The 144,179-nt window shown below is 44.6% G+C and overlaps 1 protein-coding gene across 1 annotated transcript; it reads left to right on the top strand.

Moving 5' to 3' along the window:
• The first annotated feature begins 46,639 nt into the window (after positions 1-46,639).
• Positions 46,640-112,320, top strand: TNC (tenascin C). The gene is made up of 27 exons (XM_047068511.1): positions 46,640-47,120; positions 49,805-51,214; positions 52,524-52,787; positions 53,791-53,906; positions 55,111-55,267; positions 57,766-58,035; positions 59,299-59,484; positions 59,740-59,829; positions 61,285-61,548; positions 69,746-70,018; positions 70,839-71,111; positions 71,716-71,988; positions 74,443-74,715; positions 77,006-77,278; positions 84,658-84,930; positions 86,490-86,762; positions 92,294-92,416; positions 93,782-93,925; positions 96,106-96,225; positions 98,317-98,460; positions 99,228-99,358; positions 103,130-103,262; positions 104,918-105,069; positions 105,816-105,912; positions 107,155-107,316; positions 109,827-109,990; positions 112,210-112,320. Exons 1-27 carry the CDS (start codon positions 46,664-46,666, stop codon positions 112,318-112,320), a joined length of 6,606 nt encoding a protein of 2,201 aa, XP_046924467.1. The 5' UTR covers positions 46,640-46,663.
• The last annotated feature ends 31,859 nt before the right edge of the window (positions 112,321-144,179 follow it).

Here is a 144,179-nt window from a genome sequence, read left to right as displayed (position 1 = left end):
TACTCATTTGTTTTATCAGTGTTCATCAGGTACTTCCACCCTTACAGATGGTTCTACACACTTTTTTTGTTTTACAGTAAATTTGTCAAGTGGGAACTATGATTCTCACCTTATAATGTATACACTGAGTCACAGGTGGGCTAAGTAACTTGCCCAAGGTGACACCACAGTAAGAATTTGACTGTTTGCAAACCCAGGCAGCCTGGCTTACATGCACTATGTTACTATTCTGGACTGTGAGAAGAAAGCATATCAAACCAGTGAGGAGAGCCCCTCTAGAGATGATTTTGGCCTACCTTTGGCTCCTTTGCAAGTGAGAGGTTTCTACAAATATGTGCTCACAGGCCATGTCTAGAGATGAATGGAACATAGGCAGTATGTCCTGCTGAGGCCAAGGTGACAAAGGAGTCTTATCATTGCTATTGCCTCTATTCCTGAGCTGAAACTTCCAGGTTCAAATGGTCGTCATCCTCTTCTTCTCCTAGTCTCACTTCGGTAAACAGCATCAGCATCCACTGGGCACCCCCCTTCAGGATGCTGCTTCTCTCTATTTAATTACCCACATCTGCTCAGTCACCAAACTCTGGCAAGCTTGTCTTTAATATCACTAAAACCTGCCACTTTACTCCATCCCCACAGCTCCAACCCTGGCCCAAACCACCATCATCTCTTGCTTAAATGACTATGACAGCCCCTCAGTGGTCTCCCTGACTCCCATTTTCCTTCTTCCTAATTTCACTTCAAACTTCAACCAGGATGATATTTCTAAGGCATGAATCTATCCTTGTCACTGCCTTATTGATGTCCCAGAATGGCCTTCCATCACCTAGCTGGTGGAGGGATCGAAATCCTTCACATGGTTTCCAAGGCCTGCGTGAGAACCTACCAACCTTGCTCTTCTCACAAGCCCACCCCCTGTGCTCCCTCTGCCACCCCACCAGCATTTCTAGAATGCAGGATGCCGTTTCTCAGCTCCACATTCTGAACGGGCAGATCCCTCTGTCTCTCTCCAACTCCCTTCCTTCTTCCCTCTCCTCTGTAACTCTAAATCATGTCTGAGACTCTGTTCAGGTGTAAACCTCCCTTGCAAGCTTCCCCCACCTCCACCCATGTAGATCTTCTGCTCACTCTATCACGGCACTCATCACATTGGATTACAATTGTCACTTTACTTGTCTCCTCCCTGGGCTCTAAGCCTTTTCAGGGCAAGCCCTGTGGTTCATCTAAATTCCTCACTGCCCAGAGCAATGCTAAATATAGAGCAAGTGATAAATATATATGTATTAAATAAATATCCTTATATCATCTTCACCTTGTAATGGACACTATATGTTCTCATAATAGATACTGTGTTTGCAAACCGAGTGATCAAAGAAGTTAAATGAGCTTGAACTTTGTCATTAACTCATTAGGGCCACCCCCAGCCTTCCTCTCCCGGGGATAGTAAAGATGGCTTCATCATCTCCGTGAGACCATGTTCCCTTAGCAGGAGAACCAACTCATCCAGTTAATTGAAAACAGAGGCTAACAAATGCTTTCTCTACAATTTTAAAAGTCTGAGCAGACCTTCTGACTGTGGATGAGAACATAATGGATTTTTCACACCTGCTTTTCCAAAAACAGAAAAGCTCTGCAAAAGAAGAGCTCTTGTAACATTTCCTTTTTTGGGGGAAATTTTCCAATTCTGTGGGCCCTAGACTACTGAGTGGAAACCACCTCCTCACTTTTGCCTCCTTCCCAACACACACACACACACACACACACACACACACACACACACATGCAAGTTTTTAAAGACTTCCTTTAATCAGGGATTGACCCAAGGAAAGGTTGTGTTTCATAAGCTCTTTCAAGGGAAAGGCACATTGGGGCTTGCCAAAGGTCAAGAAAGAAGTTCTGAAAAAGGGTAGGACACAGGGTGGCCCACATGCCCTAGCTCTTTCCATGCGGTGACACATAACTATTTGGGAGGAGTTTTGAAAATCTGATCCTAAAATATATCACAACATCAGTGAGAATTCTTTGTATCATGATGAAGCACAGAACAATACACATCCTATGGTAAGTGCCTGTGGCAGAAGCCCAGGATTTAGTGCTCGGACTCCCTGGTTACGCTACTATTGAGCTTTGCTAGTATTTGTTTTCTAATATAAAACAAACCTTGGATGGATATTGCATTACTTGGGAAGGGAAAAGAAGAATCCCAAGGATATTTGTTCCTACCACTTTCAGGAACTATCATGCCATAGTGGTGTAGCATGCAGAGTGAGATGAGACCTACATTTGTTTTTGTTTTTATTTTTATTTATTTATTTTTTTGAGAGAGAGAGAGAAAGAATGTGAGCGGGGAGAGGGGCAAAAGGAGAGAGAGAGAGAGGGAGAGAGAGAGAGAGGGAGGAAGAGAATGAATGAATGAATCTTAAGCAGACTCCATGCTGAGCATGGAGCCTGATGCAGGGCTTGATCCCACAACAGTGAGATCATGACCTGAGCTGAAATCAAGAGTCAGACGCTCAACTGACTGAGTCACCCAGGCGCTCCTATTTTTAAACACTCCAGGGCTTAACATCTAGGAACCCCATGCACTCACTCTTAATCTGGAACTAGTAGCATCTGCCCACAGTCAATTTGAGAAGATTCCATAAAAAAATGTGTAAAACAATTATCCCAGTGCCTGGCACACGCAGGCTCATAATAAATGTTACCTTATTCTGTAATCTCATGAGACAGACACATATGGAAACAATTATTTAAGATCCTGGCAAAGTGAGTAATCAAGGAACAAGATACAAGTAAAATATAGAGACGCGTTCTGAGCAGAATATCGAGGAATGACTTACAGAGCAGGTGGCATTTGAGCTGAGTGTTGGAAGATGAAATGGCATTTTAGATAAGATGAGAAAGCTGTCTTCCCAGAAGTCTGTGTAACTGAAGCACCTCATTTGAGTGAGGAAAGAAGACATTTCCTGGCTCAGCTAGTTACTATTGTGTCATTTGTTAACATTATCAAATCTTTTCCATGTGTTTCTGCTTCCTATCCCGCAATAGATTACAAACGAGAAACTGAAACTCTAGTTCCCAGCGCATCCTCATAATTTGTCTCTTTCATGAATACCGATGGCCACAGGGTGTTAAGGCACTGTAGAGTGATGATATAGTGACTCAGTCTTCTTCTCTGGAGACCAGAAACAGTTATCAGTCCCCTGGGGATGAAGGAAGGGAAGACATCATTTTATTAGAGAGTCCTTAGGAAAACCAAGAGTGGTACCCAAGGGGGCAGAGAATCAGTGCCCTCTCTGGCACACGTAATTCCTGTAAGAGGCTAGAATGTGTAGCAGAGGTTGTATGTGGACTACAGCTGCAAGGACACGTGACTAGAGGAAGTCCCTAGCCTAGTGACATGCATTTGGGTGTGTTGGTGGTGCCTAAGTCACTACGGACAAGCAGCAAGTTCTCACCAGGACAAGCCATGGGCAGTTCCATTGTGTTCCATGAAACTCCCTATTCCCAGGTGGACATTTTCACTTCCAGAAGGTCAGAAAAGCTTCCTCCTCAGGTGCCCACAGTACTCATCATGATCTAGTGCAGCCATATCTCTCCCTTATGGGCCCTGTATTCATCCCTCCTGAACTACTTGCTGTTCCTGAATGTTCTTCCATGCCTCCTTGCCTTTGCACATGTTATGTCTTCTACCAGAACATTATTTCCAAACTGCTTTGCTCTGAAGATGTTTTAAGACTCGGCGTAGAGATAAATCAGCTAATCCTCTGTCCAGCCTAGGTTAGATGATCCTCATCTAGGTTGTTCCTACCTCTGCCACAGGACTCATTCTGCTGGATTGTAACAACCCCATTCCTCATCTTTTCCACACTTGAGTATCAGCTCCTCGAGAGCAGGGACTGGATATTTAGGTCCCCACTGCCTAGCATTGTACATAGTATGCTCAAACGAATGTTTGTGGAATGAGTCAATGAGTTAATTACAAAGTGTACATTCCTATGGAACAAAGATAAGAGGGCCCCACTAATCCTTCTTCCGAAAGAGTTCTATTTTCATCCTATAAATTGGTCCAAACCCCAGGGGAGGATTGCTCACTACCTTGTCCCTATTGCCACCCAGGAGGGAGGTCCATACATAGAAAGAATTAGTAATCAACCGAAGGGTGAGATCTGAGGGGTGTGGCCAGATCTGTTACCTACCAAAATTTCTTCTATATCCTGGACCATCTCTTCCAAATTCAAGAACAAGTTCATTGATCCCCACTGTGGCAGGGACTGTCTAGCTCTTCATAAAATTTGTTTCCCTCACTTTGTCACTTAGAGGCTTTTGTCACTTAGTAGCTCTGTGCCCTTGGGTCACCCAGCTTCACTTGCCCTATAACAGCTCTCAAGGGGAGATGGTAATCTACACATCACTGTTTCAGAGTTAACATGAAATAATAGTTGTTAAACACATAACCTAGTATACGAAATATTTTAATCACTTAATATTAGCACCCATTTTACTCTTTCCTGTGAAATACAAACTCCTTCAAGATTTCTATAATTTATGTGTTTCTTTTTTAAAAATTACAGACAACTTAGCACCTGGTGTGATAAGCACAAGAAATACACACAGAGAAACACCCAGTCCCTGCCTTCAAAAAAGGATTCCAGCATCCTTTGCCTCTTTTCTATTTCTCACCTTTCTCCCTTTTGATAGATAGACCTGCAGACAGACCCCTCTCCTTGCTCATCTTGGGATGCCTTTGGCTTTGGAAGGTCAAAGGCCAGCCCAGAGAGCACCAGGCAACTGTGGGTCTCTCAGAGCCAAAGCTGCTGTGGATGTAATCCGATCTGACCACAGAGAATGTGACTAAGCGAAACCCCATCTGCTGTGAGGCTTCCCACGTTCCCAGGAGGGACCAGAGCAGGATATGAGGTGGTGGTGACTGCGAGGTGAGGGGTCTGTGCGGAAATGGTGAGATCCCCCACGTGTACTGTGTCTCACCGCAGGCCTGTGTGGGTCTCCCCCCAGCATGACATCATCCTGGAGCTCACTCAGGACTCCGGTCTCTTGCACACTGTTCCCTTCATGGAGGCAAGGATTTGGGATGAGTGTGAGTTTGTGTGTGTGTGTGTGTGTGTGTGTGTGTGTGTGTGTGTACACGCGCTTGCGAGCTAGAGGGTATAAACCAGGGTTTCTCAGTCTCAGCATTTCTGATATATTTGTACTGCCTACATCTTTGGAAGTTGGGGGGACATCTCATGCATAGCAGGATGGTCAACAGCACCCCTGGCCTCTATCCACTAGCTTCCAGTAGCGCTCCCACCCAAGCTGTGACAGTCAAAAATATCTGCAGTCAGGGGCTCCTGGGTGGCTCAGTCGGTTTGGCGTCTGACTTCGCCTCAGGTCATGATCTCATGGTTTGTGGGTTTGAGCCCTGCGTCAGGCTCTGTGCTGACAGCTCGGACCCTGGAGCCTGCTTCTGATTCTGTGTCTCCCTCTCTCTCTGCCCCTCCCCTGTTCACGCTCTGTCTCTGTCTCTCAAAAATAAATAAATGTATAAAAAAAAATCTGCAGTCATTTCCAAATGCCCCCTAGGGAGGAAAATCCCTTCCTACCCAGTTCAGAACCACTGGCACAAACCAAAGAGTGAAACAAATCAGACCCCTTTTTATTAAAGGCAGGGGAAAGAATTCAGGAGGTAACTAAACTACAGTAAGTCCCCAGCTCCTTATCTAGTTTTAGAAATGAAACAAAAGCTGCTAAGGAAGCTTTATTCGATAGTTCAGATGACATTTATTCAATAAAGAGAAAAATCTGGAAGCAATAATAACTACCGACTAATTAGCACTTTCTATGTCCTAAGCATGGTACTAAGTGCTTTATCTCACTGGCTTTTAACGACAGCCCCGAATGTCACTGTTCTTATCCCCATTTCATGAATGAAAACACTGAGGCCCAGGGAGGTGACCAGTCTTGCCCAGGAGAATGAAGCTCAAAAGTCACAGAGCTGGGATTTGAACCCAGGTCTGCATGATTTAAAGTCCCAACTCAGAGCCATTGGGTAATCTTAGTGCATTATTTTGAAGTCTGTATGCAACATCATAAAAATTTCAAACTCTGTGATTTAAACCAGTGAGTATTTTATGAGAACTTCAACATTCAGCATCAGCCTAGACAGAAGTGGGTGGATTTGAGTGGAAGAATCAGACTTCCTATGCTCTTACTTAAACAAGACTAAACAACCCATATTTATGTATCAGCACGAGATAGCACATAATTCACCCCTAAGTCAGTGGTACCTGTTAAAGGCACATAAAGCAAATAGTATGCTGAAGAGAAAGAGTACATTTCAATGACTGTCTTTCTAATATTCTGTCCCTGGATGCGGTGGCCCGTGTACCACGAGGCTCCTCAGTGGTGATGTGGAGCTGAAAGTTTGTACTTGGCCTTGGACAGTGCTGGGATCTAATTCCGGCTCTGACAGTTACCAGCTGTGTGGATTTGGGCAAAGCACTTTACAATAGGGAGCCTGAGCTAACTCCTCAGCAAAGTAGAGATTAAAATACTCAGCTCTCGTGCCAGTTAGATGGGCACATTTCAGAGTTCGTTTGCCTTGGTAATTCTTCAAGGGCAGGATAGTGGTGATAAGCAGGGACTCTGGGGCCACATGAACTGGATGGAGTCCTGGTCCTGCCATTTGTCAGCACAGTCTTAGACAAGTTATCTCACCTCTCTGAGTTCCTAAGCGGTTTCCTTAACTGTACAGTGGAAATAATGATAGTAACACCTCTCTGATAGGTTATGAGGATTAAGTGAGTTACCATCTGTAATGCACTCAAGTCCATAGTACAAAATACATATTATAGAAATATGTTTTATTTTTTAAAATATTTTTAATGTTTGTTTTTGAGAGAGTGTGAGCAGGGGAGAGGCAGATAGAGAGGGAGATACAGAATCCGAAGCAGGCTCCAGGCTCCCAGCTGTCAGAACAGGGCCCGATGCAGGACTCGAACTCAGGGACCAGGAGATCGTGACCTGAGCCAAAGTCAGACACCCAACCGACTGAGCCACCCAGGTGCCCCTATAAATACGTTTTAAATGAGTAAAGTGAAAACTCACATCCCCTTTGTGTAAATTGCAAAGAAAGCCCGTGTCATTAATGAAGAAAAGTAGTTGATGTTATTTTTTTCTATAAATAGCAAGGCATTTTTAAATATCTTAGTATTTTCTGGAGAAATTAGTCTTGTGTACAGAATAATTAGATTATTTTTTAAAAATAGAAGTTTTAAAAAATACCCCTCCGGACTGAACTAAGTCCAGGAAATGAGAACTCATGTAGAGCACCTCACAGCACCGGGTTCTTGTTGTATCACACTCCATCACTGTTTTGTTTGTAATTATATATTTTTTGTGTATTTATGTGTTGAATGGCCATCTTCCCCATGAATCAGAAAGTTCAATGAGAGTGGGAACTGCGCCTTTTATTCTCTGCCTGCCTAGCACCTGACTTAGTGTGTGGCACATAACAGATACTCATTTAAAATATGCCAACTACATAGAGAACATTAATGCACTCTTTCTCCCTGCATTTTCTTGTAAGGTAATGAATCTCCTGATACTGGAAGCATTCAAGCAATGGAAGAACTTAGGTTCTCTATACCTCTGCATCCCTATCATAGCCTCTCACGGTGACTTTCACAGCAACACTTATTTTTTTTTTATTTTTTTAAACGTTTATTTATTTTTGAGACAGAAAGAGACAGAGCATGAACGGGGGAGGGACAGAGAGAGAGGGAGACACAGAATCAGAAGCAGGCTCCAGGCTCTGAGCCATCAGCCCAGAGCCCGACGCGGGGCTCGAACTCACAGACCGCAAGATCGTGACCTGAGCTGAAGTCGGACGCTTAACCGACTGAGCCACCCAGGTGCCCCACACAGCACCACATATTATATTGTTCTGCAATTACCTGTTTCTGTGTCTGTCTTTTCCCACAGGGCTATAAACACCTGCAGTACTGGATGGGTCACCTTTTAATCCTTGTGACAAGGTCCCGTTACCCGTACCCAAGATGTGATACATGTCTGAGTCCAATAGATAAAATTTGTAAAAAGCAACATCCAACAGTCAGGAACAAAAGATAGCAGCCCTTATTTTTATTGCTACAGAAAATCGTAGGCAATCAATAATTCTGTATTCAATTGGCTGCTTTTATCAGGAAAAAATGTGAACCAGATTTTTCACATCCAAGCTTGTGCTTCAAAGATAATTAGATTCAACCATTCATAAAACAAATATCTATAGAGTGCTTACTATGTGCCAGCCACTGTTCAAGGTGCTGGTTAAATCTTGCTGGGTCATTCGAGACCTAGAGAATGATTTTGCCATTGGGCATTTTTCTCAGCTACCCAAAGGAAACCAGATGTTCCTACTGCATTACTAGGGTTAGAGAGAGCAAAAGGACTTAGAAGTCTTGGAGACAAACTCTCCATTCTCTAACCTCCACACCTTTGGAGAAGGGAACACTTGATACACAAAGGAAACAGTTAATTAAGCCACAGATACTTCATAGCCAGAGGGTTTAGCCTCCAAAGCAGGTGCCTGGTCATTGGGAAGTCTGGCAGACTTACAGGTCTCATCCCTCCAACCATGATACAACTCCCCTGAAAAGCAACTTCCTTTGTTACTTCTCTTTGATTGTTCTCAATGGGAAGGAAGAAGGAAGTTAGTATTTTCTTTCTTTTTTTTTTAAACATTTATTTATTATTGAGAGACAGAGAGAGACAGAGCATGAGCATGGGAGGGGCAGAGAGAGGAGGAGACAGAATCCAAAGCAGGATCCAGGCTCTGAGCTGTCAGCACAGAGCCCGACGCGGGCTTGAACTCACAAACCACAAGATCATGACCTGAGCCGAAGTCGGATGCTTAACCGACTGAGCCACCCAGGTGCCTCAGAAGTTGGCATTTTCTATGGCTGGGCATAAGCTGGTAGCTTTATGTCTATAGTCCTGTAGTAGATACAATACTCTGCAATATTGGACCATAGGAAACATCTCATTTCCTTATTTCTCTTCATTTCTCTCAACTCTACCTTTCTGCTCTATGTCCTCACTCAAGTAACTGGTAAAATTAAAAATAATAATAATAATAAAATAAAAGTCACAAAGTATCTGGTACAATTTAATCTCAACTCTGGTGGGGAGTTGTTCCTGGTTTCTTCAGCAGTCCAAGGGTCTTACAAGTCCCAGAACATCTGGGAACCACTGCATGCCTCATTCGACTCTGGCCATGGCAGATTTTGTTCAAGCCTGCATTCCTAGAAGTGAGTGGCTCTACTTGTTGCGTATGCAACTGTGGTGCTGGGATCTCAGCAAGACCTAAGTTCACTAGTTGAACTAATATGTAAGTGCCATCTTTGTAGGTCAAATGTAGTCGAATACCAGCAGTTTCCCATAAATCATCTGTCAGATTATGCAAACAAGATTCCAACTTGCTGAAGAGCCAAAGTACTTCCGATTCCCTTAAAAGCATCCATTCACTACTGATTTGTGCTCAATAAACCAGGCTCCCAGAAGATCTCTCATTGGCAACACCATACTAGCTTAGACGAGCTACTGGCAAAATATACTTCAAAGTAATCACCCCTCCACTGGTCTTCTACAGTGCAGCTGTCCCACTGATTCATTCTGGCTCCCACCCTCTCCTGCCCATGGGGATTATCAAGGCTTCACTATAACTTCCTTATAAAGTATGTTCAAGGAGGAAGTCTTCTATCATCTGTCTCAAACAGTGAGTCATGTATCTATACTTACTGTAGAGCACTCCCTGTGTACCATCCTTCTGCAAGTCAGGTCCAATCCTGGCCTGGGCAGGTGTTCCAAAGAATTTACAAAGCCTTTGAACTTCCCCTACAGAGGCCATTCTCTGAGACAGTGCCTGAAAGATTGGCTTGGCATCTCATTGTGGGACTCCTTCAGTCCCCAGATACGATAGCTCCATCTGATGAGGTCACTGAATGAAATGGACACCTGAGGGAAGCAAAAGAGAGAGGACTTGCAGATTGTTCATGGGAGCAAGGGGGAAGAGCGGTGCCTGGCGAGTGTCCCCTTACCCTTCTCAGTCACCTTCTATCTTTTCTTTCTAAGTCTACTTAGAAACTCTGCGTGAAGGATTTTCTAAGATATAAACTCTTCCAGTTTCTGTGAGTCTTACAGAAATCTAGACAAGTCGCTCCCTCCATGTGAAACATTGCTCCAAGAATAAGCAGAGTTGGATTTTAGCCTCAGCTGACCACAATTCACAATGTGTGGGCAAAGCAGGCCACTGCTCTGAGCCTCCTTTTCTTATCTCTCCCTTCAGCACAATGATCTCTTAGCTCTTTGGACTTGACAAAGTATGCTGCGGATGGGTTTTCAGAGTTATAGATGAGCAGCTACCCAGATAAGCCTGACACTTATTAGGGTCAGGCTGACTCTGGAATGATAAGGATGTAATGTTTAATTCCAGTTTTACCCCTGTCTCTGGGCTAAATCACTCAACACTGCAAAACTCCCACATCAAGAGGCCACTTCAAAACTGTCAGCCTCATGGGGGAGGTTGAGCTCCCTCCAATTTCCATTTCTTTCCCTGTCTTCCAGACAGTGCCTAAAAAGTCATATTAAAAGAGGTGCAGTAAGAAGATATTTAAAAAATCCAGTGGGATAGAATTATCATCTTTAAGGTTCTGCTGTGCACAGGCAGAGACATTACCCCATTGAGTCCTTGTATTAGTTACCTGTGGCTGCTGTAACAAATCAGCACCAATATAGTGGCTTAAAAGAACAAAAATTTATTCTCCTACAGTTTTGGAGAGCAGAGTCTAAAATGAGTTTTATTGGGCTAAAATCAAGTTGTCCACAGGGCTGGTTCTTTGTGGAGGCTCCAAGGGAGAATCTTGTTCCTTGCTTCTTCCAACTTCTAGTAGCAGCCAGTATTCCTTGGCATGTGACCACATCACTTCAATCTCTGCTCCCTAATCACACTGCCCTCTCCTCTCCTGCTGTCAAATCTCCTTCTGCATCCCTCTTATAAGGTCACTTGTGATTGTATCCAAGATAATCTCCTTATGGCACAAACCTTAATTTAACCACATCTGTGAAGTCCCTTTTGCCATATAAGGTAACATTTATAGGTTCTGGGGAATTAGGTCATGGCTATCTTGGGGGGCCATTAATCAGCCTACCATAGTCCTCCTGTCAACTCTATGAAGTGTGTATTCTCACCCCCATTTTACAGACAGTGACACAGATGGGGTTCACAGCAGAGAAGGAATTTGAAATGCTTCACACACGAATAAATGACAGAACTGGGATTAAACCCACATCTGTCCAGTTTCAAATGATGGGTTTCTTCTGTTATACCCCTGTACCTCCTAAAACTGATAAAATAATACCCCATATATATGGTTTCCAAAGTGGAAACCAAGGATCCCAGTATTTCACTTGGGGAGACCTTCTGTCAAACCGTGTATTGGTTAATATGACTTTAAACAAGCCTCTTGACCTCTCCTAACTTCAGTTCCCCAATCTGTAATATGGGGGTAACCTAGATGTGAGAACAGAAGTAACATTAATGCTTTGTAATGTTATTAGCAAATATAAATGGGTATATTTCCCACCACCCCTGCTGTCAGGAAGCTGAGGCATAGGGAAGGAATAGAGGTAAGACTGCCCAGTCAGGACAAAGGCCAGCTCGTGGGTGCTCCCCAAGGAGAAGAGTGATTCCACACCTCTGTGATACTAGTCCACCAACCTCTAGGTCCTGCTAAGGGAACTTCCAGCTTTGAGGCAAGTGATACCATCCACCTGACTCCAAATAGGGGAGAATTCTACAGCATCACTGAGGAAACAGAATAATATGCAAAGACTCAGAAAGCAATGACAGAACAGGGGCCTTAATGCCCACTACAGAAGGGATAGGTAAATGTAGTTCCAGTTTTCAAAAGAAGCTAACACTATTTCTCTCAGATAAATAATCTCTAAAACCAATATCAAATATCCCTTCAGGAAAATACCCAGTGAGCTTGTGTGTGTGTGTGTGTGTGTGTGTGTGTGTGTGTGCGTGTGTGTGTTGCATGAGCATAACAGGATGGAGGGGAAATCTGTGTAGGCTGTTTGAGTAAATAAAGTAACCAGAGCTCTCACTTTGGTCAACCTGGAAATCTCAAGGTGTATCTCAATCTCTGTATGTTCTTTCTGTTAAAGAACTGTTTATTTCTGTTTATTTCTGTTAAATACTGTTTATTTCAATACCTTTCTAGAACATGGCTCTGAGGTGATGATAAAGAGAGAAAATAAAGGCCCAGAGTAGAATAAGTGACTTGCCTATAATAGCCAATGACCACCACCATTTGGAGATTATTTAGAGTGTAGCAAGATAAACATTTGACTAAGTGTATTTCCTTAAATCCTGAGAACAATTCTGAGAAGTATCAGTTACTATTGTACCTATTTTACAAATGAAAGACCTATAACACACAAGTTAAGTAATATGCCCAAGGTCCTACTTCTTTTCATAGCTAGTTAGTGGTTGAATTAGGATGGGAACCAAACGCATGCCAGATACTTTCACAATTCCAGCATTAGCACAGACGAGTATGAATTTTCCCCTCCACCCTGCTGCTAGATCACCCAGAGACACTTAACCACTTGCCTCATTAGATTTTTATTCACAGACTCCATAGTCACAGTGGTCCACCTGAGTCCAAGTATGCCATCTTTGCCTTTGGGTAATTGTTAACTTAAATACATAAGGAAGCACCCCCAATAATAGGAAGTTAGGGATGAAGTTTATAGGCTGAGTTTGGATCTTTTTCTTGCTGCCATTTATTATTCCTGTGTCTGGCACAATATACCTAACATCTCTGTACCTCCTAATCCTTATCTGCAAAAGGGGAATAATGGCAGTATCTACCCAATAGGTTAATTGTAAACATCACAGAACTAAATACATGCTTAACTACTTACAAAGTGCCTACATAACAGTGACTATTTATTTATTTATTTATTTATTTATTTATGGCAAGCTGGGAGAATGGGAGACAGAGAGAGAGAGAATCCCAAGCAAGCTCTACACTGAGAGCAGAGCCTGATGTGGGGCCTGATCTCACAACCTCAAGATCATGACCTGAGCTGAAATCAACAGTTGTACACTTAACTGACTGAGCCACCCAGGCTCCCCTAATGGGGACTACTCAATAAATGTGAGCTACCGTTATCTATCATTGTCCACAAACAAAATCTAAGAAAAACCAAGGAGATAAAAGGAAAAGGGACAAGTTAAACTTCCTCACAAGTGTCTCACTCAGCTGTGGCAAATCAGTCAAGATATTTGATCTGCATTAACTTCAAAGCTGTGTATTCCCCCTATGACCTGCATTAAACCCCAAGACGGTTTGACTCACTTGTATCTGTCACTGCAGCCTGAGCTCAGACCAGAAAACATACCCCAAACCACTTCTCCAGCCATCTGTAGGGAATCCACAACTCCAGACTTTCCAAAGGGGCAATGCTAATCTTTTGAATCCTCCCTCTTCCCCTTGTGCCTCCAGCTGAGAAGCTGTTTTTAGAAAGTGTTAGAAGACAAGACTGGGCCAGGTGGCTTCAACTCCTTTCTCTCCTGCTAACCCTGAAAAAATAATTTAGATAGAACCTGGGACTCATGCTTCCATAAGTACAATACAGCCATGCAAAGTGTAAGCTTTTGATGGGATTTTAGGTGGAAAAATCATTCATCATCCCCCAAATCTGCCTAAGTCATCACAGTTTCTCTTCCACTTCCTTAATCTTTAAACCAATACTAGGAGGTACTCAGGGTAGGAATTTTTATCCATCTCACTAATGAGGAATCAGAGTTTCGAAGAATGGACATGATTTCCTTGAGGTAATTCACCTTGTAAATGGTCATGTTGATTAAACCCCAAACTACCAGTCTTATGCCTTTTCCATCATCTAGCCAATCAGTTAGTAAGTCATTTCATGGGAACATTAACTGACCTCCCAGTGCTTTGGGAGGGAAAGCACCATTCTTGTCCTGAAGGAGCTCTCACAGTTCCACTGGGGAGATGGATAAGTAAATCACTCCAATAAAGGCTCCAATCATCCAGTAAATCATTCCAAGAAAGTTGGTATGTTTTTTTGTTTGTTTATTTACCTTCAAAATTCAGCATTGATCTATGTCATTCTAAACCCCATAGTTTTCAGGAATGATATTCAAAATAATTGACAAGTGGCATGGCATAGGAACCAACCATGAACAGATGCTGGCTATAATAAGCAGAGGAAAAGGATTGTGCCTACCCTCAAAGTGTTTATGGTCTAATGGGGTAAAAGTGTTCAAAAATTAAAAACGAAAGCCTGGATGAGAATAGAAAAGATCATGTAAATGTTCTTGGATGTACAATGAAGTAAATCTTGAAAAATAATATAAGAATTTGCCATGGACGAAGTGCGAGGAGGGTTGTTCTAGGGACAGAGAACTGAATGTACAAAGTCTCAGAGCCCTCTAAGTTATTTCTTTGATTTTTTTACTTAAAAATTTTAAGTTGCTAAGATCCTTAGGGGTTGCTCATTTGGTAACCAGGGCACTGAGAGCCAAGGAAAGGAAGGGATTTCCCCAAAGTCACACAGTAAGTTGATGTGCATCAGGACTTGAACCCACTTAAAGCCAAAGCTCCATCCGCTCTGCTATGCTGACCAGAGAATTTACCTAGTGATTGATTACGCAGCTGATTTGCCCTATTCAGTTGAGCAGGAAAGCTCTCCTCTAGGTTACAACTCATTCAATGATGACTTTCAGCTTTTTGTCCTTTGTCATCTAAGGAAAAATCAGAAGAGATAAATAGAATACTGAACAAAGACTTGCAGACAGCAAGTTGGGGAACCTTGATGCTAAACAAATGCATGTGATTGAATGACCAGCCCATTGTGTTGGATCAGAGCTCATTCTTTGCTTTGGGAGAGATTTCTGGCAATTGTAGAGTCACATGGGATTTTTGGATGGGAGTTAGCACACTAGATGAATCCCAAGAAGAGGAGGAGGTTGGGAGCAATGGAGTGGCTAAGCAGGTGGGAAGCAAGTGATCCTATAGGAAGTGGGTGCCAGACTTCTCAAGGACATGGATGCTTGACTGTCTCAGCTCTAGTCCTGGCCAACATTCAGTTCACTGGCTGATCTGTCTGGAAAAACAACAACAACAAAAAGCTTTACATTTAACAGACCTTCAAGGAAATGAGAATGATCTCACCTGAGGCAAACCCTTATGTTCCCTCCAAACCACAGCCTCCACCAGCAGCCTGTGAGGGAAGATTACACACAAGCAACAACAATGTCAGTCTTTGGCCAAGAACTCCATGCAGAGGTGTTTACAAGTATTCACTCCACTCTCTCACATGGAAAAAAGCACTTACAGTACCAAGAAGGGAAGACTATAAGAGATTTGATGCCAAGAGGTGTGGCCTCTGCCAAACAGGAGGATGAATGGTTATTAATTCTATAAACATCCTCTGTTGTAATGTCTAGGGTGAAAAGCATCCATGGTAGCCTTGGGCAAGTCATTTCTCCTCTGTGGACCCCCTTTCTTCATCTATGCAATGGATGTATTGGACACAACAATCTAGCTTTCCTCTCATGTTCTGTGAGTGAAAAAGGAAGAACTTAATGGTAAAGCACAGCATGTCAAACATTCAATTGTTCCTCCATTATGTAATTTATTCAATAAACATTTACTGAGTTTCTGCAATACCCAAGGCTCTGTGCTAGGCGTAGAAAAATCAGGTGTGATCCCTGTCCTCTGGAAGCCTAGAGTGTAAGAGGAAAACCTAGACATACAAATACCAAGTACAAATAATGAATATCCTAACAGAGTTCCCAAATGCTATGGTGGATGGAAGCACTTCTTATGGAAGAAATCCAGGAAGTTCCATCATGAAGTTGGATCAAAACTAGATGATAAGCCTATGTGAGGAGGTGGAGGTAAGGATTCTAGGTAGAGTACAGCATTGGCCAAGGTTCAAGTATTGGAGACCATATGCAGACCCATTTGCCTGTAATGGAGGCTGTGAAAGGTCAGGGATGGATGGAAACAATTCCTTGTCTGGGCTCCTCTTACTCAAAAGCCAAGGCATGGCTCAAGATGCCACATAGGTTTTGGAGAAAATTCCTAAAATTCGTTTCTCTTCTAAATATGCATAAATAAAGCTAGTCATGTCTTGTCTATGTTATCAGAATATACTTCTATTATAGTAGTTTAATGCTAGTAATATTCTTGTTTGTTTGCTCCACTGGCCTATTCTTGCCTTGAGGGCCAGCCTGGTGATATTTGGCTTTGTTTTCCCTCTGATTGGCTAAGCCACCCATAGTAGACCCTGGTCAATGGCTGTGGAATAGTACGAGAGTAGGGGGGTCAGGTTGGGGACTTGCCCAAAAGTCATATTTATTACCTAGTTTTCTGGCATGCTCTCTTATCTCAATTAAATATACACATAATTGCAAATATATGTTGATTACATATTATATGTGAATATAACCTATATGCCATATGACATGTACTCTCTACTATTCTAATGTTTTAGCCCCTAACCTGAAACATAAACCTGGTAGAATCTGGAACACAAAGAGGCACGGAAGCATTCACTACTCGTTAAAAGACACAGCCTTGTGCTACTGCAACATACTTTGGCTAAAACACAGAATTAAAAGCTTCCAAAACAACTAACATTTGAATCAGCCAAAATGTTCAAAAGTTCACATGGGCTGTTTTATGACATGACTATTTATGGGCTTTCTTGCTGTCGGGAAAAGTCACTTAAGCAGAGAATCTTAGAATGCCAGAGCCATAAGGATCATAGGGATGACCTAACCTTGTTGCACTTTTTCCAGATGGAGAAACTGAGTCCCTCAGCAATAATAACAACAAGGAATTGTATCATTCATTATTAAAAGTAGGCAGATAAATAAAGCCTTCATTATTAGTGATCAATTAAAAAAACAACAAGGGTCTCCTATTTAGCTGTACGGAACAAAGAAATCTATTTTCCATACTTAGATGGTGACTGTTGTACAAGCAGTTTTATATAAGTCAATAGGGTATAAAACATTTAAATATCATCTACAATGTTCCTGGGCAGTGATGTGTAATAGAAAGAACTACGGAGCCCAGTGTTGTCATCAAAACGCTTCCCGGGTGTGTTGCCTAAGTAGAGTTAAGTTACTTCTCCGAACCTCTGTTTCTCCGTCTGTCAAAGGGGACGACACCAGCACCTCTTGGAATATGGTGTCTGTGATCATGTAATGAAATAATATCCATAAAGTACTTTGCAGAGCATCTAATACAGACTTCATACAGGCGGGCCCAGCGATGGCCACAGGTTACGCAAGGCCTCGTCTCCCTCCACTATCACAAAACCACTGAGTGTTGTGACAAGCTCAAGTGTGGGTGCCGTGCCCTAGCTGCCTCCCCACTGCCTCAAATGCCTGTGTGTGCCCTGCGGATACTCCGTGCATGCTAACACCAAACGAATGGATGACTCAGAGCTTGGAAAGAATCCACAGCAGGCTGGAGAGCAAAGGCACAGTTTATGTCTCAAAGATTAAGTTGTTACCTTCCCCTCCCACGTGTGCCGGACACCTTTCCACATTGAGAAGAAACTTCAGAGACCTTTCCCCAGGAAGTGCAACGTAGAAGACAGGCCCACTCACGGGCAGTGGGGCCGGACGGTGAAGCCTCTGAACAGCTGGGCATGGCTCCCTCCCACACAAGGGAAGCCGGGCAGATCTGCGCTCCCAGCACTGCCCCACCTGCTAAGCACTAATCCCGAGTTCTCTCTCTCAGCTGGCCCAGAGAAACCCAAACGCCCCATGCTTCTGAAGGGCTTTATCTCCTCTTTCCAGGAACTGAGCTCGGAAAGCCGAGGTGCCGCCCGCGGAGCAGCTGCCGCCCTGAGCCCAGGCGAGCTCTGGGTGGCGTTTTCAGCCTACCCGAGTAGCAGAGCTGGAGCCTCGGATCCTACTCCCTCTCAGTCCCTGGGCTTCTGTCTCACAATTAGAAAATCCGTTTGGGGAGCAGAGCAAAAATCACACCTAGCTAACAGCTGCTCCGGGTCGGGGGTGGGGAAGGGGAGGAGGCGAGGGAAGCTGGAATTCCTACTTTCGCCATAAATTGTATGCAAATGGGTTCTTTTCCTGGCAGGGAGCAGGGAGTGAGTGCGTCTTTCATGAGCTAACCCCGTTCCGCTGGGAGGGCTGTTCCTTTAATTCACCAACTGAAAAAGTAGGAAAGGATGTCTGGAGGCGAGGCGTCCCATTACAGAGGAAGGAGCTGCTATATAAGCCAGCCAAAGCTGGCTGCGCTGGCCACAGCCTGCCTACTGTCACACGCTCTCCCGCGCGCGCAGACACACACCGGCCTCTCCTCTGCACAAAGACTGTGCGGCTGGGGGTGACAGTGGGGGCAGCGTACGTGGGAGCCCTGCTGCTCACAGCCAGGTCCTTATTCCATGGAGCTGGTTCATTTAAGGATCTAGGTCTTTCCCAACTCCGGAAAGGTAAGTGTGCTTCACCCCCATCAGCAAAGATCGTTATGGTACACTGCATTCCCGGGACCAAAGATGTTGTGGATTCATAATTATAACACTTTTGCTGTATCTTCGCTGCCGGTAAAATGGGGTGTTTGTTGTGATCCGATGCGCCTCGATTGTCTTCTACTTGTGACTTCCAGTCTTGTAGGTTTTTGTTGTGTGTCGGTGGGTTTTACTTCTAGGAACAGCCACACGTGGAAGGAACTTTTGGCAAAGTTTTTATCTCTGCGTTCTTCAGAGGAAAAGTAAGAATTTTCTGTTAGCTCCCTGCCTGGCTGATTTCACCTGTGAATGTTTTTGTTTGAGAGTTAGAGAGGTGGAAGTTGAAGGTGGACATCGTTCATGGCCTCCCTGTGGGATGGGTTAAGGGAAGGTCGATAGAGGGTTGTAGAGAGAACATTAAGATTGTATTTCTAATCGGCGTTCACCTTACAGTTTACAAAAGTTTCGTGTCCATCCATCATTCCACAGCATCCTCCCTGTGGCTAGGCATGGAAAGGGATGAGGCCAGAGGGCAGAGGGAGGAGGCGACTCCTAGGGCCACATGAACAACTATGGACTTCAAGGTGGGAGCAGTAGACACCAGCTTTTATCCTGACAGGCAGGGGTCTCCCCGTCGATTCCTTTCTGAGTCACTGATCCTTGGGCTGGGTATATGTGCGTTTCCAGGGTGCTTAGGGCCAGGAGTATCCTGAATCTTTCTAGGATCACCTCTCCCTCCTCACCTCTCCCTCCTCACCTGTCATCACAGAAAGCCCTGAGAAACACCTTGCCCCAGGGTTGGGAAGCTCTACCTGGAGGGTTGTGAGAAAAGCACAGGGGTTCCTCTCTTTCACCAGTGTAATAAGGGGATTAAGAGCTCAGGTTTTGAAGCCAAGGGTCGGTCACTTTGGTATCCCCGCCACCCACCATCAAAGATGTTACACCAATGACAATATGTAATCTCTATGAGCCTTAGTGTCCACTTATCAAAAATGGGAACAATAACTTCTGTTGTCATTATGAGGAGGAATGAGGCATAAAGCATTTGGGAAAGTGAGTGTTCAGTAACTGGAGGTTTGGATAATCATTGTCATTATCAGAAACAGCCATCACCTCGGAAGTTAAAAGAGGCATTTTGGCAATCTTGGATTGTTTTTCATGTGTTCCTCACTCCCTTACCCCCAACCCCCATTTTTTTAATCTCACAAGTCTGAGGGTGTCTCACTAGGCTGGCAGGTCGGAGACTTGGCTGTATTTTATAAGCAGGACATTGTTCTGGTGCAGGTCGGGGAAAGGGAGCAGCCCGAGGGCTGGAGGTAAATGTCGAGTTCTGACTCCAGATGCACAAGGTTTTGAGTTTGGGCGTTTGCAGATTCTAAAGCTGTCAGCTATAAAGTACGATGCTGCCCGGGGACTCTTTGGAAATGCTTTCCATCCAGAGTGAGAGCGGGACAGGGGAGCTCCACTTGAAGAATGAATGCCTCTTTTTCATGTTTTGTGGACCTTTCCCCCTTTTTTATGAAGGTTTCCCATATGTGCTTTAGAAATAAAACCTGCTGCCCACCCCAGCCAGCTTCCCGCCTTGCCCTTCGATATGGTAAGCCCAATTGAGGACTGGAGGAGGTTTGTTCAGTGCTAAAGAAGCCTGTGGAAAGTTTGCTGGCATTGTATGCATCTCAGCCCATTTCAGTTGATGTAATTGCGGGTTGACCATGTGTTTCAAGCAGGTGACAGCGTCTGGGGGAAGAAAAGGGTGGCAATATGAATGTTCTCTGGTTTGCTCAGAACAGTGTGAATCAGATAAGGATTGAAAAGGGGGTATTATCAGCTTACAATCTTTAAAGTATTTTTTTTCTGTGCTTTGTTTGAAAAAACCCGGTTTCCCTCTCTCATCTTCCACTGTACTGCCTGTATCCTCCTCCCAAAGAAGTTACTGATCTTCCAGCCTTCAGTGATGTTGTCATATAAAGAGGGTGACGATCTGTATCTCTCAGGGCTCTTGTGACATCCAAATGAAATAATAGATGGCAGACTCAGTATCTGACACATAGTAAGGGCTCAATAAATAGAGGGCTTTTGTTGGTGTTTTTTGGTTTTCTTGCTTATCAACTTATAAGGACTTATCTGAAATTAATGTCCTAAGATGGTGGTTTTCAAGCTTTTATTTAGCCGTGGAAATATTCATTAAAGGACACTGATGGCAGAACTCCAATATGAGAGGTAAATGTGGGGCTGCTTTGGTTGAAGTGAGGGTGGAGGTTCCAAAACTCGCCCCTTTGTTCTCAGCCTCTGGTACGTTTCCATAGAACCTTGAATGACACAAAACACGGTATAAAATAATGGACCCAGGCAATGTGCATTCAAGCTGTGATTCTGCACTTCAACAGGGTCGTTTGCCCCTTCGGGTCCTCACCTGTAACAGAAGCCAATGCAATTCCCCAAGTAGTACAGTAGATAAAAATATAAGAAGTTTAAAATGCTTAACAAAGGAGGATTCTTTTAATTAATCTTGAGGATAACAATAGCCAAAATGTATGGAGAGCCTACTCTATCCTTAAGATCCCTTGTGTACATCATCTCACTAAATATCCACAGTATGTCTCTGAGGAATGGACTATGCCTACTGGAAGAAGACATAGCTTGAAGGGGGGAGTGAGCAAATAATTTTTCCAGAGTCCTAGAACACAGAGTGATGGAGCCGGTTTTCAGACCCATGGTCCCCAAATCAGAAGCACATTCCACCGTGTCCCTTCTGAATGCTGCTGCTTCTTGCACTACCTTTAGAAGGAAAAAAAAAAACCCTTCCTTTCTGACTAAATCCACCCCTCCAGCCAGACTGTGGCCACCCTTAAATACAGCAGTAGCCTGATCATATAACCAGAATGGAATTTGGAAAGGGAATTCAAGCTGACAGAATGAAAAACATGTCCCCTTTAATCCTGCCCTTTCTAGTGCTCACAATGAACCAAGTACACCTACTCCCTCCTCCCCCTGGATTTCTATGGACAGATAGCCATGTTTTCTTACAGGAAAATAATACCTAGCTGGTGTAAAACACAAGTCCTTCCAGACTGAAGTCATTTTAGTTTGAAAAGTAGGAAGGAGATAACAAACCTTTAGTTCACTCCAAATACCCAACCCCTTTGTGATGATAAAACACACACAGTAATTAATACTGAGGGCTAACTGTGTATCATTTATGTGAGAGGAGGGTTTGTCTATGGTTTTTCATCTAATTCTCACCCTAACACTGCAAGTTATAAATCATTTGCTCCAGTTTTATGGATAGAGGACCAAAGCCCAAAGAAGTTAAGTGGCTGACATGAGGGTTTTCCATAAGTGAGGAGCACTGTTGGCTTTGAAGCCAAACCCTCTGACTAAAACTCTACTATTCTTTCCACTATGCTGCACTGCTTCTGGTAGTCAGGCAGGGCTGACCTCACAGAACCTTGAATGATGTCTTTCAGTGATTGGCCAGATGGTAGAGAAACCCCCAACTGGCATTGGTGTCTATTGACTTTACAGAACAGCCCTGCCTGTATCATTTTTCATGGTGCTCAGAAAAGGTCAGCTCATGGTGGTGCACTTCTCTGCCTGGAAACAGAAAAGTTCAAATTTCAGCCGAGAGAGAGAGAGAGAGAGAGAGAGAGAGAGAGAATGAGAATGACACTAAAAGTAGCAATCTGGTTATTCCTGTTAGTTTTCATCCCAGGAAAGTAGGCATATACTTTGCTGTGCTCTGCAAGCTGGAGCTCATGGGGAGGGCAAGAATGTACCTGTCCCTGCACCCTCTTTGAGAGTCAGGTGAACAGAGCACCTGGTTTAAAAGGGCCGACTGGGGGCCAGAGTGCAATCAGTGTGCCCAGTCTTGGGGCAGTGAATCTCAGGATGATCAGGAAATGGTTGTAGGCTCCAAGCCACAAATTTCCCTGAAGTTTCAGAGATGAGGGTTATGGTTCAATCGCTTCTCACTTTGAGAAGATCAACGGGAATTCCCATGAATCTAAACCCCGCCAGTTCGAATACCTTCAACATGTTGGGAAATATGAGATGAAGGCTTCCTTCCAAGGGGGACAACTCCCTCAGAATCCTGCAATCTCCAGGCAATAATTCCATCCGTGCAAAAGATAGCGGTGGCCTTGCCTACCATAAAAGGGCTATACATACCTTATAAGTTCTTGGTAGAGGAGAAAAGTCTATGTACCTACCTGATTCTAACCTGGGAGACCAGACTTTTATTTCAGTAATTCCCTTATGCCTAGAATTTTTTTTTTTCTGTTTCCTTCTGCCTTGTCTCATATTTCTGGCCTCCATTAAGCAGCAATCTAATTCAATACTATCATTGCATCCTTTGACCCTCCATCATGGAATAAAAGCAAAATGCCCACCCTGAAAGCAGATTGTGAGAGTAAAATCCCTCCCATATGCATTTCTAGTCTATTTGCACATGGAAGTGAAAAAAATCATGTCAAGTCATCTCAGATTTTTGAAATTTCCAGAAATCCACAAGTTCTTAATTATACAGCCATGGTAACTCAAATAGTTTTGGTTGGCCCTCTAACACCTACCCACCCCTCAACACCCTGTGTCAAGAACCAGAGAGATTTGGGGCGCCTGGGTGGCGCAGTCGGTTAAGCGTCCGACTTCAGCCAGGTCACGATCTCGCGGTCCGTGAGTTCGAGCCCCGCGTCGGGCTCTGGGCTGATGGCTCAGAGCCTGGGAGCCTGTTTCCGATTCTGTGTCTCCCTCTCTCTCTGCCGCTCCCCCGTTCATGCTCTGTCTCTCTCTGTCCCGAAAAAATAAATAAATAAACGTTGAAAAAAAAATTAAGAAAGAACCAGAGAGATTTTTGTAAGCTCTGAAAGTAGACAGCTTTGCTTCAGAACTAACTGGTTAACTCTTACCCTGGAGGAGATGAGTTGGCTGCTATAACTTCTGCATGAATGGGTCCAGAAAGTTCTTTTAGCAGGGGTGGAGGAGGTGATTGTAATAGCTAACATTTCCTGACAGTCATTATGCCATTTCATCATCAACTGTCCAGCAAGTGTAACTGTCCCCCATTCAAACACAGGGAACCTGAGGCTGAAAAAGTTTAAGTAGCCTCCCCAACACCACACAGATAGTAAATGTCTGAGCCAGAACTCAGACCCAGCTCCCAGTCCTGCACGTGTGGCTATAACCATTAGGATATGCAAGCCATACTCAGCACCTTAATTCTATCCATCTCTTGACAACAAAGAGGGCTGGACACCACAAAGCTGAGAAAGAATCAAAAGCTCATCTTTCAGACCACCATGTTCTGTTCAGCTGGGCGGCCACTGTTATTATCTTCAACTTGCTCCTTCTGGTTTCACTTCCTGTGGAAACTGTAATCAAATAATTAGCCTATAATTCCTAATGTAATGTGTTTCCTCTACTGGGCTCTAAGCTGCCTGAGGGTGAAGCCTGACTCACTCCCTGCACCCTCTGCCAGTCTGAGACCTGAAGCATGAACACTCATAAGCAAGTGCTGCCTGATGCAACCAGGCTTGCCCTGAAGGCTGCCTGAAATACCCCTCTTCCAGGTTCCCACAGAGCTCTCTGCTTCCCCCACTGACATCTGTGTATCATGTATACTTCGATAATCACCTCCCCCCACCCCACCTGCTTGCACACCCCCAAGGTCAAGATCATCGGTGAAGCCGGAACTGTGTCTTGCTGGTGCTTGTGTTCCCCAAAGCCTAGCTAGCTGACAGGTACCAGGCCCTTAGTAAGTTGTTGTTGAAGAAACTCTGCTGTCCCAAAGCAAATGGAACAATAGCGCAACACTGCCTTGCTTCTGAACTGAGTTCTATGGTTTATGCTGGATAAATTTTCAAGAAAGTAGGATACACATGAATTTATAAGCGTACAAAATAACTTTTCCATGCCTCACTTTTGGATGGTCCCAGAAACTATAAATAACCTGACAGATAGGTAAACTGAGGCCTAGAAAGGTCGTCATCAACACAGAGTAGGAAGTGGTGGCACTGTCGTTCCTTTCCACGCCAACTCCCGTGACTATGCTTCTTCCACCACGCCACTTAGCACTCGGGTGTTATTCCCATTTTTCAGATAAGAAAGAGGTTAGAGACAGCAGGCTACTTTCTAGAGGGATATTTACACTTTTAAAGGGTAGTTCAGTAGAGAGGGCAATGCTTAACAAATAAGAGAATTACTAGTGGTGGACTTCAGGCAAGGGGATGCTTTGAAGGATTAGGAGAACCCAACTTTTATCACCCAGGGCCCAGGGATGTGTTCAGGGGTAAAACCATACTTAGTAGATAGAAGAAAGGTGGCAGAGACTCAATATTGAGTGCAAGTCAGCATATTTTTGTTCAGAACTCGAAGCCTACAAATGCAGCATAGGGAAGTCCTGGGTTGTAGCAGTGCACTGGGGATCTCTGCTAGGCATGCAGTGCAACGTGAACCCATGTAACCCCACTGCAGAAGTGACACACCACAGCCAGAAGGAGGGAACCTGGAGCGACACTGGACGCTGTGCCACCCAGAGACTAGCAGGAACACCGCATCCAGTAGGCACCAAGATACGAAATAACAACAGTAGCAATAATAGTAAAGCATGTGAGTGCATCCAGACAAGAAAGCCATGACTTTCCACTTAGGGAAGAAACAGTCTGGGAGAGGCAACTACCTAGGGAGCCTCGATGCAAAGGAGGGAACCTACCTGTTGGGGAGCTCAGGGAAGAGAAACTCAGCTCATGCTGGGCATAGGCACCTTTAGTTCTACCCCCAAGGGAAGTCGTCTGCTCCTTGGGAAACTTATGCTCTGGGTCCTGGGATGGTCTCACAGAGGTAGCTTGTTGCAGAGATGTCACAGTAGAGTGTTTCAGCTCATAGGTAGGTTGTTAAAAAATGTTTTCCTTAGAACCCACAGAATTTTAAAATTAAAAGGGCTCATTGGCAGCCTCTAAACCAGGGGCTTGGAGACTGGATTTAAAAGACTCCTCCAAGGTGATCTGGAGGCTCCCAGAGAGAGATGGAGAGGCCAAGCAGGGGCTCCATTCAATCTTATTTTAACTTAAGCCCCTCCACTTTTACCTGTTTTGTACATGGAGCTTCCTCATGAAATGTTGTTTGGTGAAGGAGTTTTGTGGCAAAATAACAATAATAATAATAACAATAAAAATAATAATAATAATAATGTTTTTGTAAATTGCTGGCCTAGTTAAACTCCCCTCATTTGGAAGATGGGGAAACAGATTCAGAGGAGAGAAAAGTCCTCCTAAGATCTCACGCCAGTTGGCAACAGGCTCAGGACTCAGTCCGAGGTCTTCTGACTCTTGCTCTTGGAAGCCAGGGACAATATAAAAAATGTCAGAGTTAATATATTATTTAAAAAGGAAAAATTAGCAGAGTCTTACTCTCTGAACAGCTTTAGTGCACACGGGTTGAGGCAAGAGTCCACTGTATTTGTTATCTCTCACTGCATAACAAATTGCTGTGAAACTTGGTGGTTTAAAACAACACCCATTTGTTGTCTTATAATGTCTATAGGTCAGGAATTTGAGCATACCTTAGCAGGACGTTCTACTTTCATGGCTTCTCACAAGACTCAGTCACAGTGTTGGCCAGGATTGGGGTCTCATCTTAAGGTTCAACTGAGGAATTATTAGCTTCCAAGCCCACTTACGTGGTTGTTGGCTGCATTCAGTTTCTTGAGGTCTGTTGGCCCAAGGCCACTCTCAGTTCCCTGCCACATGGACCTCTCCAGCATGGCCATTTGTTTCATCAAAGCCAACAAGAGAGAGAGAGCCTGCAAGCAAACAGACATCACAATCATGTGCAGCTTAATAGTGGAACTGATATGCAACACCTTGGCCATATTTTGTTTTGGTTAGAAATAAGCCACGAGGCTGTCCCACACTGAAGGGAAGGAAATTGCACAAAGATGTGAATAGCAGAGACAGTATCATTGGAGCCCATCTTAGAGCTTCTCTGCCCCTCCAACAGTCCAATGTTACCTATTTCTGACAACTTCTTACCAACAACAAGTTCACCCAATCCACCTGCACTTCTGTTAATGAGCAATCAGGAATTATGGCAGCCACTAGAGGGGACTGGGTCTTAATTAAGCTTTCTATCCATTTATAAGGGAGAGCCAGATGCTTTGCATTAGATGTCCTAGTTCACTGTGGAGCCATAATTCATCTTGAATATCCCAGGACAGGATCTTTCAAGGCAATGACTTCAAATACATTTCATTCAGTGACAAGACATTGAAACTGAAACTGAAACTCATCCATTGTCTCCCCTTCCCAATCTATTCTTCTGTTAGCAGATGTAAGGAAGACTAAAATTTGGGACTAATTCTTTCTCCCTTTCCACTTTTTCCTTACTATGCCACCATACTCCAACTCTTGTGGACTCTATTGCCTTAACAAGTAAATCAGATCATTGCCTCCCCACCCACTCCCTCATCCTCCTACTTCAGGTCATGCATCTCACAGATAGACCATAGCAATGGTTTCCCCATTGGACCCCATCCCTCCAGACTTTCCTTTCAATGTGTCCCTCAACCTGGGTTGTAGGTCAACATTCCCAGGCTTAAAGGTTTCCAAATGGTTCTCTTCTGGCCACAGGAAAAATTCAGATCTCCAACCTGGCATTCAGTTTCTTTCATGGTCTGGTTTCCGGCCTCCAAACAGACCTTTTACTTCAGCTATAATCCATGCTTTCAACACCAACTATTTCATGCTTTTTATGCCCTGGCAAATATCACTTCCTCTTTCCTAGAATATCTTTCCCTATGTTTTTCACCTACTCATAATCTTCTTTTAAAATTCAATTCAGGAACCACCTCCCTCCTCTGGGTCAATGAGATGTCCCTTTATTGTCATCCCCTTCCACCCCATATTTTTTTCTGTCATCACCGTTATCATGCTGGAATTGCCTGTCTGCTCATAGATCAACTCTTCCTGTCAACTCTTGAAAGGAGAATTTGTATCTGGTTCATATGAAATTGAGCACAACTGAAATAAAATTAATCTTCAACCACAGACAGGAGTCCTTGCTGTGTCCCAGATTTGGACCTCCGCTGCCTCATCTGAGTTTATTCAGAAAGCCCAGACCTTGAAGTTGTTTTCATGCCTTGCCCTCTAGGCTCTCAACTGTGCAGAGTGATGTCATAACATGTGACAGGAGGAAGCCAGCCTAGTTCTGGGACAGGAAACCGTCTCAGGACGCAGACTTCAAGGAATGCCCTTGCTTTCAGAGGAGGCCTCTGGGATCAAAGCATGCCCTGCCTTGGATTTGGAAAAACCAGTACCAAGGACAGAGGAGACCTGTCTGGGGATTTGAAGCTGAGTCACAAGAGATCCAAGTATCTGGAGGTTATAACAAGGATCAGTCTACAACCGGTGGGAGTAATGAAAGGACACCAGGGAGGGATGGAGACAAAGAGCTCTGTATCTTAGGACATGAATAAATTCATAGCCCGGTGGCCAGGGGAGGATTGGCTAATGGTTAAGAGTATGGCATTGGCATTAGTTCTGGGTTCAAGAGCTTGATATTTTCTTGTTAACGTAATCTTGACCAAGTCTTAACTTCTCTAACCCTCATTTTCAACCATATTAAAGGCAAAATAGTAGCACCTACTTCAAAAGGTTATTGTGATGATTAAAATACATAAGTGAGCATAAATTGCTTAACACAGCACTGGCACTTGGGCGTAAAAGTTTTATTGTCATTGTTACCTGTTGTCACAATTGTTGCTGGTTATGAGGCTCCATTAGACAAGCAGTTCCCCAGACTGTGGCCTGTGGCACACTGTACTCATGAGATGCACCTGTAAAAGTGTTCTGTGGACAAAGGGGTTTAGAGGACACTTGGCACTGTGTCATGTTCTTGGGAATTCTTACTCAATACATGGTTCTAAGGGTGGAGATATAGTAGATAAAGGAACATTCAAGATCCTTATAAGCTCTTCATAGAGGAGGTAGATGATAACAAGGAATCAAACTTATAAGTACAATTTCAGGCAGGTATTTGCTAAGAATAATCAGAAAACACAGTAAAGGAATAGGCAATGACTGGTGGTGAGTGGGATACTCTTAAGTAGGGTGAGACATGGAGGATGACATTTAAGCAGAGATCTGAATGAACTAGGGAAGTGAGCTCTGTAGATAGTGGCTAGGAGTTTAGATTTTATTCTGAGTGCGATTAGAAGAGTACATGCTCTGAGAAACCTATAGCAGTTAACCAATTCAGCTTTGTTGAACCCAATACCCCCCAAGTTACTTGACCACAAATGCCATTTTCCACAGGACATGTACCTAAAAACATCTTGGAATATAATCTGGTAAATTCTGTACTAGAGCACAAGGCTTCATAGATTTTTTTAAAGGACTATAAATTTGCTCTCACTCATCTGGACCTACAGTAAAAAGTCCAACAAACCACTTGGGCTGAAACGGGCATGTCCAGAGCAAGAAAACCTAGTTCTAGAGGTAAATACTTGCAGGGTGTCACCCTAATTAGCAACTCTTTTTGGCCAAGATGATTGATGAGCACATCCAGGCTTCAGTAGACTCTGGAATCCCATCTCAGGCCAAAGGAAACTTGCCAACATCTGCCTAAAAGCTAATAAGTGTTTGCAAACAGTACACCTTGGCTTAAGCATTCTCCAAAGGGGACGTGTACAAAACATGAGGTCTCCCAGCCAGAGGCTCTGGGAGAAAGAAGTCAGATATTTCAGTGCTTACAAAGAGACAGCCATCAGATTGCTACTAAAGATCTAGGAAATGGAAGGTGAAGGTGTCTGCTTGGGCTCTGATCTCTCTATTGAGCAGTGCTAATGTAAATTTCCACCTGATATGAACGGCAGGAAGTTGCTTGGTGAATCAGCCCAGCGTAGTAGTTGAGAACAAGCATTTTAGAGTCACAAATTAGGGTCCAAGTGCTGACTGTCCCTCTAAACCAGTCATTGAATCTAGTTAAGTCTTGATTCATTTAACTTTCAGATATGCATAATAATACCTGTCTCACCAGGTTGTCATGATGAATGAAAAGATATATGATAACATGTATAAAAATCATCTAGCATAAGGCATGGCACAAAATAGGTATATAGCAGGCTCTCCACAAAATGTTAGTTTCCTTCCTGTCCAGTTCAATCTGTATTTGGTTTTATAATAGCTATCATTTTCTAACAAACTACTATATTCCAGCAAGGGTCAGGAAACCACCAGGTGGTGGCTTATTTTTGTAAATAAAGTTTTATTGGAACACAGCTATGCTCTGGCTACTTTCTCTGCAATAGTAGAGTCTTTGTGACATAGAACATCTAGCTGCAAAGCCTAAGATATTTGCTATCTGGTCACTTAGAAATAAATTTACTGACTCCTGCCAGTGTGCTAATTTAGATATATAATTTCCAATCACCAGAGCCTACCAAGGTTTATATTATTATACTTCTACGTATAAAGGGATTGAAGCAGAAACAAAAGCTCATCTAGTAAGTCCCAATCCAAAACCATAATGCTGAAGGAAGCTTCAAAGAATGACAGAAGAGTGATTTATTTGTGTGAATTATCCTCGATTCCCCCCCGACAACCTCTGTCTTTTATCTCTCTCAGGCTAAATTTCTTGATTTTCCTGCTGAATTAAATGTTGAATTAAATGTTGCTGTCCAGAAGGGATCCCCCTCCTCTTTTCCTTATTTGTTTATTTCTTTCAAAATGAAAGTTGTAATTCCTAAACCCTCTGGAAGACCCTCATGCCTTGACTGATTTCTTAGAAACAATAACTCTGTTTTTAGTTGTACATAGCATGAGGGCCAGTTTTCCAAAAAGGAGAGATTTGTTAAGCTCCTCTGTCTGCTACTTCTCACTTTATCTTCCTCTCACTTACTCACTTTCTCTCCAGGCCAGACTCAAAGAGAGTAGGCTGTTTCCAGGGGCTTTAAAGATTTGCCTGAGACACAATTATTATAGAGCATTTGGCTCTATGCCCCGCTCAAGTTCAAAACTGTACATTAAATGGCTATGTGCACTCCAGAACCCAGACCCACCCTCCCAAAGGGCCCCATTTTAGGGATCCAACAACTCTACTTGCATCGGTGATATTGGATGTCATCTGTGATATTTATTGCATAAATATTAATTCTTTAAACTGAAAAAAAATGAGTCTTGCTTAAAAAGATAAGTTGGTGTAGCAGAAAGAGTATAGGATTTGGAATTCTACGACTGAGTTATTAATTCTGAATCAAATAATTACTGCCTGGGCAAGTTATTTCATGTTCTGAAGCCCTCAGCTTTAATAACAGTAAAATACGAACAGTGCTTCCTAACTCACAAGGTTGCCATCATAATTAACTGGCATCTGTTAAGTTCCAGGCACAGGATACATGTGAAACTATCTGTGTCACTCATGGTTTACATTGGTAGGAAGTCTCCATCCAGGAGCTTTACACTCAGAGACTGGCCATAGTTAATCATCACTTCCATCTAATGTGTAAAGAAATGGAAGGAGAGGGTCTAGATTTGTTCCAAATCTGCACTTTCCCTATTGTGTGTCATCAAACCAAATCCTGTGATGTATTTCAAACACAAAATAATCAAATAGCTTTGGAAAACACTATAAACTCTCCTCCTCTTGGAGATTTCCAATGAACACAAACACATTAAAGACTCTGGAAACCCTGAAGTAAACAAAGCTGTGTAATTTGTTTGGTTTAAAATAGCATTTGGTTTAAAATAGCATTTTCCAAACATGTTTTTCCCTTGCATTAATATTTGCCAACATGTTGTAGATTCCACTTTAGAAAATGCTGCCTATAGTTATAGAGCTAATTAAATCCAAGTCAGGGGTTAGAAATATCTCTATTTCTCAGGCTCGTGTACAGCTTCTCGGATATTATCCGGAAGTCATAAAGTTCCTTCATTGTTACTGTGGACCCTGACAACTGGGTTTTTTGGAAGTTTGCCTTTTTACTTTGGTTGTGCAAACCACACTTTTACATCAATCAAGGATGACTGCAAAGGTGAGGGTTAGGAATGGGGTCTCTGACATGTGAGCCAGTCCATCTGAATTAAACCCCTACTCCCCTCTGTCTACCTGTGTGAGCTTGAGCTGTTTCCGTTTCCTCATCCCTAAGCTGAAAAAATAAAGGTAGCTACCTCATAGGTCTTGGAGAGAATTCAACGAAATACCCACACAAGATACACATGAAGCAATTCTTGGCACAGATATCTTCAATCAATGTTAGCTGTTATTGAAGCATTTAAACAGCCTCGTTTGAGAAAGAGAAAGTAGACAATGAAAGTATGTTTCCTTGCATGATATCACACAAATTAATTGCTGGAGCAGTGTTAGTTTTTCCTGAGAGTCCAGTTTCTTGCTTCCAATCTTAGAAGCATAGTATCAAACTTTATTGCACTTGACTCATACAGGCTTTTACAATTGTCAGAGAATCCATCTGGCTCCCTCTGACTCAGGCCTCAAACAGCATTCCATGCATTTGAATATCAGCACATTGGCTTGGAAAAGATTGCCAAAACTACCTAGTCTTGCTATGCCAAATATTTGACACACATATCAACACTCCTTCACTTTGGTACCCATGGCATTCATTGCTAAGCCATCACAGCACTTTTTCCCCTTCAGTCCAAAGGAGGCCATGGAGTCTTTCTCAACACAGTGCTGGATAGCCATGTCAGCTCACTGAGGTTGACACGTAAACTGAAACTTAACTGCTTTCCCAAACCAATTCAACCTCTCAATCAATGCTTGAACCACCTCTACAGTATTACTGTCTATTTTTTCATCTGTCCGATGTTGTGAAGCTCCCCTATTAAGAGAAGCCACAGAGGAAGAGAGAAAAAGAGAATAGATACTAACAGTTGGATAGTATTTACAATCCTATTATTCCATTCACTGTCTCCAACAACCTTGGAAAGATCCTTATTTTACCGCTCAAGAAGCCACAATTCAGAAAAGTTATAGGACTTTGTCTAACGCTTCCCAGCAGGTAAGCAGAATTTGATCTCCTGTATTTCTGCTCATCACAATGCCTCCTTAAGAATTTTCAAAGTCTTTCAAGGCTACATCTCTGGCATTGGGTAGCTAACAACAGCTTCACAGAAGTCACCATGTCACAGAGCCCTTGTCAGAAGGTCTCTTATTTAACGTTGAGGTATGAGCCAGTCTGTAAACCTTCCTAGATAAATCTCTGATCTCTTCACCTTGGCTCAAGAGCTCAAGAACCAACTTCTAGTACTTTTGAAAGAGTCAACTAGATTTCCTAAAATTCTGGACGAAGGCCAGAGGAGGTCATTGTTCCATTAGGAAATGAACTGAAATTTACGCTTGAAACAATTTTTCCAGAATTTTCCAGGAACCTATATTGTTGCCACTTGGTCAGACCCACTTTTTATTTTCCTTTCTGTCTAGGTAAGGAATAGGAGAGAGAAAGCAAGTGCTCTGCAGAATTTTTATTTCAAAAATTGAAACCAGACCACACCAGGGCAGTCTGTGGTCTGAATGTATCAATGGATCTAGTCATATTTCATCTGAGCTTTTCTTAGGTATACTAAACCACAAATATGAATCTCATTATTGTGTCTGGATGGAAATATTTTATGGATTAAGATTTGTGAGCTTAATTTGGTTGGTAGTGAAACTTCTGTTTGGGGGATGGGAAGACAGAAGCCACAAAGCACCACCAGTGTTTTAGCCAAACAACTAAAGAAAGACACAGTATTGGTGTGGGGGGGGGGAGGGAGTGCTGTACTTAATATTGGCTACTTGACATGGGTCTGAAATGAAATCCAAATTTAAGTTGAGCAGAAATATTGCCAAATTAACGGTAGACCACAGGTCCCTAGAACCAAAGAGTCAGGGACTAGGGGCACACAATCTGGCTTATTTGACGAGAGAGTGGATGTGACCTGCCCAAGGTCTCACAGCAAGAGGCTGGCAGGACTGTGCTGCGGAGCTCATCTCCCAGCCCTTTAATCCACTGCACTCCCCACCACACAGTCCCAGGAGAGCCTCAAATCTCTGGGAGCTGAAAAATAAAAGTCAGAATTCAAAAGGAGAGAGTGATCTAAATTTAACCAACAATGAATACTGCAAGAAAATTGGGAGAATGGATAATAACCCAGGATGCTTCATTCACATTGAAACCAGAATTTTACACTGAGTATATCACAGGCCTGGTCGAGTTCATCTCCTGCCAAATGTCTAGTTGAGTTGACCTTGATCGTAGAGAAGGTTTATCTCAAAGCAGATAGTACTGGGCTCTCAAGAACCCTTGAGGTATTGACTGGAATCTCATGGGAAGGAGCCCACAGCATCTTGGTCAATTTTGTAACCCCTGTGCTTAGTGTGGTATCTGGCACACAGTACATACTCACTGAATAACTGAGCAAATAAAAATGAACTAATTCTGAGAGTGCAACTATGATGAATTCCTTGATACATCTTGTCTTAGAAGAGATCATAGGAGAACTAATTCCGTTAGGGCTATCGGGAAAACAAGAGTATTTGTTCTTTCATTAATTCCATGAATATGTCTGCTATGTGTAAGTTCAAATCAAGAAATATATTGAGTGTTATTTTATGTAAATATAAACATATTGTGCTTTCACTATGCTGTAGACACTGAGCTTGGTGTTGGGTATTAGAAGATGAATGACTCAGATATAGTTCCTGCCTTCATGGAGCTTAAAGATTACATACAATCTAAATCCTTACGGTCTGACATAAATACAAGATAGAATTGGCTTATGTTCTAAAAGAGAAAGATACACATACATAATAAAGTCACCCAAAGTCAATTTTTAGAATGACACATGATGGAAATAATATCAAATTAAGTACTCAGAGAATTCAGAAGGAAAAAAAACAAGAAAACTTCTAATAACAGATGATTTTTTGAGCTCTATCTTGAAGGACAAATAGATTTGTCCACTCAGAGATGGCAAAGGGGCTCTTGAGCAGCCTTCAACGGATCTGGTACCCTCTCCCATTGATAACTGAGATATGATCGTGTCTCCAAAGATTTTCTTTTTTGAGCTGGGTGTTTGAAAGTAAGGGAAGCAATGCTTGGGACTGGTCTTGAGCCATAACTTTTTCCCTTGGCCCTCAGCACAAAATGCTGTATAAAATCGTGGTTCAGAGCACTTACTTTGGACTCAGATGGACTTGTGTTCAAATCCTGACTCTACTTAATGAATATCTGAAAATGTACATAAGCCACTTAACTATTCTCTGCCTCATTTTCCTCACCTTCAAACTGAGAATAAAGATAGTGCTTCATATTATTTTTGTGAGAATTTAAAGTTGGAAATATAAAATGCTTACTGGCAAAATAAGCATGCAGTGAATGGTAGTTGATGATATTTTTATTACTTTTGTTATCACTGTTATGATTTCAGCCTCTTCCTTATCTTCTCAATCAATATTTGGTGGTTTTAATCATTTCCTCCCCCAGGAAGTCCTCTGGGAACTTCCAAGCTCAGAGTGATACTTCTTTCTTCAATTCCTTCATTCAGACCAGCACTGCCACTGAATCCTGCATTGTATTTTCTAGTTTCTGAGATTTCTGGAAACAGAGAGTAAATCCTTAGTCTGCCTCATCTCCCTAACAATCAGCACACTGATAGTGCAGCCCATAGTAAGTAAACAGAAAGTGGCTCTTAACAGAATCTTAACACTTACACTCTATCAGCTTGAGAGTATGCGCCATGTTTCCAATCTGCAGTGCCACTTAAGAATAGCACAAATATTAAATCCAGAGTACATGGATTTTAAAATCAACTGCATTTGTGAGCTTTTAGGAGGAAATTATAAGCTTTATAATTAGAACATGCTGATCTTCGTCATTGTAGTATCCTTAATGGTTAACTCAAGGCTTGGCAGATGGTAGGTATTTAACAAATATGTACTGAAAAGATGTATAGTTGGATGGATGAATGGGTGGATGGATGGAAGGAAGGATGGATTGATGGATGGATGGATGGATGGATGGATGGATGGATAGATGGACGGATGGATAGAAAATTGAAGAAACCTTACAGGGCCAAGAAACCTGGAAATCTCTTAACACAGGGTCTCTCCAAGATCCTATTGGTGATATTTTGCTCTGGGAACCTTTACAATGACCTCAGACTAAAAATTACTAGAAGCCTTACATATGCATCTATTTTTTTAAAAATTTTTAACATTTATTTATTATTGAGAGACAGAGAGACACAGAGTGTGAGCAGGGAAGGGGCAGAGAGAGGGGAAGACACAGAATCTGAAGTAGGCTCCAGACTCTGAGCTGTCAGCACAGAGCCCGACGTGGGGCTCGAACCCACGAACTGTGAGATCATGACCTGAGCTGAAGTCGGTTGCCCAACCAACTGAGCCACCCAGGCGCCCCCATATGCATCTATTTTTGAAGGGCTCTCAGTAGCCTGGGAGAACCAATAAACCTCAATCAAATTCATTGACCAAGAGGGAGGATCTCTGGGTTTTAATATAAACTTTACCACTAATTAGCTGCTGTCCTTCTCTGGTGTTTCTGTTTAGTTATTCCCTTTCACAGCATGCACTACCTCTAATTATTTGGATGTGGCTGCCTGGAGTGATGTATTCATAACATTTCTGAAGTAGGGCTCTGCAGAAATGTATAGGTGTTGATCAGCAATGCCTGCCACATATACTAGAAGGATGTGTCGGTGCCACAGATTTGCCACCCCAGGACTCAGTGATCCTCCCAAGTTGCTTCTAAGCCTTGCTCCACTCTGATTTTGACTCTATAATCTGATGTCTGTCTGTGTCTATGGAAAATGCTGAGAACCTGAGCCAACCATTTCCCGTCAGGAGTGATGTCTTAAAAGACTAAACCACAAGCAGCCTGTTCTGGAGAAATCCCTGGCGGAGCATCACGGACAACCATCCCAGTAGCAGCACTGCCTCTTGGCCAGAGTACTGACCTCCCAGAAAAAGAGCTCCACCCTAGGCTCACAGAATTGTTTTTCTTGCTACTGAATGGGAATAGATCAGGAGGAAAACCCGAGCTATCTCCTAGGCCTCCTCACTCCCCTGAGGATTTCAGAATATCCCTGTCACTTGACAAACTGAAGTACTAACAGTGATACAATTTCAAGGAAAAAGCAATCATGGGCAAAAGGGGGCTCCTCCACATTCCTTTACGAATCTTTCATCCTTCAGAGACTAACCTTTCACTAACTGCCTTCTCTAAACAAAGGACACAAATCACCACACAATAACAACATACATTAGTTACGAACTCTCTCTCCTGTTAGGCATTATCCTAAGTATTTTCATAGATTATCTCATTCAATCCCATTGTCTCCCAGATTGAGTTGAAAGAACTTTATTGTAGGGTTGGTATTCTTGTTACCATTTTACAAACAAAAAAGTTGGGGCTCAGAGAGGCAGTGTTACATATCCAAGGTCATAGTTACTAGATGGAGCCATATGAAGTTGCCTCTGTCCAACCATGTGTGACCTACAAAAATGTGGCAATGCCTTACAGGCCAAATTGATAGCAAGTGGCAGAACCAGGGTTCAATAGTATCTGACTGATTCTAGAACAGATATTCTCAAACATAGCACAGACCCTCCTTGGATAGTTGTCAATTTTAGTGTTTATCATTTTCCTCTGTAACTATCTGTTTACATGTCTGTTTCCTTTACTGGACCATGAACTCAATGAGAGCAAGAATTACTGTCATGGGTCTCTGAAACACCTCACTCTCCTTTGGAATATCTTAGCACTCACTCAGTTCATCTCTGTTGAATGCAGGAATGAGTAAGTTTTTAAATGAATTAGTTCTCAGGCCTCTGGGATGATTGCTGGCTCCAGTAGCATCCGAATTGGGCACTAGTTAAGCCACCGTGCTATCTGAGTGGATAAATGCTTTTCAGTGCTGGAATTCAAACACCTAGGGCTTGGAGGTGCTTTGGCTTGGCAGTCAGAGCTCTCTTAATTCTTTGAAGACAGGTTGTGCTGGCCTCACTCAACTGTAAGGATCAGATGTCCTCGGAAAAAATCCACACTTAAGGCTGTTTCCTGGCTCCTCTCTCTTCCTGACACATTCCAAGAAGGAATTTATGGATGTTGGGAAGGACAAGGGGTGAAGAATTTCTAGAACCTTTAAGAACGCCCATGTAAGCAGCTCCATGCTTAACTGACTGTGCACAATAAAATTCTCTTGCCTGTAAGCAAGAAGAAAAATTTGGTGCAACCTGCCTCATATGTTGCCAAAATGATGTGGAAAGAGATTCATCTGCATTTCTAAACAGTAGGAATCCTCCTCGTTGCCCCCAGCCTAGGTATTTCATGTACGTGCCTAAGTCAACAAGATAGATATATTCTGTGAGCCACTAAAAATTAAGTCATAAGTAACGAATTCTGAAATGTGATTCTAGCCAGTTGGAAGTTTAATCTTTATCTAAAAATGAAATTGTTTATTCTCCAGCTGTGACCAGGAAAGAATTCAAAGATTGTTGATTCCTTCATCTAACAACGGTCTTTGTCCTGTGGTGAGGTGCCTAAAAATAACTGATAGTTTATGTCATGCTGCTTCCAAAAGGTTAGCTACCAAACAGCTCTACTTGGGGATGGGGTAGGGACAGATCTGATAAACAGACAAGAGGCACTTTAAAGTATAAAATTATTGTCCAAAAGGTCCTTGGGATATGGCTCCCATGATACTGACCGTGGTTTCCCCATCTATTAAATGAAGTGTTACATCAGAGTAAAGTTCTGAATAAAAATCTGTAATGCCAGACTCTGGAAAATGATCCTACACTGGCAACATCTAATACCAAATAAGTTGAAATAAGAACTAATTTTTATATTTTAACAGTAACGAAGTCCTAATGGTTTAACGCCCTCCCCCACTTAAAAGAAAAAAAAGGCTTCAGGACCATTATTTTTATCTTTTTAAATTTTGAGAGGGAGGAGGCAGGTACCATAAATATGCCAGGTATTTGGAGACCAAGGGACTGAAGACAGAAGCCTGTGTTCTACCTAGTCCCCTTAGCAGAGGACACTGAGCTATTAGACATCTATTCTTAGAGAGATGCAACACTGCTTCCTGGGCTTAGTGCCAACTCTTCACATTGACCTTTCATGTACTCCTTACTATCATTCTACCAACTCCATGTGCTTGCTCCTTTCTGCTCCCCCTAATGTTGTTGACATGCCCAGGAGAACTAACCTTCAGTATTCCATACCCTTTACCCTACCTTTGCCTCTATCAGGGAGCCACAAAGGGAAGCATCTGTTATTACTGTCATCTTTTTTTAGTTAAATGCTTCTTTCTTTATTTATTTACTTAAAACATTTTTAGTGTTTATTTCTTTTGGGAGAGAGTGAGCGAGCAAGTAGGGGAAGAACAGAGAGAGAGGAAGAGAGAGAATCCCAAGCAGGCTTTGGGACGCCAGCACAGAGCCCAACGTGGAGCTCAATCCCACAAACATGAAATCATGACCTGGGCCAAAATCAAGAGTCAGACGCTTAACTGACTGAGCCACCCAGGCGCTCCTATTTATTTATTTTTAAAAAGAGAGAGAGACTGAGAGAGGGGCAGAGACAGAGGAAGTATCCCAAGCAGGCTCCAGGCTGTCAGTGCAGAGCCTGATGTGGGGCTCAATCCCAGAAACCTTGAGATCATACCCTGAGCCAAAATCAAGAGTCAGAAGCTTAACCAACCCAGCCACCCAGGCACCTCTACTGTCAACTTCTTTATTCTCCTTATCAGCCATGCATCCCAACTTTTTTGCCTTTTCTCTGTTCCCTTTCTAAACTTCCACAGGCTTCAGACTCTACCCACCTACTACAGTGATATCCATCCACTTTTCAAAATGCCACCCATCCTTCAGATCCATCTCAGATGGCATTTCTTTCAAAGTGTTTTACTTAAGCCCCTCACAAAAGTGCAGCCTCCCTCCACTTTAAACATGAATAGAGTTAAGCCGGCCAATCTCTGTTGTTACCTATTATATTACCATAATCATAATGTATCTCTCTGATTCTCTCATCCTTTCTAGATGCAAAATTTTCTTTCTGATCCATTCTCTATTTGACCAGTGTTATTGCTGCTTCTATTATTATTAGCCACTATATGTAAAGTACCTACTGTGTGCCAGACACTATGCTAGTGGCTTAACATACATCTAACTTCATCCCAAAACATGATGAAATAGATATATGTATAAGAATGTAGGGGATGAGGCAAGTGAGGCTCAGGAGAAAGTGAATGTGCACAGTAGCAGCTACTAAGTGGAAGAGCTGGATTCTAATGTAGGTCTATTTCCAAAGACCAGGCTCTTTCTCTCACACCCAGCTGCTTCATCAACAGAATAGTTTATATTACTGAAGTAAATGGACTGAGTCCCCTCAAAAACTTTGGGACAGAGTAGTGTAGGGTCAATAGAAGAAGAGCCATAAATTATCTTTGTTTGACAAGTTCTAGCATCTTCCAAGAAAAGGGTGAGGCAGAGCAGGACAAGATGTTAGGCATGGCCAAAATGGTCCCTAGAGTAGCTAGTCTTTGGTTTCACTTGAAGAGAAGAAACTCATAGAGAACTTGGGGCTCTAAGGGATGCAGAAAGAGAAAAAAGAAAAAACTTCCTATCCCAAGGTAGAATGGAGGATGGGAGGGAAGGATGCTAACCTGAGGCAAGATGGATGTCTCTTCAGATTTGAGGAGGACAGTAGCCATTAAGACCACATGTACCTGGATATGTTTGAACATGTAAGGTCCAAAAATGTAATGGAAATTATAATCACATACATATTTGCTTGTGTTTAGAAGATGCCATCTTCTCTCACTAGTCTCCTTCCTCAGGTACTACCTGACATACTCACCCATCTTCATTAAACAGGACACTATCAACATCATATAGTGCCTCTTTGACCTCTCTGAGCTTCAGTTTTCTCATTTGTACCATGGACTTACTACCACTAAGCACCCCTCTAAACCAATACTGCTCAGTGGAACTTCCCTGAAACAATGGAAGTGTTCTTTATCTGCACCGATGTTATGGTCACTGGCCACATGCCATTGTAAAACACTTGAAATGTGAGCATTATAACTGAGGATGGAAATTTTAATTGTATTTCATTTTAATTCATTTTATTTTTAACATCCACTGGTGACTAGTGGCTACCATATTGGACACCACAGCTCTAGACCAATGAATTCAAAATTTTCTACTTCTTCTTGAATCTTCTATCTTATGGGGAAATGTTTATGGTAGTTTTTTTTTCCCCTCCAGATTAATTATGTTTTGAGAAATTAACAGGAATGGAGGGACCTAAGGGGTCTCATAAAAATAGTGTGCAGGAGTTCATTTGGCTCCAAAAATTGCCTTTGATAAAGACACACAGTGAAGTTTGATCTGTGTGTACTTTTCTGCACCCAGAATATATGCTGAGACAGAATAAAGACCTGGGCAACATGCAACGCTTGGAAATAGCCCATTTGTCCTAAATGTGTGACCATAACAATCTATGATTGAGCCAGTGCAAAAGCTGTGTCTCTTCCTGTTGCTCTCATTTGAAAATATCGATGCTAATCAGATCCTTTAATCTTAAAAGATTGATAGACCCATACGTATATTTATACCCATATGTCCCAAAGCATATTTGTCTGGGATCTCTGAGAAATCTCCACTTCCCTGCAGAATTTTTATCCCTGTTTAAAAAAACAGATTGGTATATGCCAGGGTAGGGATTTCAAGAGTTGACAGAAAGCAAATTCTAGGCAAATTATTCATTGAAGTCCATACTTTTCACTACAGAAGCTTCCCTATGATGAGCTCCTGCTGCTGAAAAGATTGTGCCATCCCCACTACCTGCATTATCTCATGCACTTTTCACAACAATCCTTTGAGGAACCTGTATCACATTTTAATGACGAAGTGACTCTGGCTTAGGATAGTAGATAACACTTTGCCCAAGAAAGAGAAAGGTGAACGGTGACTCAAACCCAAGACAGTTTGTCTACAAAACCTGTGTTCTTCAACACAAGTCTACATTCCAATGCCTTGGAGCGTGCTATATTCTCAAAGAAGCCCTTTCTGTTGGAGAGTTCCAAGTAGAAAAATATTTCTCCTGTTGTGCTGAAATTTGCCTTCTTGTAACCAGCCCTCCTCCCCACCCCCAACATAAACACACATTGACTCTTGTTCTGTCACTGACGGCACAAGGGACTAGCCAGTTCCTGCTTCCCTAGGATTTATACATGGTCATCCTGTCTTTCTCAACCCTGGCTTTTTCAACTACAAGATAAACACACACAGGTCCACACTCATTCCTCCTACAAGATCCTTTCCAGACTTTCCGTTGCCTGATCACTTCCTATAAAGATAATAATCTGCTTGTGCTTTTTAAAGAGTCTCTATAGAGTGAGTCGTTCATTCTGAAAATTTAAAAGCCCTACTCTCAGAGCATGATCCTTCATACCTAACCTAAATGTCACCAACTGGAATCTAAAGTAATTATCCCTAGGTCTATCCTCAAAGGAGACATTAACCAGCCAGTTGTCTGCAGGAGAATATTTTACATTTTTAAAGGTTATTCTTTGCTCCCTATTTTCCTCTCTGGCGTAAATATTTCCAGTTCTAGAAAATTTATCTTCATAAGGTTTATCTCCTCCCCCCTCAGCAATTTCTGCAGTTCCTCTTTCATCTAGATCCAGGTGGCTGCAGAGTTTAAGACAGGATTCAATGTGGAGGTCAAGCTTAAGTTAAAGCAAAGGGAATCTAGTGCCCTGAACTCATGCTAGGTTTTGTTCCTAGGAATGCAAGAAATAGGGGCTACTTTTTAAAGTGTGCCTACTATGGGCCTGACGCCATGCCGGGTACTTTCTGTACAGATTTCTAATCCATACTTCCCTCTGGAAAGACTCCGACTCCCATTTTACCAATAAGATCATGGTTTAGGGAGGATAAGTAGCTTGGCAAAGTTACAGAGCTAGTGAGCGACACTGAACCCAGGTGTGTCTAATCCCAAAGCCTGGGTGTTTTCCTCCACACTGGAGATGTAATGGGTCTTTTCTAAAGTACAAAAAAAATCCACCTGCTCTCAGACCACCATGAGCCAGTGGGAAATACACAACCCTCAAGAATCACATTTCCTTCCTCCAAACAATGTGGTGTTTGCTGTGCCAGTACACGGCTCTTACACACACGGTGAAAAATCCTCACTCAACCCATACTCTGGTCATTATTACCCTAGACTCATTGCCTCAGAGTCTCAACCAGCAATTCTAATGGCCTTTTAGATGGAAATTTAAGTCATTTAGCAACACACAAAAAAAGCATTGGATAAAAGTCCAAAAGCATTTCAAGCTTGGCCCATGGCCCTTCCTCATAAAAAAAAAAAAAAAAAAGAAGAGGCTAAGAATTGATGGGAAGGGGGTGGAAGGAAGGACTTTGTGGAAGGCAAAGAGAGTTAAAGCGATTGCAATAGAGTGTGCAATTAATGAATATTTGTCCAGTAAACAAATAAAATGGGCTATGCTGGTTTAAAAGAAAAGAACTTGCCAAGTTTCTCTTCTTCATAATAATTTTTATTCAGTGAGCTGGCCTACACCACAGATCCACAAATTCTTATTTAGGAAACTAATTTGAATAAGAAAGCATACTCAAAAGAAGTGTTTGCTTCCTTTTTTTGTTGCTGTTGTTTTTGTTTTTTGTTTGGTTTTGCCTAACCAGGGGGTAGATGCCCTAAGTAGATGTTACATGGATAGTTGGTAAAATATCAAGCATGAATATAATTAGGCTGTGGTGGGGATGTGTGGATAGGAAGTTCTTGATCAAATGCATAGCCAATGAGGTGCCTGGGTGGCTTAGTCAGTTGGGCATCCGAGGCTTGATTTCAGCTCAGGTTACGATCTCACCTTTGGTGAGGTCATCCTTCCTGACAGGGCAAAGCCCACTTGGGATTCTCTTTCCCTTTCTCTCTGCCCCTCCCCTGCTCACACTCTCTCCCAAAATAAATAAATAAACTTTAAAAATAAATACATAAATAAATAAAGTGCATAGCCAGTGTTTTCTAGCTCCCCAGACCCCTGCTCAGTCCTACAGAATGCTTCTTAGTTCCATTTTCCCTGCCATAATCCCTCTCCAGATTTTTGCAAAGACTTTCTGTTGTCATGCAGGAGGCAATCACGTGGTATCATGTTGATGCATCCTATCACGGGGATAAGACCTTTCTGGAAAAAAAGGTTAGAAAACCTCCATAGGATAAGCATTCTAAATACTGCATCTAATTGACATAAATAGCTAACTCTGAATGAGCAAGTGAAAGAGTAGCATGGGTAATTGAAAAATGCCAATTTGTGAAATGACTGATTAAAAGCCAAATAGCCCTCAACTATTTTCTTGAACTACATTTAGGTATATTTCCTAATTAAAGAGGAGTATGAAAGACTTCATGCCCTGTATATATCGTTCCCACATGAATCCATAACATGTTTAGGCCGATATTATAACCACCTAAGGTTTAGCCATGTCTCCCTAGCCATTCAATAATTTCTCAGGGCGCCTGGATGGCTCAACTGGTTAAGCATCCAACTCTTGGATCTCGGCTCTGGTCATGATCTCACAGTTTGTGAGTTCGAGCCTCACATCAGGCTCTGCACTGACAGCACGGAGCCTGCTTGTGATTCTCTCTCTCCCTCTCTCTCTCTATCTCAAAATAAATAAACTTAAAAAATTATTTAAAAAATAATTTCTCAAAGACCTTTGACAACAACCCTTTCCTCCACTATGTTGATTAGCTGCACTGATAAATAGTCATAAGACAGATGAATAAGACAATTTAGCAAGGTAAGAACTGCCTCACAATAGCATACTCTCCTCCATACTCTGTTGGTACCTAATGCTTTTCACTCTCTAAGGCTCAGTTTAAATTCTATCCTTTCCAACTACCACTCTTTTGACAATTATTTTTATTTTTTTCAAATTTCATAAGCAGTTGTACTCTATATCACAATATCAGTAATTTGCTTTCCTTCTTGCTTTGTTCCTTAAGTACTAAATGTGTGATTCCATTTTATTTATAATCTATTGTTAAGGCCTCTGAAGGTAGGCAGTTGGTCTTATGTTTATTTCTACCTCTACAGAACTCTGATTATTGTAGAAAACTCAGTGTATTAATCTGCTTGGGCTATTATAACAACATACTATAGATTGTTATTTTGGCTTAACAGCAAAAATTTATTTTCTTTTTTTCTTTTTTTAATCAATGTTTATTTATTTTTGAAGGAGAGAGGGACAGAGCATGAGCAGGGGAGGAGCAGAGAGAGAGGGAAACATAGAATTTGAAGCAGGATCCAGGCTCTGAGCTGTCAGCACAGAGCCCGATGCGGAGCTCAAACTCACAAACTGTGAGATCATGACCTGGGCTAAGTCGGATGCTTAACCAACGGAGCCACCCAGGCGCCCCCCAACATTTATTTTCTTACATGTTCTAGAGAATAGATGTCCCAGTTCAAGGTGCTGGAAGATTCAGTTCTGGGGAAGCCTCTCTTCTTGGCTTGCAGATGGCTGCCTTCTCACTGTGTCCTCACATGACCTTTCCTCTGTGCACAAGCAGAGAGAAAGAGAGAGAGGGAGACAAGAGGGAGAGATCTGTCATCTGGTGTCTCTTCCTTTTCTTATAAGGACAAGAGCACCAGCAGAGTAGGGACCCACCCTGATGACCTCATTTAAACTTAATTACCTTGCTAAAGCCCCATCACCAAATACAGTCTTATGGGTGGTTAGGGCTTCAATATATGAATTTGAGGGGAGACGAGGACAAGATTTAGTCTATAACACTCAGTAAGACTAGTACAAGTACTTGTAGACTGGATAAAACATTAGAGGCTGGTGGGCATTCTTTCTGAGCCATCTCTTGCCCTTGATCATGGTTTGAACAACTGGTTTAGAAACATTGTGTCAGATTCTTCACACAAAAAACCTGCCTTTTTAAGTCTTTAGAAATAAATCAAGGAAAAGGGAAACAGAGGCTCAAAAGAGGTAGAGTATACTATTCCTACAGCCGCATAACTAGTAAGAAGCTAGGCTGTGATTGAAACTCACCTTGCCTTCTGGCATTCATCGTTTGAACCTCTGCCTCCCAGAGCAGAGAGAACCAGTGAATGCTGCTCAATGCAGATTGGAGGATCAATAATAAGAGACAGGAATTACTGAGCATCTACTGGGATGATGACCTTCATATCAATACAAGGACTCAGTGGGCTCCTCTAGTAAATATTGAAGGGATCCGTAAATCCATGACATATTTCTACTTCATATTTTTACTGGTATCATTACTTTAACCCTCACTTTAGCCATTTACTGTATAGAAAGTAACATAGGACAAAGAAAAGTTACATGACTTACCCAGAGGCACAGAGCTAGAGCTGAGATCAAAACCCAGGTCTGGTCTATAATATTCCAAAGTTTTGTCCTAATGTCTATTCTCTGCTGTCTCCCTATATTTCCAGAAGCTGAAAAGTCAGTGAATCATGCCTTCAAGATTGCAATATTCTTTTATTTTTTATAAAAAAAAATTTAACGTTTGTTTTTGAGAGAGAGAGAGAGAGAGAGAGAGAGTGCAAGCAGGGAGGGGCAGAGAGAGAGAGGGAGACACAGAATCCCTCTCGGGCCTAGAGCTGTCAGCACAGAGCCCCATACGGGGCTTGAACTCACAAACCATGAGATCATGACCTGAGCCAAAGTTGGATGTTTAAGTGACTGAGCCATCCAGGCACCCCTGCAATATTCTGTTAGAGACCAGTTTGTATCAGCACTACGGTGAATACTGAAGGAATATCGGGAGAACTCAAACACAGGAGATAGAAAATCAAAATTCACTTGGAATGATGATATTCAATAGATTCAATCAGTAATAGAACTAACACACTTGTTGTTTTCCCTTATTGTAGAAGAGAATTCCTCCAAGAAGACCAGGAACAAACTGATCTGGATTCTACTCTGTGCTTCCACATCCCCACTTCTGCCTGAGAGTGAGACACCCTAAGATCCAAGAACACAGAAACACCCAGCCAAACCCACCTCCACCATGGGGGCCATGGTGATGTTGGCGGGCATCTTCTTAGCTTTGCTTACCCTCACTACTGAAGGTGGGGTCCTCAAGAAGGTCATCTGGCACAAGCGACAGAGTGGGGTGAATGTCACTCTGCCCGAGGAACACCAGCCAGTGGTGTTTAACCATGTCTACAACATCAAGCTGCCAGTAGGTTCCCAGTGCTCAGTGGATCTGGAATCCGCTAGTGGGGAGAAAGACCTGGCCCCACCACCATCAGAGCCCAGTGAAAGCTTCCAGGAGCACACAGTAGACGGGGAAAATCAGATCGTCTTCACACACCGCATCAATATCCCCCGGCGGGCCTGTGGCTGTGCCGCGGCTCCTGATGTCAAGGAGCTTCTGAGCAGACTGGAGGAGCTGGAGAATATGGTGTCTTCCCTGCGGGAGCAGTGCACCACGGGAGCAGGCTGCTGTCTCCAGCCTGCTGAAGGTACGCCCAGCGCCTCACTGTCCGGATGGGAGAAATGATGGGCATGGCCAGATCCATCAGTTGTTTCCAAAGGGGTTCCCTGTGGGAACTAGCCTCACAAAGTGTTCATTGAAAAGAGATTTTGTGGTCAAATAAATGTGGAGAATGTAACCATCTCTGTTCTGCTCTTGGAGAGTCTTGATGACAATGTTTCTCAGAGGAGTTTCTAAGCTTCTGAGAAGTCTTGCTTGGAAAAATCTTGTTCCATTTTAATGGCTAGTTTCTAACACTTATTTGACCACAGGATCTACACACTCTCTACCTCAAAACCTATGAGCATATTTATGAAGTTTCTGTCCCAAGATCACTCCCTGAAAGATGCTGATATGGCCCCATCACCTCCTTGTACAGGCATGGAAACTAAGGTCCAGAAGGAGGATGGGATTCCTCAAGGTCCTGCCACCAGTGGCTGAGGTAGGACTTGAGCCACGACATCCCACACCCTGGTGTTTTTACAAAGACACAGTTCTGTTTATGGTGGTACTAAATCTGGGAATTGGAAAATAATCTTCCAGTATAATGGCAACTCCAATGACGATCACAATATGCATTGAGCCCCTTTATGTATCAGGCACTGTAACTCATTATCTCATTGAACCCTCCCAACAACCCTCTGGAGTATGGTTTAATACTCCCATTCTACAGATCTGACAACTGAGATTCAAAGAAGTTAACCAACTGGCACAAAAAGGGCACCAAGAGTAATAAGAGAGAGGAGCTCTGAGTGTGCCTGTGGTCTCCAGAACTCACACTCCCCGCATGATACTCTGTCTCCAGGGCATCCCCTTTGTCAGGAATTTTGCCACTTCCAAATTGTGTTCATCTCTACTCCCTAGAGCTGACAGAGCACAGAGCACCGGGACTTTAAGTAGCTTCAAATCAGAGCTGAACCTCTTTATTGCTGCCACTCAGAAAAAATTACCAGAAAGCACTTTGATAAGGTATTTCAAGAGTAGTCCTAATTGAGGTGCCTGGGTGGCTCAATCAGTTAAGTGTCTGACTCTTGAGTTTGGCTCGGGTCATGATCTCACAGTTCATGGGTTTGAGTCCTGTGTTGGGCTCTGTGCTGACAACGTGAATCCTGCTTGGGATTTTCTTTCTCTCTGCCCCTCTACCACTCATTCTCTCTCTCTCTCTCTCTCTCTCTCAAATTAAGTAAATAAAACTTATTTATTTATTTATTTATTTATTTATTTATTTATTTATTTTACAATGCATATGTATTTATTAAAATTTGGAAGGAAAGTAATATAAGGATTAAATGGTACTTCGTTATTTTAATTTCTATTTATTTGGCAATTAGCAACCTTAGACATATTTCAATATGTATGTTTAACAGTTATATTTTTTTAATGAATAAAACATTTTTTTAAAAAGAGTAGGCCTAATCACCATAAGTGGAGAGTACTATAGGGCAGGCTCTAGGTTTCCAAGGCAAAAAAAAAAAAAAAAAAAGTTTTCTTTATACACAAATTACTTTATATTCAATATCTATCGATTCCCTGGAAAATGCAAATGGGAGTTACACAACAGGGTTAATGCCAAAGACTGGGTTGAAATAATTATTCAGTGTGGTGCTGTCCAGTAGAAATATAACATGAGCCAGATATGTATTCTTAACTCTTCAGTAGTCACACTAATGATATGAAAAAGGAACAGGTAAAAATAATTTCAATCAACTGTTTTATTTAACTCAGTGTAGCCAAATTATCCACTTTTCAGCCTGGAATCAATACAAAATTATTAATACAAAAAAAGGATATTTTATATTCCCTTCATTAAGCTTAGTCTTTGCAATCCTATACGTATTTAACTTCCTTAGCAACTCTCAATTCAGACTAGCCACAATGCAATTAATACCCACATGTGTCTAGTGGCTACCATACATGAAAACATATATTTAATTCTTACCTTTCCAACCATTTTATTAATTGCCTTGCTCCCTGCTGTAGAGCGTAAACCCACATACCAACTTGAGTCAACACCAAAACCTCTGCAGGAGAAAATCACAATGAGAACAAGAGTAGGTTCATAAGGTCCTCACTTAACCCTGATAAACCCGAGGGAAGTGGGCTCTTGGTACCACTTGACCGATGAAGAAACTGATCTTCAGAGCATCTAAGTGTCTTTCCAAATGCGGCACAGCTATTGAGCCAGAATCAGAATTCAGAGTTCAGTTCAACAAATATTTCTTGCGTGAAACAATTGTTCTCTTATGTGCTTGACCTTGGCTAGGTGCGGGAAAAATAACATGGCCCAGCATAACCTGTTCCATAAGGCAGTGGTTTGTAATCACTGGGGTCCTGGGAATACGTAAAAATTCGATAAAAACTATAGATCCTCCCCCAGGGAGGTGGGGGGGAACACACACACACACACACACACACACACACACACAGATACGCACATTAACACACAATCTTGCACGTGAGTGTACAATTTCAGAGAGTACAGATTACGAATTCGTGCCTACTCTAATTGGATGCCAGTCCCCTCTGATTTCACACACTAAGCAACTAGTTTTCAAGCCAGTTGGAGCCTGAGGGTGCCACCCTCTTCTGGCTGAATTTGAAGCTGGGCTTGACAGGTGGTGACCTGGAAACCAGCTTCTTACAATCAGCGGCCTGCCTCTTCTCTTCTTGTAGGCCGCCTGGACACCAGGCCCTTCTGCAGTGGCCACGGGAACTTCAGCACGGAAGGATGCGGCTGTGTTTGTGAACCCGGCTGGAAAGGCCCCAACTGCTCTGAGCCTGAATGCCCAGGCAACTGTCACCTGCGGGGCCAGTGCCTTGACGGGCAGTGCGTCTGCGACGAGGGCTTCACAGGGGAGGACTGCAGCCAGCTGGCCTGTCCCAGTGACTGCAACGACCAGGGCAAGTGCGTGAGTGGGGTCTGCGTGTGTTTCGAAGGCTACACGGGGGCTGACTGCAGCCAGGAGGTGTGCCCGGTGCCGTGCAGCGAGGAGCACGGCAGGTGCGTGGACGGCCGGTGCGTGTGCCGGGACGGCTTTGCGGGCCACGACTGCAATGAGCCCCTGTGCCTCAACAACTGCTACGACCGCGGCAGGTGCGTGGAGAACGAGTGCGTCTGCGACGAGGGCTTCACGGGTGAGGACTGCAGCGAGCTCATCTGCCCCAACGACTGCTTCGACCGGGGCCGCTGTGTCAACGGGACCTGCTACTGCGAGCAGGGCTTCGCGGGCGAGGACTGCGGCCAGCTCAGCTGCCCGAACGCCTGCTCGGGCCGGGGCAGGTGCGAGCAGGGCCAGTGCGTGTGCGAGCCGGGCTTTGCCGGGGCCGACTGCAGCGAGAAGAGGTGTCCCGCCGACTGTCACAACCGCGGCCGCTGCGTCGACGGGAGGTGTGAGTGTGACGACGGTTTCACGGGCGCGGACTGCGGCGAGCTCAGGTGTCCCAACGGCTGCAGCGGCCACGGCCGCTGCGTCAACGGGCAGTGCGTGTGCGACGAGGGCCACACAGGGGAGGACTGCGGCCAGCTGCGGTGCCCCAACGACTGTCACAGCCGGGGCCGCTGCGTGCAGGGCAAGTGCGTGTGCGAGCAGGGCTTCCAGGGCTATGACTGCAGTGAGATGAGCTGCCCCAACGACTGCCACCGGCACGGCCGCTGCGTGAACGGCATGTGCGTCTGTGATGACGGCTACACGGGCGAAGACTGCCGCGACCTGCGGTGCCCCGGGGACTGCAGCAACCGGGGCCGCTGTGTGGACGGGCGGTGCGAGTGCGAGCACGGCTTCACGGGCCCCGACTGCGCGGAGCTCGCATGCCCGGGCGACTGCCACGGCCAAGGCCGCTGCGTGAACGGGCAGTGCGTGTGCCGTGAAGGCTTCATGGGCACAGCCTGCAAAGAGCGGAGGTGTCCCGGAGACTGTCACGGCCGGGGCCGCTGCGAGGACGGTCAGTGCGTCTGCCAGGAGGGCTTCGAGGGCCCGGACTGTGGGCGTCGCTCCTGCCCCAACGACTGCAGTGGCTGGGGGCAATGCGTGGAGGGCCACTGCATCTGCAGCGAGGGCCATGCCGGGGAGGACTGCTCGGAGGGTGAGTCCGTACTGAGCCAGCGCGGCCTTGGCTGTGAGGGAGCCTGTGGCCGGTGCGCTTTGGAGAGCCACCTGTGTATTACACACGCGTGCGTGCGCACGCGCACACACGCGCACACACGCGCACCTTTACAGAGGCCCTGGTTAGTCACCTGTCACGGGGCTATGTATTTGAAGGCTCAGAAGCTCAGGGAGGTCATAGAATTGTCCCAAGGACACCTAGCTCATACACGGTAGAGCTGTTTGGTTTACCTGACTCGTCTACCCCAAGTTTAACGCCCAGTGCCCATGGTGAGGTAGACAAAATGATTTTAACAGCCTCTTTGCTAAATATGAGCCTTCTCTCTTACTCCCCACTGACACCGAACCAGAAATAAACTAAAGCCCTCTATTTGGATGGAAGCAAAGACTCAGCTCAATTGAATGGACAGTGAGATTACATTAAACAAACTGTTTTAACTGCACACTCAGCTAGAGAGTGAGTGCTAATCACTTATGAGGCAGGCCCATCTCTTAAATCATTTTTTTTTTTGTAACAGTCTTTAATCCCAAGGATTATGAGCTCCTTAAAGGAACACTATCCTGACAGCATAAGGCACAGTATACAGTAAGTGCTCAATAAACAGTGAGTGAAAATACAACCAAGAATGATAATGCTCATGTTCAGTGAGGGGGGGGGTCTTTGCACCCCTCTCACACACCCATACCATACCTGTTGTAATAGAGAATTTCTGCTCTGATTAAAGGTATTATTGATAGGTATAAATAAATGTGTTTAATGTGCCCAAGGCAGGGAAGCCTGGTTGAAAAGAACAGCAGGCTGGCAAGGAGGAGGTGTAAGCCTCAAATGTGATGAGATACACAAAGTTGGGCCAGTTCTTCTGCCTCACTCACATCTAAAAAATGAAAGAATTGGACCAAATGAGTCCCAGATAGCCTTCCAGCACTAACAGCGTGTGACCTCAAGTTCAGAGCCGGAGCCAAGCTCAGGCTGCACGTTCCCATGCAGATGGCCTGAATCTGAACTAATGTCCAGAGAACAGAGAATTCAGAGGGGCCGGGTCCCAAAGAAACCAGAAGGCCATGTTGCAGGCCCAGAACTTTAGCCTGAAGGCCACCAAAGGTTTTAAGGTTGGATCACAGCAGGGGGTCCTTGATGACCTTTTTCATTTTAGAAAACGGAAGCTGGATTTTAGGCCTCTGTGACTGGCCGTGGAAGGGACAAGTCAAGGGAAACAAACCTAGAGAGAATTCACAGAGTACCTTACTGACAAAACCCGACCCAAGCTGTCCTTTCTTATTCCTGCCAGTGTCCCCTCCCAAAGACCTCGTTGTGACAGAAGTGACAGAAGAGACCGTGAACCTGGCTTGGGACAATGAGATGCGGGTCACCGAGTACCTCGTCGTGTACACACCCACCCACGAGGATGGCCTGGAAATGCAGTTCCGCGTGCCCGGGGACCAGACATCCGCCACCATCCGGGAGTTGGAGCCTGGTGTGGAGTACTTTATCCGCGTGTTCGCCATCCTGGAAAACAAGAAGAGCATTCCCGTCAGTGCCAGGGTGGCCACTTGTGAGTGAGCAGAACCCACCCCCAACCCCCTGACAGCCTCTACCGCCCTCTGTTTGCCCAGTGCATAACCACCACCCCCATGAGTCCCTGCTCCGCCTTTGCCCCCATAGCTGTATAGCTGTCCTGTCAGAATTACACCAATTAAGACCTTGGGATCCAGCTAAACCCATTGAATATTTTTTTTAAAGAAACCCCTCATATACTAATTCACTTGACTCATAATAACTCTATAAGATAGGGGCAAGTATTAACCCATTTTACAGATGAGGAAACTGAGACTGAATGGTTAAGCATCTCATCCCAAATCATAAATGGTGAGGATTTAAACCCTGGAAGTCTGGTTGCAGATTGATACTCTTAACCATTCTGTTCTACTACAGCCTTCCTATGGAGCTCACTGTCCCTATATGTTTTTACAAAGTGGAAACTTTACAGAGTTCAAGTTATTCCTTTAAGAATCCAATATCAGTATAATTACCTTCATACCTTAAAAGCAAGTTGTGTCTAGAAATTGATCTTTTTCTTTGCTTAGCAATAATAACATTGGCTGCCACGTATTAAATGTGGGCCATGTGCCAGGAGGCATGCCCAGCAGTCTACATGATGCAGTATATCACTCAGTCCTCACTTAGTTCCCCAAAAGAAACAGGCATACTTACCTCCCCCTCCTGAGTGGAGAAGCTAAGGCTTGCGGCTCTTGGTACAACTCGCTCACGCACACAAAGCTGGTAATGGTGGAGCTTAGATTTGAGTCCATTCTGTCTGATTCCAAACCCTTCTACATAACAGGTTTAACCATACAAAATTGCCAGTGTTTAATGATATGGTGGGTCCCAATGTTAATTTTCACACTGCCTCATCAGTAGACAGTATCCCTGAAGCAGTCAGAAATACACTCCAGCCCTAACAGAGTGAGGCATCCACCAGTGGGGTTTAGGGGAATCACCGCTGTGTCACTCTCCACACACACATGCAGAATCCTTCTCTCTGGTCTTCCTGCCAGACTTGCCTGCACCTGAAGGCCTCAAGTTCAAGTCCATCAAGGAGACATCTGTGGAGGTGGAGTGGGATCCTCTGGACATCGCTTTTGAGACGTGGGAGATCATCTTCCGGAATATGGTAAGGCACCCAGAGGAGTGGTCATATTTGACCTCAGGGATCTGAAAGATGGTCCGAGGGCTCTACAAACTTTTTTTTTTTTTAATTTTTTTTTTCAACGTTTATTTATTTTTGGGACAGAGAGAGACAGAGCATGAACGGGGGAGGGGCAGAGAGAGAGGGAGACACAGAATCGGAAACAGGCTCCAGGCTCCGAGCCATCAGCCCAGAGCCTGACGCGGGGCTCGAACTCACGGACCGCGAGATCGTGACCTGGCTGAAGTCGGACGCTTAACCGACTGCGCCACCCAGGCGCCCCTACAAACTTTTATATCAACTTTATTTCCTTAGCTGCTGGTGGGGGTCAGGGCTGTGCTTAGCCCCTGCATGTTTGCATATATATTTTCAGTTATTTTAAGAAGTCAGTAAACATAGCTCTTAGGGCTGTGAGCTCAGATAGATGCTAAGCCATCTTTAGGTTCCCTTTGTGCCTCATGGTCTGGCAAATCTCTACTCAGAGGCGAAGAAGAGAAGAAATGACCTCTGTCTCCAAATGTCCCCAGGCGTATCTGAGATTGAGTATCCCTTCTCTCTGGGCCTAAAAGCACATATGAGGCAGGAAAGTGGGTTCCTGAGTCCAAGCCCAGGCTCTGCTACTAACTAACTGCGTGACTATGGGACAGCCACCCAACTTCTGTGATGCTGGCTTCCCGGTCTATCAAAGGAAGGATTGAGTTTGTGGCTCTAGAACTGCTTTGGCTCTCACATTCTGTCACTTGACTTGAGTGTCAGAGGAGTGAGCAGATTGGTTTACAAGAGGGAGAAGCAAACTTGAGAAATGTCCTTATCATGTCTGTGTCCTCAGCACCCGCCAAGCTGATCTGATGCCTAGTGAGTGATGCTTAGTGAAGGAGGGGATTCAGAGGAGTAAATCACATGAAAGAAGGGGCTGGCACCTTCTTTAGTTCTTTTTTTTTTTTTAATGTGTATTTATTTTTGAAAGAGAGAGACAGAGTGCAAGCAGGGGAGAGGCAGAGATAGAGGGAGTCACAGAATCCAAAGCAGGCTCCAGGCTCTGAGCCGAGATGTCAGCCCAGAGCCCAACACAGGGCTTGAACACATGAACTGTGAGATCATGGCCTGAGCCGAAGTCAGCTGCTCAACCAACTGAGCCACCCAGGCATCCCCTTCCTTTAGTTCTTATCAAGGTGTTCCTATCTTTCAGAATAAAGAAGATGAGGGAGAGATCACCAAAAGCCTGAGGAGACCAGAGACCACATACAGGCAAACTGGCCTAGCTCCTGGGCAAGAGTATGAGATCTCTCTGCACATCGTGAAAAACAATACCCGGGGCCCAGGCCTGAAGAGGGTGACCACTACCCGTGAGTATCACCTTTAATAGCACTGACACCGTGACAAAGCTGATTGTACCCCATAGCACCTCTGGTTGATAACATTTCCCCTTACACAACATCTGCATGAGCTAGATTTTGCTCTATAAAAAATAAACCCCAAACTTAGTGGTTTAAAACAATGATTCTGCACGGGGATGATTTGGGGTTGGTCTCAGCTGAGCAATTCTGTTCTTGAGCGGGCTCGCGTACACATCTGTGCGGGCTGGGGGCTGGTGGGCCTTCGGTGGTCTTAACCAGGATGGTGTCTTTCTGCTTCACCTGGTGTCTCAGCCTCAGTCTGCCAGCCTGGGCCTGCTCCCCCGGCAGCTGGACTGGCTGAAAAGTGGCACCATATCACTCTGTCACAGCAAATCTCAAGGCCAGTCCAGATTTCAGGGGTGAGGAAATAGATGCATCTCTTGATGAGAGGAGGCTCACAGTGACATTTCAAAGGGGGCACAGGTACAAGATAGGTAAGACCATACCACATCACCTAATCTATATACCAGTCTTGTGAGAGAGGTAGGGCAAATATTATTGTTATTAGTAGAAACTGAGGCTTAGAGAATCTAAATCAATTTAACAAACACCACATGGTTAACAATATCAGGGGCAGAGCTGTAAGCAGGGTCTAGTTTTGTAACTTCAATCCCCTTACCACTAGCACTGACTAGCCTCTGGTTTATGTAGAATGCTGACCCCATGTCTCCAATAGGAACAGAAATTAAATGTCACTCAGTAATAAACATGTCAGAGCTTCTTGGGGATAGAATAGAATTTGGCACTAGTAGATCCTTTGGTGAGGGGAAAATCAATCTGAATTTGGAGCTGTTTTACCGAGAAGCAAATTTGTTAAACATCAATAAATAAACAAATAAAATGATGTTGCATTGCCATTTGAGAAAACCTTTTTATCTTCAAGATACCATATGTGCCAACTGTTTCAGGAATTGATTCTTTTTGGCAAGAGATTGTTGGAAAAGTTAAATCTGTTGACTAATGGCAAGAAAGAACATCTTGCATTTAAATATTTGCACATTCTGCCTAGCTCTGAGCCAACTCCTAGACTGTCTCCTCTGTAAGCAAGTGTTTTCCATCATGCTGACACCATCCCTCTGTGGTAGGTAGAAAGCAGGTATCAACAGGAAAAAAATCATTAGATCACCACCAAGGCATAGAAGAAATCAAGCAAATGCTTACTTGCTTTTGTAGGGAAACTACAAAAAAATTTTTCTTTTGTCTGTCCCTTTCTTTTTAATTTAATTCTGGGGATTGGCTGCTTTATTCTTGTAAGCAGGGCAAACATCCCAATGCCTGAAGTTCCTTAATCACATAAATGTCAACACTGAGAGGCAGACGTTTATGTGTTCATTTTGCTAATACCCGAACTTTATCCAGGCTTAAAGGACCTTAAAGTTTGGGTGACAGAGCATTTTTGGCTCCTTCCCTCTGGTATCTGTATAAGGCTGTATGACAACCATTTCTGGCATCTGGATGCTTTTGAGAGGCGTTCACATTTAAAGGAGAAAGAGCACGGGCTTTGGACCCACACACACCCGAGTGTGAATTCCAGCTCCACGGCTCACTGTCACCTTGTGCAAGTCTGCTTCTTTAATGACCCTACCATCGGGAAAATGGGTTTACAGTGTCCTTACAGGGTTGTCATGAGAGTGAGGACATACATGATAGGCACTGTGCTTGGCATTGTAGTAAGAGCCAGTGTCCTCTGTTCAAGGGTCCCAGATTTGGGGGGTGATCAGTGAGCTTCACTTGATCCGGCCTTCTTATGAAAGGGCTGCTAAGGACCAGGAGGTAAGAAATAGCATGTCACGCCTGCTGTCACCACACAACAACACAACACACACAGCACAACACGATAACACCAGAGTGGGTGGGGTGGGAGGAGAGCTGAGACAAAGGCCCAAAGATGGCGAGGCTTGGGATGGCTGTGACTTTCTGGGTGGAGTGTTTCATCACAAATGTCTCTCCATACCTGGCCAAGCTAGGGGTGGCCTCACTTTTTGGCTCCATAATTCTAATGGAGAAGTCATCAACCATCCAGGCAGTTTTGCCTAATTAAAAAGCCAGAGAAGCTAAATCAATGTTTGTTTGTTTGTTTGTTTTCTAATGAAATAGGCCCTAAGCATGTTTCTTCAACTTAAGAGAACCGTACTGATAATAACAACAGGGCTACGACCATTTATCATGTAACTGCCATGCTCCAGGCTCTGTGCTAGATGCTTTGTGAGCATTATCTCCTTTAATGTGCGAAAAAAAAACCAATAAATCCTTCAAGGTAGCTGGCATCATCCCTATTTATAGCATGTCAAATAAGAAATTGAGACTCAGAAAGACAAAAAAAGGTCAGACGGTCAGTATACACCTACCTGTTCAGGAGTGGATCTGGATGGCTGCAAGCCCCTCTCTGCTCAGCCCCTAGCCCTGGCCCCAGTCTCTGAAACCACTCCGTTGTCTGCCTGTAACAGGCTTGGATGCCCCCGGCCAGATAGAGGTGAAAGATGTCACAGACACCACTGCTCTGATCACCTGGGTCAAGCCCCTGGCCGAAATTGACGGCATCGAGCTCTCCTACGGAATCAAAGACGTGCCCGGTGATCGCACCACCATCGATCTCACACATGATGAGAACCAGTATTCCATCGGGAACCTGAAGCCGGACACCGAGTATGAGGTGTCCCTCATCTCCCGCAGGGGCGACATGTCCAGCAACCCTGCCAAAGAGACCTTCACGACAGGTAACGGGCCCTCGCCTGTGAACAGCCAGGAAGGGATTGTGACTCCTCTCTCACTCCATGCTAGGGTGCCTTCCAGGCTCCTTTTACCGTAGGACAATGGAAAGGGAAACTTCATTCCTTTAAGTGTTTATTCTAAAATATTGTAGAGAGTAATATATATTTTTAATGTTTTTTTTTTTTTTGAGAGAGCGAGAGAGACAGAGCACAAGTGGGGGAAGGACAGAGAGAGAGGGAGACACAGAATCAGAAGCAAGCTCCAGGCTCTGAGCTGTCAGCACAGAGCCCAACATGGGGCTTGAACTCACAGACTGTGAGATCATGACCTGAGCTGAAGTCAGATGCTTAACCGACTGAGCCACCCAGGTGCCCCTAGAGAGTAACATTTCAAAGAAAAAAAAAAACTATACCCAAATAACCTTCCAAAAATAAAAAATAAAAAGCATACATAGGGGCGCCTGGGTGGCTCAGTCGGTTAAGCGTCCGACTTCGGCTCAGGTCATGATCTCACGGTCTGTGAGTTCGAGCCCCGCGTCGGACTCTGTGCTGACAGCTCAGAGCCTGGAGCCTGCTTCAGATTCTGTGTCTCCCTCTCTCTCTGACCCTCCCCCATTCATGCTCTGTCTCTTTCTGTCTCAAAAATAAATAAACATTAAAAATAAAATTTAAAAAATAAAAATAAAAATAAATAAAAAAATAAAATAAAAAGAAAAGCATACATAGAAGATGCTGCTGGTCTGACAGTCTCAGACAAAAGCTGATTAAAATAAAATTCAAATAAATATTTTCATAATAAAGTACAGTTTATGGAAAGCATGAATGACAAAGAGGCCTGTAACCTCTTAGCCTGTGGCAGCCTTTTAAAAGTTCCAAGATGTCAATCAATCACTGATTCAATAAATATCTTCTTCGGAGTTCAGTGAGCTCCGTGTGATTTATTAGAAGTGCAGCGATGGGCACAACAGACCAGTTCTTACTTACACTCACAGACCTTATTTGTAAGTTTCTGTTTATATTTTTTTTTAAGCACAAAATCTGGGGAGCGCATGCATGACTAGAGTATCACACACATCAGTAAAGGGGAGAGGTGCCCTACATGCAGTATTTGTTTCCATCTGTGCATCAGCAGTACAGGTGGGTGTGGGGGAGATACTGTCGTTTTTCTCCAAGGGTAGGTGCCTTTCATGTTTCAGCTTGAACTGTCAGACTCCCACTCTCCTGGTGCCTAGTGTTTGTGATATAAATGTCCCTTCCTCTTCCACACAGGCCTGGATGCTCCCAGGAATCTCCGTCGCGTCTCCCAGACGGACAACAGCATCACCCTGGAGTGGAGGAATGGCAAGGCAGCCATTGACAGTTACAGAATTAAGTATGCGCCCATCTCCGGAGGTGACCATGCTGAGGTGGAAGTGCCAAGGAGCCAGCAAACCACAACCAAAACCACGCTCACAGGTGAGCTGCGCACCCCAACCCAGCGGGCCCGTGGGGCACGTGTCCCCATTTTGCAGCCCTCCACAAGGAGAAAACGCTGCGGTTCCCAGCTACCTCTCTCACTCGGAATTCAGTGACTCAGTCTGTAGAACATACCAGACACTGAGAAATCACGGCCTCCAGCGACAGGCAGCTCAGGGCCATTCTTCCGATCCTCTGAAAGTCTTTCCAGTTTGGGGCTGAATAATATCGACCTGCACATTCTTTCTCACTTAGGTCTGAGGCCGGGAACTGAATATGGGATCGGAGTGTCTGCCGTGAAGGCCGACAAGGAGAGCGATCCGGCCACCATCAATGCGGCCACAGGTGAGATGCCCCTTGGTCCCCACCACCACTGGGCTCCTGCATACAGACACGCTAGGGCCCAGGCGACAGAAAACCTACTTTGAAAGAAACAGTAGACGCACAGAGGAGAAAGAGGCCCCTAGGATCATCCAGCCCAGATGTCTAATTCCAAAGTAACATAAGCACGCCACATCTCAATGATACTGAGGGGAATAAGAATTTTTTAGGAGAAATTGGAACCAGAGTTTATAGGAAACCTGTAAACTTTTTTAAGTTGGTAATCATTTCCATTTTTTTTGGTAAACCATGAACCAATCCAAACATATCTGGGGGGTTTTCTCTTAGGAAACACCTGACTTTTATTATGTACCCTCGTCCCACAGATGAGAAGTGGCAGGAACACGGTTTCAGACAGACTTTGCTCTTATCCATTCCATCCTGAAGCTCCAGGCTCTGGATGAGGGTGGTAAGGAGCGGTGTGATGTGAAGCCATTGGTTCTTTCCTCAAGTTTCTTTCTTTTTTTTCCTGGAAAATTTGCTAAAAAAAAAAAAAAAAAAAGAAAGAAAGAAAGGAAAGGAAACTCTTCCCTCCACTTCTCCACCAGCCTCCTCCTTACTTCCCCCAGGCACCATGAAGAAAAAGGGTCTGGTGTACAGAGAGAACATAGATCGTGCCTCATGGAGCTTCCTCTTTATGCAGGAGCCAATGCTAAGCACTTGCACACATACTCTTTTTTATCTTTTTATTTCGAGCTAATTGTCAATTCACATGCTATTGCGAGAAATATCACAGAGAGATCCCCGATGGTTAAAGCTGCGTAATCCTAGAATAGTATCACAACCAGGAAACTGACATCAATGCAAGCTATCAACTTTATGCACACTTCACTAGTTTTACATGCACTCACTTTTGTATGTGTGTGTAGTTATTTGTAAGTAATTTTATCAGCAGCAGCTTTTTTAATCCACCGGTGTCTTTAAGACACAGAATAGTCCATCAGTAGGATCGCTTTTGTCCCCTCTTTTGTAGCCACAGGCACCTCCCTCTCTCTCCCTCTCCCTAACCCTTGGCAAATCCCTGTTCTTTCCTTCATCCCTGTAATGTTATTTCAAGAATGCTACATATAAAGATTCACCCAGTATGCAGCCTCCAGAGATTGGCTTTTTCCCTCAGCGTCATTCTCTCAAGGTCCATTCAAGTTATTTAAAAGTTAGTTCTTTTTAGATGCTTTTAATGGAGTAGTACTTCATGGTATGGATGTACCACTGTATTCTTCTTAATCTTCCAAAATGCCAAGGCAACGTTCAGCGGCAGTTGACAAAAGTGAAAACCCAGGCTCAGAGGGGAAAGTCACCCGCAGCCAGCCAGCCCCTGTATGCAGAGCAGGGATTGGAGCCCAGAGCTGCCCTCCAGCCCCAGAAGCAGCCCAGCCTCCCAGCCTGAGGAACGTTCATCTCTCTCTGCTTTGCTCCCAGACATGGATGCACCCAGGGACCTCCGGGTTTCTGAAACCACGGAGACCAACCTGACCCTGCTCTGGAGGAAGCCTTTGGCCAAGTTTGACCACTACCGCCTCAACTACAGCCTTCCCTCAGGGCAGCCGGTGGAGGTGCAGCTTCCGAGAGATGCCACCTCCCATGTGCTGAGAGGCCTGGAACCCGGGCAGGAATATACCATCCTCCTCACAGCCGAGAAGGGCAGGCACAAGAGCAAGCCGGCGCGAGTGAAGGCGTCCACAGGTGAGGTCGGCCTCTGAGCTCCCTCCACACCCTCTGTTGATTCCGAGGTTTGCAGGTCCCTAAGTCGGCCTGTCTCCATAAGGGAAACCCAAGTGAGAAAATGCACAACTGTCTCTCCTCGTGCCTCCTCGACATAAATAACACTGTTAAGGAGCCACTTCCCCACCTTTCCCCTGTCAGCTGATTCGGCAAAGTCTTCCTGCTGGGAAATCACTAGTGCTTGCTAAATATTTCTTCCTGGGAGAACTTAAAGCATCAGGGTTGGTGTTTGTCTTTGGTTCTTTTTTTAAAATTAATTTGGTGCATCTTACAGACTCTTTCAAATTGTTTCTGGGTTTTTTTTTTTGTCCCCCCTCTCTTTAGCCTAACGATAACTTACTTTGCACTTCATTATTTTTTCAAGATGGCCATGATGTTGGTAATAATTCTTCAGTTATGTCTCACTAAATGTTTTTTAAACGTATTTATTATTACTATTGTTTTTAGTAATCTCTACACCCGATGTGGGGCTTGAACTCACGACCCTGAGATCAAGAGTTGCAGGCTCCACTGACTGAGCCAGCCTGGCACCCCTCCCACTAATGGTTTTATTCCAGGTCTTTTGCTTCCCTCTAAGGTTACCTGAAAATTTGCATATGGTCCTTTGAGCAGCCTTTCACAGCGCCCTTCCCATTTTCTCTTTTCCCCTAGTCGTCAAGAGGCCAACTTGGTTTGCTAAATCCTGATCTCCAGTGTCCCTTCCACCCCAGTTATCCTGTTCTTTGTACCTGCTGCCACCCTTCCTCAGTGGCTAAGTTGAAAAAACGATCAGAAAAACCATCCATTCTTCCTACATGAAAAATATGTGCATATAATTTTGGCCCCAAACTTTTCAAAGAGGTATAGGCAGAAATGTTAATTCTATAAGGCTTGAAAGTAATATTCTTTAGTCTTGATTTAATTAGTATTTATCTAGAACCCACTGAATACACAGTATTGTGCTGATATTTGAGGGACTAGTGGGTCACATACTTAGCATTGTTATTTTCGCTTATGGGCCCCTGCTCCCTGTCTGTGAGGGAGACCAACTAGAATGTTAGATGGATGGAAGGCAGTCAAGGAAAGGGGGTGAATGGGAGAACCAGGGGCAGCCAGAGAAAGTTTTAGGGAAGAGATATTACTCCAACTCAATCTCGAAAATCAGAAAAGGGGTTGTAATGATGGGCAAATTTGGATATGCCTTGAAGAGTCTTTGTCATTTGTGAATGAATACCTTCACCTACATGTAACAGAGAACTCAAATAGCAGTCACTTAAGCAAAAGAGAAGTTGATATCTTCTCTTAGAAGATAAATCTGAGCCTAGGTGGTTCAGGTATGGCATAGCAGGTCCAAGTTAGCAGGGACTTGGGTTTTTCTCTGTTTCTGTTCCACCATTCTTAGTCCTTGGCTCTAGCAGTACAGCCTTCACATCCGTGTTCTGGGCAGCATGGAGGAGGAAGAAGGAAAACCAAAAGGGAGTAGTACCTCCTAGATGAGTCTCTCTGGAAACCTCACCGTTGATTTCTCATAGTTCATAGGCTGCTCCTAGCTATAAGCAAGTCTAGGAAAGGAAGTCTTCTGTCTCAGCATGTCACTGCCCACATAAAACTGTTGGAAAGCGAAAGGCTATTTGGTAGAAAAAGATCAGCCTCCTCAGAGAGTCTAAAGTGAGCTCAGGTGGTCAATTCTATGGACTCTGTGCATGTACTGCTTCCCACCCAGCTATGTGATGATCCTTAAGGATGCTCTGGAGGGACAATTTAATCCTAGAGAAGGGAAGAGCAAAATAGAATCCAAAAGAAATAATTCTATGGTAGAGATTTGAATGTTTCAGATTTGTAAACATGAACTTGTCATGAGGTGTCAAGAGACAGCAAAACAAGAGAGAATCAGAAAAACAAGAAAGCATTTCTTTCTCTTTTTTCTTCTTCCTCTCTTCTCTTTTCTTCTTTTTCTCCTCCTCCTCCTCCTCCTCCTCCTCCTCCTCCTCCTCCTCCTTCTCTCTCTCTCTGTCTCTCTTTCTCTCTCCCGTCTCTCTTTCTGCCTTTCCTTGGGTTTGACAAATGCTATATCAAAGAGTTTCCTATCTCCCCTCAATCATTTTACCCCCTGGCTGGAGCTAGGTTATCTCCTGTCTCCAGTGGGGAAGCCCCAGGCCTCAGCCGCTCAAGAAGATGAAAGCTTTTAAGTGAACCACAGGCTTGAATTACTTTGTCTCTGACTAAGAGCCCAGTTTTGGCATCCCAAAGGCTCAGTGGTTTCATTTCCGCAGCCATGCATTCTTAATACAGTTTCCAAAAAATCATGTTGTCTATTTAAAGATGTCCTTCATTTCAGTAAAATGGGCAAAGATCCTTTTATTGGCTCTTCCTCCACAATCTCCATAATATTTTTCCCTATGGCTTTCTCCATAGAACAATTTAATTTTCTTAAAAGTTAGGTAGGCGTTTCTTTCCTCTCCTGAATTCTATGTTTTCAAGTCTCCTACATTTCCTCACTCAATAATGTACTGCTACTGAGCTCCATGAGTTAAGTTCTGTGGCTACTGGATCAGTTAGGACATATGTGTGCTTCCAAGGAACTTGCTGATAAACAGATTTACAGACAACAACACAACACTCGACTTTCTAGAGTTGGGGGTATAGAGGGTGCAGCAGAAGCACACAGTGACTCCTGGGCATCATGAAAGGCTTAAAATGGGGGGAAGCTCTTGCACAGACCCATAAAGACCAACAGGTCTTGGTTGTGGAGTATGTGTAAGTACAAGTATAGGCGCTTGGCCTTGTCCATATGGGAAGAACATACATATGGAAAGAAAAAAGAAACAGATACAGTGGGTGCTCTTGGGCAAGTGTTCCCTGTGGCTGTGAGTACCAAAATGTCAAAGGACTTCAGGTTCAAACCTCAGAAGAAAGGAACTCCCAGTTCTGCATCGCAGACTTCTGAAGAGCAGCAATCTGAAGTGCTATTCATTATCTGTGGGTTTTATGGAGATGTGGAATTGGCTGCCCCTAAAGCATTTTTCCCCCAGAGAATTCCGGAGCTCTAGCCGTGGAATTGATGCAGCACCAAATTAAAAGTATGCATAAGCTAACTGCCCATCACACCTGAAATACAATCCAAGGACCCTACCACAGCCCACATGGCTCTACGGAATTTGGCCCTTCCAATCTCTCTGACCCTCCCACCACTTGTCCCCTTATGCATTTCACTGTGGTCACCCTGGCCTTCTCGCTGTTCCTTGAGTATACCAAGCCTGCTCCTACCTTAGGGCATTTGTACATGCTATACCGGCTGCCTAAATGCCACTCCTCTCCCAGTTATTCATCGGCATCTCCCTCATTTTATTCAACTCAGGTGTCATCTCGGTAGACTTCTCTGGCCACCAGTGTGAAATCATGTTCCCATCCTGATTTAGCCCTTCATGCTGCTCCAGAGTTCCTCATGACACTGACCTGGCCTGATACTATTCAATAATTCATTTATTTGCCTATGACCTGCCTCCTACTACCAACCAGAATGTAAAGACTGTTTCCTTTTATCCAGTGCTGCATTCCCATTGCCTTAGACACAGCCAAGCACACTGTGTGTGCTTCATGAGCATTCGGGGACCCCAGCTACTCCAGAGGGGTAGTGTTTCCATTGAACTTCTTGGTCTTTTCCTTCCACGTCTGCATTAACAGCCCAAATGCTATACCTTTAGGATTAAGGGAAGGGAAGCTATTCTGTTGTCTTCAATTAAGCTTACTCTGGATACAAAAGGAAGGAAAGAAAGGAGGGAGAAAGGGAAGGGAGGGAGGGGGAGAAAGAGAAAGAAAGAAAAAAAGAGAGAGGGAGGAAGGAAGGATGGAAGGAAGGAAGAGAGAGAGAGAGGGAGAGAGAGGGAGAGAGGAAGGAAGGGAGGGAGGAGGAGAAAGATACTATCCCTGTTAGTGTTGAAAAAAATTAGTGTGTTCAAGGCCTCTCCCCCATGCTTAACCCCACATTTATGTTCTGATAAACTCAGAATATACTCTGCTTAATCTCAGAATAAGAGTCCTGCTTAAAGTGGAGGCCATGAATTTGCCATAAGCAGTAAAGGACAAAGCAGACAGAATATGTAAAACACAAGGCCAATAAAGCATCTTTCCATACCAGCGTAAGACTCAACAATGATACTCCAGTAATTCTCCAGGGTTTGGGAAGCAGAAAGGTGGAATTTTGCTTATAGTCACAGCTGCAAGTAACAGAGAACATTCTGCTGCGATGCCATTTTTATTTTTTCATGGAGCAAACCAAATTTATTCAAATATTTAACCATCCAACAAATATTTATTACTTGACTGCTATGGGTCAGGCAATGCTGGTATATAGAACAGGAAGACACAACCCCTCTCCTCAAGAAACGATGCATGTTGCAATGAGAAAGAGAGAACACAAACCCAAATTATAAGAATATAGCTAGTCTGTTTGAGAGGGAAGTGTGGGAAGCTATGGGAACAGAAACAACTACCCATTCCAGACCCAAGCAAAGGGGAGGAAGGGTATCAGAGAAGGCTCTTCGGAAGATGTGATACTTGGCCGAGTCCTCAAAAAGGAAAAGGAGAAGGAAGTGCAGAAGGGGGTAATGACATTTCCAGCAGGAGGAACAGCATGTGAGAAACTCAAAGGCATGAGCAACTTCACATTAGTGAAACATAAGCTATCCAGTCCTGCTGTATGATGGAGGGGAGAACAGCTAGGTATGGGGTTGGAGACATCATCAGAGACTGTCTACAAGGGGCAGTGAATATTGTGTTGAGGGGCTCTGGCTTCATTCTTGACAGTGATAAAGAGTCACTGAAAAGTTTTCAGGCAGGCAAAGCTTTTAATTTTAATTATCTTGACTTTTCAAGATGACATCAAAGCAATTAAATCTACCCTTTGGGGTCCTTGGGCTTGAATTTGGCCATCCCCCCGCTGTGGGAGAATCATGGTCTCCCATTAATGAACACTAAAAGTGAATTCCTAATCAGCCAGCACTTGGTAATTACCGTCTTCAAGATGGTGGAAGATTTAAAGTTGGCACATCTAAAGGTTTAAAGTTAGCACAGCCAGAAATTCCTTCAGGCCAGCTGGTCAACCCACCATGAGCATAGAATTGGGATTTCGAAATTCTGATTTCCCAGGCCCACTGACATTGTTCAGAGGGTAGATGCCAGTGCACAGCTGTAAGAAGAAGACAACAGCCTTTTCATAAAGAAATGCCAAGAAATCCAGCGTGCAACTCCACAGCGGAAACACCGGGCTTCTGGGGCAGTGAGCCCACCAGTGTGTCGTTTGTTGCTGAAATGTAGAGTCTGCATTTATGTGAAGCCTTTTGGTCCCCACCTCAACTATTGTCTGATGTATTTTTATTCATATTCTTCCCTCCAATTTCATAATTATTATCTCTCTCCCTTTAATTTCTCAATCAAGTTTATTCAGCGAAAGTTACAGCTTTTACTTATCTGACTAGCATTGATTTAATGAGAGATTGCGGGCGCACGGATATCACCCATTATAGAAACACTCACAGACTGCTCACTAAAGATAAACCGATACTCTTTCTTGATTTGCTTAGCCAAAAAAAAAAAAAGTGGAAGAATAGTCAAACATTTTGGTGGAAGTATTATCCGCGTGATTATTACTATTTACTGAGCAACATGACATTATGTGAAAATTACTCTGTCAACTGTATGAAAAGATGAAGCAGGATGCAAGGGGCGTTGTATAATAGTATCAGTGGCATATAAAAAAGCCAATCCAAAGAAGATGGTTCTCCTCAGGAAAAGACATTCCCCACTGTGGATCCCCTCCTGTGCTCTCTCCATCCGTCTTTACTGCAAAAGCTTTCACAGACAAACCATAATCACCTCCTGCCTGCCTCAGGGAACTCCCTTCACCTGCCCCCCACCCCCCACAACCTGACTCCTAACATTGTCTTCATGGGAAAAAAAAAAGTTTTATGTCAGAATTAGAGAGACAACTTAAAAAGCAGTTACCTAAGAAGGAAAGACAGTGATTTAATTCACATAAAGGGGAAAATTGTCAATGTCAGCGAAGTTCCTGACAAGCAGTCTTGACAGAAGGAGGAGAAAAAAGAAGGAAGTAGGGTAAGAGGGGACATTTATGGGCTATAGGATTAATTTCTTTAACTTTAATGTGTTGCTTAGATTGTTTTTTATGCATGAAGACTGCTAGAATATTTGGAAAGGATGCACTTCTGATTTTAGCTGTGCTTAAATCCCAAGGCCATGGAGACAACTGTTTTATCTGTGTAGCACTGCTCCTGGCCTCCCAAGGGCCAGTGGGTTTAAGGATGAGTGACTCTCCCTTTCTTCCTCCAAAACCAGACAGATCACTTTGAGTTATAGGTCCTCTCTTTCTCATCAAGATCACGTTTTTGTGGTTAAGAACTGCTACGAGGTTCTGGGTGAGCTTCAGGGCATGAATTTTGGTTAAATGAGGAGCCTGTATGATGTAGTTCAATATCAGGTATGGTGAACATTTCCTGTAAGGCCCAGATAGTAAATATTTTAGACTTTTCAGGCCGTAAGGTTTCTGTCACAACTATTCAAGAGTGCCTTTGTAGCACAAAGCAGCCATCAACAATACATGAATGAACAAGCATGGCTGTGTTCCAACAAAACTTTATTTATGACACCAAAATTTGAATTTCATTTGTATTTCCATATGTCATGAAATATTCTTTTTGGGTTTTTCCCCCAATCATTAAAAAATATAAAAACCATTGTTAGCAGTCCATTTTTAAAATAGACAGCAGGCAAGATCTGACCCTCAGATCATAGTTTACAGACCCCTGTTCTGGATCAAACAAGATTTGAAGGAGGATAAGCTTTGTCAATATAAAACATTAGGAAGAACCTTTCCCCAGAACTTGGAAAAGTCTGAATTAAATAGATTCTTGAAAAGAAATCCCTCATAAAGGATATCTTCAATTTCTTTTTTTTTTTTAATTTTACTGTTTATATTATTTTTGAGAGAGAGAGACAGAGCACAGGCAGGGGAAGGGCAGAGAGAGAGGGAGACACAGAATCCAAAGCAGGCTCCAGGCTGCGAGCTGTCAGCAACAGAGCCTGACGCAGGGCTCAAACCCACAGACAATGAGATCATGACCTGAGCCGAAGTCGGACGCTTAACCGAGCCACCTAGGCGCCCCTTCAATCAGATTTCGAGCTAGGATTTTCAGGTTAGAAGTGTGCTTTAATGGACATAGGGTCCATTTGAAACTAGCAGCCAGTGTGAGGCATAAACACAGAAACAATTTGTTCTTTTAAATGAGCTCAAGGCAGTTCTTGCTCTGTTGTTTACAAGATCCATTTCCAGAGGAAATCCTTTCTTCCTAGGTCATGCAAAGCCCATTTAAGCTCAGCCCTGGGCAAATTATCACCTTGAAGGCATATTCAGACAGGTGCATTGTTATTGTACGTTTTGTGTTCAGGAGATGAATGAAGATGGCACCTTTGATTTTAATTGAGCTTTAATAAGCTCTGTTCCTCCCAGGCCTTAGTCTTTCCATCCAGTAAGGGACGATTTTGCAAAGACTCCTCGCCTTCCTCAGTATGCCTTCCTTGAATTGTGGTTAATTTATCTCTGATCTTTCTGAAGTAGTTTATGTGAACTGATTTGAGCCTCAGAAACGGACAAAAATTCCAACATAGAGACTGTAAAACAGACCTTCCGGAGGAGATTGAGGAAGCATGAGAAGGAAGGGAATCTAAAAGGAGCCCATTTTCTCAAAATACAGAAGGCTGAGCAGCTCAGACCAAGAATCCTGAGAATAGCAGAAGGCTGTTCCTTATGATCTCATCCTTAGAATGAGAGACACTTTCCAAAATGGAAACTGAAGCCTAGAGCACTCCTAATGTGGATATGTAGAGTTTTCTATATTCACAGGACACTGGTCAGTAGGAATATACCATTTCCACAAGACACACCCAAATATGCCACAAGGCAAAATAAAGTATTACATTGATTTTTCTGGTGATGTTTTGATGGCAACAGCAGCACTCGGGGATGCAGAAACGCAGCACTGGGCCCTGCCCCGGCTCCCACCGCAGGACTTTCAGCATTGGCAATGGGTTTGCCATTTCTGGGTTCCCAGAAGGAGAGGGATTTGAGGAATGGCTTAACTGACCCATCTCTGTCATTATTCAGACCATGCCCCTGAACTGGAAAACCTCACGGTGACCAAGGTTGGCTGGGATGGCCTCAGACTCAACTGGACCGCAGCTGACCGGGCCTATGAGCACTTTGTCATTCAGGTGCAGGAGGCCAACAGGATGGAGGCAGCTCAGAACCTCACGGTGCCCGGCAGCCTGCGGGCTGTGGACGTCCCGGGCCTCAAGGCCAACACCCCTTATAGAGTCACCATCTATGGGGTGATCCGGGGCTATAGAACACCAGTGCTCTCTGCTGAGGCCTCCACAGGTACCTCTTATCCTTCTGTCTCTAGCTTTTGCTTTTCCTAACAGGAAACTACCCACAGATAATCAGACACAACACATAACCAGACACAGTTCACTTGAAAAAAAAAAATTTTTTTAAGTTTATTTATTTTGAAAAAGAGTGCAAGTGGGGGAGGAGCAGAGAGAGAGAGAGAGAGAGAGAGAGAGAGAATCCCAGGCAGGCTGTGCAGTGTCAGCACAGAGCCTGATGTGGGGCTTGAACTCACAAACTGTACGGTCATGACCTGAGCCAAAATCGAGTTGGACACTTAACCGACTGAACCACCCAGGCGCCCCAGACACAACTTGCTTTTGAATGGACTCATTCTGCCCCAAGTTATGGCACCATGGTGTCTAATGGAGGGAAGCCATCAGGCTACATGACTCTAGGGGTACCTTTGACACCACAACCCATGTGAACAACACCCTTTGGAGTTGTGCACAGCCCTGCCTGGGGACCATACACGCAGCCCCAAAGGCAAGGGTCTTTATCTTCACAAACAGGCTCCCTCTTGGCAAGGGATGTTAAGACGTTATACTTAAAAGGAAAAAAAAATCACAAAATTAATCTCCTTGTCCACTGAAGGGTAGGACAGTTCTTTAGTAAAGTAAGATGACAAATATTTTTCTATACCTCATGCTCTTTGTTCTATTCCTCAAATTTAGGAGGAATAGCTGCATGCTGCATGTTTATTAAGACAGTCATATATTTTTAAGTAATATAAAGCCTATTCTTGTGTTCAAGACTCCCTGGATCTTGCTGTGTGATTTAATCATTAAACTAGTTCTTTGTCCTTCTCCAGGGGAAACTCCCCATTTGGGAGAGATCATGGTGTCCGAGGTGGGCTGGGATGCCCTCAAACTCAGCTGGACTGCTCCGGAAGGAGCCTATGAACAGTTTTTCATTCAGGTGCAGGAGACTGACACAGTAGAGGCAGCCCGGAACTTCACAGTCCCCGGAGGACTGAGGTCCGTGGACCTGCCTGGGCTCAAAGCAGCCACTCATTATAACATCACCATCCATGGGGTCACGCAGGAATTCAGCACGACTCCTCTCTCTGTTGAAGTCTTGACAGGTATTCTAGACTGGTTCATTAATTTACTTCCTCCCTTTGTCTCTGCTCAGGAGGGATCAAAGCTCTTCCTGCTGTAAGCTGGGCTCAGCCCCTGCCACATTGGGGAACACCGGTGAATCATCCCCGCTCCCATCCGAATGTCATATCCCTTATTTGGCCAAGTCCGAGTGTAGCATGTTAGCCAATTCCATGGAAAATTCCACCTACTCTTCCCTTACAAAAGTGAGAGGTGACTTTTCTTTCAAAGCAAGTTTTCAGTCATAACAGCTAAGAAGTTGGAAAACACAGTTTGCAAGTGGGAAAAAAAAAATTGGTCTGAGCTCATTTTAAGAACACACTAAAAGATTCCCCCAAAGCCCCATTTATATGTTAAGAATGGAAGTTATGAACAATTCCTAGAACTATCTTTCATTCCCGGAGACTGAACAGAAAACCCCTGGCTTTAGTGCCAACAGAGTGTGCTCTACACCTGCTGTAAATCATGCATCTGTAATCAACACTAACCAGACAACTCATCCCAACCTCAGCCAAAATGTCATCTCACCTGAATCCTAGCACGCAATTACCTTTTTTAGTAACTCAGCAACTCTTTGTCCTTACGCAGAGGAGGTTCCAGATCTGGGAAACCTCACAGTGACCGAGGTTCGCTGGGATGGCCTCAGCCTGGACTGGACGGCCCCCGAAGGGCTCTATGAGCAGTTTGTCATTGCAGTCCGGGAGGCTGACCAGGCCGAGGAAGCTCACAGTCTCACGGTTCCTGGCAGCCTACGCTCCGTGGAAGTCCCAGGCCTCCGGGCCAGTACCCCTTACACGGTCACCCTGCGTGGCAAGGTCAGGGGCCGCAGCACTCGACCTGTTGTTGTGGAGGCCATCACAGGTATAGGACCCTCCTCCCATACCCGGGACATGATTGAGCCAACCTCTCTTTGGAAGAGAGAGAACATTCCCCACGTGTCCGAGTGTGGTCTCAGTGTTCCGACAGGCAGCGTGAAGGGAGGCTCTAACTCAGGAAGGGCTGGGTTGGAATTGCACCTTGCTGGATTTTCTTGGGTCTAGCATTTTACATTTCTGAGCTTTCTTTTCTCACCTTCAAATCAAAGATAATACTCTCCCTCAGAACATGGTCCTGAGCAGTAGATGAAATAATGACCGAAAATGCTTAGCAAAGCTCCATTCCTGTAGTAAATATTGAATGGCACATAGCTAAATATATAAGATAACCATGTAACTAATAAAAATAGCATAAACAGTAGGGCCATGGTGGCACAAGAATAGGGTCAGAACTTTCTAGAGAAATCTTACCATTAGAGGCCTCAGAGGCCCTAACGTTGTCCAACTTGTAGTCACATCTCTATGGAATAACCTTTGAAATGATCTTCTGCCGAAATTGTTCAAGTCTGTCTCTCCTTAAGAGACACTCAGGGAAGGCATATTTCCAAGAAAAAGCAGCCACATTTGACTTCAATGTTTTTCATTCAGTTTAGGGAGGAAAAACAATTTATCTCAATTTGTCCCCTGGAAATATGCTGTTCCATCTGTCATTGGAAACTCTGTGCTGTTTGTGAGTTTTTAGAAACCGCTTTGAAGGGGGCAAATGGGCCAAATTTTTGGTAATCGGGTTCTTATGCTGGGCCCTCAGTCCATGCCCTTCTCTATCTATCTATCCTGTGTTTTGATAATACTATCCAAATAACCTAGTTCAAATAAATTGTTCTCCTTGCTCACATATACCAAGTAAAGTTGGTGCTTGTGAGAAACGACACACAATTCCAAAAATGAGAAAGGTGATGTTACGATCTAGCTGTGCTGGCTGAGTCAGTGTTACCCTGTGCTGCCTGGAATGTCTTCAGACCCAGTGAGCCAGAGGGGCTATTGAGGCACCTGTGATCTGGATGCCGGATGCTAACAGTCTCTATCTGTAACAACAGAATTCCTTTTGCACGTGAAACCTTACCAGGAACCTCACTACGTGCCAGATAAATGAACAGCTCTTCTTGATGAGCTAGGAGGGCAGGGGGGACTGCCTTCACTGATACCCCCACAAGAGCACCAAGGCTACATGGTCATTTGAATACAGCCCCTCAAAAAGGCTGAGTTTGCTCAGACTCACAGGCACTGAGAACAAGTGCCTCGGTGCACCTTTCTTGGCTGCTGGAATCCTTACAGATATTTTCTTTTGTAACTTCAAGTGCATGGCCACGGCAGCCTTTAAAAAGTCTGAGCGGTTGCATATAATCCTGAGAGGTATCCCACCAAGCAGTGGGTTTTCCCGTATTCAGAATCCAGACTTTCTAAAATCGGCAATAAGAAACACGTTAAATCTCCTTGCTACATGGTAGGAAGATCAATAGTGGGCCCTGCTCTGCACCATTGGCTGAGCAAAATTTACCACTTTTAATTAAAAGTGGGCACTCATTTCGCACAAATGGCTTCGCTTCATGATGCAGCCACTCTTTGTTCTGGCACAAAGTACTAGCAGAAGGTGGGAGGGAAAGAACCAAGCCAAGAATCTAGTGCAGAACATTTGATCCCTAAAAGCCGAGTAGAGTCCAGAGAAAAAACATCACACATGTCCACACTGAGACAACATACACTTTATAAAGCCTGCCTGATAGCAGGTGGCTATAAGACAATAAGCAATAAGACAACCTCTTCAACATGAAGTCCTGAAGTGAGGCTGATAATTCTCTCCAGTATGGTTGAGAAGTTCCAAGGGGAAACATCTAAACGGTGATGTATTTGTTGGGTAGCCACTTACTGGGCACTCACGATGGCTTAGGCATGATACTCAGGGGTTTATAAATGGTATTTAGCCATCACACAGTCCAGTGATATGTCAGCCCCCTTTATAGGTGAGCAGAGTAAGACTCAGAGATGAGCTGGGTGACGGGCCCAAGATGACCTGGCTAATAAAGATCATTGTGGGAATTCCAACTAAAGCCCAGCGGCCTCCAAAGCCTCCACTTTTAACATCCCTTTCCCCCTTACCCTGACCCACAATCCCACTTTTCCAACTGCCCTTTCATTTCTGGCCATGCATGTGCAGAGACCCCCTGTGGGTTGTGCAGTTGTCCAGACAGTATTGCCATCTCAAGGATGAACAGCGCAGATCTTCCCCTTTCTGACTGTTTTCAACTCCTGAAGAAGGGCTGTGGCCAGATTACCACAATTCAAGTCAGAAGTAAATGCCCAGAGACCAAGAATGACCACACTTGCACACAAAAATTCTCTCGCCTCTTTCTCTCTTCCCTAGAGCTGGGCTGTGGGATGTTTGGTTTCCTCCTTTTTTTGGTTTGCAGAACTGACAAATAACGTCTCTGTCCTTCTTCAGAGGAGCTCCCCCAGCTGGCGGACATAGCCGTGACCGAGGCTGGCTGGGATGGCCTCAGACTCAACTGGACCACAACTGATCAGGCCTATGAGCACTTTGTCATTCAGGTGCAGGAGGCCAACTGGGTGGAGACAGCTCAGAACCTCACGGTGCCCGGCAGCCTGCGGGCTGTGGACGTCCCGGGCCTCAAGGCCAACACCCCTTATAGAGTCACCATCTATGGGGTGATCCGGGGCTATAGAACACCAGTGCTCTCTGCTGAGACCTCCACAGGTACCTTCCTCCCCACTGTTGACGCCCCTCCCCAAGCCACCCAGCTTTCTCTCCATGAAACTTTGCGGAAAGTCAGCTTCTCTCCATGTCTGAGTCCTTGCCTTATGCCCCTTAGTGGCTGGTCATGCATGTCCAGAGACCACACCATAAGATGTGCCTTGGTCTGGATGCCTCTGCCATTTTGAGGATGAATGATAAAGATGTTGCCTTTTCTGACCTCCAGCCTCCAGCCTCTCCCAGACTTCCTACCACTAACTCTCTTTTGAATGATGGCTTTCGGTTTCAAGAGACAGCCTGATGGTTTTAATTCTCTTTTCCAGTGCTAGGATATAACTAAAAGCCGTCCCTTACCATGTGTGAGTTCTGGTAGAGCATAGGTTATTTACTTTAGAGGGTCTTTTTGCTAGTTGGAAAAGGCGCTTTTCTATCCCAAATCCCTCAAGGGTATGGGCACTGTGGTTCTTGCATTTAAAAGAAATGTTTTAATTTAAATGTTTCTTTAAAATACACAGAGTATAATAAGAGAACTGAATTGCCCTCCTCCGGGCAGTTCTCTCAGATACTGAGTCATTGTTAGAACACCAAATTAGCAAATAGCTAGACCAAAAAGAAAAAAAAAAATCACACAATTATGACTGGAGACAGTACCAAAGAAAAAGCCATTCATTCAGAGAAGTACACACAGCAGCATTTGAAGCAAGGAATGTCCCAGGCTATGAATGTCAAAGATCTGATGCCCTTTTTGCTCTTTTAAATAAGAGTTGCTCCCTGGAGTGTTGGCCTTTGCATATGGCGCACTCCCAGCGCTGACCCAGGAGGGTGTGCTGTGCCTTACTAGTCACTCCGCTCCAGTGACAAGGCAGTCAGTGTTTCCCCAGGGGCCTGCCTCAGCAAGCAGCCTTCCCCAGCACCGTTCTCCATTGCGCATCTTCCTATATGCCTCCATTGGTTGGAAGCTCAGTAGAGGTTGTCTTGCTTGGGTTTGCATATGCCTGCCCCATTTTCAGGTAATTATGGCAACCAAACCTTCATGCAAACCTGTACAACCTCACTGATTCCAGCAAAAGCATAGACCTGCATTTTAGCCTCCATCATTTCAATAACCCTCACTGAGATCAACAGAATACAGACAGCCACTGTATGAGTGGTGACCTTGAAATGCCTAGAAATTGCAACTGGCAACGATATCGGACATTCATAAATCATCCCTTCCCAGAAGGCAAGAGAAATCACCTGCCGCTTCTGATCTTTCCTGCAGACCTTGTGGTTGGGTGCCCTTCATATTTTTATGTGTTTTTTTTTTCCTTCTTAATGATAGCGACATTCCTGTTTCTGATGAAATGGTATGAGAGGAGGAAGGTCCATGACCCCATCGGATCTGTGTCTCACTAAATGTGATGGGATGGGAAGGCCTTCCCCTTCCCTGCTAGAGAGGCACTACTTGCTCCCCACACCTTGCTTCTGCTTGCCTTCTGCATATTTTATTCCAATTGCACAGAAAAGCACTGGTAGGACCATCTCCAAGACAAAATGTTATTTCTTGGCCGGACAGGGGTTGCCTGACTGCCTTGCCTCGGCTCAGCTCTCTTGGTTGGCAATGTAAGTAGTAGCTTTCTTGGCTCCCGTAGAGGCAGTTAAGAGAGGACGAGCTATTCTAACAGAATATGAAAGCAGCTGGCCCTTGTCAGAAGTATGATGAAAATACCAAGAATCACACTGACAAGTTGCCAGTTCCCTTTAAGTCACAAAATCAGAAGCCTCAGGGTACCACCTTTGGGAGGGTGATGGCATCAGAATTATTTAGCCTTTATTTAAATAGATGGGAGCTCCCTCAAAGCAAAGGATGCCTGCAGGAGGGAGCCAAGTAACTGTGGTCTCCTGAGTGCAATTCTGGCAACTAAAGACTGCCAGCACTCATATCTCTTGACCGATGGCCAGCATCCCTGCGGCGGGGCTCCCAGAAGCATCTGAGCTTAGGCACCACGGTTCCAGCTGACATCATTCAGATGTCTTCTCACACACGGGATCTCAGCCAGCTTGATCATGTATGGCTGCTCCAGAGCAGGGGAATCCAATTTGCCAGACCTTCCTCTTTTCTTCTTTTAACAAATCCCCTTTTTCTCTCCCGCTGGCACTGACTGGTAACACTGCTTGGTTTCCCCCTAACCCTGAACTAGCAGGTCTTTCTACCCAGCCATGTTTCTCTTAACAACCTCAATCTTAAAACACAGGCCAAATAATCAACCCAAATTCATTTATTTTTTCTTCTTCCCTACCCTTCCTTTTTCAGCTGCAGAACCTGAAATTGGAAACTTAACTGTTTCTGACATAACTCCTGAGAGCTTCAATCTCTCCTGGACAGCCACCGATGGGGCCTTCGAGACCTTTACCATTGAAATTGTTGATTCCAATAGGGTTTTGGAGACGATGGAATATAATATCTCTGGTGCTGAACGAACTGCCCACATCTCAGGGCTACACCCTAATAATCATTTTATTGTCTACCTCTCGGGACTTGCTCCCAGCATCCGGACCCAAACCATCAGTGCCACGGCCACCACAGGTACATCTGCCTTCTCCATTCTGACCGCCTCTCTCTAGAGTCTTCTTTGCAGGGTGAAGCTGCTCATTCACTCCTTCTTTGCAGGGTGAAGCCACAGTGCATTAACTGCTCCACAATGCTAGGCTAGAGCACTACTTAACATAACTCTCTCCAACAGCAGCCCAAATGGTGGATTTCTGTTAAGCCCTTTGCCTGATCTATTACTGACCAGGACATTTGCAGCATAAAATGTAGTCTGGCCCAGATTGCCATATGGAATCTGGAGAAAAGAATTCTACCCTTCTATACCTAAGAAGCAAGAGTTGTCCTTGATTTGGAAAGATGTCTGCATCAAAAAAGTCTTAAAAATTATATTTTGTGTTATCCTAATATCTTTGGCCTCCTAATACCCAAATATCCCAATGGTCTAATGAAATCGTGTTGGTACTGTTATTTTTTTTCAACTTGGAAAATGATAAAAAAAAAAAAAAAGCAGATTACTAATCAGATGGGTGCACAAGGAAGTCGTGCCATCCAGACCATCCCAAATCCAGTGCAATCTCTAGGAGAAAATACATGAACAGGCTGTCTTGCTCCCAGAAGAGTAAATGGTTGATTGCAAAAATAGAAGTCGTCATGTTTATACAAGGAACTTGGCCAGCCAGAGTATAAGCTGCTCTCACTTAAATTTGTAGTGTCTGTGGTACACATCCTATGTGAGGCCCTCTCTGGCACGCAGCAAAAGAGAATTCTCTATCTGAATTTGAAAGGAGAGGCTTAGCCATTCAAAATAGCATTCTTAGCACATTTTGGATAATGAATCCAAGAAAAAGGTTGACATTGTAGCATCAAAATCATCTAACACTTAAGTCACCCATGGCTGAGGGAAGGTCTGTCCTCATTCTGCGTGAGACTACAGATTGTTAGCAGGGTGGTCTGTCATCTTCGCCATATTAAAGTACACAAAAACCTGGAGGAGAAAATTATTCAGCCCCTTATATTTGTTCCTCATGGCTCAAACTGGGTTTCAACAAGGACAAGTCTTTTACCAAAGGGTGAAGTCTAAAACTTTATGGATTTAGTCTTATGTGTTTTAGTTTTTGACTCTATTGTAATAGTGTTTTAAATTGACACGCTTTCATATTTTTTTCTGCTTGCTTTAGTGGCCGAAGCTCTCCTTAGCCACCTCACTATCTCAAATGTGACCTGGGCCAGTATGGCCCTCTCGTGGAAAGCCCAAGAGGCTGCCTTTGATAGCTTTCTTATCGAAGTTAGGAATTCTGACCACGGCCAGGAGACGGTAGTGCGTTCTGTACCTGCGGCGTCTCGCAGCTCAGTCATCACCAACCTCACGGCTTCTTCTAATTACACTGCACACCTTCATGGGCTGATGGGCGGGCACCGCGCTCACACTCTAATGGCCCAAGCAACCACAGGTATTTCCCACGATGGCTTCTTCACTCTCCATTGAAATTCCTCTGGGGAGCAGTCCCCCCAAAAGCCCTCGCTACACATTTTTCATCCTCCTGGTTCCTCTAGATCTTTCCCAAATTTGACAGGGCCACCCAAATCAGAGCTTTAAAACTTAAAAAGAAAAACAATCACCCAGAAGTCAACCTCTTTTTCCTAAATGTGCACTCACATCTGGAGTTGCTCTGTTTGTTTATATAGAGTTAACCTGACTTGCTTTGGTTGAATTTCTACATCATCCTTCTCATCTGATCTTGAATAATCATTTCCAGTTCTACCCATTATCATCTGCCTGTGGTCTAATCAGAGTTTGCCTATGACATTGCCAAAGAGGTGTGTGCATGCCAGTTTCGGTTCCCTGGTCAGAGTGATATTCATCCTTTTTCTCTCTTCCAAGATTCTAAAACACAGTGCCAGAAGCATGCGAGGGAAAGACCCTAACACACACTTCCAGAGCCAGAGGACCCAGTGGTCTCATCTTGTTCTTAAGACTTTTATTTGCTTGCATTCCCTACAAATAGACTGTTCTCTTTTGACATTTACCCCACCAAGCATGCTTTGTCATCTTCTGATACCTGTCACAAAATGTCCACCTTCTTTCATCTGTCGTCTTGTCCAAATCTTGGTGCATGTGGTGAACATTCAGAGTATTACATTTTTGAAAATATCTATGTTTCCTGGAAGCATATGGCATGTCCAAGAATTATTTCAAAGGGTTAGAAGTGGTGAGAGAAAGATATCCCAGCTTGCATGGAACACTGGCCATACCTTCTCTCTCACTCTCTCTTCGAGGTTTTTCTTGCACCTCACTCCTGAGCTTGGTTGCACCCTTTGGGAGACAGCTGGAGGCCAAGCTGGCCATGAGAAGCTAAGTCTTACTCTGCATGGTGAATGTGTTCACATCGCCAGTCTCTTTTTGGTGGCATGAGAAGAATCCTAACATGCATCCTTAATTTGAGAGATTGCTGCCACAGCAAAACACAGGGAAAGAGCAAACAGAGGCCCACTTGGAGGGTTCTACCTTTAGTGCGGTTGAGGTAATTTATGCCAATGTTATGGCTAAAAATTATAGCGTCATTATCTTCTCAAACTAATTGCTAAGTTGGAGATTCCATGCCGTTACTTATGGCTATCTTCTGCTTTGGGGCCAGATTCTTTTTGCCCTTAGGGACTTTGTGGCATCAAATTATGCTGTGCAACTGTCCAGTTTAAGTTTATCCAGATGAGTCCCTTCTTTCCTCCTAATACTGGAGCTGCAGCAAAACAACTCCCAAGTCCTTGGAAGAAATAGTCTGCTTCTTCCCAACCTTCAGTGCTAACCCTGGTACCTCAACCCTCCAGGACTGTTGCCTCTTTCTAAAATAAAGTTTGAGTCGAACTTACTTTAAAGTTAGTATTGCTCGATAAATGTGCATTGAGGAGGCCAGATCGTATACATCCTAGTGGAAACTAGCAGTACAGGCCCCCTACATTACAAAATGAGTTGCCTTGATCACTGATCTCCTAGTCTTTAAGGGACAAGATAATATCAACCTCCAGGAGAACCACTTATCTTTCCAAATTATCCAGTAAGTAAATTTTCTAGTTAGAAAATGTAACATCTAACTTTAAATTTTCTTTTAACTTTTGCATACACCAAGAATTTTTTAATGAAAGCCATTTTTACCTTTACGGCATTCAGGGTAAGATGCAGATTTTCTTATGGTGTATAGGAAACCTTTGGATTTCTAAAAACTATGGAGAATTTCTCTTGTATGGATATTAGCCTTTAATTTGTACAATCGAAATAGATCAAAAGAAAACTAAATAAGGAAACTTCAAAGTAGCATTTCCTAAGACATGCTCTGTGAACCACAAGCTACTTGAGATGTTCAAAGAATATCCTTTAAAAGAGTATCCACTGATCAATAAGTTTATGAAATTCTGGGCTGCACAAAATTAAGTAGGTTTCTTTACAGAACCAGCATTTCAGAGGCTATAAAATACTCTCAGGCTTTGAGAATCTCTAGGGTGAGATAGAATACCCATACATACTTTACTAAAAGCTACTTTTCTTAGGACATCTTACAGAGCTAGTGTCCCGCTGCAAACCTTTAGAAATGCACCCTAAATATTCTGTGTTGCTCCTATCTGCCATTCTAATGCCTGTTCACCTTTCTTCTTATGGCCAGCAAGTAGTTGTGTCTATACTTATAAAGAATGCACATCCATACCTGCAGAGAAAGTATATTCTCTAGCATTAGTCATTGCAGGTGTAGCCACGGCCTAATATACTACCTTTCTGCAAATATTTGGAGGGATTGGCACTTTTATGTCCTATGGCTATATTCTGGAAAAACCAACTGCTTCCTCTAATAATGCATCTCCTTTCTCTTCTGTCCATGTTCCTCTCCCTTCAGAGCCAGAGCCACAGTTGGGCATTCTAATCCTTAGCAATATTACTCCTGACAGCTTCAATGTGTCCTGGAGCATTCGAGCCAGGTTTTTTGCAAAGATTGTTGTCAATGTTAGCGATTCTCACTCGCTGTATGAGCCCCAGCAATTCACGGTCTCAGGTGACACACAGCATGCTCACATCATGGGCTTGCTGGAGAACACTGGCTATGACATTAGTGTGGCAGGGACCACCTGGGCTGGGGACCCCACGAGACCCCTCACTGCTTTTGTCATGACAGGTACTCATTCAAAGGTTCTCACTTGTCCATTTAGAATTTTGAGATGGGGGACAGCAGAGAGGAAAGGTGATAGGCATTCTAAGGGAACGTCAACCCCCAGTAGAGTCTTCACTCCAGATGTAAACATCTAAGTGAAGAGAGATCAGATCCTCTGGTATTTCGCAAAGAGGGATATTTTGCAGCTTTTCATGGGACATGGAGACCATGTACTCAACAGCTGCATAAAGCTTCCAAGGATTTTCCTGTCTAGCTTTATAGGCTGATACATATTTTAGCAATTCTGGCTGAAAAGTGAGTTCTAAGTTACCCACAGCCTGGAGCAGGAATTTTTGCCATAAATCATGCTAAGTAAGGCAGTTTATAAACCACTTGCCCCAGAAATATAATAATTTCTCTTTTTCTTTAAATAAAAAAAAAAAAAACACTTTGTCTTAAGTCAGCATCCACAGCAAATTACTGAAGGTTTGACCTAGGGTAGCAGATAAATCCAAACTTAATTGAAGCTTACCCATTTATTGAACTTGACCTCCAACCTCTCTTTGAATTACTGAAGAATTACATAAAGAAATGGCTTTCCGTTTTCTTTCCTGAGATCATCCCAAATCAATGGCAAAGGCTACATACCTCAGAAAATATTTAGAAGTCTCTTGCCTTCCACTACTGATAATTTTCAGGAGACCGACTTTGCCTGCTGATTCACATTAAACCAGGCCTCTCCCAGCATCTAAATCACTACCGACAAAATATGTTAATAAGATCAATTAAATATTTAATTGGAAGCAGCCATGATGACCTAGAAGTGTGAGGGTTTTGATACCAGACCTGAGTGGTTTCTGAACTTCCCCCACATATTCTTAGCTGCATAACCTTGGCTGGTTCTTAACTGTTCTGAATTCCAGTTTCCTTATATTTGACAAAGGGACCCCCACAGCCATTTCTGTCAGCTTTGTCTCAGGATCTAAATGGATATGATAAAGTTTAATGGCTTGGCATCCAGTAGGCATCTTACGATGCTGGGTTCTGTCTGCTGTTTCCTAGGAGGGAAGTAGCATTCTTAAAAATAAGCAACAATTCTAGATAGAAACTCAGCAGCTATTGTTATGAAATCATGATTTTCTTACTATTTTCAAGAGAACACTGGACGTGTTTTAATGTAAGATCAAAAAGTGGTTGTTTTCTGTCCCGTTGCCTACTGTGAATTCAGTCATTCAAAAAAGTCTTCAAATGCAGAACATGGTCATTTCTTAGTGGGGCAGGGGAGAGAGTGGTGGGGGCTCCCAGTCTCTTGCCTCCCGATGCACAGGAGGGCAGGAATGGCCAGCCACAGACCCCATCAGGCCATCTCTTGTAGCCTCCCACAGGACCTCCCGCAGAACGGAGAGAAGAAAGGCAGTCTGGGAGGGCTGGTCTTGGGAATCCTAGATCTGGTTACAGCATTGTCTCAGCTAATCCTTGAAGTGAAAAGACCCTGAGTTTTAAAAGAAGCATATTTTTAAAAAGAAAAAAAAAAGCTGAACATGAATGACTATAAATAACAAGACTTTGATTGACTAATTAGCCTGAATGCCCTTCTTTTCATGAGAATCCGCTTCTTTGATGGTGTGGAGGTACACAGAGGCTAGCTATCCAAAGAGGCGCCACTTACCTAAATAAACTCAGCAAAAGAACTTGAGACCATTGTCTTGGAGACAAAGAAGTCTGTTTGCACAGTATAAGTGATTTCATCTTCGCCTTCAATAGAATTATGATTTTCGGAAGATCCTTACCTGGAAAAAAAAAAAGCCTCAAAACAAATACCAAATATGCTAAATCAGTACAGGAAGTCCAGCCCACAACAAAATTTAAATCTTTGCTTTGAGGATGAGGATATTCATTTACTTGTTCATTCAATCACCAATGACTTCTTTGTAAAACATCTTTCTTTACATTGCATGGATTAGACTCTGGGCATTGGTGTAAGGTCATTTATCTCTTTGAAAGTTTCCATTTAGAAGCAGCAGAAAAGAAGGCTGTAAATGAGGTGTGGCTAAAGCAGCCTTGGTCATGGAGTTCTCAGCCCCATGTCCCCTCCAATAAAAAATACATTCACTATTACTGTGTTTCGTTTTGCCAGAGTGGGGGGCTCTGAACCTTCTCCACCAATCCTACTTAAGCCTCCAGACTTGCCAGCCCTGATGGGGTTGACTAATTAGACACTGGCTTAGAGTGTGGAAAGAGCATTGAGCTTGGAATCAGATGGCCTGGGTGGGAGCCCAGCTTAGCCACCCAGTAGATTTGGAATCCTGTATATAAGTCATTGATCTCTGTTTCCTTAGATATCATGGGGGAGAGGGGGAAGGTAGCAGTAGCTATTTCACAGTGTCATTATGAGGATTAAATAGGAGAATAAACATGAAGCCTTGTCGATTGGTACTTAGAACTTAGCACTTAGAAACTTAGCTGATATAACCTCACTATTTTGGGAATCCCAGTGTGTGAAAAGACCCCTTGATGCCTAAGAAATAAGGGTGCCTGGGACACAGATGTTTGGTGAATGAATGACCAGATGACACCAGAACTTATTAAAGACCCCGACATGTCCTTACCTCCTACTTTATCCAGGAAAACAAACAGCAAAAGAATCAGTGAATTATAGTATTGCTTACTGGACCATAACCCTAATTTGTTAATTCTGCCACATGAAAAAAAAATCTTACCCCCTCCCCCTATTTCAGCTAATGAAGATGTATGTCACTAAGGGGCCTCATTAACTTGATTCAAAATGTGAACTAGAAGTGAAATGGAAACATATGAAGTGTACCCAAAAGGAAGTATATCAGTATATTGGGGGGAAAAGAAGAGCTGATTTCCTTCAAGACCAGAAGACAGTTGGAAATAGAGAAAGAGGTACAAACCCAACACAAGATATCCAATTATACAGGGAGCAATTCATGGCCTTTGGAGTGAGATCCAGCTAAAAACCTTGCTCTATCACATACTAGCTCTGTGACTTTGGCCAAGCCAATCAACCTCTTTGAAACTCAGGCTTTTTTTGCCTGTATAATGGGAATATTATCTATCTCATAGGCCTGTTGAGAGATTTACACAAGATAACATCATCTGGCAGCCAATAAGCTCTTACTAAATATTCGTTTTCTGAGAAATTAACACATTTAGTGTTTGATTGGGTATCTCTCAGTATCCGTGGAGAGTTGTGCTATCCCTGCAGGGTCAGTGCTGCTAACCTGAGTTATTTTCACTCCTCCCTTCTTTCAGAGGCCCTGCCCCTTCTGGAAAACCTAACCATTTCCGACATTAATCCCTACGGGTTCACAGTTTCCTGGATGGCATCGGAGAATGCCTTTGACAGCTTCCTAGTAGCGGTGGTGGATTCTGGGAAGCTGCTGGACCCCCAGGAATTCACACTTTCAGGAACCCAGAGGAAGTTGGAGCTCAGAGGCCTCATAACTGGAATTGGTTATGAGGTCATGGTCTCTGGCTTCACCCAAGGGCACCAAACCACGCCCTTGAGGGCTGAGATTGTTACAGGTATTTGGATTCAAGTGAGCCATTTTCTCCTCTCCTTGGTTCCCTTCCATGTAATCCATCTACCATATCACCATGGTTTTAACATTCTTGTCCATTTTCTCTGCTGAATCCATAGATGTGGCCTGTTCTTTTGTGTTTCCCCCCATCACACTCTCCCTTGTCTTATGTCTCTACTGAACACTCCTCTTCTCCCTCTCCAGAAATGAGAAGGTCGAAATGTTTGCCACTTAGCATCCCAAGTCCTTTTAGACCATGTCTTGTCTGTAGTTCTTGTGTGCTTATTCCACATCATCCTCTCCTGTGTACATCCTGGCTGGTCCCCAGCTATGTTTCAGCCTTCTCAAAAGAAATATACCAATGAGTATATTTCAAAGATATACTTATTTACAGCATTTTGTCATCTTAAAATGTCAACTGTGATCTTGATAAACCTACAAGGTGGGCTTGTTATTGAAAACTCAACTGCAGACCTATTATATTGGTAAACACTAATGTCATAGAGATTCTCTGACACAGACTAAATCCATAATTTTCTCAAGACTAATAATTCCTAGAGACACATACATTAACAACATTAACAGTAAAAACTCTGTGTTTCCCAAAGTCTTTCTAGATTTTACTAGTTCCATAGAATATTCAAAGGTCCTACTTGGTAAAGAAGTTCCATGATCAAATAAGTTTTGGAACCACTGAGTTAAACATAGTTTAACAGGATCCTTGACAACAAGGCTTCACAGAAGATCTCAATGCGCCTGTGTCTCTCCAAAAGGGACTTACCCAGGCAGTATTTGACACTGGGTGCCTTTTAAAGAAGAAGAACAAACAGGAATAGTTTGCTCTGAGTACACTTTGGGAAACTCGGCTCTAAATTTACCTTGACATTGAGTTTTGTCTGGTTAAGGCAATCCAAGATAATACTCCAAAGTATGGAGCACAAGAGGTTTCAAGCCTCCGTTTTACCTTCTGAACATTTATCTAATAGTTAAAAAGGCAAGCAAAAAAGTCGAGAGCAGGAGCCTTCTTTAGTACAACAGTACTAACAAGAAAAAAGCAAAAAGACCATAACATAACATTTTAAAGGCCATTTTGCTCAGGATCAAGGGAAATATAATCAGCAGTATCATCATAGGCAACTCTACAGATCATTAATACTGGTTTATTTATCTTTTTAAAAGAAAAGAAAAAGGTCTTACAGAGGATGGGCACTCAGCCATTGGGAGATCAGAGCACAAATGTAAACAAGTTATTGGCTTTGAACTTGTTTAATAATGCATGGGAGGGTCCAAAGCTGAGTCCAGATGTGGATTTATAGAATTGCTTTTAGACAAAACTCACATATGCAAGCAGCCACTTGGCTTGTAGTGAATGTGTGAATTCCATCTTTCCCTTCCCCTAGATCTACTTGTTTGTGTTGGATAATTTTATTTTTGGTATTCAGGACACTTCTATCTCTGAGAGCCACAGGGCCACTGAATATTGATACGCCCACTGGAAAAGAAGATTGCACTGGCTGGTAAATGATGTTCTCTCTCCTCCTCCCATCATTTTCTCCCATCTAGAAGCCGAGCCAGAAGTTGACCACCTTCTGGTTTCAGATGCCACCCCAGACGGTTTCCGTCTGTCCTGGACAGCTGATGACGGGGTCTTCGACAGTTTTGTTCTCAAAATCAGAGATACCAAAAAGCAGTCTGAGCCAATGGAAATAACCCTACTTGCCCCCGAACGAACCAGGGACATAACTGGCCTCAGAGAGGCCACTGAGTACGAAATTGAACTCTATGGAATAAGCAGTGGAAGGCGATCCCAACCAGTCAGTGCTATAGCAACAACAGGTACCGTACACAAACAGGATATAACCAAGAAAAGTCATGACTTGGGGATTTTCTTTCACAGGGTTGGGAAATTACAAGATCTTTGAATGCAGCCAAGGTCTTTCAATTATAGACAGTGTGAGTGTGGACAATTTGGCTAAGCCTTAATTCAAGAAGAGTATGATGCCATTTATTGAATGGGGCTGGGAGGATTGAATGAGATAATTCATGGAAAGCCCATAGCAGAGGATTTGGCACATAGCAAAAGCTCAGTAAATTAAAGCTATTTGGATTTTCATTGTTTTCATTAATACATCATCATCATTATAATTATTACATTTTTTTAAATTCCAAAGACCCTTCTTTAGGACAATTATCCCATCGTTTTGGGGTTTTTTTTGTTTGTTTTTTGGTTTTTTTGTTTTTTGTTTTTTTTAATGCAGAGGTATAATTCCTTGTTCTTTGGTCAAATGTTTGACCTTAGAGCAGGCAGGGGATAATGGAGAAGTGGTACCTCCACCTATAAAGATGAATATTTATCAGATGCTGTGTGTGAATAATCAGTACCGTGATCAGGAAGGATCAAAGGAGGGAGCTGGCAAGGTCAACAAGCTGCTCTTCATGAAGCTCACTGATTTTGTGTGATATTCATAACAACTTTAAAAGGCACTAGAGGGGGAAATGCAGACCCTTTTCCATGTGAATTGTTTCAAGGAGAAAAAAGTTCATTGGTAACAGTCTCTTTAGAGGGAAAGATCTATGAAAGGTAGGGTGAATTCCTTCCTGAAATTGAGGGAGAAGGAGAGACATAGCACTCCCTAGAGAGAGACTGCTTCAAAGAGGGATCAGAAGAAAGAATCACAAAAGCACAAGGAGGGGTAAAAGGGACCAGAGGAATGGTATATCCCAGCCTCTTCTGTTTGTGCATGAAGAATCTGTGGCCCAGAAAGCCGATGTGATTTGCCTAATGTCACAAGGCCAGGTTTGGGGTAGAACCCAAACACCATCTTATTTTAATTACTACTAAATAAATGTAAGCAGGCTGGATGACAGCTAACTGACGAGGGTACATACTTGCTGTCTCTGACAGGCATTGAGTGCAACATTAGCCAAAACCTTCCCTTGGTCCAGAGATGGGTATTTTATTACATCAGGTTTCAGGACCTACTGAACTAGGAGACGCCACCTACAGAAACCATAATCTTGGTATTTGTAGGCGTGAAGGAAATGCTGAAATGCAGACAGCAGTTCAGTCAGAGGAAAAATCCTGTTTCTTATTAACTTGGACACCCTATCCCTGGGATGCGGGTCCTTGTCTCCTCCCTCACTGTGGCTGCCCATAAAACAACTTGAGATCAGAGACAGAGCCTGATTTTTGACCTTGGTTTATAAACACTGCCTTTCAAAGTTTACTTCTGATCACTGATTTTGTTTTGCTGATCTTTTTTTCTAGAGGCCCTACAGTGCTAAAGCAAAAAAAAAAAAAAAAAAAGAGAGAGAGAGAGAATGAATAATCAAGAGCTTTTTCTTTTTCTTCTTCTTTTTTTAAGAACAAAAGAAAAGAAAGGCAGACCCCGTGCTTTGGAAAGCCATTCTTTGATTTCTTTCTTTGGGGTTTTGTATTTCACAGCCAAAGCATGTGTGTGTGTGTGTGTGTGTGTGTGTGTGTGCACATGTGTGCCCGAATCCCCTCTGTACTTGGAGAGGACAGGGGAGGTGACTCCATTAGACAACACACGTCTGATTCCACCATCACCTCATCAGCTTTAGAAAGTTTCCCTTCCATTTTTCTATCCTTCCTCCTCTTTCCTCTCCTGCACAGTAGTAAACCCTTCTCTGAGATACTCTGTTCCTCCTTATCCTCATAAAAGCTGCTGCAGGTTCTCCTATGGCTCCCTGAGCACAAGCTGCTAGCAGCAAGTGCCCAGTGGCAGGGAAGGCTGTTGGGGGCAATGTACCAAGTGGTGTGGCCTGGAGCCTCTGGGCAGACTCCCTGGAGTCTCATCCTTTCTCTGTACCAGCTGCGTGGTCTTGGGCAAGTCCTTTCTTCTCTGAGCCTCAGTCCCCTCATCTGGCAAGTAGACTTGAACTCAGAATTCAGCTATGAGGTTTAAATAAGCCCATGACTGTTGAGTATTTTGTTGCCTTGCCCATTGTAGCAATATTAGCTATTCTTATGTTTGGGTGATTTCAAGTAAATGTTATTTTTTCATGGATCACTTGGTTCAAAATTAAAAAATTAAAAAAAAAAGAGAACATCTAGCAAAGTCCCTATTCAGCTATGTCCCTGCTACCCAGTTGCTCTGTGTAGAGACAACCAATTTTACCACTTTCTTGTCTATGCAAATAGACAAAATTGACACAAATCTAAGCTCTCTTTTTTAAATTTTGTTGGGGCAACACTCTTGCACACTGTAGTGTATGTGTGTTTCTGGCTTATTAGATCTGAGAGACAATCCCATGAGCCTTATTTACTTAACTATTCCCCTACTGGTGGATACTTAGGTCATAAGCTTTTGTTCCGTCTGGTGATCCGTGTATTTGCAATGGCTCCTCTTCCCCTCCATTGTTTGAGCCACATCTTCACGGCAGCAGTGGCCCTCTTTGGAAAGCCCAGAGTTACCAGAAACATCTTTTGCCATTGGGGATTTAGACACCGGTGTGCCCAAATAGAGGGTCCCCAGAATAGACAGAAAATAGTTAAAAATCCAACAACAGAGTATGATGGCTTTATTCTTCTTCTCTGGAGTTTCAAGTGCTCAGTGAGGAGCCTGAAATGCTTCCTTAGCCTCTCCCCATCACTGCCCCCAGACACACACACATCCCTGGTACTCCCTTCCTCCCTGGAGGCCAATGGGGGAGTCAGTGTCCCTTCTCCCAACTTCCACAATGTGCCGCCCATTCCCCCCTAACTTTCCTTTCCCAGCAAGGCAGCCCTGCAAGTCCTCTGCTCAGTTCCAGTTCAGATGCACTTGAAACCACACACCGGAGTTGCAACAGCATTGTGCCCCGGGGGCCTGACTCAGCAGGTCTGCAGAGACCCTTGCTTGGCAATCCTTCCTTCTATATGAACCAGGCTCTTTATGCTCGGTGCCTCTGGCTCTGACTCCCATGAAGCATAAAGATAGTAACCACCAATTATAAAGCGTGAGCTCCATGCCACATGAAGCCGGGCAACGGACACACTTTCGTCTCACTGAATCACCATGACCCAGCCAGGCTGGGGAGTGCCACAGTCAGTTCCACTTCACAGAAGGGAAACTGAGACCTCAGGGGGTAAGGTGTTTTTAGCAGGTAAGGCCAGAATGGAATTCAAACCCAGGTCAGTCTAACTCGAAAATCCTTGCTCTTAAACCATACTGGCTACAGTAGCTGTCCCCTTAGCTTAACATAGGACCTCGGACATATGAAGTGTTCAAAAAAAAGTATGTTGAAGGGAGAATAAATTTTTAAAGCTGATTATCAAGGGCCAGGTGATTAAAGCAATGGACATTTGCTCCAGATTTGGGGAGGCAAATTTTTATGCAAATTACGGATAAAAGCCCTCCTCAACCTCCTTGTGAGTTGTTGTTTTTTTTTTTTTTTTTTAACAATTCCAGATGTTTCCATAATGGAGTTTTTATTGAAAATCATGCATCCACTTGGGAAGAGAGACAGAGGCATTGCCTTGCTTGGGTCTTCCCAGCTTTTAAGTAGTATGATTTAGTTGTTGTGTGAAGCTCTGTCTTTAGGTTCCCGTTGACCATCTCCTCTGCTCTGGTCCTGGAGACTTAGGGCATTATTTATGACAGAAGGAGATATACTAAAATAACAAATAGTCTTCCACACCTAGGAAGGCCTATTGTCCAAAACTATCACCCCAATGAACCTAGAATCCCATCGCTACTGTCCCATTCCTTCATGTTATTATACATGGCTGTTTTCCTGCCACTCTAATCAGGCACATCCCTCAGGCGGGCACGATGTATGAGGCTGCTAATTCTTACGGTTTCTACAGCATGGCAGATAATATTGCCATTTTGTAGATGAGAAAACCTAGGACCTAGAGAAACAAAAGCTGTGGCCACAAAGATACATCGAAAATGTGCTAGGACTTGCACCAGTGAGGTTTGCAGTCAGAGTGGAAGGCGGTATGGACCCCGGCAAGCTGCAGGAGAGCCACGGTGCCTTCATCTGCACACCTCACTGGGGTTTGTTGGTTTGTCTTCAGCCGGCCTCATCTAGATCTTTCTTGGAAGTTACTTCAAAATCCAGGGTAGCCCATGGGAAAAATAGTTACATGGGAACAAAAGAGAGAGCAATCATGTTTACTGAATTCTTACTTCATGCCAGATTCTGTTAGGGGTTTTACGTCCATCAGCTCTGCTAATCCTAAAAATATTCCTGTAGGTGGACATCATTTTTCCCACTGGACAGATGGAGCAACCGGGGCCCACAGAAGTGAAGGGACCTGCCCCCAGGTTGCCCAGGCCCTCCGTGGTGTTTGGACAATCAAGATCTTCCGGGCTCCAGAGCCCTTGTGGTTTCCAGAGTTTTCCAAGGAGAGGGCAAAACCCCAGTCAACCCCTTCAGAGTCTGGAGGTGCTACCAGGTCACAGGAGAAAGCCAAAAGAGGAGGGAAAAAGAAATGGAGAGGGAAGAAAAACATCTCCCCACAGTGGGCTGTGGGTTTTAAAACTTAATGATCAACGTGGGTTGGAGAAGGGAAAGATGAGAAACAAGTTCCCTGGAGGCCTGAAAATTGTTTCCTGAACTCTCTGCTTAAACATGGTCAGCTGAAGAGGGCAAGGAGCTAAGCCAAGAAATACAGAGCAAAGCCAATGGAAACTGGGTTTGGGGGGAGGTATGGCCATAGCAGAAACATGGCTTTCCCCCCAGGTGGGCCCAGTGTGTGTGAGGTGTTTGTTTGGTCTCCTGGTTCTGGACCTCCATCCAGTTCTAGGAATGGGTTTGTCGAGGTCAGTTTCCATGTGAACATTATTTCCAGGATCCCCAGGATTCCAGCCGGCTCTGCTGCCCAGTCCTGGGACCCAGAAAGGTCACACCACAACAATGTGCATTGGAGAACCAAGCTTCAGTTTGCTCCTCTGTAAAATGGCTACAACCACACCTTCTCAGGGGTTTCTAAATGAGGGTTAATTCCAATCAATTGCAAAGAACCATACCATTGTCAAGTCTTAGTATCATTTAATAAAAGAAGCTACAATGCAAAGTTTGAAAAAAAAATGCTAAAAATGAAAAATGATAGGATGACATATTCCAAGCTGAGAAACCAGCCAGCCTCACTTCCTTAGATGTCAACTGTGGTGTTAACATTGTACTGAAATGAAACCGAATGGCTGCTTTACAGCCCTGGGCTGTAGAATTGTAGAAACAATTGTTTCTATCGAGTCACAACTTGACCCTAGACCACCACATTCTCTATCCTAAAGGCATGGCTCAGCCACAAACTCTAGGGGCTGTGTTTTCCTGGATAAGGAATCCAGGAAGAATCATTGATGAGCAATATAGTTGACTGTTTCTGGGTTTCTCCTGTGCTTTTTCCTTGACAGCCATGGGCTCTCCTAAGGAAATCAGTTTCTCAGACATCACTGAAAACTCAGCCACTGTCAGCTGGATGGCGCCCTCTGCCCAGGTGGAGAGCTTCCGGATCACCTATGTCCCTGTTGGAGGAGGTAGGGCACTCGAAAAGGGGAGGGGAGGAGTGGCCTGGAGGGTGTGAGTGGGATAGTGAAGAAACCCTGATACTTGCCATCCTCCCCAAATATGACCAAAGAAAATTATTTTCTTCTATTTGAGACCATCTCTGTAGATTTCATTTGTAAAGTGCTCTAAGATCCTTGGAAGAATTACCTTGTGTAGGGTCATTTTATGAAGACCCTCTCCAGCCTTGAAGTTCTCAACTTCTGTGAGAAATGGATCCTGGGGCACCTGGGTGGCTCAGTTGGTTAGGTGTCCAACTTCAGCTTATGTCATGATCTCACGGTTTGTGAGTTTGAGCCCCGCCTCGGGCTCTATGCTGACAGCGTGGAGCCTGGAACCTGCTTCGGATTCTGTGTCCCTCTCTCTGTCTGTCCCTCCCCCGCTTGTGCTCGGTTTCTCTCTGTCTCTCTCAAAAACAAATAAACATTAAAAAATAAAAGAAAAAAGAAATGGACCCCAATGTTGTTTTCTCATAATGGTAGAGACTCTAAATACACTGGCCTTTTTCTCTTTGAGCACACTTATCTGAAAAGTTGATCTTGAGCTGGATGTATGTGAAGTTTTACCCTTTGATTTCCAAATCGGCCTGTCTCAGTACAGATGGGGAGTTGTGACTTAGTAGAGCTGAGAGTTCTAGTCCAGCGCACAGGGGCCACAACAAAGACCATGCTTGGCTGGGGGCGGCGGGGGCGGGGATACACAGTCAAATCTGCCTCAAGACATTCTGGCAAGCAGAAGGATATACAGAAAGGATGGTTGATACCTCTTCAAAGGGATGATGTAGCAGCCCAGTGGAAGTTTGGCCAGCTGATATACAAGCTCCTCACCAGCCCTGAAATTCTAAGAAGTATGAATTCAGGCCTTTTAAATAAATATAAGTACGAACTTGACTATGACCATCTTCTTTTCTTAAAGAGTAGGATCTCTGCTAGTAAGGGAGTCTGTATATTCCAAAGCTAAGACAATGGGTTAAATATATCAGATATACATGAAGAGTGAGCTTTTCATAGTCTTTGTGGGAAAAATAAATAAATAAAATGTGCATGACGTGCCAACTCTCTACTGAACGGAAACTTGCCATTTTTAGCACGTTGTGATTTCATGTTTTTTCCTCTCCTGGCTTGCTTTTTGGCATCTGCATGGATGGAAAAAAAGTATTATACAAAAAGTAAGGCCTCTTCTCTTACGCCAGAGGGTAGGAGCAAATGAGAGGAAGTCAAGAAAATGGTACTGGATAAAGGCATAGTTTCATTTCCAAATTGGATACACCATTCTTGGGGCGATGGTATGTTTCAGTGAGGTTCACCATTCCCGATCTTGCTTTTGCCGGGTTCCAGGGACACCCTCAGTGGTAACTGTGGACGGGACCAAGACTCAGACCAGACTGGCGAAGCTCTTGCCTGGAGCAGAATACCTCGTCAGCGTCATCGCCGTGAAGGGCTTTGAGGAAAGTGAACCCGTCTCAGGATCGTTCACCACAGGTGTTTTTCTCACCTTCCGTATTATTGCTCATGACTCAGCAGCTGGAAAATTTTCTTTTATTTGGGAAACCCTAGTGGAAAATGGACTGAATTTGGAGCACAGGAGACCTCATTTCTGGCCCATCCCCAGCCTTTTATGGGCAGGGTAAACTTGCCTTCATCCTTACCCTCCCTGGGCCTCCCATTCCTTGGGTTAGTGTGGAAGAAAGAGTACAAGTTTGGGAGTCACACTGACCTGGATTGAAATCCCAAGTCTACCACTTCTAGATACATGAGCTATCAGTTAATTTTTCTAGGATCTGGTTTCCTTCTCTGTAAGATGGGTATAATTCTGCTTCCTTTGCAGAAGGTGCTGTAAGGATCACATGAAATGATATCTGTAAAGCTTCTGTAAACGTAAATGACTGTGCACATTAATCCACCTCCTTCCCTCCCTGCCTATTGAGACAGTCCTTCCAAACGGGTGCTTCACACTGACATGTAGCAGGGACAGCCATAAAGTACTCTTGATTGGGCAGTCACTGTATTCCAGGCACTGTTACTAAACCCTTTGCTGTTAAATCATTAAAATGGCTGTTATCATTCCCATTTTGCAGAAGACACAACCAAGATCCAGGGAAATTAAATACCTTGGCCAAGGCCACAGAACTAGTGATTGCTGAAGCAAATTTGAACTTGGGTCAGCCTCACTCCAAGCCCTGTGTTCTTCTAAATAGAGGATTATTGTCCTATTATAACCTGATTTGTACAGCATGCTGTAAGGAGGGGGAAATAATGAATTGCACTGAAGGAGAATGAAGTGGAAAATTTCTTTTCAGGCAGCCATGTCTCTGAACAATTTATCCTTTGATAGACGAGCAATTATCCAGTCTAATCCATTAAGGGATCCAAAGAATGGGCCTCATAGGAAATTTTAAAAATATCCTAATAGTCTAAAAAAGTTGATAATATGCAATTAAAACATCCCATCTGAACCCAGAGTCCTGTCCGCCCTGCCACACAGGCCCTATTTCCCCCATAGAAATCTTTCATTCATGACTCTCCGTGGCAACAGATTGCAAAAGCTGGGTGCACTTCCTCCTGAGGCCCATTGTCCTCGGCATTTAAAGGAGATCCTGTACAGGCAGGCCGAAACAGGAAGGAACTCAGAGCAGACCGTGTGGGCTTCCAAAATTATTCTGCCTCCTCCTGCTTCTCAGGCGGGTCATCACATCTCTTGGAGCTCAGGAGCCTCATCTTTGAAGTAAACTAATGACTGCTGCCCTCCACCCTCCCAGGGCCATTGTCCTAGAATAACTGAGTAATAAATGCAGATGCTAGGGGGCAACAGTCGTATTTAGGTTAGTTTCTGAGAAAGGGATATCGGGTAGTATGGGTGGCTCAGTCAGTTAAGCATCCAACTCTTGATTTTTGTTCAGGTCATGATCTCATGGGGCATGAGATGCAATCTGGCATCAGGCTCTGCACTGGGTGTGGAGCCTGCTTAGGGTTCTCTCTCCCTCTCCCTCTGCCCCTTTTCCCCACTCAAAAAAAAAAAAAAAGTAACAATAGCAGCTGCAGTGAGCTAGCGCTATCCCAGACATTTCACACACATCGTCTAGTTCATCCTTAGAGCAGCCGCCCTCTGATACCTGAAGAAAGTGAGGTTTGGAGAAGGGCACACCGACACTAGGCAGAGAAGCTGTGGTAGAACCCAGGGTCGCAGCCTCTGGGGCCTGGCTCTATGTTGCCTGTGAGCCACCTAACTGGAGCTATCCTTTAAAGCCCAGAAGAGCCTCTGGCCGCCTGTGCCCCCTGTTTTTGTAACAAGTGATATGAACTATAATGATAACCCTCATCATGTGCCCAGCCCTTTACAGTTTATGTAGCTCCTTTTCACCTCCAATATCATGTGAGCATCAAAATAACACTGAGGATAAAGCCAGACAGAATCAGTATCCCCATTTTACAAGTAGGGAAGTAGAGACCCAAGATTACCTAACCAGCAAGGGAAGGAATCATGACTCCAACCAAGGTGGTCCTGGCTCCAGACTCAGGACTCGGAACTGTCCACACAACAGACACTGTGTCCCAACCCCAACACCAGGAATCTAGGAGCAGGGAGACTGCAGAGCAGCTGTGTCTGATGTCCTACCCCATGACTGCCTATCTCTCCAACATATAGTCACCTCTCTTTGCAGCCCTGGATGGCCCATCTGGCCTGGTGACAGCCAACATCACTGACTCAGAAGCCTTGGCCATGTGGCAGCCAGCCATTGCCCCTGTGGACAGTTACGTCATCTCCTACACAGGGGAGAGAGGTAAGGTCATGTCTGAGACCCTCCCCACCAGGAGGAGTGTCTGTCCTGTTCTACCTCTTCCCCGTCACCTTTGGTCCAGGATGGCAAAACTACACGGGTAAGCTGGAAGGCCAGAGACGTCCTTGCGGCTGTCAACCTCAGAATAGACTCATGGGCCGAAGGCTGGGGCTGGATGGGTGGGTGTGGAGGGCCTGGCCAGGGTGGGGGCAAGGGAGGCCTTACCCATCCTCATGTGCTTGCTGACGAATCAAGAGCATCAGTGTTGTGGTTACACCAAGGAAGGCCAGGAGGTAATTTCAAGGAAAACAAAGAGCACATCTCCAGCCTGCATGTGTCTCCCCAGCCTGTCCCTCCTCCCCTGCTAGTGTCCCTGCCTATCACTGTGAGACTTCCTCTCTAAGCAGCAGTTGTCATCTCTTACAAAGAATGAGTTCAAAATCTTGAGTCTTAAACAGGCCATTTCAGGGGCGCCTGGGTGGCTCAGTCAGTTAAGTGTCTGACTTTGGCTCAGGTCATGATCTCATGGCTCGTGGGTTTGAGCCCCCCGTCGGGCTCTGTGCTGACAGCTCAGAGCCTGGAGCCTGCTTTGGATTCTGTGTCTCCCTCTCTCTCTGTGCCTCCCTCTCTCTCTGTGCCCCGCCCCTGCTCATACTCTGTCTCTCTCTCTCAAAATTAAATGAAAAATTTTTAAAAATTTAAAATAAACAGGCCATTTCAGGAGGTGCTGGAGAACCTGGGATTCTTAGAGGCCACAGAGGGAGCCAGTTGTAACAGGCGTGATTGAGAAATCAGAAGTGATTTCTCCTTGTCTTTGCGGATATCTGTGCTAATTCATTTACTCAGTTATAAGACTAAACACTTGTTCAGGGCACCAGCACGCCATGACCACCAAAACATAAGATCAAATACAAATAAGAGAGAGGAGAAAGAGATTTCTTTTCGGTAAATGAATTCATGTTTTTGTAATGAGCTACCCTAGAAAAAAATTTTCCTATCTTAATCCCAAAGCATATGGAAGTTTTCATATTTTATGGTTCAGTATTGTTTTACTTGCAGTGACAATGTGAAAGGCACCATAACCCATGTCTGGGGCCTCTGAAAATCTTAATTCTCCCTTGGACACTAGCTAAGAGAGTTCTTTGTAAGCATAGAGCAAGTTGGGGGTTGAGGGAAGAGAGATTCTTGGGTTTATTCTTTTTACACTTCTGTTTCTTCATTCATTCATTCATTCATTCATTCATCTCTTCAATTCTTAAATATTCCCCAAGAGCAAACTCCTCCGAGTCAGGGAATCTGGGGTTATCACACCTATATATAGTAAATTAGACTATAGTTCATAGTGATTATGGAACAAGTCGAGGCAGGTCTAGAAAAGGGGGTTTCAGGGATGACAGACAGGATGACCAGTTCATCCCAGTTTACCCAGGGCTTTCCCAGTTTCAGCACTAAAAGCCCCACACCCTGAGAAACCTCTCAGTCCCGGGCAAGCCAAGGTGGTCAGTCACATGTGACTCAGAAATAAACACACATGCCTGGCACCATGGTTCAGTATCTGTCATTGGACTTGACCCAAAGGGGTCTGGGAAGCAGTAACCAGGCTCTGGCGTGTCTGCAGTTGCCCAATTTTTGTGGCTCCCCAGCCTCATGATTTGACAACATCTGTCAAATTATAAAAGGACATGACAGTAAGCCAAAAGGAGGTGAGAGCAAGCAATGGGACACATTAAATCTGGGCAGCCCTAGGCTTGGGGACATTAGCTACAACTCTCCTCTAGCTGGTTCCCACACCTCAGCTACAAAGCTGCCCCAGCCAGCACCATGTGGAAAGCCCTGACCCCCCCCACCCCGTCCCCTTTCTTTTCAGTGGTGCCCGGAAAAATCCAGTCCCCGTGTGATAAATCCTTTGTATATGAGGTGAGCACTCCTCATATACAGAGCGAGGAGGGTGTGTCATTTCAGAAATCAAAACCTGCCTTTCTGCAGGGTCACTGAAAATTGTTGCTAGAAGTAGATGTGTGTGCCATGTGCCAAGTGTGCTGACGGCTCACACAGGGAGAGGTAACTGCCTCGGTGTGTGTATTTTATGTCTAGTGCCAGAAATTACACGCACGGTGTCCGGGAACACAGTGGAGTATGCTCTGACCGACCTCGAGCCTGCCACGGAATATGTGCTGAGAATCTTTGCAGAGAAAGGGCCTCAGAAGAGTTCAGTCATCACTACCAAGTTCACAACAGGTACAAAGATGCTGGGATTGGGAAGACGCCCACCCACAGCCTTCATCTTCAGTGCTCATGCTCTCTAACCCTTCTTTCTTAAGTCAGATCCTTGCAATGTGATGATGTCAGCATCAGCTAAACTCACCAGTGCCCACTCAGTCAGGACCTTAAGAAACACACCATTTCCTTTTGAACTGAAATGACCTGTTCTCCCCATGGACTAGGAAATGGTTTTAAAAGGAGGGCTTTTTAAGTGGAAAACCAGGCCCCACTGGCCCCAAACCCACTGTTTAATGATCCATGTTCTAGGCAGGGAAATATTTTTAAGAGAAAGATGTTTCAGGCACGTTTTCCTAGACGTCCATTGGGTTTTTATACATTGAGATCTTCTTACAAACTGTGGCAAGCTGGGAAATAGAGGAAGCATCCTCTCAGTAGAGGTGAATGCCAATATCAGCATTCATCTGTCCTGTTACTGAAGAGCAAGAGAGGTTGGTAATTACGTTCACAGCTGTGTCTTTCTCCCTAAATCCACCCAAGACCAATCAAGAGTATGTAGAGCTCAGGAAAATCTGGCCCTTAGGATGAGATGAACTACAGAGAATTATGTCTTTAGAGATCACATGACTCAACCTCCTCATTTACTGATGGGGAAGGTTCTGCCCAAGGTCATACAGGTCAACAGTAGGGCAAGGACTTGAACCCAGGCTTCCTGATAACCCAGCCAGGGATTTCTGTCCTATAGTTGCTGACGTATTTCATAATAAATGACTTATCTTCTGCAGACCTTGATTCTCCAAGAGACTTGACTGCTACTGACGTTCAGTCGGAAACTGCTCTCCTCACCTGGAGACCCCCCAGGGCATCTGTCACCGGTTACCTATTGGTGTATGAATCTGTGGATGGTACAGTCAAGGTAGCTTGAAGTATATAAACTCTCTACTGCTGTTTGAAACATGTACATGATCCTCAAAAGAGAAAAGAATTACCCTAGGGTTGTTTCTCCCCAATACAGCTAGGGAGCTGAGAAGAAAAAAAAAACAAATTAATAGGGACTGGATGTCATGCCAGACCTTCTGAATCATATTCTCCAGCCTCCCTGTCTCATTTTAACCAGACTCCAGTTTTGATAGCCCGCCAAGATCAAAAACCACTGCTCACAAGACTCGAGGACATTTTAGGAGCTGGGTTCATGGTGCTTTAATGTTTTATTAAGCAAAAGCCAAAGGCTTCTTCAGAATATTTGCCATATATACAATGTCACAGATGGTATCATTCCATTAGATATTGAAACATACATCACCATGTTCTTATGCCATCAACCGTTAATACTGTTTACAGCAGTTATTTATATGCTCTCCTCTTTTTCCCGTACTTTCCAATTTGAAATAACTTTAGCTGTTCCTTTCACATAAGTGAACTTTATCTCTAAACTTTATTTTCTTTTTTTTTTTAATTTTTTTTCAACGTTTTTATTTATTTTTGGGACAGAGAGAGACAGAGCATGAATGGGGGAGGGGCAGAGAGAGAGGGAGACACAGAATCGGAAACAGGCTCCAGGCTCTGAGCCATCAGCCCAGAGCCCGACGCGGGGCTCGAACTCACGGACCGCGAGATCGTGACCTGGCTGAAGTCGGACGCTTAACCGACTGCGCCACCCAGGCGCCCCTAAACTTTATTTTCTAAACTTGTTACTGAATTTTTAATTTTGGTCATCACATTTTACATTTCCAAGATCTTTTACTTATTCCCTGTTCATTCATCTTCTTCTAGCATATTGTTTATATTCCGTGCATCATTTTCTTGTTATCTCTAAGAATATATGTTACTGGTATTTTATTCTACAACCTGAATAGTGTCTCTTCCAAGTTTCTTTCTTTCTTTCTTTCGGTTCCACTGCTGTTGTTCGGTTGGGTCTTCTTTCATGTTGGAGACTCCCACCCAATGCCCGATGGCCCTTTTGTCCTTGAGCCAAGAATGAAACAGTTTATTGGGAGTCCCAAATGCATTCACAGGTCTTGTCAACTATGGGGCTCAACATAGAGTGAGTAAGCAAGTACCCAGTCATTTTGTTGGGGGACTCACAAATAGTGGTACTATAAGCCTTTGCTCTTGAGCTAATCCATCTCTCTAGAGGTTCCTCCAACCCTTTCAAACCAAGCTGCTAGGAGCATAGGTGGAAGAAGAGCCTGGGCTCCTATGTGAACAAACCTTCATTTCTGTTTCCACTGTAGCACCACTGAGCCTGGTGGATTACAATCCAGAATCTTCTCTCTGGCTTAGTCTCTCCAGAGAGTAACCTCAGCCTTTCATCTAGACTGGGAAGGACAGTCCTCTAGACTGTTGAAGAGAGCTTGGAGAGCTTGGAGTCCTCTAGACTGTTGGAGAGCTTGGCATCTATTCCCTATTTAAGCTTTTTTTTTTTTAATTTTTTTTTCAACGTTTATTTATTTTTGGGACAGAGAGAGACAGAGCATGAACAGGGGAGGGGCAGAGAGAGAGGGAGACACAGAATCGGAAACAGGCTCCAGGCTCCGAGCCATCAGCCCAGAGCCCGACGCGGGGCTCGAACTCACGGACCGCGAGATCGTGACCTGGCTGAAGTCGGACGCTTAACCGACTGCGCCACCCAGGCGCCCCCCTATTTAAGCTTTTAAACACACCTTTGTTCAGCCATGCCCCACACTAGTCTTCAAAGGCAGCTTTGCTTTTGTACACATTCCATTCCTGAACTTGCTGGACTCTGTGGTGTTCATCAACCCGCTTCTGACTGGCCCCACCCGCTTAGTCAGTTATGCCCCAGCTTTCTCAGCTCTGCCCCCTCACTTGTCACTCCATGGCACCCCTTCCCATCTGTCAAGATCCTGTTGACATTGCATGCCTGTATCTGTCCCCTCTATCATCCACCTCATCCTTGTGGGCTTATACTTTATACCCCTTTACCCTCATTGTAGTGGGTTTCAGAAGAAGATAGAACTAAACTGGCATATCCACTCTCCCATGTTTAACTAGAAGTGAACACACATTTCTAGTCTCTACCATGGCCCTTCTTTGAGTTGGAATAACAACAAACTAACTCCCTGTGTTCATAGAGGCAGTCCTTTACATAAGCACCTTGTGTCAGTGTTCACATAATGTGAAATGAATGCATTGGACTCACCAATCTTGAAAGTCCCTTCCTAGTCAGGCCTTCTAGGACTTTGTTTACCTGAAGTCCTGAGCCTCATTTCGATCTACCCTGACTGCATAGAAAGCCACTTTCCACAGCAGCCGGAAGAGTTGAGGGGTAATTGTATCGCCAAAGTAATTCAATGAACCCAGCTTTGCACCTGATCCTTCCCCAGGGACCAGACCTGGGGACCACACAAAGGTCACCAGGTCACTAGTGTCCACTTACTGACTTACTTTGCTGCATGTCCAATCCCTGAGTTTGTATGTTTCACCCAAGAAAATCAACCTGGTGAAGGAGGAAAGAGTCCTGGGCAGGATGTTGGGAGACAGAATGCAAGACCGTCTTCTGCCACCAACAAATCGTGGGGAGAGAGCAAGTCTTGCAGCTCCTTTGAAATTCAGCCCCCACCCTCCATCTGGAAGAATCAGGATAACCTCACCTTCCTGGTGCGACGGTGCGAGAGAACCTTCCAGGCACCTCCACACTGCCTCATTATTGCCTACACCTTGTTGGCTGTGTTTGCAGGTTGTAGACAGCACTGATGAGTTTGGTTTGCCAGAAGCGTAGGTTGAAGGTTGTAGGTTGAATTTCAATTCCAGACACCAAAGTCATCTGCTAAAAGGTGAATTCTCAGGCATTGGAAGCTAGAAAGAGGGTTTGAAAAGGAAGAAGATCTCTTGAAAGCTGAAATTAATATCCTCTGGACAGCAGCCCAGTAAGCAAAATCACAACCTACAGGGGTAGTTAGGAGACGTCTGACAGCAGAGGCACATGTACACCTCTCCTGGACAGTTCTGTCCTGGGAAAGAGACATGCCAGCTCAGCTCAGACTTTCATTGTGCCATGCCTACTGAACTACTGCAGTCATCCCCCGACTCAAGAGATCCCCAGACTGACTGCATGAGAATCATCTGAGGAGCTTCTTAAATATGCACCCGGCAGAGCCCCACTTCTGGCTCTTATGACGCAGTCAGTCTGGGATGGAGCCCAGGTGTTACATTATTTTAAAGTTTCCCAGAGGAGGATGAAAAAGTGCCATATTAGGGGCCACTGGTATAACTGGTCTCTAAACCTTTTGCCCTTTGCGTGATTCACCTTGCTACCAAATTAAGTTGGGTTCACATCATTCATTTGTTCAAAAGCCCTTTTGGGAATCTGCAGCTTATCATGATAAACTTCAATTTCCACAGCTTGGCATTTAAGGCCCTTTGGCATCTGGTCTTTTCCCACTTCTTCCACCACTCCACCACCCAAAATCAAGTGTGTTTGAGATAAATCATTACCTTCTCATATTATTTTCATTTGCTCACCCCCTCTGGCTTCAGCACCTTTCCTCATGCCTCAGTCTCCCCATTTCTGATGTCCCAGAAGTAAGCATGGAGCCTGGCACAGAGTGAGACTCAGTGGATTCTTCTGAATGAAGAAATGAATGGATGGGTGAATGAATGAATGTATCATCTGTACACTGATGATTTATGTGGCCAAAAACTATTATATTCTCTCTTCTGCCCTTAGGAAGTCATTGTGGGTCCAGAAACCACCTCCTATAGCCTGGCAGAGCTGAGCCCATCCACCCACTACACAGCCAAGATCCAGGCATTGAATGGGCCCCTGAGGAGCAAGCTGGTCCAGACCATCTTTACCACGAGTAAGAGTCTCAGAGTATATCTGAGTCTTGAGGTCAAACTTTGTGAGATTAGACCAACCCTCCTCTTCTCCTCTGACTCTGAGAAAATTTTTCCATCAAACCCCTTAAAAGGATCAATGCCTTGCTACTACCTGAAAGCCTGATGGATGTGGGTACAGGAAGTTAAGGACCTCATTATGAAAAGGAAGGAGGGCCAGTAGGGAGACATCTATATTCAATCCCTATCTCCACCACTTGCTCGTGTGTGATTTAGGAAAGTTGCTGTCATTTTATAAGCCTCAGTTTCTTCATCTATACAATGGGATCAATAAGCATCCCTTCCCCATAAGGACCTTGATCTCCTAGCCCAGGGTGTGGTCCATGGTCAAAGCTCATCGTAAGCTGTGTCCCTTTTTCTCTCCTTCAGCATGTCAGCATTTACAAAGCCTGTCCACATTCAAAATCAAAAGCAGTCCTCCCACCAAGACGGTAGGATTATCATGCCCAGTTTTCTGTTGGGGTAGCAGAGGCTCCCAGACACAAAATGACCTGCTCAAGGCTATAGCATGACTTAGAGTCTGATCTGGGCTCAGATGTTCCAGGCCCAGAGAACCACCCCTACACCGCAGACATGGGCTATCTTTGGCAGATAGAGAACATGCAAGGCATTTCATTGGTGAATTAAGAGGAAGCATGCCTTCCTGAGGGAGGGGGGAGTCAGCCTTTGGAAAGGCCTGGATGTGGGGTACACAGAGTGCATTCCGGTGCTGCCTCTGGCCCTTCACACTCCCCACAAGTCAATCTGCACACATCTACTGAGGGAGGTGCAAAATTGAAAGTTATCTCTTTGCCAGATCTCATGCCGGGTACTGGGAGCACAGAAATTTGAATGTGCTTTAAAGATGCTCCCAGACCAGAGCCGGGAAAGAAACAAGGAAACAGCTAATGATACAACCTCCAGTGAAGGTGCAGTACAGGGAGGAGGTCAGATCAGAAAAAAAGAACTGCTGTGACCGTCAGTTCTCCATCCCACCTGCTAAGCACAGCTCCAGAATTGTCCATGTCTATCAAGTTTTATTCTTTTTGCATCACATCACTTGGAAATTCCCCAGACATTCTTGTTTGGTCCCTCTAAGACTCCCGGGCTCAGGGCAGTTAAATGACTTCTCCAGTGTCCCAAGACAAGGAAGTGTAAGTTCAAGACTAGAATCCTTGTCTTTGGCTTCCAAATCCTCTGAAGAGATTGGGATGCATCATTATTTGATGCCCAATAGAGTGTCCTGATCCACAGTGAGCCACCTGTGGGTGCCTAAGACCCAGCCATCTGGCCAGGACCTAGGTCTTCATCAGGTGTTGCCTGGCTGCTTGAGGTAGATCAAGGTCAGCCCGATACACGCTCCTCACAGGGGCTCAGTTCTCCTCCCACTGATATCATTGGTGGTTTCCATGAATATAAGAGACTGAGATGGGTCCCTTATATCCGTAATCTCTAAAGCCTCATTGCACCCCCACCAAATGGGTTTTATCCTTATCTTGAACATGAGAGAACAGAGCCGCAGAGAGGTTAAGTTGCTTACTCATAGACATCTAGCTAATACACGGTAGAGGGGCAGTTTGAAATCCCCTAACCCAATCCTCCTTCTCTAAGAGGGCCACTCTTCCTTCTTATCCTGCAGTTGGACTCCTATACCCATTCCCCAGGGACTGCTCCCAAGCAATGCTGAATGGAGACACGACCTCTGGCCTCTACACCATTTATCTGAATGGTGATAAGGCCCAGGCTCTGGAAGTCTTCTGTGACATGACCTCTGATGGGGGTGGATGGATCGTGAGTATCACCGAAACAGGCTCCAGAGTCCTCGTCACGGAGCTTGGGGGCAGAGGGCTCAGCAGGGGTAGGAGGGGGGAGGGGGAGGTCCTCCCCATGCACTCAGACACCAAATGTGCATGAGGTTTTGCAAGACAGTGCCTGTCACACAGAGACACTCAGGAACTATCTCTTAAACAAAGGAATGGGAAAGAAACGGAGGATTAAAAAACAATGAGAAAATAATTTTCTTGTAATTTATCTCATCTGATCCTCAAACAGCTTGACGGTGGTCATGGAGCCTATCATGTGGATTAATTAGCATTTGCTAACCACCAGGCACTGTGCTAAGAGTTTCACATGAATTATTTGCAATCCCATTACTGTTCGAGCTGGGTAGTATTTTTTTTTAATTCATAAACTTTGTTTTTCAGAGCAGTTTTAGGTTCACAGCCAAAGTGGGCATAGAGTGAAGAGAGTGCCCATATACCCCTGTACCCACGTGCATGGCCTCCCCCACCAGCAACATCCTACACCAGAGGGTGCATTTAGAACCTCTGCCTTGACACATCATTATCACCCAAAGCTAGGTGGTATTTTTAATCCCTGTTTTTCAGGTGGAGGTGGCCTGCCCAGAGTAACACAGCAAATTAGTTTCGCACAGAGCTGGGGAAGGATGCTTTTCCCAGTCTGATGTTCTTCCTCTCAGATTCCTTCCCTTTCTTTCAATAGCTAAAGCGCACCCTGATTCCTTGGTTATGTTATAGGTGTTCCTGAGACGCAAGAATGGACGTGAGGATTTCTATCGCAACTGGAAAGCCTATGCTGCTGGGTTTGGGGACCGCAGAGAAGAATTCTGGCTTGGTAATGCAGCCCTGCATGTTGGTGTCCCAACTGCCCATTTCTGCCCTCCTTGTCATTTGTCCTAACAACAACCCATGGGAGAGAAGGAAGCTAGGAGGAAACGGTGGCTGTGGTAGTAGACGCAGAATTGCAAATCTTCAATGGAAAAGACGTTAAATTCTCTAGGTCATTAAAAATAAAACTCTGGTTGAGGCACCTGGGTGGATCAGTCAGGTGAGTGTCCGACTCTTGATTTTGGCTCAGGTCATGATCTCAGGATCGGTCATAAGATCAAGCCCTTCATCAGGCTCAGCTCAGAATGTGGAGCCTGCATGGGATTTTCTCTCTCTCCCTTTCTCTCCGCCCCTCCCCCACTCGTGCTCTCTCACACACACACTCTCTCTCTCTCTCTCAAAATAAGTAAATAAACAAAATAAAATAAACCTCTGGTCTATCCTTGAGCCTCGTGGCACTCATGCAAGGTTCGAAATCCCCACTTTGCGCGTGGGAGAGAGAGATGAAGCTGTGTGCCCGCGGGAATCTAGCCAATAAGCAGTTGAGCGGCCTCTTGAAATTCCCCCAGACCAACACCACAATGCCATCATCCATCCACCCGTCCATCCATCCATCCGTCCATCCATCCGTCCATCCATCCGCACATGCAGCTCGCACTTGCAGACAATCTCCCCATAGAGGACACTGTTCCGCACTCTGGTGCCCAGGGCCCCAGCATGTCTGTCCAGCTGGCAACCATTGCCTCTCTCTTGCAAGAAGCTTGGGAGTTGAAAAGGTGCTTTCTCCACCTTATCTCCTTTGATCCTTTTTTAAAATGCTTATTTATTTATTTTGAGAGAGGAAGAAGGGGAGAAGGGGCAGAGAGAGAGGGAGAGATAGAATCCCAAGCAGGCTTCGCGCTGTCTGCTCAGAGCGGGATGCAGGACTTGATCTCACAAACCATGAGCCGAGATCAAGAGTCCTACTCTTCATCCATGGAGCCACCCAGGCACCTCCACTTTGATCTTCACAATGCCCTAGGAAGTTGGCAGGACAAAGATGTCAACCCAATTTTACCCAAGGCTCAGAAACATCCTGTATTTTGCCCGGTGTTGTGCCAGTGAGGAGTGGACCAAACTGCAAGCCCAGGTTTATGTGACACCAGCCTCTTTCGAGAGCCTAACTTGCTGTTCCTATGGGGTGGATGGAGTAGAAACAATGGCCTCGGTCACTCGTGCTGCCTCTGTAACCCTTGCCTGTCCTCCACAGGGCTGGACAATCTACACAAAATCACAGCCCAAGGGCAGTACGAGCTCCGGGTGGACTTGCGCGACCACGGGAAGACCGCCTACGCCGTCTACGACAGGTTCAGCGTGGGAGATGCCAAGACTCGCTACAAGCTGAAAGTGGAGGGGTACAGCGGGACCGCGGGTAGGTATGGGGTAGCCACACTTCCGGTCTCTGGAACCACAAAAAGCCTTCCTTGTGTTTTTAGCTAATTTCCTCATCACTCCTTGCTTCATTAATCCATCCACTTATCAGATCAACAAAATTCCTGAATCCTTATTAGGTACTAATCCAGAACGTCAGCTGAACAGAGCTGGCTAGATATTTTAGTCACCAGAACAGAGTAGGTTGGGAATCAGAAAATATGTCTTTTTCATACCCATTTCTAGATAGCAGTTTTAGGTGGACAGAAAAACAGTCTCCTGGAGGCCTAAATACTCATCTAATCCAGTACATCTAAATTTATTGTGCACATATGACCCCAGGGGACCCTGTTAATGTGCGGGGGCTGACATCCCCAAGATTCTGCATTTCATACAGATTCCCTGGTGATGCCACTGTCTGGGGATGCTGCTGGTCTGTGGACCACACTCTGAGTAGCAGACAATCCTCTCCATCACTAACTGCTCGAATCTTTTCTAAGACATCCTTGCCACGTGGTCATCCAGCCTCAGCCTGCACACCTTCATGACCAGAAGCTCACTGCCTTTTTTTGTGTGTGTGTTTATTTATTTTGAGAGAGAGAGAGAGACAGAGAACGCAAGTAGGGGAGGGGCAGAGAGAGAGGGAGAGAGAATTCCAAGCAGGCTCTGCACTGTCAGCACAGAGCCCGACATGACACTTGATCCTATGAACCTCGAAATCATGACCTGACCCGAAATCAAGAGTTTGTCACCCAACTAACTGAGCTACCCAGGCGCCCCAGCTCACTGACTTTCAAGTGGCCCTTTCATTCCCTTTCTGGTACAAAACCTAGCTCAGATCTTGAAGATTTCATGGACTTGAAATGGCCTTGGTGTGGTTTTTCTGGCTCTATGGTAGAGGAGAAATTAAAGAAGCAACACGCATCCAGGCCACTAGGTAGCGTCTTCTACAGATATTCCACATGCATCACCCCTCCTCAGTTCTCACAGAAACTCCTCCAGGAAGATATTGCTGTTACACAGATGAAGAAACTGAGGCCCAGAAAAGTTGGGTGATTTGACCTGGGGTGAAGCAGCTTGTAGAAGGTGTACCCAGGGGGGCAGGCCTGGCTGCGGACGAGTGTGCTTGGTAACAAGGAGGGATGGGGTCTGCTGGCAGGACCCCCCGGTAGCACCCTTACCTGCTTTGGGGTGGCATCCAGTTACATCTATGAAAACACAAAAGACAGAGCTATGCTATGTTTCCAACCTCTCTGAGCCCCTCGGGGAAACATCCATAATGGGAAGTGTCTCCAGGTAAAGATTTGCTGAGAGCCAGGTTGGATCTAAGGAGAGAGCAAACTCTTCTGAGATCAGTCTGGTGGTAGTGAAGGGAGAGAGGCCCACGGGCCAAAATTGTTTTCCTTCCTGGCCTTTTATTACCTGGCAATAAATGTCTCTCTGAGTGAAGTGGCTTCAGGCAAGAAGGATATTGTCACTGGGCAAAGCAAAGCCACTAAGCAGCAGGAATGCGACCTCCACCCATCTCTCCCTGCATTTCCAGAACCCCTTCACTAAGGTGACCCTGGTAAAGCCACCTCCTCTCATGGCAGCCGGCCCTCCACAGGAGGTCGTCTTGTTTCTACCATACCCACCTGCTCCTGGTAGCTTCCTCATTAAAAAGGCCTCCGAGACCCTTTGTAGTTTGCTTCAAGATATCAGGGTAAAATGTTTCACTGTCTTGATATGTTTGTGCTCTGTGTTGGCCAGAGCTGGGAGTACGAGGACACAGAAAGAAATGGCACTTAAATGTCCCTAAAATGCAATATATTAAATGACAAACTGGATTCCTAGATAGTGCTACGTACAAATGGACATCTTGTCTAAGGATCAGGGAACACTGGCCCCACAAATAGTGAAAAATAACTGTACGATACACACACTATTTGGTGGCCTCTAATATGTAAAGGGTTTGATTACCAGGGTGGCAATAACTACTTGTATTTGCTGGGGGGAGTGCACCATTATTAAACATGGGTTTCTCACCTTACTCTCTGAGCTCCGTTATGTAAAGGAATACAAAACAGTGACAGAAGTCACAACAATCACAGCCATTATACATACTACTCTACCCGTTCAGCATATACCTTCATATCCATTGTCCAAACAGCACCCTGAGGCGGATAGAATCAATGTGCTAGCTCCATTTTATAGAAGAGAACACTGAGGCTTATTAAGAGGCTTGACGTGTGCATGATCACACCAGGGAATGAAAGGGACAGGACTTGAAGCTGGACCTTCCAAAGCCACCCACAACCTTCTTTCTACCACCTTATGCTGCTTCTAGGAGAAGCGAGCCCTCAGAGTGAGCCCTCATGTCCCCTCCAGCCCCGTGTTTGACCCTAATCCCAGGTCCAGTGTTTTAAGGCCAGGCCACCCCAGGCCCTTTGAGTGGCCACCCCGGTTCTGCCTTCGGAGCCCACAGGGACACTCCAGCTGGGATTCCTCAGATCCATTGTTTTCTCTCTGCAGGTGACTCCATGGCTTACCACAATGGCAGATCCTTCTCCACCTACGACAAGGACACGGACTCAGCCATTACCAACTGTGCCCTGTCCTACAAGGGGGCTTTCTGGTACAAGAACTGTCACCGTGTCAACCTGATGGGGAGATACGGGGACAACAACCACAGTCAGGTGAGTAAACCGCGAGTGCCTGGGGCAGGGCTTGGGAAGCCGGTTGGGGGTGACAGGCAGGCACCCCAGCCCCTCAGTTCTGGCTGAGACTGGGAGGGGGCAGCAACCTCCGGGAAATGGTGGCACCTCTATCCCCAGCAGGGAGAAACCTCAGGGACACTGCGGGTCAGGTGAAATCCTAGAAGCAGTCCACGTTAACCCATGAAGATCCTGGGACAACCACCAGTCATGTGGATTCCAAACACAGAACGTTCTCCTCAGACAAAACCTTGGTCTGTGGCCCAGAAGGAAAGCAGATAAAATGCAGGCTGTCTAGGTGAAGCAGGGGTGAAAGCAGGGTGCTCTTTCCACCTTCTCATGTTGCCTCAAGGATGCTTCCATAGGAGCCTTTTTCCACCACCTTTATTTCTTTGTCCCCTACCACCAGGACAATACAAAATCCTTCGGGGGTGGGGGGGGAACAACCCAAAAGCTGCCTGCCCAAAAGGAAACCTTTCTTTCCCATCTACTGTTGGAAGAAGAACGAGCTGACAGAAAAGGTCCACGAAGGAGTTATGCGAGTCCTGCCCCAGCTCTGGCAGCTGCGTGGACTCTGTGACGTCACTCTCCCTCTGTGGCCTCAGTCTCCAGGATAGAATGAGGAGGGCTCATTTCCAGCTCTGTGCCTCCGTCAGAGGGAAGCAGGAGGGCAGAGGAAGGGCAGCGCAAAGCCCAAGCTATCAGGCAGCAGTGCTTTACCATGACTGGGTTGTCAAGACACATTCGCCCATGGGGAGAGCCAGCCTTTCCCAAATGTCACCTCCCTGTCAGATTCAGACACTGCCTGATACAGTGAATGCCAAAAACTTAGAATCACATAGTGTCTCAATTTTTTTTTTTTTTTTGCTTCATTGTACCAGCCATGAACTTTTCCATGTCCCCTCACAGCCCTACGTAGCTTAAAGAGAAGAGGGGTCATCTGTTAAGTTTCTAAAATTCCACATATAAGTGAAATCAGATGATATCTGTCTTTCCCTGAGTGACCTAAGGGAAGGAAAAATAAGATAAAAACAGAGAGGGAGGCAAACCATAAGAGACTCTTAAATACAGAGAACAAACTTGAGGGTTGATGGGGTGGAGGGGGTGTTAAATGGGGGATGGGCATTAAGGAGGGCACCCTTCGGATGAGCACTGGGTGTCACACGTAAGAGATGAATCACTGGGTTTTACTCCTGAAGCCAAGACTACTCTGTGTGTTAACTAACTTGAGAATAAAAAAACAAAAGTAAATTTAAATTTTTAAAAAAAAAGAGAGAGAGAAGAGGAGTCAGAGAATGCGGTGGTGGCCTCACAGGAGCACTCCCGGAAGCAGACATCCCTCCCCTAGTGGGAAGAGGGCAGACTCTACCATCTGTAGACTGTATGGAAGAGTCAAACATGGAATTAGGAGGCCCAGACACAAATAGAATCTTTTCTTGAGAAAGAAAAATCTTTGGCCAAATTTCCAAGGATATTTCTCCCTAGTGGAGATTAGGGAGGTAATATTTACTTCGCACCTGCAATGTGCCCGGTACTATAATCACTCCTTTACAAGTTCATTTAATTTTCATAGCACCCTTTCAAGGTTGGCACTATCAGACCCTAAGAGGAAAAAAAAAAAGATAGTGAAACTGAGTCCCAGAAAGTTTTGATGATTTGTTTAAGACCACTTATGCCTCAAGTAAGAGCCCTGAGCTTGAACTCTGTATGTAAGTAAGAGCGTTGAGGTTGAACTCTCTATGTCAGGTTGTACAATTTGTGTTCCACCTGTGCTCTTTCTGCCATTCCATACAAGCCCTTATTAAAATACTCCATGAGAATCCCATGAATTAGAGACTCCCCTGCATATAGCTACTCAATTCTGTAACTTCCAATCACGACCTAAATTCCTTCAGCGTCTATTCCTACCCATGGGAAGTCTCATCAGCCACCATTTTGTTTCACAATGGCAGCTCAAAGCTCAATGCCAATGCCGGTGACTTCTGACTAAAATTTTAAAAACTTAAAAACTAAGTCAGATTCAGCCAACTCCTTTGAAGTTTTCACTACACAGACCAATAGACAGATAGGCAAGAGACAGCTATGAACTACCACATGGTCAGGTTGAAACAGAACTCCTTTTGTTCCGTCAACTAAGCAGCAATGATCAATGAACACCTTGCCTATTGGAAACCCATCTGGAGGTCTCCTCTCTTTTACAGGGTGTCAACTGGTTCCACTGGAAGGGCCACGAATATTCAATCCAGTTTGCTGAGATGAAGTTGAGACCCAGCAATTTCCGAAACCTTGAAGGCAGGCGCAAACGGGCGTAAGTTCCAGGGACAACTGGGTGAGAGAGGAGTAGGGCCCAGAGAAAGAAGCAAATTTTACCAAAGTATCAACACAACCAGTCCAACCATCAAGCCACACCCGGGTATTTGTCAGGAGTTAAAGTTGACCATGAATCATCGGGGCCAATGGCGGAAGCACCCGCCTCACCTACCCTGCGAGTATTTCCTTCGCACCAAAGACAATGATCTCCACAGGTTTCTGTTTTGTTGTTTGAATCAGCAAAAAATTTTCCAGTGACAGTATCACAGTGGTTGTCCTTCTCTTGGGTGGCTCTGGAAATGGGAGAGGGGTAGGCTGTACAGTGGTAGTCGGTGTTAGAACCAGCTGTATTTTACACAAAGCTGTATAATTAATTATCATTATTTTTGTCCGCAACGATTCAGTGTGTGTCATTGGAGGCCGTCCCCAATTTTTTTTTACATTTCATACAGCAAAAACCAGAAAAGCAATACTGTTTCGATTTTAAGGATATGATTAATATGATTAATATAATAATAATGATGATGAAAACTAAGGATTTTTAAAGAGATCTTCCTTTCCAAAACACATCTGGACAGTACCTGATTGTATTTTTTTTTTAATAAAAGCACAAGTACTTTTAAATTTCGCTGTTGTTTTGCCCTTCGTTGTTGAGCCTGAATTCCACCAAAGCCATATTTGAACAGACGGAGGAAAGGTGAGGAGGGATGGTGGTCAAGTCAGAGAGGAAGAAGGAAAGGTGGGAGGCTACAGGCTGGGGGAGAGGAAAGCACCTTTTTGAACAAAGTTGAGCGAGGTTGGGAAAAGGTTACCACTTAAGATTCAGCCTCTTACTCAACATTTTCAAGACTAATGGTTTGTGCTCTCACAGAGGCTCTCTTATACCCACCGTCTAAGGTAGCCTGCTAAAACTTCCATGATATAGATGAGGTGACAACTGTTATCTAGCAAGGATCAAGATGCCCAAAGGCAGACAGCCTGCGTTCACACCTTGGCTGCACCATCCCCTAGTTCCCTTACCTCTTTGTGTCTCAGTTTCTTAATGAGTAAAGTACAGTTGCTCACACTTCTCCATAGCATTTCTACGAAAAAATAAATGATATCATCCAGATGAGGCCCCTACCATGGTGCCTGGTGTATATTAAATGCCACTAAGTGTTAGCTGTCTCTGCTATCACTGTTTTATGACAGGGTGCACAGAAGTGTAACGACTTGCCCATGGCTACCTACCCACTTAATCATAGAACTAGGATTTCAGCTCAGGTTTCAAAGTTCTTGCCCTCACTCAGGACGCCGGTGAACATCCCTCCTTCCCTGAGGAAATGAGCACTATGGGTACACGTTACAGAATGATTGAGGGTGGGGAAGTTCAGGTGGATCCTTCCTACAACACTGAGGTCTTAGAACTAGAAAGAATGTCTGTTAGGAATACCTCCTTCTCCCCCAATCAGAGTCCGGTGTCCCCCAGCCTCGGCCTGAATGCATCTCGTGAGGGAGGGAACTCATTGCCCAGCACAGCAGATCTGTTTGTACTTGGCAAATATCGAGTCAGAACCACACATTACACATTTGTCTTTTAAAACATGGTAAGTTGGGGGGGGGGGGTGGGGAGCAACTCCCAGTTGATTCTCTCAGAGATTTTCAGCAAATGGACTTATTTAATGAAAACCTTTGGGCTGATAGGCCTCATTCAAATGGAATGTGATGGCTCAGATGCGAGGATGAGAAGAATTCATGGCTCAGGCCAGATCCTTTGCTGCTGAGTTTATCTTGCTTTAATAAATGCCATCGTGTTATATACACAACTGGAAGTTCCCGATCATAAGACTTGTTGCCTGCAATTCTGCCATAGCAACGCTTGCCTTGCTGTGTAAACCCCAACAAACGGGCTTCCTATAACAATCAGGCCTTAAGAGGGAGGCTTAACCCTCTGTTGACTGCTCCCTTGGGAGGCTCTGAGCCCCAGTCCTAGCCCCTCCCCCAAATACAGATATAACTAAGCTGAGAAGGTACTTCCCAGAAGCCACACCAGAATCAAATTCCGGTTGGTGAAGAATCCCCATCACATGGGAGTCCTTGACCTTGGCCCTGGGAAGGTGGTAGATACCCCCATATGGGGATGGGAAGGCCAAGACACTCAATGCTGCATAGTCAGTTTCAGACTGCCCACATACTAGTCAAAGCATGAGCTCACCATGCCTCAACCACGTCCTTCAGTTGGTGACTCTGGCTTTGTTCCAGCCACCTCCTCCATCTCAAAAGGTCTCCTGAAATTCTAGTGCACCCTCAAAGTCCAAGCCCACTTCTGCCTCCCCACTGAGAATGAATTTCCAAGGAGTCTGGTCTTCCCTTTGCCCTTCCTCTGTCTGCTCCCCTCCCTTTTCCCAGCTTATACTCTTCAAAGCCATCCTACATGAATGATATCTCAGGTTTCTGGTGAGATCAAAACGGGAAGTGTTGGGACACTGAAGGCAGGAGACTGGGCAGTTAGGGGGTCAGGGTACTTCTTTTCCAGCCCCATCCCTATAGCATCACAGGGGGGTGACTCTTTGCATCCTAACAGAGGCACAATGCCAGTCCATCGCCCATCTCCACTCAGCATCCCAGGTTTTGGATAACTGCTCCCCCCACATGCCCCTTCGGGCCTAAGGATGGTCTCTGCACCTCAGCTTCTCAAGACCTGGGAACTGTGTTAGCCCTAGTGGCTCTCCTCCACATTGCCCACACCTTTAGAGACAGTCCCTCAACTTTTGCCTCTCCCAGGGACCCTGACAGACATGGCCACACTCCGGGATCCTGGGCACCACTGTTACAGCTGCCTGCTTGCCTTACACCATTATTTCTACTTGTGCCTCCCACCACCACCATGGAAGCCACAGAAGATACTCTTCCCTCCTCCCTGTGGGAGCCGGGACACATAACATGAGCTTTGCCCATTGGATATCTGCAGAGGGACTTCTAACCTTGAACAAGGAATTAAAAGCAAAGAGCCTATGAGGCTGACTTCCCCAATGCTACCACAGAGTCCGTCCACAAATCACCATCCTTTGGGACAATCGATCCCACCTTCTCCCTTTCTCAGCTTGGCCCTCCCATGCCACTCTTCTTTCCACCATTCCTGGCCAACTCCAGGTATGGGGGATCCCTGTGGGCTGTGCTGATTGGTTCTCTTGTTCCAAGATTTCTCTTTTCCCTTTTCATTTAATAGTACTGAATACAGCCTATACGAGCAGCACTAAGTGAAGAAAATAACCATGGGCCCTGGCCTTGTGCGGCTTCCATGCCAGGGGAAGGCTGGCAACAGCCACCATATCAGACAAGTGAATGTAGAATTGCAAACTGAGTGAATCTATAATTGCATGTTTTAGAAGTAAATCTGAGACACTATGAGAACATCTACGAGGACCTGAGCAGGAAGGCTTCCCAGAAGAAGGGCTTCTGAATCGTCACCTAAACAATAAGTAGGGCTTAACCAGTGAAGAAGGCAGGGGAGGCAGAGGACAGAGTACCTCTAGAGGCCCTGAGGCAGCCAGGCCATGCAGAAAAAAGACAGAGGCAGCTGCAAGAATCTGGTCCCGCAGGTTCTTTTGGTCCAGAATAAGGATTTTGATCTTTTTCCTAAATGCAATAGGAAGCTGCTAAGGAATTTTTAGCAGGGGATGATTATGATCGCATCTTTTCTTTAAACCATCTTTTTGTTGCAGTTTCAACTTGGGCAGAGAGGTGGGAGATGGGAGGTGCTGCAGGGGCTGCGTAGTGGTGCCATGGGGACGGGGCATATGGTGTGAGAGACATTTAGAAGGTAAAGCCCACAGGGACGTGGGGGCCCAGAGAGCTACTCCACATCCACACCTAGTTCCTGAACAGCTTTCAGTTCCTGCAGGTCTCTTCCAGATGTGGCTCCATTGTCTCATTAGGGGTGTGCAGAGCTGGAGTCGAGGTCCCACTAACCTCAGGAACCAGGAGGGCTGTAGGGTCCCAGAGCGCTAGGCATCTCTCCTCCAACTTTGGATGGGGGGCGGGGGTGGGGGAATCAGGGAGGGTCCCTGGGGGTTACTGTGGTTAGAATGAGGAAGGATTGATGCCAAGGGGACTCTGGCTGAATTGCAAAGGGTGAAGGTGATGGCTGGGCCTTGCCCTGGGGGCTTTGTGTCCTGTGAGTGCAACTGAGAGTTGCTGATGGTGTTTAGGGCAGGAGTGACAAAATCAGGGTCGCTCTTTAGAAGTCCCACTCCCTTACTAGAAAGGCATTTGCTCAGGCTATGTCCTCTGGCGTCAGTGGGGTGTTAGAAGAACTCACAGGTGTCCCCTGCCAGGATTTGGGCGGATGCTCTATGCCAGTGGCCAGCAGAGGGCTCACTCCCCCGCCCACCTCCCTCCAGGACCAGCCACACAAATGAATTTAAAGTTCAGAAAGGAAGCAGGAAAAGGCTCTCCTGTTGAAAATCACTCCAGTCTCGCCAAGACTGGAAAATAGATCTCAATGTGTTACGGAAAGAAACACACACACACACACACACACACACAGTCAAAACGAGTAGTTCCCGTGTTAGCCCAATGCTTGCAACTGCGGGTGAAGCTGTTTCAGAGCCATGAGATGACTTCTCCAAGGTTCAGAGTGCCTGAGCAAGGACTGAATCCTAGGTCTTCTGACCCCTTAGGCCTTGAAGAGCATCTATTGGCATACTGATTCCTTTATCCATTCTTCCATTCGGTACACAAGGAACACCTGCCATGAGACAGTTTCCTCATAACACTTTACAGTTTACAAAGCCAACGTGATCATAGCTTCTCTAAAGTAATCGTCTTTGCAGTCAGAGCTGAGCTGGCATCCGTTTTCCAATTACTGAATGATCTTGGCCCAGTCGCTTAATTTTTCCCAGTGGCCCTAAAAATTGGAGTGAAGAAGACATACCCTGGAGAAAGTGTGATGATTTAAAAGAGAGAAATGGACAGCACCTGGCCTGGAGAAAATGTCAATACACATTTCTCTCTGAAGTTGATGATAGTTGTCTGAAGCTGAGAAGCGGGATACAATACTCAAGTCAGCCAGCAGATGGCAGGCTCCCCCGGCTTTCTGAGGGCACTAAAGGAAGCACTCCCCGCCCCCCTCCCCAGGTGTTCACGTGGCTGCAGTGATGCCACCTGGGCTCCCAGGCTCATAGAAACCTCCAGGAAAACCCCTTCTCTGCCTTCACTCCAATCCCCTGCTCCATGAGAGGTTCAAACCCTGCCGAGGGGGCAGCAGGGTCATGGCAGGCTGCCTCTGCTGTTCTGGTCTCCCCTTTGGCTGCACAAGCCTTATGTCAACAACCACAAGCCTTCTTGCAAATGTACACCGGGGTGGGGGGTACATTCCTGGGGGTCAGGGAGGGAGGGCTTCTGGCCCACGTGTCCAGTCCCCACTTGGATTCTGTAAAGACCACCACTCTTCTCCGGCATGTGTAATGGCTCCATTGCAGTGACGTGTCATCACTGACTTACTCCCCCCCAGCCCCCATTACTGCTCCCTTATTGTTGGTAGTGAAGGGTGAGCTCACACATCTTCTGCTGCCCTATGGTGGCTCCTCTGGCTTGTCCGTGGCCCCTCAGCCACGTGTCTTCTCCTTCCCGACCGCTTAACTGTCCAGCACAGAGTGAGGCCCTTCTGGAAATGAGAACACGTTGTTGTCGCTATTGTTTTACACTCTCTTCTCCTCAAAAGCCTGGTTTAGCTGGCGATCCCTCTGGATCACCCCGAGCAGCTTGGGCAACCCCGGAAACGCCGTCAAGGGCCCTGTGTCCCCAGTGCTTGGCTCCTTGTGTCAGTCTACACCCCAAAGAGGTGTAGAGTGATCCTCTTAAAATGCTGAGTCAAACCATCTCATTCCACTGCCCCAAACCCTCCAAGCTTGCCTTCTGGCTTGCAGCAAAGCTCAAGCCGTTACAGCCCTTGAAGCCCTGAGTGATCTGTCCCTTGACACTTCTCAGAACTCGATGCCTGTCTCATGGAGATCTCGGTGCATTGGCCTCTCTGCTGCTCTTCAAACCCAGCACTGTCCCACTTCTGAGCCTTCCCCTGGAATGCTATTCCCAGCACCACACACATGCACACACACGGCTCGCTTTCTCACTTCCTTCGGGCAACCTCCCAAAGCCGTCTGCTCAATGAGACTTTCCCTCACCACCCTGTGTAAACACACGCACGTGCACTCCGCACGTGCGAATCCACGCACACGCACACAAGGCCGCCCGGCCCCAGCACTCTTTATTTTTCTCCATAGCATGTCTCCACCTGACATGCTGCTGCCTTGTTTATGTGTATGATTTCGAGAAATTAAGCTCTGTGACAACAGGGACTTTATATGTATTTGCTCCCCTGTTGTATCTCCAGTACCTCAAATAGAGCCCATTCTAGGGTCTCCCAGTCCTTATGTGTTCACTGAACATGTGACCAGACCTATTTTCTATTTCATTAAGCGTCAACTCTGTCCCCAGTTCGTCATGTTAAGCAGAAACTAACTCAGAGAAGTGATTTTCCCAAAGCTGTCATGCAACCAGAATGGATTCCTATTCAGTTCCTGCTTGCCCACATCATTGCCACAATAGGTCAGAACCTGACGGTGTGGTTTAAAGAAGCAGCAGAGGAATTGCTCTATCGAGAGCCCCAGGCAGCAACCTCTCCTCAGCAGGGGAAGGCCGTGGCTGAGATTGTCTCACAGCCAAGGAGGGAGAAATCCAGCAGGACATTTAGAGAGAAAAGCACCATAAATATCAGTCAATTCAGAGACAGAGCATGGCGTGTGTCCAACCAAAGTCACTTGTCCAGGGGCTTTCCACACATGTGGTCCCTCAGAGAGAAGCCTCCCAATTTTGGACCGAGGCCCTCCCACTGCACCACACCACAACTGAGAACCATCGTTTTTCAGGGCTAGATGGGAAGTGAGCAAAATTAGTGACCTCTCAGGCCTTTCATTTACATATATTAACTTTAAAAAGGAAGTGAGAAGGAGAGAAAGAGAAACAGACACAGAGAGTGAGACAGAGGCAGAGGTACAGAGAGAAGGAGAGACAGAGAGAAAGAGACAGATAGAGAGGCAGAGACAGAGACAGAGACAGAGAGAGATAATTTTCCAGGTATGGTAGAAGCATCATAAACTAAAGTCACCTAGTTGTGGGTTCAAGAATTTCTCCAAAAAGAAGTATATGTATTTCCTGACAATCAAGTCCTTTTAGGCAGTTAGCAGAGGAGAGGGGGGAGCAGGCCTCAGGTGTGTGAAAGGGGTTTGGTCTACACAGCACACCCAGCTCAGCCGAGGCTTAGGACCGCACTCCCCCTGGGCACCCTTCAGGGGAGCATCAGAGTTAAGTTTGTAAAAGCATCGATCTCTCCCCAAAAGCCCAGTCCTAAGGCAGAAAGAACTTTCGAGTGAGTGCCACAAGGGGCTGGCTCCAGGACAGGCTACAAACTGCACGAGGGCCCGGCTTATTCCCTGTGTTGCCCCTGCGTCTCCAGCACCACATTCACAGTGCGTAGTGCTGGAACCCAGTCGCTGCACAATTAAGACTTCTCGATCAAGACATCAACTTATATAACTGCCAGGAAGTTCTAAGAAGGGCACTGAGGTCACGACCAGGCCCAGTGTGAGAGACAGTTACACTCAGTTAATAGACGTCTTATTAATCTACTTGTCATCCTTAGAATGGTACTTACTTAGACAATCAGATAGTGAAAAAACTGAAAACACCATGTCCTTCAAGAAAGATGGGATAACGAGGAAGGACATAATCTCCGCGTCAGAATCTCTGCAGGCCTCTCATGGAACAGCGAAAGCAGGCTTATCCTATTGGGTGACAGAAGGTAGAACTGGGAGCCCATGGTGAAATCTACATGGGGCAAACAGTACCCAAATAAGAAAAGGACTTATGACCGAAACCATCCAGGGAACGAGTAGGCCATCAGAGAAGCAGTGAACTCTTGGTACTGGAGAGGTCCTAGGTCTTAAGGTTCACACACTAAATAAAGTAGTGTTATAAAGTCCCTTCCAGCCCCAAAATGGACTTATTCTGCCCCTCCGGCTCAGTCAGTTGCCGCATACAAGCTTTCCAAATGCTTCTGCTCCAGTCACCAACCTGGGTCTCAAATGCAGCAAAAGGAAAGGGCATCATGACAGAGTTAAGACACCAGGAAACACAGATGTTATTTGAAGAAGGCAGTCCCTTGGGGAGACAGGAGATAAACACAGTGTTGACTGTCCCTCTGATTAAACAGAGCACTTCCTCCAGGGAACACAGGGCAGAAGGAACCACACTTGCCAGTTGGCAAAACCTTAACTCTCTTAAAAATTCTAGGTTTAACGAGTTTCTTGGAAGCAAGCTTCTGACAGAAAAAGAAACCTGTAACCCCAACCATGACCCACAGGCAGAAAATTTCACTGTCCCCCCCGGCCCCCCTAACACACACTGGGATATTTGCTGCAAGAGATTGTTCAGGGTCAAATTCCACTTTCTAACTTTACTTAGGAAGTCACAGGGGGCTTGCACAAAGAGGCAATCTCTAGAAAGGAGATCTGAAGTGTAAACTGGGATATGATGTTATCATTCAGCCTCCAGGATCACTCATCCCTTAACCCTTTCTTTCCGCTTAATCTGAATGCCAGAGCATTCAAGTAGAATGTACGTGACTTCATGTACATCATATAATATGTGTTTTTAATGCTAAGGCTTGAAACCACCAGACACGGAGGCAGGACCAAATGGTGGCTGTGTTGGAGGCAGGAACCATTTCTTAGTCAACTCTGTATCGGCAGCACCTGGTGGGGAAGACAGCACTGTGCTAAATCAGTGAATGAATCAATGGACCGATTGATGGCTTCAAGCTTTGGCTCGGCTATGGAACTAGCAGTGTGACCTTGGTTGGGTTGCAGAACTTCTCAGTTTTAGATGTTTTCATCTCTAATTCAGAAATACTAATAACCACCTTGTATGATCTCAATAAACGCGGTAATGTGTATAAAGTGTCCCAGAAAGTGTCTTGCTTATAGTAGGTGCTCAGTAAATTATGTCCTTCTACTCCCTAGAACCGTCCGTCACACAAAGGAAATGATCAGTACACATTTGCCTGGCTGATCAATACTTGGAATTAACATGAATGAAATCAGTTAATTGAGGAGGAAGCACAGACAGGCGCGGTCATGTGCGTTGGCTCAGGTAGCTGCTCCGTGGAAGAGGTGGGGGCAGAAGGAGAGAAGTAAATCCAACATTTAAATATATCTCTGCTGTGAGAGGCAGCCTCCACTCGTATTTGTCTTTCATTTACACTGTGATTCTCTCTTGGGCATTTCGGCTCCTAAAGGCAAAGTTTCCAGATCTTCTGGAGGATTCATAGAAGATGCACGCCTTTGAAAGCTTTTCATTAGTAAAGCTGGACATACAGATGTGAGCAACTGTACTCAAAGCCATCTATCCTTAAAGGACCCACATAATAAAGTCCTACTGTGTCTAGTCCCCCTTCCCTACCCCCAAGAACTTATTTCCGCAAATGAATGTGTGTTTGATGCTGTGATCACGAAGCGAGATCAGGTCATCCAACGTGCCTCCTCACTGCCTTAGCTGCAGAGACAGCAAGGGGAAACTCATTAGCCACTTATATCAATCATCATCGTGGCCCTGGTCTGTGGCAAATCTATTCCTTCTTGTTTCTTCCACCGGTTTCTGTTCTCTTTTTCATCCCAACGGTCTGATTTTGCTTTCCGTTTAATCCATAAATCTTTCTGGAAAAAAAGGGAAGTGAGAAGAACACCAAAGATATAAAATGGCACACAGATTCCCAATTTGGACTTTCCTGGTCTGAAAACAGACCTGACTTCTCTCCCTCAGCTTCACCATCTTTAAATGAGTGATTTTGCTAAAACAACAAGAGCATCGAACCCCTACAATAAGCACCAGCTGAATGCCAGGCACCGTTGGAAGTGCCTCCCGTGTCAGAAACTCACGCGATCTTCCCCTATATTCTGTGAGGTAAGGAATATCATTGTACCCATTATACACAGGAGGAAACTGAGGTATGGGAAGGTTGGGGAACTTCAAAACCACACTATTGTGTTTTATGTAATACGATTCGAATTATAATGGAATGCTTTAATTTAGAACCTCATCATGTGGGACCCAGAAAGATGGCTGTGAGTATAATTGATACACTAGAAACACTGATAAGGGAGCGAGCCCACATGGTAGAGGCACCAACTGTCATGATAAGGAGTAAATTCCATGTTCCTTCTACCATTCAAATTCCGCTCTCAGGAACTGCAGAACCTGACGGCAGAAACTATGAGAGTCAAGAGGTTATTTATTGTTGTAACTGGGTTGGAAGGAGAAAAGACCCATAAGGTAAAAGGGCACACAGCCTAATGTTTTCTCTGCCTGCAAGGCAGACACATCACTCCGCAAGCTCTTTCTGGCCTCATGCCTCTCCGCAGAGGAGAATTGAGACCAGGACGTGATGAGGGAAAACCACGGGCTTCTGGGTGACTCGCACTGTGTTCAGGCGAGCAGGTCCTGCCCAGCTGGCTCTGACAGGGAGGGGGTTGCTCTCACCTGCAGCTTGGAAATCTACAGTCAACAGAAGGGACTACCCTGCTGTTTTGCGTTTCAGAGTCTCCAGAATCCCAGGGGCCACTCCAGGCTGCTTTGCTTTCTCACCAAAACTCGAAAAGAACCCCCCTCTAAGTCCTAGAATCCCTTTGCCATCAGGGTTTCAGAAAGAGCTACAGTCAATTGAAATGCTTCTTCTTCAGGGTGTGCGTGGAAGTCACCACTTCTCCCAACCTTTAATGACATCATCTGTGCGGCCACCCCGAGGGAGCGGAGCCCAGATACACAGAAGTGCCCTTGAAATGGCAAAGCAGGACCAGGAGGTGAAACCTGTCCATTCCCAAGAGAGCCTCCTGCCGGCCCAACAGTACGGAAATTACGCTGGACCTAATGGCCTCCTCCCAGGTGCCCCTGCTACCTGCTCAAGTCTGCTAACTGCTTGTCTTCCTTGCTGTATCTGACTCTGACAACTTCTACCCCAACGCCTGATCATCAACCAAAGTTTTAGTACTCTTTGGTGCCTGTTTCCTGGACTGGCAATGACATTTGACTCTCTTTTTCTGTAACGAGCCCAGTCCATTACAGGTCTTGTTTGAACGGATCCCAACACCAGGGTACATGCACAGCCTGGTAGGCTTTAAGCTACACTGGACAGGCTTCCATAGAAGGTTCATGGAAAGAAAAACATCATAGAGTAACCACAGGTAGGCTTCTTCAGATAGGATGTTACCTTCTGCACCTAGACCTTTAGTATGGCACAGAGCAACCCTTAAGTGCAAAGAGGCCCAGAGTGGGAAACAGCTTGCTAAGTAAGATGGCCTCAGGGGACATTTGCCCTCCCTGGTCCCTGATGTCAGTGCAGCTGCAGGGAGCAGGTTCTCCTGCAAGCATGCCTCTCAGTCTCTCCACTTCTCTTTCCTCAGAGCCTGGGAAGCCACTCTGATCTAACACAAGGACATTTTCAGAGTGGGAGGTGGGACATACCTAGGGACCCTCAACCAATGAAGGACAGGAACACTGGATGAATGCCCCGGTCCTCTCCTTTCACAGAAGGAGGCACGTTCAGTATGCCTTCTCATGGGGCCCCAGTAGGACTAAGCCACAGTTGTCCTCTGCAGGAACCGAACAGCAAAGCTCATGCTGGCTGTCCCTTCCTCCCTGTCTCAACCTGCTCTCACCCCTACTCCTGCATCTGGGAATCATCTCGCAAGCTCTTGCCTCAGGCTCTACTTTAGGCCTGATGAGCTGAGGCTATAGTTATAGTGAGAATCAGGAGTATTGTCTAGGATCGAGTCAGTAAGGTCAGTATGAGCCAGACAGTGAACAGGCCATGGAAAAACATTAGATTTCAGATTCCATTGCCTGGGTAGTTAAGATGATGGAGCCCAGCCTAGGAATCCAGCCAGCGGGACTTTGGGGCAGGGGGAAGTAATGGCTGGGAATCTGGCCTCACCAGGGCTAGATGGAGTCTCTGGGCCTCTGCTGAGCTGGCTGAGATTCAGAGAAAGAATTGGAATGGCTAGGGACACTGATGCAAAAAGCCGCTCACCAAAATGGGGCCACAGGGAAGCCACAAGGTCAAGGTCTGACTCAACCCTTCTGCCAGGGCCCAGAACTCATCTCTAGAACATTGGATTTGGCATGAAAATAACCACAGCTTTCCTGAGTATGCCTATTTTCAGCCTGCTCAACAGTTTTCATAATGAGCTCATTTGGTTCTTAAAACAACCATATAAGTCATTCTCCCCATTTTATAGATGAGGAAAGTGAGCCCACTATGCACTTGAACCAAGACTTGAATCCAGAGTTCTTGGGATTTCAAGCTGCAGTCTCTGGCCAACCAACTACCCTGCCAGGATCCAATGGAGCTGCAGTCCAGGTTCAAGGTCAACAACTGACCTTGCAGATATAAGCTTGAGGACTGCAGTCAGGACGAGCTGGGAGAGGTAGAAGTTGATTCTCAGTGTCAAAATGCACACACGGCATGGGTTCACCAGCACTGCCTAGGGACAGATGCTGCCTATGTCTTAGACTCACAGTGACAGTGACCGTGTCCTATGAGGTCACATTGCAATTGTCCCTCCATTCATGTACAATGTTTCTCAGATATGTCATCTACTTTTAGGGCCTGAAGGAAAAGACTCCAGGTTGGGGTGGGCAGGATGCTTGTCATTTAGAAAAGAACCCACAGCCAGGCTTCTATCTGCAGGCCACACTCCCATTTATAAAACATACTCTAGTCCTTGAAATCATGATGCTGAGGATGAGTAGAGAAAGCCATATGACTCCCATTCCAGAGAGGAGTAACAGGATCAGAGATGTTGAAAGGCAGGACAGTGTGGCAAAAATACCATCCACTGACCACGGAGCCAGGAATGCCCAAGCTCTGACCTCGAGTTGCCTTGCCTCACCACCAGCTCCCTATTCACCTCGGACTCTGACTTTGCAGGCTGTGTGTTGCAGAGGAGAGGGTTCAAAGGTGGAAGGAGCCTAATCCCCTGAACCACCCCACAGAGCAGAGATCAAATCCACAAGTAGCACTGTTCTGTGACATGAGCAAGTAATATATTTTTGTAGCATTTTGCCACGGATTGCATGAAGTTGTTTGTTATAGCAGTTAGCCAACCTTGGCTAATACAGGTCCTCTGTGGTCAAGGTGGTTTTCTCTCTGACATCAGTCCAGTGGATTCAGCATCATTTGAAGCTTCCATCTGGTTCTTTTCAAGCTGGTCTTCACTGACTGCTCATTCCTTGGTTTCTGTGATGTCTATTCTTGATGTCAATTCCAAGGGCCCCATTGCCCTTGAAACCAGTGAGGCAGCAAAGCCACACACGACCCAGCTCTCCTTCCTGGTGGAGAAGAGCCAGCCTCATCAGATAATCCAAAAGCCAGATCAAAGGGCACCAGACCCAGTCACAGAAGACCTGACACTGACCTTAGCTTGACTTCTAATTCGCTGTGTCACCTTGAGCACATTTCCTCAGTTTTTGGTCTCGCTTTCCCATCTCTAGAACTGTGGGGTTTCCCTCAGTGATACCAAAGCAACTGCTAATGCTTTAGGATTCTAACATGTAGATTCAAGACCCGAGAGAGAAAGGTAAAGGTTAATTACTCAAAGCTGTGGGATAATTAATGAAGGTGATTTCCCCCAGACTCTAAGGGAAAAAAGATTTTGTTGAAAAGGAGAGAATTGTTGAGGCTGATGTTATGTTTAGGAAGGCAAACCATCAGGCCGTTTCCATTTTGAGTCAATCCCACTGTTTGAGAGGTAACAGAAGAGAAGGGAGAGGCCACAGGCTCTGATTTGGAAAGACCTCTGTTCAAATCTCGCCATTACTCCTAATGACCGTGTGTTTGCAGGAAGTCATGTCTCTAGCCCTCCATGTTATCACTGGTAAAGCGGCACCTGTCAGAAAGCTATGGTAATCAAATGAGACAGTGCAAGTAACACACATTGTAAGTTGTAACAGGGAGTTCCCTTTACTGTCCTCATGCTAGGGCGAGGGGGAAGCAGGGGGAGGGATGGAAGCATTTCCTTCATTGTGCAGCTAATCATTTATCTCAACATTGTGTGTTAGGTGCTCACAACACACAGATGAATAAAACATAGCCCTTGACCTCAAGGTTTCAACGTCTCGGTGGAAAGACAGACGCATGCACAAGTTACTGATCCCCTAATATGATAACTATCTCACACACGTATAAAGAAGCCAGCACCACCCCTTCTAGAAGACGCCCTAGAGAGGCATACATGGGTGCCCATTGAAACATGTACAGGAATGCCCACTGAAATTCTGGCTACAAATTTAAAAAGTAGAAAAATATTGAATGTCCATCAATAAGAGAGCAAATAAAATATAGCACATAAATAACTAGAATTATTAACATGTAGCCTCATTAAGATTGAAAATTCAGTTATCAGATTATATGTACAGTTAGGTACCATTTGATTAGATTTTAAAACCACACACCAAATGTTCTGTGTTTTTCACGGAAGTGTGCAGTTGTATGTATTTTTTTTAATTTTTTAAATTCATTTTGAGAGAGAGACAGGCAGTGAGAAGGGACAGAAAGAGAATATCAAGCAAGCTCCATGCTGTCAGCACAGACCCTGACTCAGGGGCTCAAATCCACGAACCGTGAGATCATGACCTGAGCCAAAATCAAGAGTCTACACTCAACCGACTGAGCCACATAGGTGCCCCAATGTATATAAGTATTTTTTTAATGTTTATTTATTTTTTAGAGAGAGACAGAGACAGAGACAGAGTGTGAGCCAAGAAGGGGCAGAGAGAAAGAGGGAGACACAGAATCTGAAGCAGGCTCCAGGCTCTGAGCTGTCATGTCAGCACAGAGCCCAATGCAGGGCTCGAACCCACAAACCGTGAGATCATGACCTGAGTCGAAGTCCGACATTTAACCGACTGAGCCACCCAGGGGCCCCAAGTATTTTTTAAATGGACTAGAAGAATCCACATCAAACTCATGAGCCTGGTGGCTTCTGGGAAAAGTAGGCAGGAAATGGGTCTAGGGCTAATGCTCAAAGGGGACAGTAATTTCATCTGTAATGTTTTGTTTATGTTTAAAAACTCTAGAAACCAGTATAATAAACCTTAGCATTTATTTTTTGCTTTGTTCATATGTGTGATATTATTCTTTATACCTTTCTGTATTTTTTAAATTTCTCAAAGTAAAAGTAATCAAAATATAGCAATGGGTTGTACAAAGAACAATGAAAAAGTCCTTCCCTCAGTTAACCTAAGCTGACCTCAGAGTAAGTAAACGCTAGAAGGTAGTGGCCAGCAGGCAAGATCAAGGGTGGTAGGAGTTGGCCAGTGGTGGCAGAGGGTCATGGAGAGTGTCAGTCGATCCTGTTGACACTGTCTGGGAGTCAGCATGAAACTTTGATTTGAAGAAATGAAGAGCTAGTTTTCACTCCTGGATTTACCACTTACTAATATAACAAGGTCGCACATGTAATCACGCATCGATTCTCAAATTAATTGCTGTCTCTAAAGAAACTAGTTCCTTATGCCAGTTAACAGATAAAAGGTGGACTTTAAATTCTGTATAATTTATACTTCATTTCAGCCAATAGTTTAAACAGTCTCTTTAGGAACTTCTCAATACCTCCAAGAGAAAAAGATCCAATTTCTAAAGGAATGGTTTTCTGCCTGCCATCCCCCGACTCCTCTCCAAGATGGCACCTGGGTGTGGTTTATGCACCCTCATGGTGGAAGGGAAGCACTGGGGCCCAGAGCCCGTTTGATGCTGGTGTTAGAAGCAACACCCTTGATCTACCTAATTGCAGACTGACCTGCTGGTATTTGCATTTGAAGTCTGCAAGTGGTGAAACTTGAGGTTGGCTGGGTTGCTCTCTCTCTGTCTCTCTCTGCTCAGGCAAAGTCTGGGTGCTCCCTGGCTGATTCAGGCCCCCCTCCTCTAGACCTTTCTGAGGCCTGGCAGTGAATCCATTCAGCTTCAGTCCAAATAGTTTGTTATCTCTGCAGCCTTCCCTACAGAACCACCTTGATCCTGCTGTGATGGACCTTCTAACCAACACCCAGCTGTCTACAGTGCACAGGAACCAAACCCAGCTCCAGAGGGCTGAACCTCTAAGCTTCCCTGGGCCTCAAAGACACTACACTGCCATGTTTATTTTGATATGGCTTCCCTGGCATTAGTATGGTGTCTTGCAATGTGTCTCTGCCGTGTGGCTCCCCCAGCAGAGAGTGGAAACAAGAACTACCCTCTGTTCTGAATATTTCTTCTACTTATCTAAAGTGATTTTCTTCTCTTGGTCAAATGCTCCTGTAGGATGTTTCCAGTCCCCTCTCCTTCTTTCCTCCCAGTCTTCTTTCCATAAAACCCTCAGCTGGTGTGATAGTTAATTTTATGTGTCAAGTACCACAGGACTCAGATATTTGATCAAATATGTCTGGATGTTGCTGTGAAGGTACTTTTCAGATAAGATTAACATTTAGATTTTCACTAAAGCAGATTGCTCTCCATAATGTGGGTGGGCCATATCCAATCAGTTGAAAGCCTTAAGGAAAAGACTGACCTCCCTCAAGGAAAAACGATGGCCAGCAGATGGCCTTCATACCCAAGCCTCAGTGTCAACTCCTCCTGGGATTTCTAGCCTGCTGGTCATCCTCTTCTTCTCTATAAGGTCCAGTTTATAAGGCTGGGGTCTTACTAAGGAGGTCAAGTGCCTGTCTTCGGGATAATGAATTTGAAGGAGGTAGGAGGCTGCAAGGAAACCATGGCTAAAGGGGAGAAACTTACATTTGTTACTATAAATTTTTATCATCATTACCATGTGTGACCTTGAACAAGTCTCTTGACATCTTGAGCTTCTGTCTCACAAAGTTGCTCAACTAATCAAGACATTATTATCACTAGTAGTCACAGTAAAGTTTAATTAAGATTGTGAGTGTTGGAATTTGAGGTTTTGCAGGGGTGAGGGTCAGGTAATGAAGTCAGTGTTCATGGGCCACAGTTAGGGTTTTATGGAGTGGATGTGCATAAGGTAAGTTTTAGATGACCAAATCAAGGCTGGGTTATAAAATCCAGGTGGAGGGTAGAGCTGGGACTACCATGTGGTCAGCTATGACAGGACCAGTGATGTGGGGGCAGTGGGATCACAGTCGAGCAACAGAGAGTAATACCAGCTACTTCTTCCACAGTTCTTGTCCCAAATGATGTGATCATAGCAAGTTTTTCTTTGATTAAAAAAAAAAATCCATGCTGGAGCCAGCTTTACCTTCTGCCCTGCCAGGTAAGAAGCAAACCTTCTAGCAACCTCACCCTTGGAGTCTGAGAAGGACGGGAAATTCCCCTGGAAGCCCAGAAAGAACGGAGGCCAAACTCTGGGCTTTTTCTGAGCAAACATTTTGAGAGAAACCAAAGTGATGATGATGTGGAAGAGCAAGCGGGGCTGTCCCCTCAAACAGCAGCAAGGCTGGTGAAAACACAGGGATTAGTACCGATGAATCATTGCCAGTCCTCTCCCTGATAGCGCTTGCTCATGGCAACCCAATAAATACCGGATCTCCGAAAGCGCTGACAAGTTACCCACCATGCCTGGGAGTTAGATGGTTTTTGAAATTGGTGGGAGGAGAAAGCGAGGAGCGGAGACACGGGGGCGTGCCCCCCTTCCAGAATTCGCATTCTTCCTTTTGGTAAGATGGTTTCCTACTCTTTCCGAAGTGTGGGTGATTCTAGAATCTAGATGAATGGTGCCCAATCCCAACCTTCCGTTCTTCCATTGAGGGGGTGGGAATTCATGTCCTTCTGTGACTCTGGCCCTTTGAAGCAAGGAGGAGATGCTTGGAGGCAGGTTTCCTTGCTTTGGGTTATTAACAGCGAGGGCAGACTAAAGGTCTTTGGAGCACTGCTTCAGACAGAGTCTAAAGTGAGCCACGCTTTAAAAGAGGCAATATTCCACTCAATGTCTTGATGGTGCTGGTAGATACACAGACCTATACATGTGCAAAATGTGTAGAACTAAACACACACACACACACACACACACACACACACACAGAGATAAGTACAAGTAAAATTGAAGAAATCTAAATAACATCGGTGGATTGTTTCTATCTCAACATCTTGGTCTCAGTATTCTATCTTACTGTAGCTTTGGAAAATATTACCACTGAGGGAAATTGGGTAAAAAGTACACAGAACCTCTGTATTATTTCTTTTAAGAACAAAAACAGGTTAATTGAGATATGATTCACCTCCCATACAATTTCCTCATGTCAAGTGTCCAGTTCAGTGGCTTTTAGTACATTCCCAAAATGGGCCGTTCATCACCATCATTTTAAAACACTTTAATTATCACAAGAAAGAAACTGTGCTCCCTTTATCTGTCGTCTCTTAATACATCCATCCCCCAAGCCCTAGGCAACTATGAATCTACTTTCTTTCTCTATAGATTTGCTTGTTTGGGATATTTCTTGTAATTGAAATCATACTGTAGGTGGTCCTTAGTGATTGGCTTCTTTCACTTAGCAATTATGGTAGGGTGTATCAATATTGCATTTGCTTTTTTTTTTTTTTTTTGATGAATAAGATTCTACTGCATGGATAGACCACATTTTATTTATCTTTCATCAGGTGATGGGAATTTGGGTTGTTTCCACTCTTTGGCTATTAGCATAATGTTACTACAAATATTTGCATACTAGTTTTTGTACAGACAGGTGTTTTCAATTGTCTTAAGTGTGTACCTAAGAACAGAATTGCTGAATCATACGGTAACTCTATGTTTAACCTTTCCCTATGGTCTTGGGAAGGTCACTTCTCCTTCTTTCCTACTAAACAGGCATCACCACATGCCCCTTACCAAGCTGGTATGAGGACTACCTACATAACATAATTCAGTGTTTCCCAAACTCCAGTCACTTCTGCATCTACATCCTCACTTCTACCAAATTCACTTACCACAGCGATTGTCATTTATTTACTACTTTTTTCACTAAATCAATTCTTTTCTTTGCATAAACAACCTTATTTGTTAAAGGAAACAAAAGCGGATGCTCATTTGTTCACATTTTGACATCTCTGAAAGCAATGTGTTTCTTATCCTGCGTGATAGAGGATGGTTTAATTAACAGAATTATTTTCCTTTCTTAATGGAATATAGAATAAGGTTGTTTTTATAATCAGCAACATTTTAAGTTCTATTAAATATGGAATGTCATTTCTTTAAGTAGAAAAATGGGGCTGCTTATTAAAAATAGAAGGAGCCATTTAAACAACTACATTTTATTAAATCACATTTTAATTAAATTTCAGCCAGAGCGTGCTGCCTGCAAATATTGTTAGCCTGAGGTCTACTCCTGATCTATTAAAAAAGGGAAATTTAACAAGCAAAGAGGGTTAGCAATATAACTCACTAGCACCAAACTGATGGGATCTTCATGATGCAATAAAGCACCTAATTCCGTGTTACGCATAGTCACACTATGTAGCACCTAAAACCATCTCCATTAGTAGCAAGTGTCTTTCTTTGAAAAGCACTGGGGAAAAGCTGAGTGCCCTAGCAGCTGAGACCTGCATCACTGCTTCTGGGAATTAGGGATGATATACTTGGAGTCCCTAGGGGAATGAAAAGTACAATGTAGTGTTCCACCCTGAGATATCGTGTAGCAGTGGGAAATGTCAATTAGAAACAAACCCATTGACTTGGATAGACTCTGAAAATGTTGAGTGAAGGAAGGAGAAACTGAATGAGAAACACATCATGGCATCATATATAAAAATTAAAAGTTTACCCGTTCACCATAAACACTACACATGCTCAAAAATATACACATATTTTTAGGATGGGTATGGGGAGGATGGGAGAGGAGAACAAGGGTGCAGGGAAGAAAAATAATATTGATAAAATAAAACAGGAAAGTCTGTTTGGACCAAAGATCATACTGTGCCCTGAGACAAAGTGTTTGCGTTAACTCAAATATCCATATAAAACACATAAACATAAATGTAAAATTCCTATCAGTATCACATAGGTATACAGTAGATTCTCAATGAATATCAATGGCTTGGCTTTGGGGTACTCTACAAAGGCTGTCTAGAGTGTCTTCAAGAATTCAAAGTGGCACTGAATTCCCAGTGACTGCCCCTAGGTACATGTCCCTTAGCAGACCCCAGAATTGTTTATGGTTCCTCCACCCCAATGCCCTCCCCCCACATATTGGACACCTCTATTTCAGGATGACCCACCACCAACAATGAGCCCTCCCCACAAACCATGGGGTTTCTAAAGCCAGGCTGATTCCCCTGAAACAGACTCACAGACTGTAATGAGTTGATCCAGGTAGACACTCCTTAGGAATTGAGTTTCTCCATCCCCTTTTATAGAGAAGGGCAGAAACTTGATGGAATCACACAGTGAATTAGAGGCAGTTTCATAACTAAGACCAGGTTTTTTTTCCTTTCATGTGTACACACATCCTGCCCCTCTCCACATTTGGTCTGTAATGCCCTTGATCTGACCTTCCAATAAGCCAGTGGCAAGGTTATTGAGACAGGATTTCCATCCTCAGTGGGGCAGATATTCATGTCTAGAGTACTTCTCACCAGCCCCTGAGGCACCAAGACATCAGGAGGCCAAGAAATTACTCCAAGGTCAATGAGTGCCTTCCCAGAGGAGACAGAAGTGATGAACAGCCAGTGGTATCATTTCTTAATACCATTATCACTAAGGTGATCCATTCTCAGGAAGACAAACAATAGAAAGGCCTATAGGCTGCTTCGCATCTTGGCCTCAGAGAGGGGGTGGGTGGCAAAGATAACAAAAGTGGTGAGGTGGGCAGAGGCATGAGCCATTTTATGAGAATTGTCTCATATTCCCAGAGTATATACTATTACCTCCTTTTTACAGATACTAAGAGACTCAGGCCAAGTAACTTGCCCAAATTCACCAAACTAGCAAGGGGTTCCAAACAATGTGCCTTTTTCCAAAACCCTGGTCTGTCCCCTCTGCTGGTTCCTTAGACCTGAGAAGAAAATAAGAGGTTCTGTGGGGGCTTAGAAAAGAAAGAAGCTCAATTGTGAAAGGGAGCATGAATCCAGGAGGATTTCATGTGCCTCTAGCACTTGACATAGGTCTTCAATGAAGGGTATGATTTCCATAAGTGGATTGGGGGAGGGAGTTTTAGGTAGAGAGAACATACAGCAAAAGTATCAGGCTGGGAAAGCACAGTGCATGCCTAGTGCACCAGGCAGGTGGTTGGGTCAGAACCTCAGGTGAGTGATGCAGAACAGAGGCAGGGCAGTGTGCTGGATGGCTCCATGCAGTTGGATGGAAGCATGGGCTATCAGGCTCAGGGGTTTGTGTGCACCACAGCAGGCACTGCAGAGCTCATGGAAAAATTTAAGGTGGAATATGGCTAGAAAAGTTACCCACCATCCCCAGAGCCTTTGTGGTTGAGGAAGGGACGGATCAAGAAATAGGTTTTGGATAAAATTGACTTGAGTTTGAGTCCTAACCCTGCCATGAATTAGCTATAATCTTGGGCAAGAGGCTCATCCTCTTACATCACATTTAGAACAGGTCCGGCACATAGTAAGTGCTTAATATTAAGTTAACAATGATTATGATAATGATGACGATGAAGGTAAAGATGGCAACAAACAAAGGAGGAGGAAGAGGAAAGGGAGAAGGAGAAGGGGAAAGAGAATTTGTTGTAATCTATTTGTTGTAATATAGAGGGGAGGGTGGCTCCATGAGTCAAAATTCACTGCTGTCAAAATTTACTGAATTCGATCCATCCCTGCCCTCAAGGAATTTACAATCAAAAACATGGAGGCAGGCGAGGGCACAGATATATAGGCAATGCCCTAAAGCAGAAAAGCCATCCAAACTTGACTGCTAGGATGAGCTTCAAGTGAAGAGCTGGGTGCCAGGGGTCAGGGGTGGGGGGAGGTGCAGAGGAGGGAGGGGTGGAGGATGGTGGGGGGAGACAGCACTTCTGACTGGAGGTATCTGGGAAGACGGAGCAGAAGCTTTGGTTTGCTGAATCTGAGAGAAGACTAGGAAAACCAGTGTGAAAAGAACAGAAAATGGGCAGTCCCAGCGTTCTGGGCAGCAGAAAATAACCCATTGTTTTGACCATGCCTCCTTAGAATAAATGTACAACTTTTTTTTTTCCATCTTTGTCTCTTTTGCTCAGGATTCCAAGTCCTGAAGGTCCCTTCTTGGTTTCAAGGAGGCCAAACACCAGGAACTTCCATCATGGGAGCAGATTCCTTTACAGAAAGAAAATATGGAGTGTTGCCAAAAGAGAGGAAAAGATACAGATTACCAGAAAGAAATCAACACTGCCTACAGCTCAGGCAGACAAAGCCAGTTGACCACCCAGTCTCCTCTGATTCAGTCCAAAGAGACAAAGTGCCCAGTGTGAAATCCTGCCTCCCCGTGGACATCCTTTCAACTAGGAATAATGAACTAGGAACATGAGATATTGGCAGAATCCAATGGGTGGAGCCCCTAGGGAACCTCTTGGAAAGGAAATGCCCCCTTTGGGGTCTGGTCCTTCTATTCTTTGCACCTGAAAAGATGGTTGTGAAGCCAAGATGAGCAGCAACGTTCCTGTTACCTGAACCCCTAAGCGGTGCTTTAGGGCTGCAGATGGGAAGGGAGGCTTCCCATCTGGGAACAAAGGACAAAGGAGGCTGGGTCCTGCAGGACTCTGCAAAACTACTTACTTTAGAGCAGAGACAGAAGGAGAAACTCAGGCAGTCTGACTTCAGAATCCACGCTGCAGCTAGTGTGACAGGTGTTTGTGGTAGGGGGTGGAGAGTTGGCCGTCTCCTTTCATTGGAGCTCAGCTCTCAAATGATGACGTAGGAGGCCTTGCCTGACCACCAAAATAAATCAGAATTCCCCCACTTTATATGAAGTTACCACAATTATTCGTGCCTGTTTGTATAATGCCATGTCCTTTACTGGACTCTGAGCTTTGCAAAGGCCCAATTAAATCTATATCTATATACCTATATTATAGCTATATCCACATCCATTTCATCTATCATCTATCTATCTATCTATCCATCCATCTATCTAAAACCCTTGTACCCCTGGTACCCAGCACAGTGCCATGTATAACATAGGTCTTCAAATCTTTGCTAAGTAAATGAATGAGTGAATGAATGAATGAATGAATGAGTTGAATGAAATTCAGCCATGAGCTGAAACCATATCCTCAGGCTCCTACACTGCCTTTATTTCTACGAAGAACAAGACATGAATAAACAAATTAGGGATGCCTTGGTTCTTTATAAGAGCACAGACACACCTCTGAAGATTCAGGGGCTGATTATTCAATGTGTTGTCTCTCCAGGGATTTCCTCTGAATATTGCCTGACCTACTAAAATGCACACAGATTCTAGGAGCATGTCTCTTTCCCTCTTCAGGAGAGCTTTGGTGGAGAAAACATTGGTCCTGCCTGAAGGGTGGGCATCATGTGGGGTGTGATTATTGAGTTTCACACTCTCTAGTATTTTCCCAATGGACCTTCTGATGGTACCCCACTGCCACTGCAGTAGCCCTGGGGTCGGTGGCAGAGAGCAGCACGCCTTTCCACAGCTCTGAATCAGGGCTGCTTGTGTATCATGCACAGTCAAAGCCACATCAAAGGCTAGAGTTGGGTTGGCGGGTCTACGCTGAAAGCCCTCAGGAGCCACAGATCGGGAGGCATAGGGCTCCTGAGGCAGCCTCTTGTTCCCTGGGGGACCAGGTACTTTCCTGAAGAGAACACATCATTCAGCTCTTCCTGTGCTTTTACTGTAAACTCTTGGTTTATTACGCACCTAAGAGGAAGGACAGAGGGGAAAGAAAGAGAGACAGAGACGGAGACATAGGGGAGGTTTGATATGAAAGCAGCACGGCAAACAGAAAGAGACATGTTCAGAACTATGAGCCACAGGCCCCCACCTCAGAGGCAGAGAGGGAGGCCCAGACATGGAAAGCAATTGTCCCTGGAAAAGGAAGCTCACAGGGAAGGGATGAAAATCCAAGCCTCCTCATGCTTTGCCCGGTGCTCTTTCCACACATCTGGACTGCCACTGTTCCTGAGACCCCTTTAGAATCCAGGACCTTCTGCATAAGGGACACCCTCGGGAAGGAGGTGAGGCAATTCTATGTATTAAGACCAAACAGCCCATAGCACAAAAGACACACTTAGATGTCATCCAACCTATTGGTGCCAGTCACTTGCATCTGGCATCTTAGAAAACACAGAAATAAAAAGCCAAGGCTGTGTTCTCGCTGAGCTCCTAGTCAGGTGGGGGAGACATGGACAACCCCAGCCAACTGGAAGAAGCACTTGCCTTGTACAGCAGAGAGATCTGAAGGTCATGATGGGAGAAATGCAGTGAACCAGGCATCAGCAAAAGTTTCCTGTACTTTGGGGTGAGCCTATGTCCACCAGAGGAAGGAAGGTTACCATAGGCAGAGAGAAACACATAGCAAAGGCCTGGAGGTGGGGAAGGATGTGGTGTCCTCCAGGTGTCCTCACCTGTGAGGCTGAGCTTATTTGTAGAGGACAGTTGCAGAGAACGGACCAGGAAGGTAATTCCAACCAGCTCTGAAACCCCCAAAGCTGGGAGCCTGACCAAGCTCATGTTCCTGTCGCCAGCACAGGGCTGGACCCAGAAGAGCCGGGTACTGAATGAGCGCCACTGGGTCTCGACTGGGGAAACTTTGGGCCTTAACACAGTGTAAGATGTTAACCACATTGTCTCCTACTACCTGGGAATTCATGCAGAAACCACCCCCACTCCCTACCAAAGACCACTTAGGAAGCAAAACCTCTGAAATAGCCCATCTTCTGAAGCATAGAAATTCTGTTAATACTTGAAGTCAGGTGGCCAACATACCCCCATCACTCACTCTCAGGCTTTATGAAAGAGTTTACAATCAACTCTTCTGGGGGAAGAAGAAATCAAAGAATGAGGGACTTTTTTGAGAAAGAATTTGCAGGGTGCTCTCTTTTTCTTCACCTCCATCGCACCATAGGTTAGGGACAGATGTAATTTCTCCCACCTCAACACCAAAGAACAGCCCTTCAAGAGGCTTTACAGAGAGGTTGACCCGTGGCCCCTGCAGTGTGATGGTTTTGACCTCTGGTAGGGAAGGGAAGTACTGTCTCTGTACTTCCCTCCTGGAAGACAGAAGTACTGTCTTCAAATCTCAACTTCTTTTACTCTCTGTGTGTCTAAAATTGAACATAAGTAGAACCACTCGGAACATATCTACACCACACTTTTTTCACTCATCAAAAAATTTTGGAGATTTATCCTTGATATTGTATTTACATCTAGTTCCTTCCATTTTAACTGTCATATGTATGCCATCATGTTTAATTTATGTGTTCCCTGTTTTTCTAAAGCGCAAAAGGAATGCATGATCAATACAGAAAACCTGAAATATACACAAGTGGATATATATATTTTTAAGCCTGTCATATAGAGCAGTGATTTAGACAAATCAATTTGGCAATTTATTTATTTAATGCTTATGTATTTTTGAGAAAGAGAAAGAGAAAGAGTGAGAGTGGGGCAGGGGCAGAAAGAGAGGGAGACACAGAATCCAAAGCAGGATCCAGGCTCTGACCTGTCAGCACAAAGCCCGATGTGGGGCTCAAACTCACCAACTGTGAGATCATGACCTGAGCCAAAGTCAGATGCTTAACTGACTGAGCCACCCAGGTGCCCTGAAGGGATGGATTTAAAATTTTAAAAATAAATTAATTAAATTAAATTAAATTAAATTAAATTTATGCTAGTCACTCTTCTATTTAGATATGGACAAAAAAAAATGTGTTCTGGGCTTCCTGAGTTACATAAATTTAGGTGACACTGTGGGGCAAGGCGAATAAGGAACAGAATCTTATATTATTGCATTAGAGCTGTTATGGAGACCAGTTGGGTAAAGAGTAGCTCACTAAGAGCAAGAGCAGTCAATTCGTCTAAGGAATACAGGGTAGGTCTTCTGGGAGAGGAGGGATAAGAGGGCCCCATCGCTGCTCACTGAGATTTCAAGTGAGGAAGAACTCTAAAAGGGAGAAGGTAAGGACAGGAAGGCTCGTACCTAATCAGAGGTTCAGAGAAAGGCAACAGGCACTGGAAATAAAGCCATGCTTGGGAAAGTGAAACACGTTCAAAGTAACACAAGGAAAGCTGGTTCAGGTACAGTACTCAGGCAGAGCATAGCCATGTGGGCAAAAATGCCTAGGCTTGTGGATGTAATTGAAGAGAAACGATTCCTCTGGAGACCGCATAAATTTGCAGCCTGGACAAGTAGTCGAACCAGCAAGCACATTACTGTAGAATGGAAAAGCCACCGCAGGGCGCTGCAGGGTTGAGCTATCACAGCGCCACCGTGAGGCAGGATGAAGCACGGGCTCAGAATCCAACTTCCCCTCCAACTTTGGAATTTAGAAGAGAACCAATCCTGTTGAATTGAATAGGCATCTAAGGTTCTTGGAAAATCTGGAGAACTGGGGGAGTCTGAAGAAACAAAGAAAAAAAGGAAACACTATATTTCCTTCTGGTGATCATGTGGGTTCACAGGCAATGACTGTGACCTTATTCATATCCTCAGCATGTCATAGGGATTTTAGAAAAATCTTTTCCCCAACCTATCATACTGTTTTGACAGACTTTCCCCACTTGAATTTCAAAAGTCAGAAAAAAGTGGGAAGTCGCTGCCTAGAGTCATCCCACCCACCACTCAAAATTAAGTTTAAAAAAAGGATATTTATTTTTATGAAATGCCATTCGTGTGTCATTCAGTAAACATTGGATTATGCACTCCTTGATTATTTTATTCTTTTTTTATTTTTTTTTAAATTTTTTTTTTAATTTTTTTTTAACGTTTATTTATTTTTGAAACAGAGAGAGACAGAGCATGAACGGGGGAGGGGCAGAGAGAGAGGGAGACACAGAATCCGAAACAGGCTCCAGGCTCTGAGCCATCAGCACAGAGCCCGATGCAGGGCTCGAACTCACGGACCGTGAGATCGTGACCTGAGCCGAAGTCGGCCACTTAACCGACTGAGCCACCCAGGTGCCCCTATTCTTTTTTTAAAAAATTGTTTAATGTTTATTTATTTTTGAAGGAGAGAGTGAGACAGAGCATGAACGGGAGAAGAGCAGAGAGGGAGACACAGAATCCAAAGCAGGCTCCAGGCTTTGAGCTGTCTGCACAGAGTCTGACATGGGGCTCGAACTCACAAACTATGAAATCATGACCTGAGCTGAAGTTGGACGCTTAACCAACTGAGCCACCCAGGTGCCCCTATTATTTAATTCTTTAAATCAAAAGGTGACAGAGAAAAAAAAAAAAAGGAAAGCATTTAGCCCCAGGAACTGCCCAATAAAAATGTAACAATTCTGTGATGATTTGAATAGTTAAGCATTGTGCATAGTTAGGCATAAACTCTGCTTGTGTGGAAGAATTAAGACCACTAAACATTAATGGTCTCACTTATTCTTACCTTCTTTTGCCCTCTGCCCTCTGGCCATGTGCAGGTGATATTAAGAACTTACAGTAAGAAATCTAGTACTGATGTTGTCCTATCCTGCTGTAGCTAATCTACAAATCCCAAATGTCTTTCATGAATCAGCTGGAGTAGAGGCAGAATGGAATCCATGCAGCTGGGTGTGAATTCACGCTCTGTTATGGGTGAGCTCTGTGACCTGGGGCAAAATGCTTAAACCCTTGAAGCTTATAGTGGGTACAATCACATAGACTTTATAATAGTATTGGCTCTGGTTACATGAGATAACATGTACTCAAACATGGTGGGTACACAATAAATAGCAGATGCAGGACATGTTTCTCCCTCTCTGCTTCTCCTAATTCCTCTTCTTTCTGACTCCACCTTGGAAAATCTAATTTGTGGATTACATACGAGGCATGAAATGTCAATGATGGATGGAGTAGCTGCGGCACGCATTCCTAAGAACTTAAGCCTTCCTCTAGGTATGCTTTCCACAGAGCCCTGTGGGAACCAAGCTCCAAGCTGGGGGCCTCTAGCCAGATCCCTGGTGCTGTGCCAGGCCAGGGTGCTTCAAGATAAGGTGGAGATCCCCAAATGCCTATATCTCTGCCCCAAGCAGTCCCACAGAGCTAAGTAGCTCTGGCATTTAAATTGTACATGGGATGGTTATCTTTATCTGTGTTAATATCAGTCAATGAGGTATTTGAAAAATTGAGAGATATTCTCATAATGCCTTGCATTTGAACTGTTTCCTAAACATGTATATATCCATTATCCCCCCCTTTTTAAAGTTTACTAATTTATTTTGAGAGACAGAGAGAACAAGAGGGGAGGGGCAGAGAGAGGGAGAGACAGAATCCCATGTAAGCTTTGCACTGCCAGTGCAGAGCCTGACACAGGGCTCAAACCCAATGAACCAGGAGATCATGACCTGAACTGAGGTCAAGAGTCAGACACTTAACCAACTGAGCCACCCAGGCACCCCTCCATTATCCCTTTTGATCTTTATAACAAATTCATGAGGTTCACTGAACAAGTTACAGATATCTCACCTTTGCAGGTGAAGAAACTATTGTCTAATGGTGAAGCATTTTGCTCGTGGTCACAAAATAAAATAAGTGGTAGAACTGAAACCAAACCCAGAGGGTTCTTCTTTACATATGCTTATTGGATCAAGGGCCTACTCAGTTTATACATCCATCCATGTCCCTGGGTATCAGCTGTGTGACTTATTCTGATGCCTAGTCATCGTATCCTGTCATATGCCCCATGGCTTACCTATCCCATGCCACTGCTGAGTGCATTTACTAGTAGCCATGAGATTATTAAAGAAATAAGGGGGTGGGGAGAGTAATTGCAATCTTTTCCATTCACACTTCAAAGTAATTCTTGGTACAAAACAAAACTGTCATAGTTTTTGCTAGTGTTCTTCTGAACCATGCAGAGAAAGCAAAATCTCAAGGACTAAGTCTCTGGCTTCTCTGGCACTTCCTTAAAGCCAATATCCTGCATCTCCCATTATCTTCCAAGAGAGAATTATATTAACCTATTATTTTATCTAAAATCATAACGGTAATTACTTTGATGAACAGGAAGACATCTTTAAATTTAAATATGAAAAAGCATAACCGTGAAATAACTCATAATTTCATGGGTACATGTGTGCTTCTATGCTTTCTCTTTTCTCTGCTTCTGAAACCTGTGGACCTCACTTTGTTCCACTTGCACTCACATGCTGTGGGCAGAAAGACCATAAACTTCCTGTTGGCTTCTTTCTACTTACAGAGTGCAGTGCAACACCATAACTAGGAATCTTATCCAACCAGAGCTGCAGAGAAGCTACTGTGTCAAAATTCCCCCCTAGTCTTTCTGTAAGCATCATTGGGTCCATGCTTAATGACGGCACTTTCTTCTTTAAAAGTAGACAGGCCCTGGGGCTCCTGGGTGGCTCAGCCTATTGGGTGTCCTGCTTCAGCTCAGGTCATGATCTCACGGATCATGGGTTCAAGCCCCACATCAGGCTCTGTGTTGACAGCTCAGAGCCTGGAGCCTGCTTCAGATTCTGTGTCTCCCCCTCTCTCTCTCTGCCCCTCCCCTACTCATGCTCTGTCTCTCTCTCAAAAATAAATAAGCATTAAAAAATAATAGTAATCATAATAGTAAATACATAAAAGTAGACCGGCCCTGTGGCAGCTTTTTCCCCAAAGAGACTTCCATTTATTGGGCAAAGCTGAGTTTTTACTGGTCACATTAGGGAGAATACCATCTTGAGGCACTATTTGTGTGTCTCAAAAGGGGCAGTCAAGGGTAACATTTATAGTGTTTGGGGATCCAAATTTAAGTATTTCAGGCAGATCTTTGTCCTAATAGTTTAAGACTGGAGGACAGGAAAGTCTAGTGTCCTGAGGGGAGTGTTATTAAGTAAACAGTTGTTTAATAAGCAAGAGGTTTTGCCCAGTTGAGCAATCTATTGTCCTGAGAAGGGTGGTGTTCATAGGGATGAGCTTCCAATTGTCCAGACCAGGATGAATGGTTTTAATGAGGTGCCTGAGGTTAATAATGAAGTCATTTATTGGTTTACAGCTTATCTGCTTGGACAACAATTTACTGGGACAAATGGAAAAGTCTCCTTGGGCCTCAGCCTCACCTCTCTATCACTAAGTTCTGGGAGTTGCAGGTAACTCCATTTACTCTGGATGTTGTAGAGGTGGAGCCCCTCCCTAAGGAATGTGCTGGAAGCCTCCTCAGAACAAAGGAAGGCAAAGTGGCCCAATCAACTCCTATACAGGTATGCATAGCTCTGACATGGCTCTGAAACTTGGACTGTGTCCAATCAGACTATATGTCACCATATATGGGAGACGAAGAGGTAGAAATTGCATAAAAGGTTATACCCTGCTGTGCTCGGAGCTCAGTTTTTTCGGATACAAACCCGCTGAGCCCGTGCCGGCATGACAAATAAAGTCGCTTCCTGGACAAAGAAAGCCTCTGTGTCCCATCTCTCTGTGTGAGAATCCTGCTATATGGAAACCAGAGTACAAACTAAGAGAGGAAAAGCTGGTTTTTGAGAGCCCTGCTCCCATGGTAGAAAGAGATCATGCTGGGAACACTCCATGGAGGAAAGTGCCAACTGTGCACAAAGACTGAGCTGTCTCAGTGAACTAATATTTGTGTTAATAGGAGAGCATGAGGATGTACTGGAGTGGGGTGTGTGTGTGTGTGTGTGTGTGTGTGAGAGAGAGAGGGAGGGAGAGAGAGAGTGACACACAGACAGCTGGGGAAGGGGGGTGGTAATGAGGAAGAATATTCAATTTCCACCTCTCACTGGCAAGAATAATAATCACCAAACTTGGCTAATCACCAAACTGGAGGAGGAAATGTGTGGTTTCATCCCCAAGGGGACATTTGGCAATATCTAGAGACATTTTTGGTCATCTCATCTGGAAGAAGAGTGCCATTGGCATCTAGTAAAAAGACACCAGGGGTGCTGCTCAGCATCCTGCAGGGCACAGGACAGCCTTGCGCCACCTACCTGTGACAAAAGATCATCCAGCCCACAATGTCTAAAGAAAAAAGAAAAAAAAAAAAAGAGTGCAAGGTTAAGAAACCTTGAACTATAAAAGGAGGAGGAGGAGGAGGAGGAGAATCACTCTGAGGACATAGGAAGAAAGAGTGGAGGGAGAGAAGCAGGGGTCAGAAGACAGGAAAACAAGGACAGGGACCCTGGGGGACTCTCTGGGAAGAAGTTGACTTACAAAGTTAAACTTACAAGGGGGTTTAGAATGATATTGTATGAATTGCTGGTGATCTTTTATGGCTCAACGTTGTAGTGAAGCAATTCCCTACATCACTAAATATTCTTTGAAAACATGGCTTTTAGTGGTTTAACAATATCCTCACATATACCTATACCATAACTTTTTGACTATTTTTTATAGTCAGAGTATTTCCATTTTATGGTGATATCAGTAATAGAGAAAAGAGTACTTGAATAAACATATCTTTGTGAACATCAGATTGTTTCCTTAAATTCTGAAACATAAAATTGTTATGTGAAAGGATGTATACGTCTTATGTCTTTTTGATACATGTTGCCAAATTGGCTTCCAGAAAGATTCCCCAATATACACTTCCACCAGCAATGATGGCTCCTAGAGTTTATTTTCAACCCTGATGGTAAAGACTCAGTCACTACCATTGAGCTATTTCTACCTGATCCCTCTCACTCTCCAAAGAATGTGTCTGTTTACAAACACTGAACTA

Source organism: Lynx rufus, unplaced genomic scaffold (assembly GCF_022079265.1).
Source record: "Lynx rufus isolate CCGP_SWC_20201006 ecotype Redwood Valley unplaced genomic scaffold, mLynRuf1.p SCAF_10, whole genome shotgun sequence".
Taxonomy (NCBI): Eukaryota; Metazoa; Chordata; class Mammalia; order Carnivora; family Felidae; genus Lynx; species Lynx rufus.
This window is presented reverse-complemented; position numbering and strand designations above follow the sequence as displayed.

What these genes read in the sequence shown, in the direction of transcription:
- TNC (XM_047068511.1), top strand. Translation starts at nt 46,664, where the DNA reads ATGGGGGCCATGGTGATGTTGGCGGGCATCTTCTTAGCTTTGCTTACC. An exon ending in CTGTCTCCAGCCTGCTGAAG is followed by an intron (nt 47,121 to 49,804) that starts GTACGCCCAGCG and finishes CTCTTCTTGTAG; the next exon opens with GCCGCCTGGACACCAGGCCC. An exon ending in CTGATGGGGGTGGATGGATC is followed by an intron (nt 105,070 to 105,815) that starts GTGAGTATCACC and finishes GTTATGTTATAG; the next exon opens with GTGTTCCTGAGACGCAAGAA.